Source organism: Liolophura sinensis, chromosome 6, assembly GCF_032854445.1.
Source record: "Liolophura sinensis isolate JHLJ2023 chromosome 6, CUHK_Ljap_v2, whole genome shotgun sequence".
NCBI lineage: Eukaryota > Metazoa > Mollusca > Polyplacophora > Chitonida > Chitonidae > Liolophura > Liolophura sinensis.
The window spans coordinates 75,344,487-75,471,806 of record NC_088300.1 but is presented as its reverse complement, the minus strand read 5'-3'; the positions used below and the strand labels follow the sequence as shown (position 1 = coordinate 75,471,806).

At 38.6% G+C, this 127,320-nt stretch overlaps 4 protein-coding genes, 1 long non-coding RNA gene and 1 other non-coding gene across 8 annotated transcripts; 3 read left to right on the top strand and 3 right to left on the bottom strand.

Moving 5' to 3' along the window:
- The first annotated feature begins 27,081 nt into the window (after window positions 1-27,081).
- Window positions 27,082-30,961, top strand: LOC135469406 (uncharacterized). The gene is made up of 4 exons (XM_064748043.1): window positions 27,082-27,281; window positions 29,156-29,277; window positions 29,579-29,749; window positions 30,284-30,961. Exons 2-4 carry the CDS (start codon window positions 29,193-29,195, stop codon window positions 30,538-30,540), a joined length of 513 nt encoding a protein of 170 aa, XP_064604113.1. The 5' UTR covers window positions 27,082-27,281; window positions 29,156-29,192; the 3' UTR covers window positions 30,541-30,961.
- Window positions 30,962-33,468: 2,507 nt separating this feature from the next.
- LOC135467562 (cilia- and flagella-associated protein 46-like) lies at window positions 33,469-89,935 on the bottom strand. The gene is given in 70 exon segments (XM_064745335.1): window positions 33,469-34,608; window positions 35,102-35,238; window positions 35,615-35,696; window positions 36,046-36,158; window positions 37,093-37,195; window positions 37,726-37,761; window positions 38,306-38,366; window positions 39,065-39,171; window positions 40,233-40,435; window positions 40,918-41,036; window positions 41,532-41,723; window positions 41,891-41,966; window positions 42,439-42,536; window positions 42,845-43,027; window positions 44,220-44,309; window positions 44,555-44,644; window positions 45,197-45,352; window positions 46,245-46,331; window positions 46,610-46,688; window positions 47,114-47,184; window positions 48,421-48,567; window positions 48,909-48,989; window positions 49,421-49,564; window positions 49,835-49,925; window positions 51,595-51,701; window positions 52,098-52,196; window positions 52,665-52,772; window positions 54,667-54,720; window positions 54,903-54,992; window positions 55,250-55,448; window positions 55,787-55,885; window positions 56,480-56,628; window positions 57,036-57,104; window positions 57,497-57,586; window positions 58,252-58,368; window positions 61,229-61,398; window positions 61,781-61,945; window positions 63,120-63,158; window positions 63,952-64,120; window positions 65,057-65,164; window positions 66,289-66,306; window positions 66,844-66,894; window positions 66,896-66,920; window positions 69,469-69,539; window positions 70,192-70,338; window positions 70,761-70,932; window positions 71,436-71,567; window positions 71,850-72,028; window positions 72,500-72,610; window positions 73,202-73,351; window positions 73,738-73,945; window positions 74,258-74,470; window positions 74,915-75,048; window positions 75,283-75,481; window positions 75,906-76,046; window positions 76,272-76,401; window positions 76,987-77,104; window positions 77,731-77,862; window positions 78,089-78,185; window positions 78,482-78,672; window positions 79,132-79,230; window positions 79,381-79,480; window positions 85,386-85,550; window positions 85,758-85,849; window positions 86,491-86,614; window positions 87,168-87,332; window positions 87,497-87,561; window positions 88,835-88,966; window positions 89,213-89,346; window positions 89,791-89,935. Coding segments are annotated over 70 exon segments (8,379 nt in total). The 5' UTR covers window positions 89,840-89,935; the 3' UTR covers window positions 33,469-34,351.
- Window positions 89,936-90,194: 259 nt separating this feature from the next.
- Window positions 90,195-99,160, top strand: LOC135466803 (PACRG-like protein). 2 transcript variants are annotated; one of them, XM_064744504.1, is made up of 8 exons: window positions 90,195-90,325; window positions 92,763-92,998; window positions 93,591-93,658; window positions 93,900-93,990; window positions 94,368-94,502; window positions 94,831-94,938; window positions 95,127-95,207; window positions 97,004-99,160. In XM_064744504.1, exons 2-8 carry the CDS (start codon window positions 92,828-92,830, stop codon window positions 97,058-97,060), a joined length of 711 nt encoding a protein of 236 aa, XP_064600574.1. In that variant the 5' UTR covers window positions 90,195-90,325; window positions 92,763-92,827; the 3' UTR covers window positions 97,061-99,160. The 2 variants fall into 2 exon arrangements, with proteins under 2 accessions (XP_064600574.1, XP_064600575.1); XM_064744505.1 differs by lacking the exon at window positions 97,004-99,160 and adding an exon at window positions 96,572-96,988.
- LOC135466802 (uncharacterized) lies at window positions 97,103-123,267 on the top strand. Of its 2 annotated transcripts, XM_064744502.1 has the most exons (12): window positions 97,103-97,242; window positions 97,684-97,755; window positions 110,204-110,346; window positions 110,561-110,656; window positions 111,567-111,980; window positions 113,181-113,303; window positions 113,774-113,892; window positions 115,036-115,111; window positions 115,625-115,770; window positions 118,976-119,105; window positions 121,316-121,392; window positions 121,735-123,267. In XM_064744502.1, the coding sequence occupies exons 3-12, from the start codon at window positions 110,254-110,256 to the stop codon at window positions 121,793-121,795; spliced, it is 1,335 nt and encodes a 444-aa protein (XP_064600572.1). In that variant the 5' UTR covers window positions 97,103-97,242; window positions 97,684-97,755; window positions 110,204-110,253; the 3' UTR covers window positions 121,796-123,267. The 2 variants fall into 2 exon arrangements, with proteins under 2 accessions (XP_064600572.1, XP_064600571.1); XM_064744501.1 differs by lacking the exons at window positions 97,103-97,242; window positions 97,684-97,755 and adding an exon at window positions 99,557-99,896.
- On the bottom strand, window positions 99,442-99,513 carry Trnaa-cgc (transfer RNA alanine (anticodon CGC)). The gene has a single exon. It is a non-coding gene; the product is annotated as a tRNA-Ala (tRNA).
- On the bottom strand, window positions 103,085-104,626 carry LOC135469321 (uncharacterized). The gene is made up of 3 exons (XR_010444313.1): window positions 104,506-104,626; window positions 103,833-103,995; window positions 103,085-103,209 (listed from the first exon to the last, which is right to left on the bottom strand). It is a non-coding gene; the product is annotated as an uncharacterized LOC135469321 (long non-coding RNA).
- Window positions 123,268-127,320: the final 4,053 nt, after the last annotated feature.

Sequence of the window (127,320 nt, the reverse complement as noted above, 5' to 3'; positions counted from 1 at the left end):
AGTTAGTGAATTAATGAATTAGTATACGACCCCTGCGGATATCTGCTTACTTTTCATTTGTAAAATCGCCAAATATGGCTACTTCATGTATGTTGCTGAAATTTTGTTGACTTCTGTCTAAGTGTGTGTCATTTCTTTCCAAATGTCAGATGTTTGATAAGATTGATTAATGGTCATCCCAATCGTTATTAATAATTAAGCCGATGATGCAGACGTGATGCATCCTGTGGTTATCTCGTATGCAGTGATCTCTGCTCATCCCAAGCATTTCGCTCTTCACGTTTTGCCTACATCAACTAGAACGTGTTATATATATATATATATATATATATATATATATATATATATATATATATATATAGTTATATAGTTATATAGTTATATATATAGTTATATATATAGTTATATATATATATAACTGTTCCTTTTCTGTTCTACCTTCTTGGATGTACCTAAATGTTATTACGCATAGTTTTGTTGTCGTTTGTTATTGTCTAACTGATATCTGATGAACAATGAAAATGTATAGAATCAAGCGTGTCTTGTCTTGTCTTGGCTGTAATTCTAATGACCGTGTAGAGCTATTATTCGGATGACGTCAAAGTTTAACAATTTTACACGACAATCGCTGTATGACGGTGATTTGGATATACGGAAAATGACACTCCGTCACCTACTGTTTTTCGGTTTTGGGAGTATTAGCTTCACTGGCATATAACTGGACATTACTGATTTTGATTGAGATGATTGTTGATTGGCTAACTGCTTGGTTAATACCAGGTTAACGGCGTAGTTAAAAGAGAATGTATCAATGAATGGAGATAAGACACCAGAATCCATGCGCTCCCAGTCAACACAAAACTATGTTTGGACAAGGTGCGAAATGATGTGTGCGTTTCTTGGATTCTAGTATAAACTTTATTCCTGAGCAGCATGTAGTGTGCGTGTAGTTACAAAGTTCCGTACTGGAAAGTGTACGGAGAATCTTTCCCCGGAATAATACGACGGAATTTCCCTGATTTACGGCAGCTTTTTAAACCAATTTCGTTTCTGGAACACAGTACTGATTACGGTTATTTCATCCTGCTAGAGGCGGTAAAAGCTAGCATTGTGGCGTTGTAAGATAAAAGAAGATCACAACACAGGGCTACTAATGAGAAACAAAGTGTAACTCTTTCTTCAGGTTACTTTCTCAACTGTAAGAAATATCAGATGCCTTGAGCAGAAAAAATTAATCAAAGCATCACCTTAGCTTTTTCCTTACGTACCTGACTTAACTCTTGCCTTTCTCGTCTGCCTCAAGACTGTTGTACAGAAATAATGCATTTAAAGGAAAAGACACAGGTAGTTATCCAATTATTTCTATATACACCCGAACAAAAAAGAATGAAGTTATAAATCCCAAATTCACATCACAGGCAAGATAAATGTAAAAAAAAAACCTGGACTTTATAAGGTTATGGAAGCAGCCAATGCTGGAGTAAGTTATCCCTGATAGACTACGGACAATCGCTGTGGACAGATCAAATATGTTCGGACCACACTCTCATAATAGGATACAGCCGACTTCCGCTATCACGCGGACTTGGAAATGTGACCATATGGATGGTTTAAAATACGGCAACGTATGTTTGGCTATATGGCCTACAAATGCAGTTGATTAAAAAAAAGTGAGTTACTTTAATACTGGTCGCATGAAGGACTGGCTTTTGAAAAAAAATACGTCACAAGAGAAAGGGTTAGTTTGGAATAGTATGAAATTTGTTATAGTTATTTCCTTTATCCCACACAGCATTCACAAGTATGAAGGTAACGACAATAAGCACACATATAGTAAAGCCTAATAAATAAATTGCTCTTAACGTAACAACTTCGCCACCCAAGACACTTTAGTGTTGATTAAAGGCAATGTAGGTAATTAAGATATTCTTTACATAGGTGTACGTGAGCTACGGTCCAGTTCAGAATTTTAGACTTAACAAGTCTTTATGACAGGGATGAACTTCACTGACTAACCAAATCATTAAAACTGACATACGCTGTTAAAGCCATTTCAGAGACGGTAAAATCCACTGATGACTAGATGTGCACAAGACTACGGCCGACAAGGAAAGGCACAAGGAAGTCGGTCACGAGATGGAATCTACCTCCACACTAAGTTATCGCTCGTTTAGCGCATTTGTCTCGAGTCTAATTAGCACTGGTTCCGAAGACCGCGGCCGTTCTTCGGATTAAAACTCCATCAGGGAGTCCAGTTAGAACATAAAATCTTGCCACATCACAGGCTTCGATCGTTTTTGTATTCCAGTCAATCCAGCAATCAGGTATACCCAATCTTTAGTTGGGACTTGGTCGACTGATTTGTGAGCGAGTAATACTGGTGTTCACAAAAACAGAAATAAATCATCAGGGAGTTTCTCTTCTTCTTCAAGACTCTTTGATTTCATAATCACTTTTGACACTACCCAATGTTTTGACATATACTCTGAATGTTATTCTAATGAACACAACTAGATCTCTGTCCGTTTACAACAGCATTCAGTCTGATTTAAGATTTATGACGAATCTATTGTGAGAAATATAAAATCCATTGACAAACTTATATTTACTTTATATTTACTAAATATATGACAGATATGACTTAGAGCTTGGCTTAAGAAAGACATGCATCAGACTATACCATCCGTGCTCTTATTATGCGTCTTCCTTTCTACGTTGTCTTCATTAGAAAATTTGTGTCACATAAATCAGGTGTTATTTTCCTGTGAAAAAAGTGCTGAAATCCCTACCCTACACCTGACCACAATACCTCCATGAGGGTTGTCACAGCAAATTAAGTGTGAAGTTTAAGCGCAGCCAAACAATGATGTTTGTTACAGTTAAGTATTATATCATTGCGAAACACTCATATCCGCGGGGAAGGAGGGTGGGACGCGTTTATGGGTATTACCTCAAACCGGATATACGATACTGGACAGAGGGATATATTCTCCATTGTGATGTGTGGCAAGTTATCACGAGTAGTTTACTAAAGATAGCCCGAGTCTGGTAAGATGATGCTACTGACTGAACTACTTGAGAATTCAGACAACGCTAACGCCACGATATAGCTGAAATAGTGCCGATGTGGCTTTAAGCCAAAATCATTCATTCAAACAACACTATAGAGGCCTATTACGATTACGTTCAACTATGTACACTTCCTAATGTTAGAAACCATTGCTGGTGAAAATATAGTCAAAGCATTGTCTATAGGATCTACAGAAACTACCGCAGTTTGGGGTTAACCTCACCATATGGAATGGCTAAATTCGCCTCCTATATACTTTATATATATATAACGAGAAGTTGACTGCAAGACGCACATTTGCTGGTCTTATAGATCTCTTGAGACTGCTGTCGCCAGTCGTGCGTAAGATAACCTATAGTTCCTTGACTTCGGCAAGCATCTTTTTTTTGTTCTATTGGATGTCGATGTAATTCCCGTATTTTTATTGAGAGATAATATGATTTGCGGACGCACAGAATGTGGAAGCACTACTGTGACCTGGCACAGTCCCCAACCACTGTCTGCTTTACACCACCTCTGAACACACGAGATGGTAATACTATGAGCACAATATATTAAATGCAGAACTGTAATACTTTGGCCACAATTCATTACATGTTGGCCTGTAACACTATGGGCGCTAAAACATTAAAAAAGAGACTGTGCTACATATGCATTGGGCATAATGTAACTAACGCAGAATTGCAATGCTCTGAGTGCAAAGAGCATACAATGAAGCTCTTCAACCTTTATCAAAGGTTCGCACATAGATCACCTACAGCACTTCGGTTTCTTCCGCCCATAAAATGCACCGTCATCGTATCAGTAAGAAATTTTTGAGATTACACTCCGTTAAAAGTTTTCTCTGCCACAGACACCAAGGATATGATATGACTACAAAGTATACACAAACAGCCTCAGATGTGTTCTCCTGACACCACAGCTGGGGTCGTTCTCTATAGTCCACTGGCTTCACAATCTACTGTGAAGGCAACGATAATTCTTCTGAATATAAATTGCTTTCCACAAGGACTATGGTTAACCGTATTTCAAATTCCTGTCTTAGGAACTCTGTATTCTCTAACACACACGTGCGACAACTTAACACCAGTTATTCTGTTTATTTGATTGTATGTGGTTTAGCCCCATACGCAGTTCTGGTAATTGACTCTGCTACAGAATACTCTATCTTGTCAATATCACCTGTGTATATAAGAAACAGTGATGCTGCCGCTCATAATCCACAAGTACGATACGGTGGGTTTTAACGAGTGAACAAGCAATCCCATATTAAATGGTTGGAATTGATGCAAACTTTTGGTTAAGATTGTCAAGTCTGCAGATTTCCCTCCTTTAATCGAAACATCTATTCATAAACGCATATTCGCTCTTATAACTTCCTGAACCTCTCATTTTATTATTTCTGTTTCCTTCCATCATGTAGAAGGACCTCCTGTCGACAGACGTGAACGGAGACGCAATCACTCAGATGAAGACTTCTCTACAGCGCGTCAAAAGACATTATTCTGTTGTGATTTTTTATTGTATGGAGGACCGTTCGTTACATTTGTCGTTGAGAAAAACAACTGACAGACGCAGCGGTGGTTTGATCTCCGCCGTTCTTCGCGTCCATGATGATTAAACAACATGCGGTTAATAATTTCAAAAACTAATTAGAGTTATCTTTATCGCTAGACCTTTCATTTACAGAAATTATTATACACTCCTTAAGAAAGTCGACTATCGTGGGCCGTTAAGTCTGTATTGCCGTCTTTCAATAGTCATCATCCTGGACCAAGCCTTTGTGGAATTTCATATGAATTTATCACATGTGACATTTCTAACGCGGTGACGGACGTACAATCGTGTTATCCCTGGCTAGTGCTGTATTATCTGATATTGTACGTAAACGAGTGACGTGCCCCGACATTTCCGAGCAGCCTTACGGCTAGGGGTTTAATTACTAACGTGTTACCCGGTGGTGAAGATGTTCTGTTGTTTAGGACAGAACAAGAGTAACTTCGGCACAGCGATTGGCGTACACCTCCTGCGCCAGGCCTTGTGTCCACAGCTCATCACGTGACCGAGAGAATTTACGAGATGTGAAACCTGGTAACTAATTAAAAATGCTACAACCCTATTCTGTCCGAAATCTGCTAGAAATAACCTACATCCAGCATGAAATAAAAAAAGGCCAGCTGCAAAGATACTGTGTTAACGGATTGGAAAAAACATATAGCCAGTTGTAGTGTCAATGTTTAACTCGCTGTAATCAAGAACTATCTGCTACTCCTGCTCTGAAAGCCACTTTAACTCGTTCAAGAATCGGAATAAGCCTATTTCGATTTATAAACGTGTCTTTTTCGATTTCTAAACGTAAGTTACCACGTTTTCGTCAAGACAGTGTTCAGCCCTATTATTATGCAAGAGATGTGCAGAATTATCACATGACTAGCAAGACATATAAGAGCCACGCAGTAAGTATAAGATACCGAACCACTGAAACTTTTCTCCTGGAGTTTGCCGTTGGTGTATTAAAAGACAAAATTGATAGTAAAATTGCCAAAGCTGTTTCTTAATTCTTTACGTGGGTATTCCGTCGTCATCATTGTTTCAATAAATGACGATGATGTCTCGATTGCAAAGATGGTTTAAAAGAAAAAAATTGATGGTAAAATTGCCAAAGCTGTTTCTTAATTCTTTACGTGGGTATTCCTTCGTCATCATTGTTTCAATAAATGACGATGATGTGTCGATTGCAAAGATGGTTTCAGCAAACCAATACGTGGATTTCCGAATGAATCTAGGCGTTAAAACAGACATTCGTATATCATCAGTCATTCAAAATGGACGTCCTGGGCCAATAGTCGCAAGGCCACTTCATAAACCAACATTTAATGCTCACCACCTAAGAACTAAGAAAGTATATGAAGTGCGAAATTAAAGGTATTCATACTAAGAAAAGCAATCAACAGTTTTCAATGATAATGGAAAGAGGAAAAGAATGTTCTGGGCAGATGAATGAAATCAGTATTCAAATCGTCTGCCATGCTAGTTTCCATGCTAGTCTGCCATGCTAGTTTAACACCGGGTTAACAGGGATTGGGCACATTTATAAAGCTCAACCCGCAAAGGTTCTGCACACTCTATCCATATTTACTTACAACAGAATTATACTTATTGTAGAACAAACTTTGAGTGAAGGCTTTTCGTGGACTAAACTTTGCACCAGTTTTAGAAGTAATGACTTATGACGTTGGTTGAAATCGTCACATAACAAACAGGATCTAACAAATGCTATAAGGATGTATATGTACACGCCATACGCAGGACCCATGGGTCAGAGGTTTGAACATAAAGCATTACAAGGAAAAATACCAAGCTAACTTATTAACTGCCATTTAATATATTCCGAGTTGGCGATAATTTTGGATTATCACTTTTTTTAATGTCTCTAGTCTCTAGATACTCGGGAGGAACTATTTTAAAAAAAATCAATCCTTTTTTCAAACAGGGACTCCCCGGACACCATGATGCCGGCCGTCGTATAAGTACGGCGTAAAACACCAATCAAAGAAATAAATAATTTTTTTCAAACAAATTAGTATATCCATGCCTTCCTGTCACACCAATATACCACAACTTTACTGGGTTCCAAAAATGCATAAATCCCATTAAAAAGCTTGCTTTAATGCGGGGTGGAGAATCTGTACCATAAAAACCTGTACATGTATCAATTTTCTTAACGAAGGCACTACAAGAAATACAGTCATTTTGGAAAAAGAACTGTTGTGCCATGGCAAAAACTTTAAAGTTGGAGAAAACATAAACATGACAAAGTTCAGATGAAAGAATGTTTGTTTAATAATGTCATAAATGAGGATGTAACACAGGTTCAATAAATATTTTTGCACTGGAATTTGTTTTTTTCGGCTAACAAATGTATTAAACCTCAATTTGGATCATATTTATATTTTTAATATGTTCATAAATATTATCATAATTTAGGTTAAACGTATATGTTTCGATATAAACAACAAATTTACATTCAAATAAATTTATTAGACAAGTATCACATCCTTATTTAGAACATTACTCTGTAACAACGATAAATACCAAAAGTTAGTCCCAAATACCCACCATACAAAAATATTTTTAAACACCCTTTTCTCTTGAAAACATATAATATTATTATCTAAAAATATATTATCCAAAAAAATATTAAAGATCATATTTGCAAATAAGTTTTAACGCTCTTCATCCGATTTTGGCATCATTTTTATATTTTCTTCTCCTTTAAGTGTCAAGTGTATGTGGATTAATAAAAACTTCAAAAGTCTCATTGCTATTGTAAACACGGATTTAGTTGACAGAATTTCATCAGTAATTGTATCTGTGTTTACTAAACCTAGTAAGCGCTACATCAACGTCAAAGGCAAGTAAGCTTTCTTCAGTTCCTCTGCATATGGAACGGTTACCATTCACGGGATGTTTCGATGCTCTTCGAGTTGCTTGAATGTCTCTTTAATAACATCTGTGTGAAATTCGGGGAAACCATATATCAACAGTGTATAGGTATTGAGACGGGTACAGACTGTGTCCCCCTTTTGACCGACCTATGCCTGTCCTCATATGAATACAAATATATACTAAAACCAACCTGCGGATGGCCGTGGGTTTCCTGTGTGGTATGTGACGATCTCAATCAAAGTCAAAAGTTATTAATATAAAAACTTGTGTGTCAAGATTATTCCATCAAACGCCTTCACACTAAGTTTCTTAAGTTTTACAATGAGAATAATTTGCTTGTAATTAAATATGGACAGAGCGCCCAGAATTTCTGGCATTGTGCTTCATGATTGCGTCTAATTCCATTTAACCGGGGCTAGGGTAAGTATACGTCGTGTTGAATTAGATCGGCACGTCTGATATATGAACAGTTGCAATCAAAACGCAATTGAAAACCATATTTTGTTATCGACAACTTATATTCTAGCATGGCACTCGATTTGAATACTGATTTCACTCAGTCGCCTAGGGCATACCTTGCGTCTTTCCTACATCATTCAAACTGCTTCTCTTTGTTTGATGCCGTCCTTTATTCGTAATTTGTGTGCTTGGTTCTTTGGTAGTTGTGTCGAACGCCATTTTTGGAACTTGCCTTGCGATTGTTGACCTGGAATGTCCTTTTTGGTTGACGGCTGGTATACCAATGTCTGTTTATTATGCCTAAACCATTATGTCTTAACATCAGGCGAATGAAGTTCTGAGTCGTACCCTGCATTAATCTAAAACTAGAGACTCATCAACGGAGCCAGGTGTGTTATATGACGTGTTCACTGCCAGCTGTAACTCGTGGCACTATCTGTATCAGTACGCTTCAAATGATCAAGGCTGCATCATACTCTTTTACAGAATACAATGTTTAGGCAATAACCGGCCCGATAGCACAGCTGTTAGAGCGTCCGCTTCGGGAGCTGTAGATCCAGGGCCAATCCTGGGTCGAGTCACACCTAAGGCCTTAAAAAAGGAAGATGTAACTTCCTCGCTTGGTCTTCAGCATGAAGGGAATGGTGCAATGACTGGATGACCCGTATCGGGCGGAGCGGCTTACTTGCCTTCGGTAATCCGTCCTGCAACAAGGAGGCACATTGCATGAATTCTAAGGGTTCCGTCGTCATATGACTGAAAAATTGTTAAGTACGACTTTAAACCCCAAGCACTCACTCACTCACTTTAGACAATAGATAAAACATGAAAGTGACTTTGAAAGGTGTGAACAATGTATAAACCACAATGCGAGGGCAACATATTATATTGTATAGAACGCATATCAAACCATATATATGGATCCAATATCTTTCACTTGCTTCGTCTCCACTCTACACTATTGTCATCTACTCAGCTGTTCCATTCAAAACTCTCACCTAAATCTCTTTCAACTTTTCTACGTGTTATTTTTAAACCAATTAAAATCGTTTCCCCTCAAAGTTTACAGGGCCAGGGGATATGGGTTATGGGATATGGGCGAGGGGATATGGGTTAGGGAATATGGGCCAGGGGATATGGGTTAGGGGATATGGGCCAGGGGATATGCATTAGGGGATATGGGTTATTGGATATGGGCCAGGGGATATGGTTTAGGGATAAGGGCCAGGGGATATGGGTTATGTACGTTGAGAACAAGATGTAATCCCCTTCCGGTGTCGAGTAGATCTATCCAGTTCTGTCTTCACACATGTACTGCAATAATACTTCCTTCTGTGCTATGAAATTTATTGTTGTAAAATGATTTTGAGAAACAGTCATTATATATAATAGGTCAGCGTTAGTAGGTTTAATTTGTACATCTCCGACCTCCTAAAGTCCATAAATATTATTACTATCCAATTCCTGTCCTACTTTCTAACATTCTCGGCGTACCATCCAGTCAGTAAGACGTACTTCCTGTCAAAGACGCACTTCCTGTCAAAGACGTACTTCCTGTCAAAGCAAATCCCACTGTCACGAACACCCTGTGACACTGTCTATTTACGGACTAACTGGCGTCACATTCGTGAATGAAACCTACACAGGAGACAAACAAACTGATGCATTAGGCTCGACAGCTAAATGTCATCTGATCCTCTTTCATCTGCTTTGCTTTTGCTGCCTGACAATTAGATCTTTTACAGGGGCTCATAATCATCATAATGATACCGTTACACAACTGTGAAAATAAATCAAGGTTCTGCAATTCCGTGATGTTTTTTACTTTTTTTTTTGCATTTGTTTATTCCGTACAAGTAATCACCGGGGAGCTGGAGAGAACCCTTAACCAGTTATAATACCTGAAATGTCACCTGACCTAAATTTAAGATCAAAATTACCTCGTCCTTCCTCAAGACAGTTGATGACCAGATAGGTATATGACTGTCCGGTCCTTCCTAAAGATTGTTGATGACCAGACGGGTATGAGACTGTCCCGTTCTTCCTCAAGACAGTTGATGGTCAGAGGTATATGACTGTCCCGTTCTTCCTCAAGACGGTTGATGACCAGAAAGGTATATGACTGTCCCGTCCTTCCCAAAGATTGTTTATGAACAGACAGGTATGAGACTGTCCCGTTCTTCTTCGAGGCTGTTGATGACCAGACGGATATGAGACTGCCCCGTCCTACCTCAAAACCAGACAGGTGTATAAGACTCCCCTGTCCCTCCTTAAGACCGTTGGTTGCCAGACGGGTGTAAGACTGCCCTGTCCGTCCTCAAGACCGTTGATGACCAGACGGGTGTAAGACTCCCCTGTCCCTCCTTAAGACACTTGATGACCAGGCAGGTGTAAGACTGCCCTGTTCCTCCTCAAGACCGTTGATGACCAGACGGGTGTAAGACTACCATGTCCCTCCTCAAGACCGTTGATGACCAGACGGGTGTAAGACTCCCCTGTCCCTCCTCAAGACCGTTGATGACCAGACGGGTGTAAGACTCCCCTGTCCTTCCTCAATGCCGTTGATGATCAGACAGGTGTAAAACTGTCCTGTCCCTCCTCAAGGCCGTTGATGACCAGGCGGGTGTAAGGCTCCCATGTCCCTCCTCAAGACCGTTGATGACCAGGCGGGTGTAAAACTGCCCTGTCCTTCCTTAAGATCGTTGATGACCAGACGGGTGTAAGACTGCCCTGTCCCTCCTTAAGACCATTGATGACCAGACTGATGTAACACTACCCTGTTCCTCCTCAAGACCGTTGATGACCAGGCGGGTGTAACACTGCCCTGTCCCTCCTCAAGATCGTTGATGACCAGACGGGTGTAAGACTCCCCTGTCCCTCCTTAAGATTGTTGATGGCCAGATGGGCGTAAGACTGTCCTGTCCTTCCTTAAGATCGTTGATGACCAGACGGGTGTAAAACTGCCCTGTCCTTCCTTAAGATCGTTGATGACTAGACGGGTGTAAGACTGCCCTGTCCCTCCAAAAGACTGTTGATGACCAGACGGGTGTAACACTGCCCTGTCTCTCCTTAAGACCGTTGATGACCACACGGGTGTAAGACTGCCCTGTCCTTCCCAGAAAGGTATCTGGGACAAGGAAGTCGGTGACGAGTCGGGATCTTCCTCCATACTAATTTATCGCCCGTTTACGCATTTGTCAACTGTCTGATTAGCACTGGTTCCATTGACCGCGCCCTTTCGTCAGATTAAAACTCATTGAGAGAGTGCAGTTAGAAAATAAAATATGCCAACATCACAAACCTTGATCATTTCTGTATTCCACAAAAACAGAAATAAACACTTGGAGAAAATGGTGAAACGGTTCTCTTCGTCTCCTCTTTGTTACCTTTATTTCCTATTTATATATGTGCTGAAAGTTATTCTTAAGCACTCAACTGGATTTCTGCCTGCCACTCGTATTCAGCTCATTATACGTCCTCTTTTCTACTCTGGGTTTATTGGAAATATTTTATTTGAACTTATACACCGGCGGCCAGCATTATGGTGGGAGGAAACCGGGCACAGCCCGGGGGGAACCCACGACCATCCACAGGTTGCTGGCAGACCTTCCCACTTACGGCCGGTTTTGGAAATAAGTTTAACTTGAAATAAATTACTTTCACGTAAATCTGTCCTTATTATGCCTTGTATACAGAGTAGTCCCGTGGAAAAGGTGCTGGCATCACTACCATTCTTCACTAATGATCACAATTCTTACATAATAACGGTTGTCAGAGCAAGCTATGAGTGAAACTTAAGCCCAACCAACTATCACATCATTGTCAAACAATAATATCCGCAATAATAACCATAAAAGCCGATATAAGACATTAGGCTGGGGTGTGTGGAGAATTATGACGAACAAAAATCGATCTTTTGCTTACTAAATATTGCCGGAGCCTGTGGAAATGATGCTAGTGACTGAACTAAAAGAGGTTTCAAATAACGCCATATTACTAAATGAAGGTTTACATACGTCAGATACTCAACAAGATACACTCGTTATTGTTTGAAACCACTGCTGGTGAAAATAAATTAAGAAACTGGCGCAGTATGGAGTTAACCTCGCCATATGGAATGGCTAAATTCGCCTCTTATACAACGGTAAGCTAATCCGAAGGCGCGCAATTACTGATCAATAACCACTTGGCCATCAAATAATACAACACATCTCTTGCACAGTTTTATTCATCTCTTGAGACTGCCGTCGCAGTTAGATAGCTTATAGTTCACTGACTCCTCCAAGCAACGTTTTTATACTGTATTGGAAGTCGATGTAATTCCTATATTTTTATTGAGAGATAATATGATATTCAGACGCTCAGAATGTGGTAACACTACTGTCACCTGGCACAGTCCCCAATCAATGTGCATATTAACAATTCATTAAACCGCAATGCACGGGACACTACGCATGTACAATACAGAACTGGAATACTTAAGGCTTTGAACATCAAACATATAAGGTTGTAATACTTTGGGCACAATATGTCAAATGTAAAACTGTTGTACTTTAAGTAAAATATATCACGTATGGGACTGTAGAACGTAGAGCACAATATATCAAATGTAGAGCTGTAGTACTTTGGGGACAATATATCAAATGTAGAGCTGTAGTGCTTTGGGGGCAATATATCAAATGTAGAGCTGTAGTGCTTTGGGGGCAATATATCAAATGTAGAGCTGTAGTGCTTTGGGGGCAATATATCAAATGTAGAGCTGTAGTGCTTTGGGGGTAATATATCAAATGTAGAGCTGTAGTGCTTTGGAGACAATATATCAAATGTAGAGCTGTAGTGCTTTGGGGGCAATATATCAAATGTAGAGCTGTAGTGCGTTGGGGGCAATGTTTCAAATGTAGAGCTGTAGTGCTTTGGGGACAATATATCAAATGTAGAGTTGTAGTGCTTTGGGGGCAATATATCAAATGTAGAGCTGTAGTGCTTTCGGGGCAATATATCAAATGTAGAGCTGTAGTGCTTTGGGGGCAATATATCAAATGTAGAGCTGTATTGCTTTGGGGACAATATATCAAATGTAGGAGCTGGCTTCCTCTCCGGGCGTACGTGAGAAGGTCTCTCAGCAACCTGCGGATGGTCGTGGGTTTCCCCCGGGCTCTGCCCGGTTTCCACCCACCATAATGCTGGCCGCCGTCGTATAAGTGAAATATTCTTGAGTACGGCGTAAAACACCAATCAAAAAAAAAAAAAAATCAAATGTAGGAATGTAGTACCTTAGGCTCTAAACATTAAACTTAGGTCTGTAATACTCTAAGCACTAAGAGCAAATCGGAAAGCTCTTCGCTAACTTGCCAAAAAACTTACACCATGGTTTACCCTTAGCACTCCGGTTTCCTCCACCAATAAACCCAACCCTGATCGTATCAATGAGACACTGTTGAAGAAATTTTCAGTCCGATAAATGCCGGCGTGCCGGCTTGTAGACCTACATTTTCTACCACAGACATCAAGTATATGGCTTACATGCATGTAGCCACCAATGTACCATTCTGATCCCACAACTGGCAACTGTACATCCCCATCCAACTGGCTTCAAAACATCTTGAAGACTGAGTGTTAATTCGTTTGAGTATAATTGATTTCCATAAAAAGGATTACTGTTAAACGCACTTAAAATTCGAGACCCGTATGTCCATTCTTGTCCTATGTAACCTGACAGACGCCTGAGACAGCTTAATTCCTTCCTAAACGGAGTTTGCATGCAGTTAATTCTATTTATATGATTGTTGTTCAGCATCACACTTTACAGTTATTATGGTGCCTGTTGAATTGTTTGTTGAACGCCATTCTCTCCAGTTATTCTCTTGGTTTAGTGATTATTTAACGCCATACTCTACAATGACTCCAACTGCATGCTTCCAATTAATGAAAATTGCTCTTATCTCTTTTCAGTGTCACGTGTATAAAAGAAATGTTTCGGATGTCACTCAAATTCACAAATACGACATGCTGATGATTTTTAGGAAGTGAACAGGCATTGAATGGTTAGAGCTAACCGCAATTTTTGACAAGGTTGTCAAATTTCTATTTTTTTTTTTTTTTTGGTCTTCAAGAATCAAAACAGCCTTCAATAATCGCATGCATTCTTGCTTAATTAGCTTCTCATATTTCTCATTTCATTAATATTCTTCAGTTTAGTATTTCTATTCCTCCCTTCAAGTTGACGGATCTCCTGTCGACGGACCTGAGCATAGACGCAATCACTGAGATGAGGGCTGCTCCACAGCACGCAAAAAGCCTTTATTCTGTAATGATTCTTTGCAGTACACAAGATTGTGCGTTACATTTGCCATAGAGAAAAACGTGACAGAAGCGGCGGTGATTTGATCTCTCTTGGGTTTATTAGGCATTGCCCTACTGCGCGTTCTGTAAATAAACACTATAAGGTTGATAATCAAAAAACTAATTAGAGCTAGCTTTAAAACTGCCACTAGATCTTTGCAGAAATTGAATGTTTCTGTAAAAGTTATTCACTCCCGACGAAAGTTGCCTGCCATGCCCAATTCTTCAACTGTCATTATCCTGTATGAAGTGTGTGTGGACTTAAAAATGTCAAATGAATTTATCATATGTGACATTTGTAAAGTGGTGACGGTGGTAAAATCGAATCTGTTTCTTTCGCTAGTACTATATTATCTGATAGAGCCCCTAAACGAGTGGCGTGCCCAGACATTTCTGAGCAGGCTTAACGGCTGGGTGTTTAATTACTAACATGTTACACACTGGAAGGCAGTAAAGCGTATTTGAGATGTTCTGTTAATTAGAGCAGAGCAAGAGTAGCTTCGGCACAGCGATTGGCTGACACCTTCTCTGCCAGGCCTTCTATTCACAGCTCATCACGTGACACAAAAAAAAATTACGAGATGTGAAACCTGGTAGCTAATTAAAAACGCTGCAACCCTATTCTGTCCCGAAATCTACTAGAAAATGACCTATATACAACAAAGACTGACAGAGGTCAGGTCCATGATGCCAATGTAGAACTGTGCCGAGTTGAGAACGTGATTGACAATTAGATGTCAAGACACAGGTCAGTTCCATGATGCCAATGTACAACTGTGCCGATTTGCCACATGACTGACATACAATTAGATGTGAAGGCTGAGATCAGTTCAATATTGCAGTTATAGAACTGTGCCGAGTTGCAACATGACTGACAATAGGGTAGTTTCAAGTTGGAACTCTTTTGTAATCGCAGGTATAAACAGTTCTACTGTGTCATGTGAAGAGTGACTTACTGATCACCTGCCTCACTCTTTTCCAGAGGCATAAATGACACCTCTTTGCTTTAGGAACTTCTCAAGTTCACAAACACTCAGATTCTCAATCTGCTCTATCATTCCTCCACTCTAAATTACTTTTTATGGCACTTGTTCAGACGCCCATGTTTACGGTGGAACCTTTTTATACTAATTCATCAAAGGACCTGGTGTGGTAAAGCTGGGATCGGCTCCAGAGTCAGAAAATTTGCACCTGAAGCAGTGAAATTGACTATGGCTGTGATTGACAGTTGATGATACATTCGAAATGCCACTTCTTTTTCAGTTCTGTTTACTTCTCTTTTCCTGTTATGTGACAAGAGTGTGCCTTAAAGCTCTTACTATGCACTCAGACGAGTCTATATCCGTGTTAGGGATGTAGGTCATAAAATCGAAAAAGATAGCCTACTCCAATAGAGTGGGGGAAATCCTTGAACAACAAATGTAACTTCTGAAAAAAAGTCTTGAGCATGGCGATACAACACCATTCAAGTAAACAAATAAACAGCAAAAGTAACCTTAAGCATTATAATTCCGATATACATAACATATACATGTAGCATGCCAAGATAATGAAGCGTGACCACATGTGCTATCAAGCAGGTTTGACGTCTGATTTCGGTGTAAGTGTAGTTGTCACATATTATACGTATTAGCATACCTTAACAATTATCGATTCTCATTCATGGTCACACTTATTTAATACACTTTGGCCTACATCATTAATCACACAAAATTATTTCCAAAGAAGAAAAAAAAAGCCACTAAGATTTTAACTCTTTCTCAACGTGCTATAACTGTTCTCCTCAGTGATTTCGTCAATTCACTGTGCCATAAAGGATACTTCATGGACTAAAATATGACAAAAACTGATCGAAAACGCATTGTGGGCAGGATATAACTAAGCAACCAACTCTTCTATGGTCATGTAACTTTTATGGGCGCTTCGGCAGTGTTCATACTTTTAATTCGGAAATGTACGGAATTGTGCTAAGATTTGAAATTAGCATTTTTTTATCATAAAAATTGGCCTGAATTAAAAGGGTTAAAGTAAGCAACATGTCTACCTTATAGCTGTCAATCATCGGCTGTCGGCAAACTGAAAATTGGCGCATCAGATGAGCGTTTGTTTACGTGCATGTCTGGTAGACATATATAGTTTTGGAACTACATAAGAAAACAGTCATTATCAGTCATTTGACAACGCGGGACTTCCATGGCCTTGTGATTAGCGTACCAGCGCTGCGCAATTACCCAGAAACCTCTCACCAATGCGATCGCAGTGCAGCTTTCTCTCCGATAGTACGTGGGAAGATCCGCCAGCAGCCTGTGGAGAATCGTGGGTTTCCTCCGTGTTCTTCTAGGGTTCCCCCACCATGATGCTGGCCACTGTCGTATAAATGAAATACTCTTGGGTACGGCGAAAAACTCCAATCAATAAATAAATCATATGACACAGGGTTTTTTTATTCAATATTAATATGTCAAAGAATTTTCGTAAAATTGTTTCAACCATAAAGTAAGTTTTGCATCAAAAAGATCTTTTGCACAAAGGTTATAAGTACTGAGATCCAGATCCTGTGCAAATTGTGTTCTGGGGAACAACTTCCTTCATCCCTAAATCAGGTTTTGGAAGGGTCCAAAACTGCATCAAATTGACCGAAATGAACGTTATACAGCATTTTCAGTTGGTTGTATATGACGATACAAAAGTAGGCATTTTATTTCAAACACATATACATTGGTTTGTTGCATGTTGTAAAACTAAGAATAAAAATATGCAGGAAAGCATTATTTTTCGACCAATCTGACAGAATGAAATCTTTTCATTTGGTTTGGCGCTTTGTCGACCCTCGTATTTCAAAAGGAAGTAGATGTGCCAAATTTAACAGCAATATGCAGCGTTTCTATCCTGTTCAAGCAGAGACTAGACGGAGCGATGGTCGCTATGGGCTTTCATGTTCAACAGGCTTGGGGAATTTCACCACCAGACATGCGACGAAAAGTATATATGTTGTTTTCATTCAATGTAACCCCTGGCCCTGTAAAAATCAAAGGAAAATCGTTTCAATGCTTTTCAAATGGACCATAAAAGGACAGTCAAAACAGATGTAGGCGGGAGTATCGAATAGAAAAAGGTGATGAGATCACAATGGTGTAGAATGATCACAGAGGAAGGAAATGGTAATGGATCTATTATATTTGATTTGATAACGAGATATAAGAATAACGTATAGTCCACTAACGGTGGTTTTCACTTTGTCTATAAACCTTAAAGATGTTATTTAATCTTTTCTGTATTGTGTTAAGGCTCCGGCAAAACTTTTTGAAAAGATACAGTTATTTAATATAGACGGAAATCTTCTGTGTGGGAGACTTAAGACTCTAGCCTTTATAAAGTATGACCCGGCCTTGTTCATTTGAAGCGTAGGTATACAGATGTCAGCACGAGTTACAGCTGACAGTGAACACGTCATATAGTACACCTGCCTCCGTTGATGAGTCTCTAATTATTGATTTATGTCACTTAATACAACGCAAAACTTTGTCTGTTCTGTCACTGGCACTGGTAGGCTAGAGACATTTTGACCTTCATTTAATGATTTAATTATCGAATATCAGCCACTTTTCCGCGTGGCCGATATCTCTGTTAGTGGGCTATACGTTAGTGGACTATACGTTATACTTATATCTCGTTAACAAATCAAATATAATAGATCCATTACCATTTCCTTCCTCTGTGATCATTCTACACCATTGTGATCTCATCACCTTTTTCTATTCGATACTCCCGATTACATCTGTTTTGACTGTCCTTTTATGGTCCATTTGAAAAGCATTGAAACGATTTTCCTTTAATTTTTACAGGGCCAGGAGTTACATTGAATAAAAACAACATATATACTTTTCGTCGCATGTCTGGTGGTGAAATTCACCCAAGCCTGTTGAACATGAAAGCCCATAGCGACCATCGCTCCGTCTAGTCTCTGCTTGAACAGGATAGAAACGCTGCATATTGCTATTTAATTTGGCACATCTACTTACTTTTGAAATGCGAGGGTCGACAGCGCGCCAAAGCAAATTTAACTGTAAAATGTCGACCTGTTGTGGTTTGTAACGAAGACGGAAAGAACACCATTTTGATGTGAGATGTCGTGGTTCTCTGGCTTAACTGATGGGGCGACAACGACAACGGGGCGACAACGCTTATTCTTTTTGTACATGCGCCGTTTACAAATTACAGTAATCAGATACCTACAATTAAAATCAGAACGGCTAAAAGAGAGTTTCTCCTGTAAGCAAGCGCTTACACTTGAACAGAAGGTGGCATTTTAAGTTCAAATCTTGCACTGTCGCAATATCGAGTAAAAGTGACGAGTTGGCGTAGTCCAAAAAAAAAAAAAACATTGCCCAGTTTCCTTGCATCTCGACGGCGCGAAGACTGCAATGGTGTTCCCCGGATAAGGTCTTCAGCCCGTATTTTCTAATATGGGTATGTACATAACACCCTTCTGACACCACCATCAAGTAGTAGCCTACACCATTGTATGCAACGTAATTCACTCTAAAATCATTCTGAGAAACTGTGACTATATAAAAAAAAATCCCAGTTAATAGGCTTAATGTTAGGCTGATGTTCGAAAAGTAGGATTGTTTTCCAGTCCCTGACCTTCGCCCTTAAATACTTCCTGTGAAGGTGTAAATCCCTCCGTCACGAACACTTGGTCACCTTGTGACACTGTCTATTTACGGACTGACTGACGTCACATTCGTGACTGAAACCTACACTGGGGAGAAACAATCTGATCTATTCGACCCAAGGTCGAAATGTTGACTTATTTTGTATGATCGGTTGTATGTTTTATTCCGATACTTATAGATACTTTACACAGGATGATCACTCCCGCACCATCACCCACCCCCACCCTGTCCCTCGCCATAAACACTCACAACTCGTTTCCACAGGCCCTGTGCATATACGTAGGCCAGTGTACAATCCCTGAATTTTATAAATGCCCATGGCGGGCCATATCAAGGGAGACAAGTACATCACTAAGGACCTATCTCTGGATTATATAGGTTCTGAGTTAATGTTCTTGTTACCAGAAATTGAACATCCCACCATTTACCACCAGATTTTACCATTGCCTTCTTATAGGCAGTATCCGGTAATATTCAGTTAGTGGCTAAAAAAGATCACCAGCAGATAGATAGTTGATTGTACGACGAGTGTTAAACTGTGCAAACTAGCGTCATCGAGGAGTTATTGTCACGAAAACAACACACGTACTGAGGGCAGGGAATCTACACATTCCCTGCCCAAGGCCTCAAACCAGACATTCCATCAGCCAAAACGGATGTTGTAGGTCAATAACAGGCCTCAAACCAGACATTCCATCAGCCAAAACGGATGTTGTGGGTGAATAACCACACGACCAAGTTCAAAAAACAACGTTCAGCACAAAAACTACCATAGAACTAAGCATGTACCGGTAGGTGAAATATAAAGTACAGCATTAGAATTCGTACCAATAGAAGCAGTCAGCAGTTTTCAATGATGATGGAAAGTAACCAGTGTCCAAATCATGTACCATGCTAACCGACAAAAGTGGAAAGCGACGGTAAACCATTTGCGAACAACAATCATAAAGTAAAATGATGGGATACGTATATGCCCGCTGTCCAGTCTGATAGATATTAAAAATCGGAAATTCGAGTAATTCTAGAAACCATCTCAAAAAGGTAACCTGAACAACCTGAATAATATCCATGGTTTCGAACTAAAAATGTCTTGTGAGGTCTGATATTTATGAAATGGTAGCCCGTCTTTTGAAACACCATAACCAAATAGCTTACTGAGGCGCCGCATTAAATTTTGATGAGGTATAATTGTGTACAGAATCGAGAAGTTCCATGTGGATACGTGTTTATACTCCACTGGACCGTTCAGATGGATTTATTCTGTCAGTCTCTTTACATTGTTTAGCATACACGTGTTGTACATCGGAGTTTTTGATAACTCAACAACACCTGTTCTAACTTCCTGCAGAGCTTTTGTTAACAACGTGGGCAGCAGCCGTCCATGATCTGGACCCAGATATAAATCTGGCCTTATATGGTGTTTTGTGCATTTTGGGTATCCAGTATATTTTGGTCAAATCTTCATGGTCGCGGGCCTAGGAGAAATACCTCTTTCTTAGATAAACACTTGGTGATCTTCTAAAATTCTGTCGAATGTGTTTCCAGAATACGTAGAGTTTGTGGCTGAAGGAGCTGTACCACTAGAGATCAAAACATAATCTGGGAGAGCGATGGCTGAAGATGTTTCCTGTACTTCCCCTTGTAGTTTGTGCAAATACTTTATGAACAGAGAATAAAGCTAGAAGCCAAAGCTTTCTTCCGCTGCCTTGCTAGGAGTATCCCTGTGATAGATCACTGTGTTATGCAAAATGGCTGAGTTGTTTTCCTGTTTCCCTTATTTTTCTTTTATAGTCATCACTTCAGGAATTCGGTCTGTTACATGACAAAGTGGCACAGTTTTCAACTACCGAGTAGACTAATGCTTATACATGGACAAATCCACCACCCAGCATGGTTGTGAAGTCCGCCTGTTTACCCGGTTTCCTCCCACAATAACAGGCACCACCTCATATAAGTAAAATCGGTTGAGCATGGTGTTAATCAGTCCCCCTGCTAGTGCGAAATATTCGGACTTTTAGCAGTAGATAAAATGATAGGCCTAACTTCTTGATGGATTTTTTTTTTCATAAACGAACTTTCCTGTATTCATGTAAAGGACAAAAAATCAAGTCAATATCGTATCAGAATTGCTTGAAAATATTGAACCGTGGTAAAATTCACGTGGTTGGTACAAGTGCAAGCTGTTCACATCTTGAGATAGTGTCGTCAGATATGCGAACGAAGTTCTAGATATAAACATTTCTAATCACAATCCTATTCGTTGTCTTAATTTAAATTTAAATTAAACTATAGGGAAAGGGTGGGGTCAGTTTTTAGTTAATTTATTCGCACCGCCCAGCATGATAAATCGTTGACAATCAAAGCGCATTTCGGAGGTTTTCTTGGTCCAATGCAATCAGACACATCGGTACCACGGACATTTCTATGCTCACAAAGCTTGCCTCCGCTTCACAAAATTAATACACCCATATATCACAACACTATTTCTTTCAGCATGGGCTATCTTGGCAATGTGGCAGAGATTACTGGCCCGTAATAGTTCGGAGCACATAAAGAACTTCACGGACTTCGATGGCTTCTGTACACGCTACATGCACGCTGTTGTCATTTTTATTTCAAAATAGTTTAGTGGGTTCATTCGGAGAGTTTCTAGCTGCCTGTCTTCCGATTTTTTACAATTCTCTTGTCGTAGGGAAATTTATCTAAAAAAAAAACAAAAAACAAAAAAAAGACGATTGGAGCGAAAGAGTGCGCTATTATAAACAACAATTACGCCTAAAAAACAAATATCATGAGTGAGTGAATGAGTGAGTGCTTGGAGTTTAACGTCGTACTTAACAATTTTCAGTCATATGACGACGAATCCTTAGAGTGCATGTGATGTACCTCCTGTTGCACGACGGATTTCCACCGCTCTTTTATCCAGTGCTGCTTCACGGAGACGCCTAACCGAAGGTTCGAGCCATTATACTGATACGGGTCAACCAGTCGTTGCACTATCCCTTTCATGCTGAACGCCAAGCAAGGAAGCTACGGCTTCCTTCTTAAAGGTCTTAGGCGTGACTCGACCCAGGATTGACCCGTCCATCTACCGCTCCCGAAGCGGACGCTCTACCAACTATGCAAATATCATGAAGACTATCTTATCTTTTTAGACAGTACTCTGTATATATTTCCTCTGTTTGAGGCATAAAAGGACCGCAGTTCCCAAATCCGAACACGGCAGGCGTATATAACGGTAAGTTGCCGTCAGTCACATCACCTCAGGCTCGAGTGACTCTGTATTCATTCTGCAAGCAGATTAAAAATTAATTACACTTGGCGGATATTAAGCTATGTGATCATGAATGTCTGTGACAGTACATGTTATGTGCCGACGTGCAATATATCAACACCCTTCACGTTTGGTCGTTTAACCAGAACGGAAACACCGAGAATAACTCCAGCATTCTAAATTCCTTATTGCAGCTCGTAAAAGCGGTGGTTTACTCTGAGACGACTGGTACTTGTACCTGGTAAATGGCGGTAATTACTCTGAGAGAACTGGTACATGTATATGTTCTAAAAGGAAGTGGATACTCTGACATAACCAGTACACGAGCCTGGTAAAAGGTGGTAACTACTCTGAGATAACTGGTGCATGTACCTTGTAAAAGGCCGTAATTACTCTGAGGGGATTGGTACATGTACTTGGTAAAAGACGGTAATTACTCTGAGATAACTTGCACATGTATACGTGGTAAAAGGCAGTGGATACTCTGACATAACCGGTACATGAACCTGATAAAAGGCAGTAATTACTCTGAGAGGACTGGTACATGTACCTGGTGAAAGGCAGTGGTTTACTCTGAGAGGACTGGTGCATGTACCTTTAAAAAGTGGTAATTACTCTGAGATAACTGGCACATGTATATGTGCTAAAAGGCAGTGGATACTCTGACATAACCAGTACATGAACCTGGAAAAAGGCGGTAATTACTCTGAGAGGATTTGTAGGCCTACTTGTACTTGCCAAAAGAAGGTAATTATTCTGAGATAACTTGCACATGTATATGTGGTAAAAGGAAGTGGAAACTCTGACATAACCGGTACATGAACCTGATAAATGGCGATAATTACTCTGAGATAACTGATACATGTATACCTGGTAAATGCCGATGGTTCACCCTAGTTTCCTCCACCTATATATACCTGGCCACCGTCACATAAACTGAACCATTCTTGAGTACTGTAAAAATCAAATTAATGAATTCAACAAATAAAAACGTTCCATTTGGAGCAGTGATACCAGTTTCAGCACTAATACTCATAGACTGGATATATTTCAGGCACGTTTGTGGACAACTACGTCTGCATATGTAATAATGAATGTCATGCTGGTCTCTGTGTAAACTCCTTGCCGATACATATTTTCCAAATAAACAATTCTTCTGGCCATTAGTCTACCAGTGTATATGTAGTTAAGTGCTCATTAAGCTTCAATTAGCTAAGCATTTATAATTAATGTAATTACAAATCGCATATTGCCAGCCCAGACATGTATAAACGAAAGTTAACATCAAGTGAATACAAACTATACAGTATTTTTGTAACTAGCTCATTTATGAATACACAGGATTCTGCTTTAAAATAGTCTCGTGCGATGCATTTCAAGAATACACCTTTCGAACAAGAAGAATAGCATCCTCAACAACAACAAGAACACCATCCGTCAACTCCAAGGACACCATTCTCAACAAAAACCCTAGTTTCCTCCACCTATATATACCTGGCCACCGTCACATAAACTGAACCATTCTTGAGTACTGTAAAAATCAAATTAATGAATTCAACAAATAAAAACGTTCCATTTGGAGCAGTGATACCAGTTTCAGCACTAATACTCATAGACTGGATATATTTCAGGCACGTTTGTGGACAACTACGTCTGCATATGTAATAATGAATGTCATGCTGGTCTCTGTGTAAACTCCTTGCCGATACATATTTTCCAAATAAACAATTCTTCTGGCCATTAGTCTACCAGTGTATATGTAGTTAAGTGCTCATTAAGCTTCAATTAGCTAAGCATTTATAATTAATGTAATTACAAATCGCATATTGCCAGCCCAGACATGTATAAACGAAAGTTAACATCAAGTGAATACAAACTATACAGTATTTTTGTAACTAGCTCATTTATGAATACACAGGATTCTGCTTTAAAATAGTCTCGTGCGATGCATTTCAAGAATACACCTTTCGAACAAGAAGAATAGCATCCTCAACAACAACAAGAACACCATCCGTCAACTCCAAGGACACCATTCTCAACAAAAACACCATCTCCAGTAAGAAGAACGCCATCCTCAAAATTAAAAAGACCATCTTCTGCAACAAGAACACCATGATATGCAACAAGAACACAATCCTCAACAACAAGAAATCTCATCCTCAACCAGAACAACTCCATTAAGCTAAAAGCAGCTAAAAAAGTGAGTATGTACCAGACAAACATATTTATTTCCTTAATTAGAGTTAAACGCCTGCTCGGTGTATACCACCTACATGTGCTCATTGTATACCACCTACATGTGCTCGGTATATACCACCTACATGTGCTCGCTGTATACCACCTACATGTGCTCGCTGTATACCACCTACATGTGCTCGGTATATACCACCTACATGTGCTCGCTGTATATCACCTACATGTGCTCGGTATATACCACCTACATGTGCTCGGTATATACCACCTACATGTGCTCGCAGTATACCACCTACATGTGTTCGGTATATACCACCTACATGTGCTCGCTGTATACCACCTACATGTGCTCGGTATATACCACCTACATGTGCTCGCAGTATACCACCTACATGTGCTCGGTGTATACCACCTACACGTGCTCGGTATATACCACCTACATGTGGTGTATACCACCTACATGTGCTCGCAGTTTACCACATACATGTGCTCGGTATATACCACCTACATGTGCTCGGTGTATACCACCTACATGTGCTCGGTGTATACCACCTACATGTGCTCGGTATATACCACTTACATGTGGTGTATACCAACTACATGTGCTAGGTATATACCACCTACATGTGGTGTATACCACCTACAAGTGCTCGGTATATACCACCTACATGTGGTGTATACCACCCACATGTGCTCGGTATATACCACTTACATGTACCTTTACCAGCGTTACTGAATCCCACATGTGAAGTGTATGAGTACATACAAACATCATTTTAGTAGGAGACAATTCTAGTCTTGGAAGTCCAGAGAACGATGGACTACGCTAATGATCATACACGTCGCCGGCCACTTATAATGTCACCAAGATCCAATGAGTAGTTAGAGAAGGACACTCCGCACACTCCCAGTCCAGTCTCAGTTACAGAAGGACAATTCACACACTCCCAGTCCAGTCCCAGTTACAGAAGGACAATCCACACACTCCCAGCCCAGTCCCAGTTACAGAAGGACAATCCACACACTCCCAGTCCAGCCCCAGTTACAAAAGGACAATCCACACACTCCCAGTCCAGTCCCAGTTACACAAGGACAATCCACACACTCCCAGCCCAGTTCCAGTTACAGAAGGACAATCCGCACACTCCCAGTCCAGCCCCAGTTACAGAAGGACAATCCACACACTCCCATTCCAGCCCCAGTTACAGAAGGACAATCCACACACTTCCAGTCCAGTCCCAGTTACAGAAGGACAATCCACACACTCCCAACCCAGTCCCAGTTACAGAAGGACAATCCACACACTCCCAGTCCAGTCCCAGTTACAGAAGGACAATCCACACACTCCCAGTCCAGTCCCAGTTACAGAAGGACACTCCGCACACTCCCAGTCCAGTCCCAGTTACAGAAGGACAATTCACACACTCCCAGCCCAGTCCCAGTTACATTAGGACAATTCACGCACTCCCAGCCCAGTCCTAGTTACAGAAGGATAACCCACACACTCCCAGTCCAGGACAGGGGCTGAACCTCTATGTGTACTACATCACTCGGCGCATGGGAACACCAGACTAAAGTCGAGGGGAATCATTACTCCTCAACGGATATACCAGATAAACCGCCAGGGAAAAAGCAGACAGGTAGATTCGAACTAACGACTAAACTTGTATCAATATCTCCATTTCTGTTTCAGGACTGCTACGCTGTAACAAAATTCTGTGCAAAAGGACAGATTTGGTATAGGAGGAAATATACCGTCATTTTATTTTATTTTTGTTTGTCCTTGATAAATCTAAAACCCATGCATGCGAGTAACCTTGACACCGTCTGCAGGGCTGAGGTTGGAAAGGATCTTACTTTTGAAGAAGAGTAAATAAATTGCTTTCACTGTTGAAGAATGCCGTTAACAGAATTCAGGATAACTTACTGGAAAATTCCTTGCCAAAGGAAAGGTATCTGTATGTATTCTCACGTTGGTACAGATCATACAGGTGTGGTATCGCACATCTTAATGTAGGTGGAATATTTGGAATGAATTATCAGTTTTCAGTCACATTAGTAAGTTCCCTGAGAAGGCTAACGTGGAATATTCACATGCAACACAAAAACGTTGCATCCCACTCACTGCACACAACCACACGTGCACCGGCACTTAAAAGGGTTACCCTATTTCTTCTAAAATTTGGGACAACTAGTCTGCTCATTTTAGCCGATGCATATATAATTATAGCAGGAATATTGAGTTCCTTTTTCTTACAGGGTTAAACCGTGTAATGAACAACACACTCAAATCTTTACTTTTCCAAAAGGTTGGTACAGAAATGTAATATTCTCCTTTCAACACTATCAAATTTTAGAAAAACCAGGGTATGTAACTTTACACTGGTATATGACATTAGTACCATCCGTCAAGTTTTATCCCAGAGCTGCGAAACTGATTCGCAGTGTCAACGTTTATCTCTGAACGCAGCTCGGCACGAGACTGCACCAGGTCACCTGCTGAGGCCTTTCATCGAACAGCTGCTGTGCGAGAGTGGGAATCACGTGACTGGATACATTTCCGAAGCCTGATGTTAATTTTCACCATGGAGCATCGCTCATTCGCCATACCCCGTTACATGGAATCCTTGTAAACAGGTTTACTGCGGACGGGACAGAACGCCCTGGTGCCACACACGCAATGCTTGTGAGCTTAAATTCGTAACAATACCAGTAACAGACAGTATACATGTCGTAGCGAGCGAAGATAATTCAGTGGAGATGGTTGGTTGGGGATATTTTCGTCAACACTGACAGCCATTGTGAATCGATGCTGGTGAGTAACTGTGAATCTAGTGTACTGCTGGCTAACTATGTATAGCAAACATTGCTGAAGCTCTAGACTCTTCTATGGGCAGATCTTAGAGCTGTAATGGCGGACACAAACACCTTCGTCCAGCCATGTGGAATGAATGATGGTTATGGCATAACCTCCTCCAGACCAAGTGTAAACACCAAACCAAATTAAGCAGCAGTATTATACCCATGTCAGTGGACAGAGGGATCAGGAAATTCTGGTTAACAAGCTTGCTACAACCATGTATAGTTCAGCCTTTCGAACATAGAACATGTATAGGTAACGTGGCAGTAAAGGTCTATGGCGCCTCCATTCATGTACATTGGGCGACTGTACGTAGGGGTAAACTGAATAGTAACATGCGCTAACGGTAAACGTCGACAGTCCATCAGTATTTTGTTGGAGAAATTTGTGTAGAATTTTGGATCGTCGTCGTTCTCAAGGTGGTAGTGTACTTTATGAAATAGGGTATTTGCTATACAAATCAGATACAGAAAAGCGTTAAGAGTGTGATGGTACCACTGCGATTCCATATTCTACACCAGCATGTCTGTACGTGGATTGCTGAGGTTCCCTCTCTGGTTAATGCTTCGTAGTTGCAGTATATCTAGGTTGGTTGTGTTGGTCTTGGGCATTGGCCTGGTATCATGGTCAAATTTAAGCATGATCATGCTAGAGTACAATTGTGGATGAAGCCATTCAGTGTTATGCCGAGTCGTAGGACACTTGCAAGCGTGCAGTTAATGGGCGATTGTCACAAGAGTAAATTTACAGGAAATGGCTGTTGCTCTGGTAAACACTTTATGCCCTAATTCTTTTGTCGTGACGTGGGAACAACGTATGGAAAGTGTTAACATACAGAAAAAGGTTAACAACCCAAATTGACTTGCATGCCAATAATCTATGCATGGTCGCGTACAAAGGCTTATTCTAGACGGGAAGTTATCATCCTTAGCCTCATTGGTCATTCGTCGGCAGAAATTACATAAGTGGCCTGTAGGCTACATGTGTGTTGATTTGTATTACTTTGATGTACATCAGTAATATCCGTTAATCTAATGTAACCAGAAAGTGTTAGATGTACGGTAGTTATATTTGCAGGGATTATACTTATACAAGCTGCAGGCTATTTCACCAGGCACTGAATGAAGGCTCACGCTATGGGCTTTTTCGGTTTGCGTTGGCTAGTAGTTTCAATGGAGGAAAAAGTTGTCAGCTATTTCGGGAGACATTGGCTGTTATGGTCGTGCTGTTAAACCTACATGAGTAACACTCACGATGTTGTCGCATTTCCATGGCAGAGACACTTATCCAACATTAACAGATTTTACATCGTTGTTAATTTTTGAGGTAAAAATACAAATACACTATTTTACCCCAAGTGTAGGCTAGGAAATCTGAAAGTACAAAGGAAAAATTGCATTGTGTATATTTACTACACGTACTTGTAGTAAAGCCAAATCAGCCTGACGACATATACTTTCTTGAGGATGGCCTTTGCTCAGATCACCGTGGCCTACCTTGTAACGTTAGCTCCACAGTCTGATCAATACGGTCTTTGCTGGCTACGTGCCAGCACATCCATTACATCATGCCTCTAGTTTGGTTGACGCGGCATATCACACAGGCTTAGACAAGCATCATGGTGGGTTGGTTTGTTCTCGGTTGATGCATTGCCTATATCTAATGTTTATTTTTACAATGGTTTTGATGGTGGCATAACTTTATACACTAAATCACACTTAACTGCACTAAATTACCTTGTCAGTGAATGGTGTTATAAATGAATTTATAATACAAGCCCAGTGCATATATTTTCTACAACGCCATGTCTTTTTATTGTTCTTTTACAGTTAGTCCCTTTCCAATAGTGTGTCGTAACTTAACGTGATGGCAACAGTCTCCATACGTCAGCCTGTGTTACCATGGTTACCTCTTTTGTCTGTAGCAATATGGCTGCTACACATTGACACAGGTGAGCAGAGCAATTCATGTCTTGACGCCTTTCTGGCAGGTGTAAGCAGCTGGAAATGAGCCCACTGATGTTGTCATTGTTAAACAAGATAAAAGCAAATGACCAGGTGGAATCAGTTGATAATCCAAAACCCCATGTTTCCTTTGACCAGTTTGACTTTTACAAAGCAGTCAAGTGTCAAGCGCATTTACCACGGTGACTTTTGTTCAGTATTACTAACCTAATGGAAGTTTTTACCAAAAATTGGAGGGTAGTTTAAAGAATTGGACATTATTACTGGATACGTCTTTTATTATTACAGTGGATGCAATCGGCTGTTTTGTCTGTTCCTCGATAAATAACAGCGAGCCAGAGTGTGAGGACACATTTAACAACACAGGGAAATTCTACGTGGATGATTGCTGGTCCAGGCGCCAGAAACGTGTTGGTCTTTTTCCTGGCACTCAGTGTATCAAGATGACAGCAGAAAATCGTAAGTACAACAACAATATCAGAACATACATACATGAGTGAACAGTGAAATATACTTTCAGATATTAGGTGAACAACAAAGCCTCCGGACATCAACCACACTCTTTCTTAAATTTTATTATCACGCTAACTCACAACCTATGAATATACCAGAAAGCAGAAAGACGTGGTTTACATCAGTTTCGAAGTGGCAAAAGTATATCCTATGTCTGGCGCAAGCACATTGGAGAGGATTTGGAACAAGATTGTGAATTGAGTGTTTGGTAGAATCAACTTGTGGAAATATTTTCAAAACTTTCAGTAACTGTTAAAATACTGCATATGGTGGAATGTTACCATGCTTTTGGGAAATATTGAGCTCAAATATATGCGAGTAGCAAAATCTGTCTGCCTGAACCCAAAATCCAGTATGTGTGTGTTTCATACATGTAGGTCATATGCACCCTAAGTCAGAAATGATTTTGTGGAATCAGCTGAAGGTGTCAACTGCCAGATATGTGTGTTAATTATAAAGGTTGCAATGCTTCTCCTTCAGCGGAAGACCACACCACATACGTAGTACGGAACTGTGTTGTGGACAATGGAGGTCTGACATCTGAGACAGAGATTGGCAGACAGGATCACTGTGGCTGGCTGAGAGAGATGGAGTATGACAACAAGAAAGTCCACGGCTGCATTGTCACCTGCGAGTCAAATGGCTGTAACAGTGGGGAGAGGGTACGAGCAACACTTCACGTTACATTTGTGGGTCTTCTCTCCCCATTACTCCTCGTGCTTTACTCACGCTGGTAACATCACTGTGCCCTTCTGTGTGGAAGTGCCATACCTCCTCACATCATCTACGGGCCAGACACTGTACAAGTGATGACCCATCACCTCTGCGATAACACATTTAAACATTGACACAATGTGAGCAGGAATGATCTTGCGTCCAGTATCATGTCAGTCTGCCATGAAGGTCAGTATCCATTATAAGATGTATGTGCATATGTTCATGTCATCAACCAGGACTGCTTTAACACTAAGAACAAAGATGGGTTCATGCAGGCAGAAACACGAGACATTCTTCAAGAAAGGCGTGATCATCAAAGCCTGATGGAGTGCATGTGACAACAACTCAGTGTTAAGCAAAGCCCACACATCCTTATAAAAGTGTGAGAAGGAAAATTTGCTGTTTTTCTTGAAGGAGCAAAGAAAGAGTCAGAGACCTCAGATGACTGACGTGCTAAGCAGCATGTAGTGATTGAAGTCAGTTCTAAACCTTTAGTTCAAGTGTGAAGGTTTGGAGAAAACTGAATGGAATGATTGGAGAAATTTCAAATGCTCTGATGTCTGGTGTGAAATTATAAAGTGACCTTGATTCAGTATTGAACAACAGCATAATCTCCAAATGTACAGATGTTTAAGATGAATACATCTTATATATGGAATTTGAGGGTATGTTAACCCAGCATGTCTTAATACAGAGTGTAGTACATACACATGCCCTCACATAAGAAAACAGTCCTTGCGCTCACAAGAATTTTGGGTAGAACATGCATGTCATGTTCCTGTGTATAAGGTTATATTGCAGCTCAGCAATAGACTGTAGATGTAGTTTACTTCTGATTGTAAACTTAGTTTTAATATTATTTCAGTATGTATTTTGCACCTTATTACTAATTATGCACCTAACAGTTATACTACTAATTACTGGTCTGTAACTGTCACAATTAAATGCGAATAGTGGATTATAAAAAATCCAGTGTTACATATAACCAAGCCTGTATTTCTAAATGACTGAATCATACTGTGCAGCCCTTATAGGGCAAAATCATATACACATCAAACATCAAGCATATTTCACTACATGTAATAGCAGAGCAACTTTGGCATTTTTTTTTTACATGTACATGTAGTTACACTTATTTGAATCCAGGTAATCAGGGTTCTAAACCTGATGGTTCTATCCAGCTAGAATAATCTAAGAGCTTTTTGTAGTCCCATTTTGTAGTTCAGTTCCAATGGGATGTTCAGGGTTTTTTGGCTTAATTACTATTATCTAGTTTGGCTTTACCAGCCAATGATTATTTAATGTGGGAAGATATCTCAGATACAGAAGTGCTGAAACCTTGTACTGTACACATGCTTTCCATAGACTGTTGGTCACTTCTCTCAAACTGATCCCTCTGGAAGTATAAAGATGAATCATTTCTATGTTAATTACTTGTATAACACAGGACAGTTATCCTTTATAACTGTGAAAGCAATCAAAATGATATAAGATGGCATCATGTAATTAGGCTTGTCACAAGACAAGATCTGAACATACAATGCACATAGTGTGTCCTGAAGTAGTGGACAGGCTTGATTACCAGAACAATGCAATTGTTGCCACAGCAAAGTATCCTTTCATTTATACCGGTACAGAAATTGTTGCCATAGCAAAGTATCGTGTCATTTATACCGGTACAGAAATTGTTGCCACAGCAAAGTAACCTGTCATTTATACCGGTACAGAAATTGTTGCCACAGCAAAGTATCCTGTCATTTATACCGGTACAGAAATTGTAGTCACAGCAAAGTAACCTATCATTTATAGAGGTATAGGTGAGGAGAAGAAATTGGGATTCTAACTGGATGACACATTATCATGGTCTACTTGTGTACATACATGTAATACAATCTTCCATACTAATTGTCATGATGAAAGCGAACAAAGTTAAAAAAAGATATTTGTTCTTCAACCTGTAACATGTCACAAAGACTAGTCTAAGGAGGATCAACTATGATCAACATTAAAGTCTTTTGATCGAATCACAGATTTACATACATTACATGGTGAGTTAATTGTTATAGTAAATACAGTTGTAACTTTGTTCATATTTTATGTGTTTGTTTTAATTTGTTGCTGCCATTATTAATGATCACATTAAAGACTTGTTACTTCCACATCCCTCCTTGTCCAGTAATCTATGGGATTGTGCATGCATGTTGATGTTTGTGCCACATGTAGCACAGTGATAGACAGAAATAGCTGCACTGGTCAGTTACAAATCACACAGATCAGTTTTACATGAAGTATTACTTGTGGTTGAGAAAGGGTTAATAAAAAGTAATGGAAATTGATGCAGAGTTGCTTTGTTGTTGATTAATCAACCTTTAAAAATTATTCCCATCATACATGTATGATGTATTTCAGAGCCAATTCAGCGTCTGTTAGGGCAGCTCACATCAGTTTAACACGTTTTACAGCTAGGGCTGAAACAATATCATTAGCATAGACCAGCCATGCCTTAATGACAAAGACAGCAGCTTTGAGAATAGAATAAAGATTCTGTAATCAAAACACAGATGTCCCAAAGCTCTTTAGGCATCAAAAGACAGATGTCCCAAAGCTCTTTAGGTATCAAAACACAGATGTCCCAAAGCTCTTTAGGCATCAAAACACAGATATCCCGAAATTCTTTAGGCATCAAAACACAGATGTCCCGAAATTCTTTAGGCATCAAAACATGATCAGGGTCAGATTCCACAAAGCCCTTTCTGACTTCAGTCAAAATATAAAACTTCTGGATGATGCTTAGTTTTTGGAACTGAAAGTTGAAATCTTGACACCTCTGTCCTAAGACATTAACATTGATGAGGGTTACAGAATTTGAATTTCCAAAACCCCAAAATAAGCTTTGAGATCATATTTCAAAGTTTGTTTTAAGTCAGAAATGGCTTTGTGTAATCCACACCAAAGCATTGGACAAACAAATGAACAGATAAATTCTAATGGTGATCATTAAAGTCCAATGTAATTAAGCTTCAAATCAAAGATGATTAAATTTGATGAGTCACTTGTTGGGACATTACACAGGTGAGATCACTGCCTCCTATATTATGCCTCCCTTCTGGCGACTACTCTGTCAATAAGGTCTGATTTAGTCAGTCAACATGTTAGATGGAGAGGTCATAAATAATTCAACCAGGGCAGTTGGAGTCCTAAAATGTGTACAATTTTTTATTGAAAATAATAAAACTGAGATGTAAATAAAACAAATAACCCAGTTATTAACAAGAAAATGTAACAATGAATAATGTAGATCAAAGACTTGTCACTTATAAAATCAAAGGACGGATGATGATATGCACTTGATCAGATCACAATGCAAAATAGTATTTTGTAAAATTCTTAGCACAAAACAGGGTTTCCTTTTATGTACATGTACTGGTACTTCTGTACAGAGACATTTGTGGTTTTGAATGCTTACTTTACCATGTCTCATACGGTTAACAAATTTACAGCAGCTCTGATTCAAGTACACGCACATGCCACGGCTGTGTTTCTTCAGACTGATTCAAGTACACGCACATGCCACGGCTGTGTTTCTTCAGACTGATTCATGTACAGGGACATGCCATGATTGTGTTTCTTCAGACTGATTCACGTATAGGCACATGCCACGGCTGTGTTTCTTCAGACTGATTCATGTACAGGCACATGCCATGGCTGTGTTTCTTCAGACTGATTCATGTACAGGCACATGCCATGGCTGTGTTTCTTCAGACGGATTCATGTACAGGCACATGCCACGGCTATGTTTCTTCAGACTGCTGACATACACGTAGTGTATGCTCAGACCTGTGTGATGACCAGATTGGGCAGACCATAACAAACCATGTTATACCAGGAGGGATCTGGTAACATTTGTTCTTCTCCATCTTCACAAGACTCATAGTTCTGACCACTGCCACCCTCTGAGCCCTTCTCAGCATCAGACTCTTTCTCAGCCGCTGTTTCTTCCCCTTCTTCTTCTAACTCAACCTTCCGCCGGTATGGAGTGAAAAGGAGACGAGTGGCCTGTCCAGTTGGCAGTCCTTCAGTCAGCATGTCTGTGTCACAAACAAAAGTATTTCATAACAGATGTCATAATCAAATCTATTTCGGCTTAACACATGTCTAACAATTATAAATGCAATATGCTATCCTTTCTTAATCTAAAATGGATCTGGCAAGTCACATTACATACCGTTAGTGGAATAATATCCCCAAAGCAAGTGCATTTTAACCACAGTACTTGAAAAAATATATATTACAGTTGCACAGGACCAATATGTACTATTATTATACTTCATTCCCAGTAAGACCCATTATGTAGTAGGGTCACCATTCTCCATTCTCAATAAGACTCCATATGGACTAGGATTATTGTATGTACCTCATTCTCAACAAAACTCAATATGTACTACTGCTAGATTACTGTACCCCATTCTCAATATGACTCAATATGTACTAGGATTACTGTACTGCTTTCTCAAAAAGACTTAGTATTAGGATCTATATTATACTACTCCACCCCCTTCTCAATATGACTTAACTACTAACCTTTCATGTTGACCTTGAACTTGGCATAATTCTCCTGAAGTGTACAATGCCACTGATTGGCCATCACACACTTGACGCCAGCCAGACTGATCAGCATTGCCTTCTCCACTGGCTTCTCCAGGTGCAGCAAGTCGGCACTGTAACACCACCACCAAGCAAATTCAATACGAAATTCATGCAACTGTCTATAGTACCATCTTGCCATTTATCGTTAAATCAAAATGCAGTAGAACCCTTCACGAATCTAACTGACGTATATCTGCTTAGCATGTTTTACAAGTTCAAAGTATGCCTCTGAAAAAAGTTTATTTGTGAACTATGTATAGTTACTTTACTTTTCACACTGTCAAGTTAAAAGCATCAAGCCTAGTTAGACTTGGCCTAACTCACTATCTCTACAAAATACTCAATTTGTCGTAATAATGTAAATATACAACTCCTAAAACATTAACCCAAATGTATCTAGACACTTGTATTTAGGACATTTACAGACTGTTCCTAGAGGCCACTTACTCTTTGAGGACATCTATCTTGGACTGTCTAAGGAAACTCTTGCTGGTCTGAGCCATATCCAGGATGTAGGTAATCATACATTCTGAAACACAATACCATACAAAGAATGATGATACTAAACAATCCAGGTAGGGAAATCTTCAGCACAACACACTCTCTCATTCCTTCCTTATCCAATATAACAAACCTATTTGCTTTACTGCAAAATACTTGTACAAAGAGGGGATGATATGCAGGAGACAAATTTGTACACAGGCTCTGCCAGAAGAACTCTTATTCACCTATTGCAGAACATTTCTCTTGTAATCTAGTTGGCAGATCAGGCTATCTTACTCACAAAAGTTGAAAACCACATGAATCAGTCCTATCTTAATCTGTATTGTAAGATGTACATTTCATTTCTTGTTACCTGGAGCTTCTAAGAGGTTTACCTGGGATATTTAGGCTGGACATTTTGCCCGGAGGAATGTTCGTCAGGAAGCCTTCCATACCATAATACACAAACGACGACCCTTCGGACAGGTAAATCTCCCATTCACCAACACTGTAAGTACAGAATTACAAGTGTAAACTTGGAATAGCCGGAAGATATTGACTCACTGACTTGATGAGTGGGATCAAACAATTATCATTCAACCAGTCTTCGCAGCCTTCAGTACAGTCATATAGGCTCTGCGAGTCTAAGTCGTCTAAGGAAAATAGGATAAGTATAATCCATAACCCATGTTCTCATAATTTGCCAAATGCTATATTTTCAAATTATATGAAATAAGGCTTGTCCTATTTGCAACTGACTATAGTAGAATCTGATGGTTCAATACCATGAATCGCACCAGTTTAATACCTGTAACATGCACATACACACACTGAATTTATGTATTTCACGATTCACTTAGACGTCAAGACAGCACCTGGCTAAATCATATTTGATTCTGCACAAATGGCTGGTGTGAATTGAGGCAGACATCTTGAGAATTTTATCCAATCAAACACATTGCTATTAGATTGCGCAGCCCAATCTGCATTTGCAGTCTACTTAACCTGTAAATGACATAGCAGGCTTACTCTAACAGTTCAAGCAGTAGAAGAAATATCCTTCCAGTATGTCCAATTTCTGAGAAAGCTATCACTTGGACCTTCATTGCTGAAGTCCACAACTTTTCTCTGCCACTGGTTACTGCTCTGACCATAATACGCAAAATAACTTTGACGTTAGAAAGATAGAGTAAACGTGATGTCACCTTGCCTTCGATAAAGGAAACGCACTGAAGATGTGTCGAGACGAAGTTTCACTAAACTTTTACTGCCTTGAAAAAAATCTCAAAAAATATTTAATGCCAGTTTAAGATACTTTGAATGGTAGTCTTTCAGTGGACATAAACATTAGTCAGGTGCTGTCTTTCACTTTAAAATGTAGTGTGTTCAGCAGACTCTAAATGATGACAAAGCGCTATACAGAAATTAGAGGTGATGCATACCTGGGTACATGGTCATCTCCCATCACGCCCAGCCAACGAGGTGTAAAGAGCTGCTCATACTCCTCCAGGGTGTGCTTCATTGTCTCCAGAGGCCCAAGCGATTCTGTGCATATCAACATACGCAATCAATATCAATACCATAATGTCATAATCAGCTATGAAAATTTTCAAATAATAGTTAAAATAGTTGTATAACATCAGTTTAAGTAACTACATGTAGTACACAGCAGAGCTTTCACACGATGCACTGTGTGACAACCGCACTGTACAGGTTATTAAACACACCTGGATACATCTTGCAGCCTACTGATACAGCAGAAGCAACTAGTCACACATGACAGCAACGCTAATACCATGTACTGTATCACTGTGTCCACATTGCTGTGTGCTGCAATCTGGGTTAATCCTGCATGGCCGCTTACCTGTGGTACTGTAAACGGAAACTGCCCAACCACACTCAACAGTTACTGAATGGTAGTAAATGCTGGCTGTATCCAGGATCTTTCTGAGCAGTGCCACAAAGTTCAGAGCCAATCAGTAGATTGAGCCCAGTGCTTGGCTATGTACTTGTACTGCATGATTTAATTATACACAGGATGTTGTTCATAATTATTCAATGATGCTATGCCATACCTGTTTCATCACAATCAAGATATGGGTCCACCATGACTGACAGATGCTAAGGAAAAAAACTTCCATCACTTTTGAACATATCTGCTAAAATGTAGACATTTTATATGTTCATATAACCACTGAAGGTCACATCAGGTAACCAATAAAACACACATACATGTAGATATACCAACACATCATAACTTCTCTCACAGTGTTTTATATATTTTTTTATTTATTTACTTATTTGATTGTTGTGTAATGCCATACCCAAGAATTTATACGACAGCAGTCAGTTTTATGGACAGAGGAAATCAGACTAACCAGGGTAAACTATACTGACATTTGGCAACGTTATGACAAAGGTTACCACATGTGACATACAGACTTGTACACCATATTGGTGGAGGAAAGTGGCCTCAACGAAGGTAACACATTGCAATCAGCCTTACATACATGTTTAAAAGTTACGGTCACCAAAGCCTCACAAACAATGAAAGTTGGGGAATCTACAGGTTTCTTGTCAAACACAGCCTTTATTTGGCTTTGTATACTGGCCAGGAGTTTGTTCTTCTGGACAACTGTGTTACAGAAAGGATACACCTGAAGTTCATGGTATCCACAGGCTGACACCAAGGGGAGATCTGTCTGTTCAGGGGAATCTGTGGATGACAGCAGGTATATTGTACAGGTATTTATTTATTTGATTGTTTCTATATAATGCCATACTCAATAAGTTTTCACTCATATAATGGCAGTTAGTTTTATGGGTGGAGGAAACCTGATCCACCAAGCTAAGTTACTGATGAAATTTACCATATGATATACAGGTATGCACCCAAAACTGGTGGAATACAGGTGGTCTTCTATATTAAGTTATGCAAACAGCCACATGAGCTTATTGTCACCTAGGCCCCATAAACAGTGAGAGATGGTGAATCTACAAATTCCCTGTTCAATGCCAGGTGTGAACCCGACTATCCTAGCAACAGAAAGGCAAGTGTCACAGTGTATTTGTAGCACTGCTGCATAAAAACTAGTTCTAGAAATGTACAATTCACACAATGAATGACAGGATAAGTGTAGTTGAATAAAATCTGTGAATTAATACATGTTAAATATACGTATTTGATTGTTGTTTGATGCCACACTCAAAATTACATATTAAAGTGTATGTATGAGGAGAGTATAAATGAGAATGATGGGGTATATCTATACTGGTCCCCATGGTAGCTGAAAGTGATGCCAACATTTACTGTCATGCCCATCATAAAACAACCAATGATTTACATGCGGATAAACCACCTTTCACACAATTTTTATGCCCACAGGTATAATCTTGACAGTGATAGAAACTCACAATTTTGGCTTGTTTCTTGTTGGCATCTTTCAGACCAGGTATACGAGGAGGAAGGTCCTTCCCCTTGTCACCTTTGGCCTTCTTCCCAGTGCCTGCTGCTGCCTCATCTGATAAATAAAACAGAAATATCCATCCCAATGACCAACTATCACACAGTAAGAAAGTATCAGGAAAGACAACAATGGATGTTGCGATACAAACTATTTAAAGTAAAAGAATGCTAAAATATGAAGTAAGGTTTGTCATACAGACAACCAAAAACTATGTGTAAAAATACTGTCATTTATTTTTTCAGATTTTTTGACGAGTGTTGAATGGCATTCAAATATTTGAATACTATGGTGGGTTTTATGAGCCATACTGACGGTATCAGGAATTCTTTTTTTCCTGATGTTCACAGAAGAAAGGAATTTTTAAGAACATTATTTCCGTAATTTCTCACTCATGGGTAAATAGAGTTACTCCAACATTCAGTGTCATGATTAGAGTTAGAAAAACATCACGTGACATCAGAGTTTCTAAACTCTGATAGTATGGTCCATAAAGCCCACCTTAGAATTCAAATGTTTGAACGCCATTATCCCTTTCACAAAAATCTAAAATATAAAATAAAATGGAAGTATATTTATGCATACTTTTATGTGATCTATTTAGTGATGCCTACTTCGATTTTTAGAGGCCTCTTCCTTTAAGCTTTTCTGCGGCATGAAATATATACAATTTATACATGTAACAGTAAACACTCTTTAGCTAATGTAACTGAAGTGTTCTCAAACACAAGGGGATATAGGGGATATTTTCCATAAAAATATTCAGGCATGTTTGAATGTTAGCAAAGCATTTTGGAATTGTGTATCATTTGTGGCAAAACATCTCTATGAATTCTTCCATACACCTGACATTAGTAACAATATAGGAAAGTAGTTTATATGATGTCAAATTGTACAATATAGATGTTTATCTAACCTTCCGGAGTTACTGGACTACAGCCCAGGGAATTGTGTTAAATTATCAAGCTAAAGGAAAACAGGTGAAATGGGGTGTAGCGGAAAGAATAAAAGCAATGGTCATGTTACGTACTTCATGCTTTTATATTATTATCATGCTGCTGATGTGCTAAAATTCTCACTTGTACCTAGCATGGCAATTCTCTTGTGGCACGACATACCTATGACCTCTACATGATGCCTGTGGTAGAAGAACTGCAGTGAAAAGTCCCTGGACAAGGAGGAGATGCTATCTGACTGCAGTATCTGTAAAGCTTCCAGGGGCATCTCCAGTAGATCGGGGTCAGCCAATACAATTAGACACTCCTGACTTGGGGGAGTGTCCTTAGGGGTATCATTTGAGGTTGTGGTCGCAGTCTGGGGTCTGACAGTACATGAAAAACATTGGCTAATGGACTTTAAGGTGATAAATAACAAAGTATGTGACAAATGGGTTAAATTACTACCACTCAAAACAATAACCTTCTATTTACTAAATGTTTCCCCAACTTACATACCATCAGACTCAAATAAGTAGATTTCAAAAGATTGACTCAAAAACAACCAAACTCAAAACAAATTTCAGACGTCAATTTAGAATAGGAATTACGGTGAAGTATGGATAAGCACAACTATATCCATGAAAACTATCAAAGCTTTTTCTCAGTCACTGACACAATACAGGTATATGTGTATTAGTAACTGAGGCAGCGTCCTGAATGGCATTGTTTATCTATAAGTTTATCATGTTATTACTCAGTTCTCACAATGCTATGAACACATTTTCTAATACAGGAAAATCTAGCACATTTCAATGGAAGTTTTTTAACTGCCAGCTGAAGCCAATGCACAGTTGTGCCCCCTCACCTGAGAAAGGAATCAAGGGTGGTGAGAACAGGTCGTAAGTAGCTTTCCATCTCACCCACCAGCTGTAGGAACTCCTCATGGAGATCATTCTCTTCTCCCACAGACGCTGCTGAAGGGGTCTGCAGAACAAAAATTGTACCCTGATTATATGTGGGTTAAGTTGTTCTACGGTAACTGGACACCACAAATTGCTGATACCACCTGAACATATCGTGGTGAATATCTGACAGTCAGTGTTTCCAGATGTGTCAGCTCCACAGTATTTTACTGATCATTACCTGTATGCCAACACCAAGTATCATTTTCATGTACATTATTTCATCACGAAGCAATCTGTACTCTGAATAAAGTACATATTGATTATCAAAATGTAATTTTTTTATCTGCTAACATGTGCATGTTAAATTTCCATCGCATGCCACACAATACTGATTTGTATCTAGTAGAAAATGTATTGCATGAACTAATAAAATGACAGTGTATGCAGTATGCAGTTGTCATCTCCTGTGGAAATAATCCTTAAACCCAAAGCATCTTCCATAAACCTCCATTATCCACACCCGCCCTCAGGTGAGCTACCATCGAGCGACATGAGGTGGAGGGGTGTGGATTACCCTGGTGTCTTGCTTCATGCTATCATCCAGGTTCTCCAGCATCTTCTGTCTCTGAGCCTGCTGAGAGCGTACATACTCCTGCTGGAGCAGCCACTGCTGGCAGCTGTGTTTGTAAGTGCGGAACCTTTCCAGTAGATCCTCTAGGTAGTCAGGGGTTAGTCTCCACTGAGGTGATGCGCGCACGGGATAGGCCTGAAAACAGTCAGGACAGGATAAGGCTACAAACATATACTGGAGCGCACAAAAGCTCTTGCTGCTTTGACTGTGGTTTGAAGTCAACAAATTTGATAACTGTCAGATAACTGCTTTTGTAGACTCATTACAGTAAATATGAGTGAAAACTTTATCTGACCTTGTACTGCAGTTTTCTTATTGTCTCCTTTTCCCCCGGCACTAGGCATAGCTTTGTCCATCAGAGCCCCATACAGCTTTTTCCTGCAACATGAATTCATCTATTTATTTGATTGGTGTTTTACACTGTAGTCAAGAATATTTCATTTGTACAACAACGGCCAGCATTATGGTGAGAGGAAACTTCTCCAACATGAACATGAAACTATGTATATACACATATATGTATACAAAGATCTATATTTTCCAACAATCATAAAAGTATTACAATGTTGTGCACGATATTCAGCATTTAAAATGGCTTTTCTCCAACATCATAAGTTAACCAAGACCTTTTCCCACAAAACATTTAGTATAAACGCCAAAAGTTGACTCCACTATCACTTCAAATGTAACAATTTTAATATTTCTTTTTTTACCAGTAAAATATAATAAACAAATTCCTGTCTTGCTCTGATTTTAAGAAAATGAGGAAAGATTTGACAATTTTCAAGAAGCTGTGTCACTCACAAAAGGTTTTTTCTATGGCTACAATCAAATTTGAAGGTAAACTTACTTATCTGGTGAATGTACTAAGACAAAGAAGTTAAAGTTGGAGGGGAATTCCCTTAGGAAGTCTACATGGGTTGGCAGGACAGTCAGCTGTTTCCAAGCCTTTGAACACAATGAAACATTATATCAGGGTACATTGTTCAAACATGTGTAATTAACCATGATGAGGTATCTTGTCTGATGAGGACAAATAAATGCATATACAAGGAATATACAACAAACCAAACTCAATAATATCATATTATTATTTTATGTTATCAGGGAAATTTTGCACTTGTTCCGAATCATTTTATATTTTTACTACAGTACAATGGTAGCAATCAAGAGTTTTGGCTATTCAGTGTATATGTATGTTTCAAGCATACTGAAGTCTGCTACCTCATATATTCTACAGCATAGTCAGAGCATACCTGCCAGTCCTGTTCTAAGGTTGCCTCCACCGTCATTGCCACATTGCTCTCTCCTGTGTTACGGGTGATGTCTGAGGCCATCAGCCCTGCTCTCTGGTGCAGCAAGGCTGCCAGTCTGGAGGACGTGGGGTCTGGCTGTGATTTGTACAGGACATTTTCCAGGTACTGGGCAGCTTCACAACTCTGGGAGGAGACATGCAGAAATAACAAATGTGACAGATACACAAAGCTTCACAGCCCTGGGGAGAGGCACGCAGAAATACACAATGTGACACATACATTAAGCATCACAGTTTTGATGAGGGAAATACAGAAGTACAGTATGTGACACAAACACAAAGCGTCACAGTTTTGGTGAGGGAAATACAGAAATATAGCATGTGACACATACATTAAGCATCACAGTTTTGATGAGGGAAATACAGAAGTACAGCATGTGGCACAAACACGAAGGGTCACAGTTTTGGTGAGGGAAATACAGAAATATAGCATGTGACACATACATTAAGCATCACAGTTTTGATGAGGGAAATACAGAAGTACAGCATGTGACACAAACAAGAAGCGTCACAGTTTTGGTGAGGGAAATACAGAAATATAGCATGTGACACAAACAAGAAGTGTCATAGTTCTGGTGAGGGAAATACAGAAATACAGCATGTGACACATACATGAAGCATCACAGTTTTGATGAGGGAAATACAGAATAGAGCATGTGACACAAACACGAAGTGTCATAGTTCTGGTGAGGGAAATACAGAAATACAGCATGTGACATATACATGAAGCATCATGTATAAAGCATGTGACACAAACACGAAGCACCATAGTTCTGGTGAGGGAAATACAGAAATACAGCATGTGACACATACATGAAGCATCACAGTTTTGATGAGGGAAATACAGAATAGAGCATGTGGCACAAACACGAAGTGTCATAGTTCTGGTGAGGGAAATACAGAAATACAGCATGTGACATATACATGAAGCATCATGTATAAAGCATGTGACACAAACACGAAGCACCATAGTTCTGGTGAGGGAAATACAGAAATACAGCATGTTACACATACATGAAGCATCACAGTTTTGATGAGGGAAATACAGAATAGAGCATGTGACACAAACACGAAGTGTCATAGTTCTGGTGAGGGAAATACAGAAATACAGCATGTGACATATACATAAAGCATCATGTATACAGCATGTGACACAAACACGAAGTGTCATAGTTCTGGTGAGGGAAATACAGAAATACAACATGTGACACATACATGAAGCATCACAGTTTTGGTGAGGGAAATACAGAAATACAGGATGTGACAAATGATACCACATGCAGATCCATCACACAGAGAACAACACAGACACTTACCTGATAGAGAGCAAGGTATTGTGAGGCAGTGGCCATGTCATATTGACCAAAACACTCGACCAGCTCCAGAGCAGCTTTACTTGCAACATCCTGCAGGATAAAAAGCAGACAGAATTTGAGTAATTAATGTCATATGTCATATCTAAGCCCTTGTCTAATCGTGTTCTGTTATGTTCAAAATGCTGCTGTCAGTAATTAGAGTGGAAAGTTATAAAGATCACTGTAACAACTATGACTTGCCAAATACAAGCCACATGCACGTACATGTATACAAAAACAACCCAACAAAAGACAGGATATAAGCTTTAACAGAGCAACCTTGCTCACCATCTTACCTTGAATCCTTTGGCTAGAGCCAGATTTAATCCCTGTGACAAGCACTCTGTGGCCTGCTGAAGATAAAATCTGCTCTCTTTGTGTTTGTCCTGAAACCATCCAAATCAAAGGTTAAAGGTGAACAGTCTAACCTGAAGAAAGTAATACGTGAAAACAAAAACAAACAAAAAACACACATCCATTTTATCACACTTCATGTTCAAATGTCTTACACTGACTGTGACAGGTGAATGGTTGGGGTGTCTGCCTTGCAGGATTAACATCTTGGTTCAATTCCAGACAGGGTCATCCAGAGGGTTTGGCTACTTCCTTGCATACATACAGCATTTTGCATGAAGATATAATTGTCCAGTACTTCATGCTCATCCAGACTCATCATACTGTAACACGGCGGTTGTCTTGTCTATTGTCTTGGAACTCCACTCCAAAGAGGCAACACTATAAATATGACAGTACTTGAATAGTACTACTACTACTACAAGGAAACAGGTGTCGTGAAATAACCAGAGTAATATTGAAGGTTACATTGAACATCATGCAGACATACAACACAAAAGTACATTATAGCTGATACAACATGTATATAAGATCAGCCTCGTGAGTTTGAATATTTAAATGTACAAAAAAAAAATAGAGCTTACTACTACAGCTGTAATATGACTTGGACACACTGGTTCTTTAGGCTTCTGGTTCTTCCCATCCTCAGGATCCCCTTCAGCCTCAGCACCCCCTTCAGTCTCAGCACCCCCTTCAGTCTCAGTACCCTCTTCAAGGGCCTCTTCAACCTTCAGTAACTCCTTGGGGAAAAACAGTATCATACAAATACAGTTCAGAGGCCTTTATTTATATATCTGATTGTTGTACATTGAAGTGCTCAATCATTTTTCACTTACATGACATGGTCAGGTTTATGGGTAGGGGAAACAGAAGTGTCAGGCACATGAAAACCTCCAGGCTTACAGTCATATAGCTAAAACAGCAAGGCCTCATTGATCAATGACCTGACAGTTGCAGCAAGCCAGCGCAGGCCCTACAAGGTTGTTCAGAGGTTTCAGGATTTCTTTTATTTTGAAGTTACACTACAGTAAATGTCTTGTCTAAATCTGAAAAAAACTAATAGAAATTCACTAAGGCACACCAATAAAAGCACCTGCAAATCCATTTTGGCTCAATCTCTCATGTATCATGAATAACTCCCTGCAATTACAGCACCTGTATCCACATGTAAAACTTCATCAGGTGTTACAGGAAATCCATGAACAGGCACATGCAGAACCTAGTCATCTTGTCATCTTATTGTAAGCTAATGGACTGTGATACATTTTCTGATCACAGAAATCATAGATTTCCTCAGTGTTTTCTAGAACTATACTTAGTGAAGTGTATGGTTCGGTTTCAACAGTTTCACATTCATCGATATTACATACTTGTCAAAACAAACAGACTTTGTCTTCACTATTAACCACCTAAAGCATTCCAAATAAATTATGGGATAAATAGGATATGCAATTCGTGACCCTTTATATCAAATTTATTACCCTTGTGATGTAATTTTAATTCATTCCTTGCCAAAGGCTCAGAACAAATGAAAATTACACCACTCGCTTAATAAAATTAATATAACGGATCACTCCCTGTACAGTCTATAAAGTTTGTGAGAACAAGGAGAAATCATAAGTAAGTACGTACCAGGTCCCTGACGAGCCACTGTGAGGGTGGATCAGGGTGTTTCTGTAGAGAGAGTAGCCTCAAGCACCGGCCTATGTAACACAGACTCTGTAAATACAGGTTACACTGTATCAAGACCCAGATCTTCTCATTCTATCAATCAAGGCATATCTCGCAGCATGGTCTTACATTCTGATATTTCTACAATATTGTGAAGTTTTTTTTCTTCGTTTCTGTATTTAATTTTTTTTTTTTGATGGGTAATTTATTCATCTAAGCTAACCTCAGTTTCACATTTAGTTCCACTATATTATATCTATTCACTGAAATTTTGGGTTGAGTATCGTGGTATGAATTAACACAGAAACCTGCAGACAATGTCTCACCGATGCTTTCAGATGAGGTGTGTGTCTGGACAAATTATGAGAGTTGATCAACTGGAGAAGGCAACCATCCGCTATCACTCTGAAAAAGGAACATGACACTACTATTGGCTATCATGTAAGAGAGACACACACACACAACATGCATACTCCAGGGGCTACTAAATAGGAACAATCATGACAATATCCCTGGGCTACTTTTGCTGAAAACATGATGCAATATCACTGGGAGTAATAATATTAAGTTTCCTTTCAGAATAGTTTACATTCATATTAATGATGATTAGCATTTCTCAAAGAAAATTGTTAACCCTTTCAAAATTTTAAAATGTTCACTTTTTAAAATGATCATTACTATCAATACACATTTTTAATATAGAATAACATAAGCATCGCATAAGAATCGATAATAAATGACATCCAACATCAGAACATATTCACAATTGTACTTAAATAGTTTCAAACAAACATGGCTGGCTGAGCAGCTAAAATCCCCATGCCCCTTACTTTCCGATCTCTGACCATTCCCTTTCCATTTGAGTGTAGTCAGGAGTTGCTCTAACAAGATCCTCCACCATCTGTAACAAAAACAAATTGTATTAAATACACTAAAACTAGACAGTTATCTTTTAAGTTATATAAGGACAATCAATCTAAGGATAACTGAATTTATACAAGAGAGATCAGAAATGAGAAAAAACGGTGGCAACACAGGGAAAACCATTGGCGACCATGTTGGGCAAAGCTGCTGTTAAAGCCAGCATGACCTGGACCACACAATGACAACATTTTCTACAGTTATATGTACACTAGTGATTTTAGGAAATATTGATGCAATTTGACAAAAATATTCTTGCCCCTCCTACACTAAAGAAAATAACTGAACACAAAACACACACATGTATGCCAATACCAACCACCGTGTGTACTGCTACAATTTCTTTGGTTGTGATATGAATACCATAGGCATATGTGGTGAAACATTAACATGAATACCATAGGCATATGTGGTGAAACATTAACATGAATACCATAGGCATATGTGATGAAATATTAACATGAATACCATGGGCATATGTGGTGAAACTTTAACATGAATACCATGGGCATATGTGGTGAAACTTTAACATGAATACCATGGGCATATGTGGTGAAACTTTAACATGAATACCATAGGCATATGTGGTGAAACATTAACATGAATACCATAGGCATATGTGGTGAAACATTAACATGAATACCATAGGCATATGTGGTGAAACATTAACATGAATACCATAGGCATATGTGGTGAAACATTAACATGAATACCATGGGCATATGTGGTGAAACTTTAACATGAATACCATAGGCATATGTGGTGAAACTTTAACATGAATACCATAGGCATATGTGGTGAAACTTTAACATGAATACCATAGGCATATGTGGTGAAACATTAACATGAATACCATGGGCATATGTGGTGAAACATTAACATGAATACTTCAATAATGTTCATAATCCATCAAACGTTCAACATAATTCTTCTTTAGGACATATATTTGGGACAGAGATTAGTAGCAGTGAGAGCTACAAATTACATGTACATCTCTTTCATTTTTTTTTTTTTTTTTCAGAAAATTAGACATGAAAATGTTGTTCATTAGATGGACTAACATTCTGAGAAAAGAGAAAATGTGCATTCCTGTTACAGGTACATGTGTACTGGCCAACACGAGCAGGCTGGATGATCCAACATATTTGAAGAATTTAGGTATTTTTAGGTACTTTTTATTACAAAGTATATCATGAAAGTAGGGTAGAAGTCTTACTCTGAGCACTGATCCTTTGCGCTGGTCGTCCAGTATTTTGGTGCGCTCCTCTGCAACAAGGAGGGTGTAGATGTCTAACATGACTTCCCCACATCTTTGCTGGTTATATGCCAGCTCTCGCTGAATGGGCAGGCTAATAGAGCGCAGCTGAAGATAGACAAGATACAACATAGAAATGAGACAGACAATGGAGATGTAAGGTGTTGATGTCTAACATGACTTCCCCACATCTCTGCTGGTTATATGCCAGCTCTCACTGAATGGGCAGGCTAATAGAGCGCCGCTGAGGATAGACAAGATACAACATAGAAATGACAGAAACAACAGAGATCCACACACAGCATAACAAAAAAAAGAGGCTTACTAATTAATTTCATTTGAGATTTAAGGTGAATGAAGACAATTTCAGGAAGCAGTCCACAAAATCAATCTCAGATAGTCTATGCCCATTACTTAATTTAGTGATTCTGTCCAGTTAGATAGCATACCTCTGCTACAGAAGACAGGGACTGAGCTTCATAAAATACCTCTTCGGATATCGCCACCAAGTCTTTTAAAACAGCAAGAGCCTTCGATTGAAAAGAAGATAAGGAATTAATCACATTTCTTCATGTTGGCTTTGAATGAATTTCAAATACATGTTCTATAAATTGTGTACCCTGGAACACCATAAAAAACCTTCACACTATCTGATCAGCTCTAAGAAAGTTTATTGACAAGTAAGATTTTAATAACAATTTAAGTTAACACTGTGCATACATGTAGGCCTATGAGGTTGGATTTTCTGATATTATCCCACATTATCAGTCAAGTGTATTATTCAGTTTAAGGAGTTTCTTTATAATGTGGTCAACTTTACAAGAAAATACAAAAGTGCACCTTAAAAAGCATTCACGGACACCACAGATGCTTTGTATCAGCTTTCATTTTGAAGTTTTAAGTGTGGAACAAGTAACCAGATATGCCTTGTGTAACACACCACATCTGTTTGCATGGTTACCTGGAGATAATAGGTGTGTTGTATTTCTGTTTCCATGGCAGCCTTTGCCATCCTCTGCAGTACAGCAGCATGTTCCAGCATCATTGGCATGGCGTCCCTTCTGCGTCCCAGACCAAGCAGTTTCTCTGTCGCATTCTCAAATTTCTGTACAAACGACAAGCAGGATTTCATCTGACTTTCTTCAATGTTAAATTTCATGGAAAATAAAATTAGAACACCATCACGACAGAGGAATGACATATCAATACAATTCTGTGACTTTAATAAGAGAAAACTGACATATTTTACATAAATTCTGTCACCACTGTAATATTCCGTGCCTATAACAGTTGAATATACTACAGGAAGTTTGTGAAATTTTGGACAGACTTCCCTGACTGATTGAACTGTTGAGGTCCCAGTAGTGTCACTTACCTGACAAGCAGAGAGCAAAGCCTTCATAACCTTTGGGATGTTAATATCCTTGTGCTCTTCTAACGTAATTGTGGTTTGGATAGAGGCCAGTCTAGGAATGCATAAAGACAACACAGATTGTCATTACAGCTGCACTTAAAAGGTGATATATCTGCATACATTCTGGCTCCTGCTCAGTTCACAGGGTTCCCACCTGTGAAAGACAATGCAGTCTAACATTCCTCCAAAAATTTTAACACTAAAAGTAATGGTGAGCGAAGTGTGTTCAAATTGACAACCTATATACAGCTGCCGTCCTCAAGACGGACGCTGGGGCGGTCCAATTTTGCTAATAAAATTGGAGGGGTCGGGTTGTGCTGTCAGAAAGTATATTTTCTTCAAGACTTGACAGCTCCCATTTTCTGAGGACAAAGGTGGCATCAAACAACAATCATCTGGGTATCATATCTGGAGAAGCATAACTTGGGCAGCGATACGTTTTTTCAACGTCCTCTTTTTTTGTAACACCTCCAAAGTGACAAATTGGTGGCATTACAAGCAAGCGATGGGAGTGAGCAGTTTGTGCTCATTGATGGCAGACATCTCCTGTAATGCAGGATTCAGTCGGTGGTACACAACCCACTGTCTCCGCGCCACTGCAGCCACTGTTCTGATCTATGCTGGTGTTGGAATACATGTGATAATGTCCATAACTGGCCAATGGAAAGAGTCCAGCCTGAGGAGTTGCATACAGCTAGAGACCGGCTGAAGCAGTGTTTTACACTCAACTGTTGTTTCCTCTCAGTCATTGTATGCCCCTATCTACTGTCACCCAGACACAAAGTGTGAGAGTTGAGGAAGTTGTAGGCCTGAGTCTGCTGAAATCAGCTCCACATGGTCATCAAATTCTCAGGAACACGACCATCTCACAAACCACCTTCCATTTAAGCTTCAACCGAATCTATAAGTTTCTCCACGAAATAATTGTTCACCTCTGACAGTTTTCTTATCAGTTTGACTTAAAATCATCATTCCTCGATCATTGCAAAGCTGTTATGTTTAAATTTTGAGCTCGCACTGACACAAAGAGGTGCTGGCAGGAAATGTGCAGTTATTGGTTAATAACTGTCATGTGCCTCCTTCTGCTTGGATGATTTATTTCCCACCCATTCTACTGGCATGGACTTGAACAAAATCTTATTAACACAATCTGTATTGTTGCATATTAAGGAAAAGGAGAGAGCAGTTGTTTTCGGTGTTATTTTTCCCTCCTAATGGCTCTATTATGTCATAGTGGTATGTTAGGCTAGAAATAAAACATAGTTTGCCATGCTCAAATCACCAAGATGATGCAAGGTATTTTTTAAGGACTTTCAAGGCTTGGAGACCCTTTCAACAAAGTTACTTTCCTGGATTTCATGAAGTACAGCAGAGTTGAAAATGTTTCTATTGCAACAGAACATCACCGTCCAGATTTAACTCTTCAATCATATAATTTGAAGAATGGAGAATGAAATTTGCTTTACATGTATGTTATGTCTTTGGATAGCATTTAAAGCATCAAGATGTGATAATAAGGTTTGGCTATTTATATTCAGGGGATCAACACAGTGATATTTACATACATATACAACATGCTAATGAGTTAAAGCAAAAATAACATCAGAAGCACAAATATCCCAAATAAGTCACTGGCATCATGTAGTACACATCCTGTGTTTCAGATCAGGAAGAATAGTGATATGGATAAATTACAAATTAACACAGTTTGAAATACTGACTTGGCTTCCATCTTGGCTAAAATGTGACCAATGGCTGCAGCTCTGTTGGGTTTTTCTTCTGACATGTCCAGGAAAACATTCATCACCCTCACAAGTAATGCCCGAGCCTACAACAACACAAACAAGTCTGCATCCAAACAACACTCCTAGGCTAATTCTGTTATGTTGTAATTAAACTGTGGTCACATAATAAATCTGATATGAAAATCTGACATATCTCTCTACTTGTACCTTGTAATGTATGAAGACAGATTAGAGGTTCATCAAGCACTTAAGAATTATGCTTATTTACAATTTACATCATCACTTCTACTTCAGTCTTCTGAAATTATTTATCATTTTGTTTCATGCTTTGACACAATATGTTTAATACTTCAGAATGTTTTTCCAATCAATTCTGCATCAGAATTCCAAATGATAAAATACTACAAGGCACAAGAACAAATACAACATTCAGTGGTCAAACATATACATGTGCATGTGTATGGAAACTACTGTCTCACCTTCCTTTTCCTGCCCCTGTCCTTGGTGTTAGCCAGGATGGCTTCCACCATTGTCAGCACTGTGTCACACCAGAACTCCTCATCTCCCTTGTGTACATCCTACAAGTTCAACAGAATCAGACACATCAAAACTACTGAGAGCTGAGAGCGTTACATATAGATCCATAAATCCAGTGACCTTGAAATAATAGGACAAGTAAACAAAAAATGGTCATGTTTTTCTACATAACTAGGTGCTGCTGTGGCAAAAGTAGGAAGAAAATTGTTTAAATAATTCAAGAGGTATGTGTTTCCATGTCTGTAAAGGAATACACATTAAAAAGGTCACAATGACCTTGAAAAAATAACCAAGGTCAAAAAAATAAAAAATAAAAAGGGTTTTTCCAAATGTCTAACTCAGTATACATAGGTGTCAGTTTGGTAATCCTGGGTACAATTCCTAAGGAGATTGACAAAGATATGAACACAGAGACAGACTGATACCAGCCACTAGAACAATACCCATGGGTCAATTTTAGCAGAGGGGTAAATCACTGTTAAAACAGATAAATATTAAAAATACCTTACCTGAGCCAAAGCACAGAGTGAGTTGGCCTGATTGTACTGACACTCAATCACAGACAGCCTGGCCAGCAGTAGAGCAGTTCTCCCCTGCAGTGCACTGTCTTCAAACGCCTGGAACAAAAACCAATAGATCAACATCACAAGCAACTATGAAATACACCCCTCAATTCAACATACAGAACAGTTCAGATTAATTCACTGCAGATTCTCAAGGTCACAGATAATATGGTTGTCAAGTAAGAATCTCAACCTATAATTAAGCACATCCCCTTGGGTCGTGGGTTTGGTGTGTGTGCGTGTCCCAGAAGTAAACATCGTAAATGACCTAAAGTTTCACCCTGAGACTTGGAAAGTTTATCCCAGAACTCATTGCGTTGATTGTGGTTGTTACTGACTGAGCATGACGGGAGAGCATCAGGGATGGTCAGGGAATTAATTGGACAGTTCAAGAATGTAATAAACAAGCTTCACTGAGTAGTTAGTCTATGCCCCTACCACCAACAGATCATGTTTTCCTCAGTTTTAATCATAATGATTTTCGTACATGCACTTCGCAACAGGTTAATTGTTTTATTATCGTTATTTAGTGATAAATGGAAATTTGGAAGAAAACTGTGGAGACTAAGCATGACTACCCAGTACCTTTATGAATGTGGAGTGTCATGTCAAATATCTGTTTTCAAACTGCAGGGCTCTACATATGCAAAGTTGTAGCAGAATTTAGGGTGTTGCTCACAAACTAGGCCCACCAGCAGACGAGATGAAGTCACCACTTCAGTTAAACATTTCTTGTTCATTCTGGTGTAATCTGAAGACTGTCAACTTCTGCCCATATGTAACCTAAACATGAATACTTAATTTACTTAATACTTAATCAAGTCCCCTCAGATGAAATTTTAGTCATACAGTTTGGTTTTACCTGCATGTAGACACAAGCCACTTACAATCACAGAACTCGAAATTTCTACATGTCTACCCATCTACAACGCGATTTTTCCTGGCGAAAGGCAAACAACTATCTTAGTTGTCGTTGGCGACACATAAATCAGGTCTGGACAAAACTGTACACAGAGAATCATAAAACATTTTGTTATAAGGCCAGTGACAGTATTGTGTGAACTCCTAATGTGATAACAACTCAAACAAATCCTTTACCGAAAACTTGTAAAAGTAAATCATCATAGTTTTCAGAAACCTCGTGAGGAGTATGTTTTCTGTGCTTAGTAGGAGGTTCCCGATATAAAAACACAGGAAAAGGAACTCTTCTGGAATAGGAGGTAAAGGAACAGTAAAGAAACAAAATGTGCATGTAGACTGACATACTAAATTTTAATTACACAGACACAGGAAATTTGTTTTTAGCTGAAATACATTTGTACACATATTCGTTCCATAATGAGGGATCTCAGTAGACATCTTTTCACCAGATAACAGAGTGAGGTGACTTTCACGTAGGCCTCACTTGAATATAATCTGTTCAGCTGCAGCGTACATTGTGCATGTACATTCCTTGTTTGGCATGGTCATGCTTTTTCAGAGAGTGTTTGGATTTAAAGGTTTGTAACAGACACTGCCTGTCTTAAAACTTTCTTCGATTTCGTTCATGGGTATATTTGGTATATTTAGAGATCTACATGTAGGCCTAATAGTTGGAGGACCTGCACACCTCAATGTCAGTGACTTGAGGATTAGAGCTACTAAGTGCTGTGCAGGGTAATAAAATGAGCTCTCTTCTATCATCTTGCCACTAACTCAGATGTGCGAAAAGTAAAAAGGACAGTAACTCACATGCGAAACTTTATGTCATTTACCTTATTCTGGAGTACCAGTACAGCATAAAGTAGCAATAAAATAAATAAATAAATATAAATGAGCCTTTAAGTTGAGATTAAGCACTTTAGACATTTACATAACATCTTAAAAACACAAAAAAAATTGACTTCAGGCATTAATTAGAAGATCTTTTTCATTTGACTGGACAGCAATTATTTGAGACAAGACTCACCACAGCTTCTGAGTAAGTCTCACTCAGGTACTCTCTGGCCTTCTGGTACATTCCCTGACAAATATAAAACATAGATAAAACATAGATTTCTTTACATGTATCATTTTCAAATAGCTATTTTCTGTGCTGTCAACAGTTTTACTACGCGCCATGTGATGACTTTAGAAGATCAATCACAGTAGGATTTGCCTAATTCTTTTATGTGCTGACGTAAGGGCGGTGTATGATCAGATTACCTGGTTCAACAAGATCTCTCCAATATCGGCCCAGATCTCCCGCACCAACAGGTTGCCCAACACCTTGCCCAAATGAGAATTTTCATCACCCTGAAAAAACAGTGAAAATATTAACATTGCTATCAGAAGTTTGGAATAAAGAATCCAAGACATGCATAAACCTAAGTACAAGAACAAGCAACACATTCTTTTACTTCTCAAGCATCTCACAGACTATGAAATCCTCAGAATACCAAGAATCAGGCTTAAAATTAAAAAAAAACATACATCCACTTGAGTTTGAAAAGGCACCTTATGTGGCACAAACTATTTGTGAGGTATAAGGGGTTTTGTCATGACGTACTTACCTTAAGCCCTGCACTGCCCACCTGACTGCCCTCCATAACGGATGTGGACTTTGACCCTTTACATTTCAAACTGGTTTTGGACTGCAGACCTTCCACTTTCCTTTCTGAAGCCAGTTTCTCCAGAGACTGTTTCATGTGAAGCTCCTCTCTGGCAAACTGAGACTGACGCTCCTTCCACATCGCTACCCTCTGCCGCGATCTACAACATGGGTATATCAGTGAACAAAACTGACGTGGATGTCTCTGAAAACACAGCTCAATAAAATGTTTGTAACAGTCTTATACCTGCATATACTGATCACATTTACCATCAATCCACAGTTCATTATTTGCTGAGCAAACAGCGAGGTCAATAGAAATCAATTGCCATATTCATAACTCCCCAGTATACCGACACATACATTGTACATGTAGCAAAGGGTTATCTAATATCTTAGAAAGAGCTGCTGAAATGCCACAGCATAAGACAGACACGATATCAGTACAGCTTCTCATGCACACATATCATCTGGACATGGGAAAATGATGATCACTCACTCTGCCTGGTCTTCCTCAGTGATAGAGATACCACCTGCTGACTTCTGGTGAAAGTTTGCGGCTGTCTTCAAATTCAACTCCTGGCAAATCTCCATTGCTCTGTATGAACACACAAAAACAGGTCCCAGTTTTTGTGTATCTTTACAATCACAATTTCGCAGAAAAAGCCATTTACAAGTTACATATATTCGTCATCTCTGTAACATAAGGGCTAATCAGTGACATTTTGATCACAACCCAGACAAGGCTTTGTGAAACAAGGGCTAATCAGTGACATTTTGATCACAACCCAGACAAGGCTTTGTGAAACAAGGGTTAATCAGTGACATTTTGATCACAACCCAGACAAGGCTTTGTGAAACAAGGGTTAATCAGTGACATTTTGATCACAACCCAGACAAGGCTTTGTGAAACAAGGGTTAATCAGTGACATTTTGATCACAACCCAGACAAGGCTTTGTGAAACAAGGGTTAATCAGTGACATTTTAATCACAACCCAGACAAGGCTTTGTGAAACAAGGGCTAATCAGTGACATTTTGATCACAACCCAGACAAGGCTTTGTGAAACAAGGGCTAATCAGTGACATTTTGATCACAACCCAGACAAGGCTTTGTGAAACAAGGGCTAATCAGTGACATTTTGATCGCAATCCAGACAAGATTTTCTAGTGCACACCTAAACATGTCTTACCTTAGATGAACCAACATGTTGAGGGGTTTACTCTTTAGCAAGTCTTTAGACAGCAGCTCTATGAAGGTGAGGATAGGCAGTGTCAGGTGGTTATAGCCCACCTGCCTCAGCTGTTTGATCAGGCTGTCCAGGTAGTATAAGGTGAGGAGCTAGGGGAGATAGCACAGTCTTTTTGAATAGTCAATATACTGTGTGATATTAATCCGTTTTACATGCCCTTCATACTCACACGATAGAAACTGAAAGTTTTAGAATGTATTAAACAACATATACACCTTTTTGTACAAACATATCTTCCTCTTCAATGCAAATGTTAAGTTTTGATTTCATACATTAATCTGTACCATGACAAATTACATGCCCAGGATAATGAAATGTCATCACCTGAAAATTTACAAAGTTCTTCAGTGAGCATGCTTTTCTCAACAAATAATTTACATGGACAATTTACATCTTAAGTTGTTCAGATGTTGTTGGCAATAGATTTATGAGTAATGATAAGACAGATCCAAATTGTTGATGTGATGTGCTCGTGAAAATATGCTGTTGTTCTTACAGGTTTTTTTATGCTTGTCGAATTTATCCCAGTTGACTCCATACTTTCATGTTTAAAGGCCTCTAATATCTGTAATAGGACATATATGTACCAAGTTATTAAAACTTATTAAATGAGGCGAGATACATGTGTAATCATGATATGCTTCAAAAGCAGTTCAATAATCAGAGAAGAGTTGTGGACCAAACTGATATACCAATATTATACACAATTTCTTCCATTACAAGCTTACACAATACCATTAGACATTTGTGAACAATGATCAAAACATACATACGGTTCAATATTGACATTTCATTCTTCATACAGAATTCGAATATTAACATTTAACATTACAGCTGAGAAGATTTCTTTTCCTTTCTATTCTTTTAAGCATTCATAGAAACCCTTAATTGTCCATGAAGTATTTAAGATTATAGCTTATGACGCTGTGACTTAGACTTATGGTTGTTGTATCTCACCTCATCTGGTATCTCATACACAGACCAGTCCTCCAAATTAGCAGGAACCACATCCACTGGTACCTTCCTCTTAGGCTTATCTTTCGGTGCCTAAACCACAACATAAGGGTATTAGGTTGTGCTGAGTGGACACCAGCGCGCACACACAACATTACTGAGTATATGTAACACCTAAACCATGGTCTGAATTATATCATTCAGAAAGTTCTTCAGTAATGTGTGAAAAACATAACTGAAAGACTGCAGAACGCCATCATTAAGTATGTTGCCATAGAAACTACACTGAATAAACATAGGAAAAGGTATACTAAACATGTATGCCAATCATTCCCAAGTTGATATTATCTGAGGACCAATTCCCATTAAATCATGTGTCATGAGGAAAAGAAGAGCTAACAAAGCACAGTACTGACCATGGTGTTTCCATTTCAAAGAAAGACATCATAAGCATGCCATTCACAGGGATTGTTCTCATATGGCTACTCACCATGTTAGACAGACTTACAAAGGATTATTATTATAACTGATTATCCCAGTTCATTTTGTCTCAAGTTATCCAGACAATTCACAGCATCTCTGCCCTCGGTAACACTGCTCTCAACATTATTGCCTGCACTATGCACACGGATAAAACTTGCTCTTGAATACCATAGCTTGTACCCTTTCTTATCTATCACTGAAGAACAAAAATATGTTCCATAGTAAGACTATAATATTTCAACTACACTTTTGGGGGGGGGGGGGGGGAGAATTACCTCTTTTTCTTTGGGATCTTTCTTCTTCCCTTTGTTAGCACTGTTTTTCCCTGCAGGCTCTTCTGGTTGGTTCTTAGCAATCTCTTTAGCCACAGGTCCTGATGAAGTAATTGCCAACTGATTGTCAGAGAAAGAAAACAAAACAGACTACAATGAACAACACAGGAAAAGGTCAGGTGTACCAGTTTGGGTGGAATAGTTGATAGAGCATCATAATCAAGAGATAAAATTCAGCAAGCTTGGTACTACATTGTTTGTCAATCAGCATAAGAGGTATATGCCAAATACAGTCAGCCCATTGTCAGTATAATGTGACTGAGTCAGACATTGTGTCTGGTGTCTTCATAATGAAATTACAGTAAGGCAGCAATGGAAATATTGTCTGAAAGCACCATTAAACCCCAATCAAACGAACAACTAACCATAGTCAGGTGGCACTAACATAGCCAGAAAAACAACCATGACAGAGAACAAAAGCTATGCAATGGTCGTGGGTTTCCCCTGTGTACTGCCTGGTTTCCTCTCACCATAATGCTGGCCTCCATAGCATAAGTGAAATATTCTTGAGTACAGTGTAAAACACCAATCAAATAATAAAATAAAATAAAAGTTTTTCACATGAAGATATGATGTCTGGACTGAGACTGAATAACAAAAAGCAGTGAACCAGCTCTTCAGTGTCATCACATTACTCATAATGTAACAATGAAGGTTATTAGACGTCCAGGTAAACCACTAAAACAGAAAACTGTAAGACCTATCACTGTCAACAAAGTAAAATGTTATACTTAGAAACAAGCTCTATATAAACCAGGACCTCCCTGACTGGTTCGTTTTCAAAATAATAGACGTATACAGAGCACTGCAGGGTCTAAGCAAAGATGACAGACAGAGGTAGACAGAGGCTGACAAAGGTAGCTGCACAGTTGACTGCCACAAGGCAGACTACCACCAAAAGGTATCTGCACTCCTTTCGGATGAGAGCACTTATGAAAGATGACCCTACCAATCGTTTCAAGACCAATTATTGAAAAACTTAATCAGCTGATGAAAGCAGATTGTACAGATTTTAAATTAAAGAAAAAGTTATATCCGTCTGCAGCACACCCACAATCTTTTTACTGTCTGCCCAAAATCCATAAAGCTAATGTACCAGTTGTACACTGTATCAGTAATACTGAACATCACATAAGAAACTCCAAAGACTCTGTTACAATAATATGTGATGCTAAACTTGGATCTGAAGACCCTTTAGTATCTTTTGATGTGGTCAATCTATTTACCAGTATTGTTGTGAGTAAAGCTGGAGATGTTGTCCGTGCTACATTAAGTCAAGATGATACCTTAGCTTCTCGGACCAAACTTTCTCCACGACAGATTTGTGAATTACTGATATTATGTCTGTATATGTCTGATGTATTTCTCATACAATAGAGATCTGTATCAACAGAAACATGGTTGTGCTATGGGATCTCCCATATCACCAGTAGTGGCAAATCTTTACATGGAATCATTCGAACGGCATGCTCTTCGTACATTTTGTGACACATGTCTAACACATTGATTCAGATATGTCGATGACAATTGGGTTAAGATTAAATGACTAGCTTCCCCAGCCTTTTCTCCTTTCTTAATAACTTGGAGAGCAATATAAAATTCATTATGGAAGAGATGGCAGAGGGCAACTTCCGTTTTTTGACACTTTAATATTGGTCAAGGAAAAAATTTGGCTTGATGTTACAGTGTACTGCAAATCAACACACAAGGACCTGTACCTTGATTTCCATTCACACCATCTCTTCACCAGAAACTGGTTAAATCAGAATCCTACAGAACAGGGCGAAAATTATCCCAACCAAAAACCTGGGCTTGGAAAGAAGAAAACAATCACACAAAAAACACCCTGTACTGCCGAAGGTATCAAAGCTGGACAATTCACCAGGCCTTCAAAGTAAACACCTCCTTTCTGCCCTAACCATTCCACAATCACCTAGCAGCATTACAGAAACATTGTCAAACGTACAGGGCTTATATGAGACATTAAGAAGAATTCTCAATCAGCACTCCATTAGAATAGGTGTTAAACCTAAACACAAACTCAAAACCTCACTTGTTCATCTTGAAGATAAACCAGTAAAAAAAAAGAGAATGGCATAGTGCATGGCATAGTATGTTGTGATCCATCTTGAAACGAAATGTACACTGGAGATGAAACTGTGTGAAACAACATATGAAACCCTCATCTAATGGCAATGATTCCGCAGTATTCCCAAACCTTTGTGAATATGGTCACACCTTCTCCAATAAAAATGTCAAAGTCCTTAACAAAAAGCCTAGGTGGTTTGAATGAGGAGTTAAAGAGGCCATTCTAGTCCGTGCTGCAAACCCCACTCTCAATCACAAAAGTGGTTTGACTTATCCCACATTTGGGATTCTGCACTGAAAAACATAAGAAAGACTTTAGTGTAAGTAAACATGGGTGTTTGTTTGGAGATGCTCAGTTACACATGTTTGTCCTTTTTTTTTTGACAGTGGGTTGTTCTACCAGCCTTAAAGTAAGCTTTGGTATTGTCGCATTAAATTGTCCTCAAGCTATTCATGCAAAATTATTTGAAACGGAACCAGTTAAGTAGGTCCTGGTGAGTACATACCTTGCTCCTAGGTATAACAATTTACTCTGTTGAAGGTGATAGGTTATCACCGCAACGTCAGTGTCAAGTATACTATTTTCCAATAGACCAGTCTTGCAGTTTTCTATTTTATGGTTAATAACATCTTAGTGAGTGCAGTCAACGAGGAACACATTTATCAATGCATACAGGACCATGTGTCGGAACACAGCATTGAGCAATGTGTTGGAGGACATAGGTTTCACGAGAGCTTGAAAAATACTTGGTTTGTAAATGTATAAATCTCTTTTCTAAATAAAGATTTACAGACAACAAAAAAACTGAGGCACAAATCATATCGTTCTTACCTGCCAAAGCCTCATCAGATAGCCATGAGCCAACAAACAGCTTTCTTTGTGACCTTGTGACCCTTGGCCGTGAATTTCAGCCAGTAGGACATGAACGTAAATGAGGGCATCAAGCTGTCGAACATCTGATATGTCATCAATACTCACTGGCTCTTGGGCTGGGGCAAGTCCTGATCAAAATGCAAACATTTAGATCAGCTAAAAGAGTACAAGTGAAAATGGAATTTGATGTGATGGACATAACATTAATACACTTAGCCTCTCATCAGATGTATGCCTATTTTCAAATACTCATTTAGTAACAGATCTGGAATAAAATATACTGTATAGAATATGTGAATGTGCAGTTTGGGTGAAAGTACTGTAAAACAAAGACAATTCCTCTTACTACACTACAATGTTTTCTGACTGTTACAGATAATATTTCATAAAAATTCAATCATTACCAATACCATAGTAATGCCATGGTAATTCAATAACACTCCGCGCAGCGTAAGTGGATCTACACCTGGCAATACTTATCCGTAATACAACAAGTTTTTATGAACTGACCAATGACAGCCTTCTTTGCAACTGGTATGTAGTCTGCCTCATTTATTCCATTCCCTTCCTTCACATCTTTCTGGCTCTCTGATTTGTCAGGTTCCTGGGTGGGTGTTTTCTGGCCTGATGATGGGCCGGCCTTCCCCTTGGTCTTTTTTTTATCTTTCTTGTTCACTAGAGTTGTTGACACATGACCATTTAGTTATCAGATAACAAACATGCAATTTAAAAAAAAAAAAAGAAAAAAATCACAGAACTGTACTGTACAAATCCAGATTCAATTCCACTCACAAAGAATATGAAACATGACAAAACGATTCAAATCAGAGGACTATGCATTCGATCTTAAATATGAACTAATTACAAATTACTTCTAGAACAGCTAGGTTGATTTTACACAACAGCATATTATATCATCAAAAGATTAGCATAGCTAAGTTTAGATATTAGAGAGAAATGAGACTTCCAGTTTCCATGTGGAACCACATCTACTATCACCAAGAAAAGAATATTAATCACCCAAGGTTAAATTTAGTTACCTACACACTCTTGTGAATGGAAACCTGGGCTCAATTTCAAAAAGCAACTTTCAACTTAAGTCAAACCTCAACAAAATACATGGCTAATTGTTCATGAGCTGAAACTTCTTTGTCTTCTTAATTTTAACTCATTCATTTTACAAAGAGAATTTAAATCATTTCAAATACTGACTTATTGAAAACTGTCTGTGTGAAACTGGCTGCAGTATTCTGCAGTAAATCAGCAGAGCTGCTAGCATTAGCCAGATTGGAATCTCAGGAGTGAGATTCAGGAAGGACCATGAATAATCTGGTATTTCCACTGCAAGTTCAATCATCTACTGGGAAAATCCACCAAACAAGTGCAATCATCCACTGTGAAAATCAGTTGATCAAGTGCAATCATATACTGGGAAAATCCAAAGATCAAGTGAAATCATCTAGTGGGAAATTCCAAAGATCAAGTGCAATCATCCACTGGGAAGGTTGGGTAGGTTGGATGGGGCTTGGGGATATCAGAGCTGTTTTAATTCATCCATAACACAGCAGAATTGGCTTCATTAGTGACATTTCAAATGTGCTTATTAATATTTTCTGAACAAAGAACTGATTACATGAAAAAAAAATACATATAGCACATGCAATCTACAACATATATATATGTATGAATATAGGTTAGCAGTGCATAAGTGCTTTTGTAAAGTGCATATTTTTTTTTCTCCAGTCAGCACATCCAGTTGTATGGTAAACTACACGTACGTCCCTGTAACAATGGCTCACAATCATGGGGTTATGGCATGTTACTGTGTTAATGGACACACTCATCTCACCTTTCGGTTGTGATACTTTTTCTGGAGCTTTTGCTTTATCTGTTACATTTCAGAAGTACAAAATTATGTCAATTTTACAATGACATTTGTGTGAATTAAACCAAAATCATTTCTGTTTAAACTACATAAATTGGTACGTTAAGTGAAGGATACCTAACAGTTGTGGTTTGCATCATTCAGATTTCTGTAAACCTATTTGAGGCTAAGGGTTGAAATCCAGTATTACTTAACCAACTTGACCATTGATGACTTTCCCAGTACGCAGCCATTTTTAATACATGGAGTGAGATAGAGGATTCACCGGTGACAGTTATGAATCAATGGCCACACAATAAAACCATAAAACTATATAAACTAAATATGACAAAGGTGTAATCGGTTCTGGAATAAAATCCCCAATTACCACAAATGCAGGACTGAAAAATATCAGGTCAATACTTGGTATTATCCAAGTGCTGAAACTAACCTGCACACCACCCCATGAACATAACATTACTGATTCTGTCGTGTGACATCAACTGACCAACTAGAAGGTTAGAAAATAATAATGTAATAATTAATGTTCTACACAATGTCAGCTGGATTTGTCTGGTAAAAGGAATTCACCAGCGAACCAGTGTTAGTGACCTGATCACGCCTATTCAATGCTTCCGTGAACAAACCTAAGACTACGATGATGTTCTCTTTTGTATGACCATGCCCTGATGAGAAACTGTATCACTGTAAATTCAAGTAACATCCAGGAAATGACTAGGAAAACTCCTAATGATCGTATGACCTAGCTGGTTTCTCAATGTGACTTCCCCTACACAAACAGTGATAACTAACTTACATGTCAGTTGGCTGCTCTGGCTCCCATTCCTGCTTCGGTTAATCTGTAGGAGGATGTCCACCGCCCACTCTATCACATCCACCGCCTCACTAACCGGGAATTGGTTGACGTACAGCCACTGACCAAACTCAATCAGGTAGTCCACTTCTGCCAGGTCACTGCTCGGACTCTGCAATTGTAGGAACACCAAACTGTCTTAGTATACAATATGTATAAACAGGTATCATTACTGATTATGAAAAGTAGAAAACAAATCCCAGAAGTTTTTATGGTTGACAGGTGTGAAAAACATACCAAGTTACGATGACTATTACCTGTAACATGCACACCATCTGATCACTATCCTCAGACAAGGATTTATTCTTACTTAACTGATTACCTAAACTGATACAAATCTGTCACAGACCAATGCCTGCTTATAAATTCCTCTCACATTTTAGCAGTGTATGTTGGTAGTATATACAGGGTGGAGCATAAGTCTGGACCCATAGGCAATTTACTATAGAATTTGTTTTAATTTATTTTTAACAAAGTGTCATGTATAATTTTATTAATTTTATTTATTATCTTTCAGACTGTTACCCATGGCAGAGAGCTAACAATTCCGGATTTGAGTTCTTTGGATTTATTCTTATGGGGACATCTTAAATCAGTGGTTTGTGCTAACAACCAAGAACATTACAAGCGCTAAAAGATAACATCACACAAGAAATTGAAACCATAAGAGGGAATAATTCTATGCTTTGAAATGCGCAAAGATCATGTGTCTCCCGTGTAAGAAAGTGTTTTAGGTAAGATTTAGGAAAAACAGGATCTTAATAAATATTTTTGTCTTTGGGAGCTCTGAATTATATACAAACCAGGTAAACAAAGTGACATATAGAGTTAAATAACTTTCAGTATGGACTGGTGTGATAAATTCTTGTTTGGCTTTAATATGAAAACAATCATTGCCAAATGTGCCTGTAGTTCAGGTATTGTCAAAATACTTAAGTTAGTATATTCAATAACCAATGATGTTTGGTTAATATTGTCATTACAGAGCTGTGTGATAGTGCCATTATAACGGACGCTGTCACCCCATCATTTTGCTGCAGTACACTACCTCCAGTGCTTCAATAGCCTGCTGATAACACTCTAGCTGATCCTGTACATCCACAGAGCAGAGGGCCACCCTACGCCACATCTGAGCCACATACTCCTCGTGCTCATCCTGTACAAACACAAGCCACAAACATTAGTCATTTCATATATCAAGGAAAGTAAGCATTCTTACTCATCCCTAGTGGCATGGCTTCTATCCATGTACATGTGTACATACACATCACTTAGTACAAAACTAGACTATGAAGATAATACAAGTCTGTGAACTTGGCAAAACTTACATACATAGTATAAACATATGCAAAACAGACATACATAGTATAAACATATGCAAACATGTATTTATGAATGATTAGTATATTTTGGGTGATGGGGATGGGTACTATGGTTTCTTTTGTAACCCAGAAACCTGACTGACACTGAAAGAGGAAAATTCTTGACGATGGCAATTTAACATCAATCACATTAATAAAACCATGTAAGACTCCAGAAGTACAGATGTTGCAAAACATGTAATGACGTCTATTGACAAAGCAATTAATGTATAAAACTGTAAAAAAACACCTTGCCCGTAGAGAGAAGGCTGTGTGGCTAAACGGGATAGAGAAGTGTGAGGGTGACTATATAGCATGCTGATGATATAGACACACAGTTCTACTTAAAGTGTTCTGAAAAGCATAAGCTGTTAATTACGTGTAACTGGCCAGGGAAAAAAGCAAGCATTCTGCAGAAAAAATGAATCCTTTACACAGACAGGACTAGAAGTAGGATTATTACAAATGCTCTTCAAAACACAGACTGCTCATTTTCACTGATTCTGAGAGTTCTATTGATTTTAGAAATGTGTTTTGACATTTGCTTGGAAGATTGGATGATATGCTACTGGAACACTGTAAGTTTCAGAACCAAAAACAATATCCTGTGACATTTGCTTGACTCTAAAAAAGGCACTTTTGTGGCGAAATTTTTTTGTCATTTCAGGAAATTTTTCTCGCATAACACCTTCAAGCATAACAAGACAAAATGAAGATGTCAAAAATATTCATCTGAAATTACAATTAAGGTGTCTTGCAAAGAGTGGCAGTGTCCTGTAAAAGGAGGCTGTGCCCTGCAAAATGTGGCAGTGTCCTGTAAAAGGTGGCAGTCCATGCCTCATAAACTACCCATAAAGAGCATGCCTAATAAACTATAGACAAAGTTGTGCAATAGAAACACTAGGTGACCTCCACTCACCTCTTCACTACATGCTTCCTGTGATAATCAAATATGCAAACACAACCATAATGATCATAAAGCTACATGTACATGGATTAATCCCACCAGAATGTACTTTTTGTATCTACAATTCATAGACTAAGACCAAGGACTCAGAACACAATTAAGACTACAAAATACCATGACACGAACTACAACAGACTACCTGATTTTAACATATTTTATTATTATCCAGTGACGGAAAAATGGCAATCGAAATTTTGCACCGCTTGCAAATGCCTCTTTTCTATCTACACTGCAGTTGCTGTTTTGTTGGGGTTTTCTTGGCGAACTGCGCTGCAATGATGAAACTGTTCGCAGGGAAGTTCTGACCTGTATGTGCAAGTTGTGCATTTGTCAAAACAACTCAAACATATAAACTAAGCAGGTTACACCTACAAATTTAAGTTTTCATTAGTCAGAACTAACAATGATACATTTTACCTTATTATAATATAAGGTAAATAATCCACTATTGCTGAGAAGCAAATCACTACCACAAAACTTTCAGGTTAGATGCATCGTTTTATTTACCTTAAACTTGGCTATGTCCATTTGAACCTGTCTTCCAAGTTTCGCCTTCGACCATTACTCTGTGTTTGAATATCAACCTGTAACAAAAGAAAGATCGTGAATTTATTCATTTAATTGACAAGATTGGTGTGTAATGATATGCCGAAGGCGATTTAACTTACATGGTGGCGGCCAGGTTTTATGGATGGAGGAAAAACAGGGTAAACTCTGCCCTTGCCAGGTATCTGAAAGACCTCTCGACTTAAAATTGCAGTCAAACCAGCAAAAGCCAGATTTTGAACCTTCAGTCTTATTTGTCAGGGACAGTGGAAGTGAGCTGGCACTTTAGGGGCCTTGTACACCATGACAGTGGAAGTGAGCTGGCACCTTAACCGTCTGTGTGAGTGGGGGCCTCATACATCATGACAGTGGAAGTGAGCTGGCACCTTAACCATCTGTGTGAGTGGGGGGCCTCGTACATTGTGAGAGTGGAAATGAGCTGGCACCTTAACCGTCTGTGTGAGTGGGGGGCCTCGAACACCATGACAGTGGAAGTGAGCTGGCACCTTAACCGTCTGTATGAGTGGGGGCCTCATACATCATGACAGTGGAAGTGAGCTGGCACCATAACCATCTGTGTGAGTGGGGGCCTCGTACACTGACAGTGGAAATGAGCTGGCAACTTAACCATCTGTGTGAGTGGGGGTCTCGTACACCGTGACTGGAAATGAGCTGGCACCTTAAACCGTCTGTGTGAGTGGGGGGCCTCGTACACCGTGACAGTGGAAAATGAGCTGGCAACTTAACCATCTGTGTGAGTCGGGGCCTCGTACATCGTGAGAGTGGAAATGAGCTGGCAACTTAACCATCTGTGTGAGTGGGCACCTCGTACACCATGACAGTGAAAATGAGCTTGCAACTTAACCATCTGTGTGAGTGGGGGCCTCATACACTGACAATGGAAGTGAGCTGGCACCTTAACCATCTGTGTGAGTGGGGTCCCTCATACACCGTGACAGTGGAAGTGAGCTTGCAACTTAACAATCTGTGTGAGTGGGGCCCTCGAACACCATGACAGTGGAAGTGAGCTGGCAACTTAACCGTCTGTGTAAGTGGGGACCTCGTACACCGTGACAGTGGAAATGAGCTGGCACCTTTACCGTCTGTGTGAGTGGGGGCCTCATACATCATGGACAGTGGAAGTGAGCTGGCACCTTAACCGTCTGTGTGAGTGGGGGCCTTGTACATTGTGAGAGTGGAAATGAGCTGGCACCTTAACCGTCTGTGTGAGTGGGGTCCTCATACACCGTGACAGTGGAAGTGAGCTGGCAACTTGACCATCTGTGTGAGTCTGGGCCTCGTACATCGTGAGAGTGGAAATGAGCTGGCACCTTAAACCGTCTGTGTGAGTGGGGGCCTCGAACACCATGACAGTGGAAGTGAGCTGGCACCTTAACCGTCTGTGTAAGTAGGGGGCCTCGTACACCGTGACAGTGGAAGTGAGCTGGCCACCTTAACCGTCTGTGTGAGTGGGGGCCTCATACACCATGGACAGTGGAAGTGAGCTGGCACTTTAACCCACCTGTGTGAGCGAGGGGCCTCATACACCATGAAGACATATTCATTTGTAAACTACTCTAGACATTTATATAGATATCTTAAACCGTTCTGAATATTTTTCAAAAATGAGTAAATAAGTACATCTAAAGTGTATTATTTATTTCCAAAATACTAATATAGTTTTACAACTTAAACACATTCAGCAAGGGCACAGTATGCAATGACAAAAAGAAAGAGCCTAACATCAGAGTGGATGTGACCCTCACAGCCTCACCGATGAATGTCTCTGGATAACACAGCTCACTGGTGAAAGTACTGAATCTAACAGGTGAAGGTACTGGAATCTAAACAGGCGAAGGTACTGAATCTAACAGGTGAAAGTACTGAATCTAACAGGTGAAGGTACTGAATCTAAACAGGCGAAGGTACTGAATCTAACAGGTGAAAGTACTTGAATCTAACAGGTGAAGGTACTGAATCTAACAGGTGAAGGTACTGAATCTAACAGATGAAAGCACTGAATCTAACAGGTGAAGGTAATGAATCTAACAGGTGAAGGTACGGAATCAAAAGGTGCAAGTACTGAATCTAACAGGCGAAGGTACTGAATCTAACAGGTGAAAGTACTGAATCTAACAGGTGGAAGGTACTGAATCTAACAGGTGAAAAGTACTGAATCTAACAGGTGAAGTACTGAATCTAACAGGTGAAAGTACTGAATCTAAACGGTGAAGGTACTGAATCTAACAGGTGAAAGTACTGAATCTAACAGGTGAAGGTACTGAATCTAACAGGTGAAGGTACTGAATCAAAAAGGAAAGTACTGAATCTACAAGGATGGGACTATGCTAATGTTTTCAATCATTTTGCAGTACAGGCATTGGAATTTCAACAAGACCTAGCTTTCAAGAGCAGTTTCTCAGTGTTGTTACAAACATGTGCCCTGGATGAACAATAATAAAGGCTTAGATCTTTGAGAAACTTTGATCTTCTTGAATAACTGTGTCTGCTGTGAGAATGGACAAACATCCATACAGCCATCATGGCAGTAAGTATTGTGGGCATTATAGTGTGACAGACACTTACAGCCTGTGTTTGGAGCGGCCCATATCAGCTACAGCCTTGTCCATAGCCTGAAGACTCTCCTCCCAGTCACCCTGACAACACATGACAGACATTAATGAATAAATGAATACATGGATGACTCAATGGCATAAATAACCAATACACATATTTATACAACAGTACAACATTCATGTAACCTTGAATACAATCATCAAATGAGTGTGAAAATCCTGGAACAGCCAATCAGCTGGACATTATCTACATAATGAATTTTACTTCTCCTTGAGGATGTAATGGATGCAATTCAAGAATCACATGTAACAATTATGTAACATTTGGGACATTCCATTATTATCTTTATTTGAGATTTGCACTTTTTTAGAATAATTCTAGTACTGAAAATTGGTAACCTCTCTGGGTTACCAAATAAGGATAAAGATCATTACTTTCCGCATAACATACAGCAGTCTGATTTGATGTCAAAAAGGTGGGCTGCTCAAAGGCTTAATTTAGATATGTTTCAGTCTGGATGGGATTTTACTAATACGGTAAAGGTCCTTGACACATCAAGCTTTATGATATGTAGTATTCTCTTCACCTAAATAAACTTGCAAAGAAACACCTACAACACAAGTTGGTACCTGTGCCCAAATTGTATTATATACCTTCTGTGAATGGACCTACTGTAAATCACATAGGATCAACAAATATATGCACAGGAATCCTCAAAAGGGCAGAAAATACCTTGTCAGCATATGCCTGGAAGAGAACACCATAGAGGGCAGCCCTTAGGTTCAGGTCTTCATCATCACAGCCTGAGAACTCTACAACAGTCTTTGAGTCTGGTTTTGAAGTGATTTTGTCCACATCCTCATCTGAACTATCTCCTGTCTAGATAGAAAATATAGAAAGAAAAGTAAAGAGACAGAGCAAAGAGTTTCAACTGATACATTCGGCTATTAACAAATGTGATAAGATGTATGTTGTAGACAAACAGCCACAAACTTGATATGACAAATGTTAGCAAGTCATAAATATGCTATTTTATTAAAACAACATTTCAAAATATTGAACAATGAATGATTTCACTTAACTGACAGGTAACAAAGCAAGACAGCTCAATTTGTATAGCAAGACACTAGTTAGCTACAAACTTTGAATATGGCTACCTTTATCTGCAGGAGAAGAGGTGTCCTTTTGTACAGTTTCCTTTTTTGTGACATTATTCCTCGTTTAATAGTTCACAAATATATACGTACCCCAGTATGTTATGATGAAGTCTAAGAGATAATTCCATTTTAATCCATTTTTACCTCTTTTGTTTTGGTCTTGTCTTGAGTTTCTGTGATGTACTGTAGCAGTATTTTTATTGGTTCCTTAACCAGCTCTCTCTCTATTGGTTGGCTAACAAGCGGATGAATGGCATTCCAATAATGGCGAGCAGCAGCCATCAACATGTTGTAGTTGTTGGCATTTCTGGCATGTCTGTGTAGAGCAATCATATTCATAGGCTACAGAGAAACCAATGCTACAACTTTTGTCTCAGACAAGAACAAGACAAATAAAACCACAAATTAATTTACAGGAAACACTAACTAAAATGTTCTCCAATTTTTTCTTGTAAATCCCACCATCCTATAGCATTCTAGTTCATATATTATTACTATTGTTACATCAATACTATTTGCGACAAGAGTTAAAGAGCTAACGCAACACAGGTCTTTGCCCCTTGCTACAAAATCAAACAACACATGCGACAGACTAGCAATTCTAATCAAGTGTAAACATACCTGAACATGTGATATTTAAAAAACACATTTTTACCAAGGACAAGTCAGTGCAGCTAAAAGGAAAATATATAATGGGATTACGTTCTACATAAACATCCTATAGATAAATCTTAACTTCCACAGCACTGTTCAAAAGATATCAATAATCTAATCCAATTATTACTGTCATGAACCAGTTTATTGATATCAAGCAAGTACCTGGCACTCTTGAAGAAAGCTTCCATGGCCTCTCTCCTCAGTCGCTGTTTGCCACTCATATTGTCTATAATACTCTGTCCTAACAGGCAGCTGGCATAGCTGAACATTTCCTGCTCTACCCTGTACAAGTGTCTGTAACAGACACATTACATATAAATTGTAGGAGACAAACGTTCTGATTCACTTGAAACAGTTATTACATTAAGAAAGACATCATAAGCAAGAATAAACGCCATTTCAAACATTCCAGTATACCTGGTGAAAATACACAACAATAAGTTATTAAGGGGAAACTGAAACTTCAAAGACATTTCTTTTTGAAATGACTTACAGTGAAGAAAAGTTGACTAAAATTTTCTTTGACCAGTCAGCTATTTTTAATATGCAACTGAACCTTTGAAAACCTATACATACTGGTCTGGTTTTCTGTTTTTTGGCTGTGTTCCAGAGGCAGCAAACCTTAAGGCTAGTCTGCAGCAGCGGTTGACCAGGTTAGGCATTTTGTTGTAGTAAGCCTGGGCTGTTAGCCGTGTCCATAACTGTAGCTCAACAAACTTGTCTGACCATTTACACTCTTCTATCATGTTAGCCATCTGAAAGGGATCACAAGCAACACTGGTGACTTATACTGGCTTCAAAATTTATGCTAAATTTCAATCAACCTAGTGGTTACAACGAGAGAAACGTAACAATACAGAAGGAGATTAGTTCTTATAAAGTAAGATTAAACACAGGCAGTATGAATGACACAAACTCTGATAAACTCCCTGACGTTCACGTAATTTCACCATGAACATCTTATAATAGTTAGACTTGTGTTCCATTTATATGGAGAATGTCTGCATATCCCAGGTAGGACTGATTGTCAGTGAATAGTTTCCCTGAGCCCCTTATCACTGTACAAGAAAAACATTACTGAGTATGATGTAAAGGAAAACTAAAACAATCTTGAATTAATTTTATATACATGTAGTAATACAGAGGTCATATATACAAATCTCATCAGTGAGATGAATTTAATGTCAGGATGTGCAGCTTAATAGGTCTGGCTGTTTGCCACTCACCTCAGGAAGAGTTGGAGCATCTTTGAACTCCATTATCCTGTTCTGGCTGAGCTGTATCATCTCCATGGCAACCACACACCTAGTCATTGCCCTCTGACCTTCTATACTTGTCTGTGGAGAAAGCAATCACATGATAAATTTCCTTATATAGATGAATGTGTACACCAGCATCTAGCAACAGACTAACATTTCAGACATAAAATATCAGCACAGGCCTGGAAATTAGGCATGAACCAAACAGAATCAGGCCTGTACAACATCAGGCCAGCTTCAAAACGTCTATCTTGAAAACAGACAAATCTACTGTAGGTGTAATGCAGAAACATGCGGTTTTGGCACCTATTCCAGATATACACATACATTGTCTTGGTAGTTACAATCAACTTTGCAGAACGGGGCCTAAGTTGATTCACTACAGCTGTGGATATAGTCTCCAGGGTAACGTCACAGGGAATAATGAATGAAGAACACACTAGATCCATCAGCCTTTCGGAATCACAATCTATCAGTGAAGTAGACAATATGTAGGAGTATTCCTGAGTACAATGTAAAACACCAATCAAATAAATATATATGTAGGAGCATTCACTAAGGCTCGCCAACTTGTGTTGCCCATGTGCATCATGGGGATACAATTCCGGAAATAAAGGCTTTTTCATAAATACATGTAAACAGGTCACGTAGTCTCCCACGCCCACTCACCTCGTCATCAGTTCCAAATGTTTTGCTAATCTGTAGTTGTGAGAGTTGCTTGGCTCTGACCCAGGTCTGCAGAAGTGGAAGTCTTGCCGACACAGGAACAAGGTCCTCCAGCCTGTCACCATTGGTCACATGCAGGCAGTAGTCACAGACCTTGATTGTAGGCCAAATACAGCTTTTTTATTTGGGTAACCTTTAAGCTGTCTGAATTGGGCTAAAATATTTTCAATGCCTTACATACCAACTAATGGTAACAAACTTACTTATTTTTCTTTATAGTCCCTGTATATGAATAGAAGGAATTTGTTTTCTTGTTTTTTTTTTTTTTGAAACATTTAACATTCCCCAAAATACGGGCCTTTTCAGAGTATGCTGCCACTTCAGCACCTGTAGAGGGTATCAAAATACCCTTGTATTTGACATTGTGATGTTATACAAACAATGCACATTAGTTCTCATGTAAACAGCAGACAATAATACAATGTAAATGCTTATCTTTGTCGGTGTCACATGAGCACACTGCACATTTAAAAGCATACCTCAATAGCTTTCTTGAGATCTGGCCCAGCATCAGGGCTGACAGATATATTTGCTGATTTGGCCTTGGGTGGAGCAGCAGGTGTTTTCTTGCTCCTGTCTACCTGGGTTGGGGAGGGGGTCCTTGAGGTGGAGTCACTTCCAGGTATCCAGGGTTTGAGATAGGCATAAGCCAGAGAAGTGCAGATGTTTACCAACAACATGGTCTCCCTGCAACAATCCAAAACCTATTTGTGTCAAGGACAAACAAAGGGTTCATGTCAATCAGCTTCACATTGTGTATGCAATGTTTTATAATATCACCAGTAGTTTAAACACACATTAACCTTTGAACTCACACCCTTCTTACAGTCATTACAGTCCAACATGTAACTGTTTCTTGCTGACTTCAATACAGTCATAGCTGGATTGTTTATACAGCACTTCAGACAAACCATGTATCTTTGCAGCTATCGCTTACACATACGTTGTACATACTTCCTTCCTACCCCCAAATTTTCGAATTTGTGACTTTAGTCTTACCCAGCATGTCCCACCTTCTTCAGCCCGTCCAGACATGCCTGAAGATGTTCAATGATTTCCTTGTGCCGATTCTGTGTAAGCACATGGTTGTTGTAATTCCAAATGTAAGCTGAGGCACTGCACACAATCCATGATTCATGAAGCTGAGTACCCAAATCTAGTGCTCTCAGGAACGCCTTGGAGGCCATCTTAGATAGGGAATCTGTCCACTCACTAGCAAAGATAGAGACAGACATGTGGGTAACATACCAAATAACTATGCATCAAAACACAAAGCCATTCTAATTTTATTTCATAAATATTTCCAAAAGGATAATTTTCATTGAATGAAATGAACAAAATATTTTAACTTTAGCACCTTTTATATCTGAAAACAGAATTTCAATTATAACCACAGGTTGAAAACTTTGATTGTATGAGTGACTGGATTTTATGTTACCACATGTTGACTGGTTCTACCAATACTTTATTGAATAAATGAATGATTATCGCTTAACGAAACATCGATGCTTTACTGAAATCATGGTGTAACAAATATCCTTTTAAACGTACTTCATATTTCTGTACATTATGAATGCTGTAGGGAAATTGCATTTTCCATGTACCTATTACCCCTACTACATGAAAAGTATACCTATCAACAGTAATCACACTCACCAGTACAGCAGCCAATCAGGTTCTTCCTCTGGTTTCTTACTGACGTAGCCCTTGGGACGTTTACTTTTGTCCTCTGGGGGTACAGGTTTATCATTCAGCTGTACCCCTTGTGATCTCAGTAAATGTATCAATGCCTAAATAGTAAACAAAGCAGATATACTATCCAAAATTCTGAGTTACAGTTTGAAAGGGGCTACTAAACTGAACTGAAATATCTATATTTAAATAATTGTACATTTCAACATGTTTGAAAATCTGACAAGCTAAAGAGAAATCAGTAAATGTCACGCTAAATCAGCTCTGAAATAAATGTAATGATGGCTAACAGATATCATCCAGAAAACAATCACAAAGACAGAGACTTTTACCTCTCCATTGATGAAGCTGACCTCAGCAAGCATTCTGATCAAATCTTTATCAAAAAGGGGTACAACTGGTTCAGGAGTTCCTGCCCTGCTGCCATGACGACTGCCTGGTCGTTTCTCCTCCATGGACATTTGGCTTTGATTGCCCATTGTGTCAGACTCTAATGGAGCAGACTCTGTCTTAGCACGGGCAGTCTTTGGGCTGAAGCCAAGACAAAAGTGCTTATTTAACTATCAAAGATTTATTTCTTTCATTGATGTTTTACACTGTACTCAAGAATATTTCACTTATACAACAGCGGCCAGCATTATGGTGGGAGGAAACCAGGCAGAGCTCGGGGGAAACCCACGACCATCCACAGGTTGCTGAAAGGCCTTCCCACATATGGCCGGAGAGGAAGTCAACAAGAGCTGGACTTGAATTCACAGCGACCGCTTTGGTGAGAGACTCCTGGGTCATTACGCTACGCTTGCACGCGAACCAACCGAGCCACAGATGCCCCTAACTATCAAAGATGATATCATCACTGCCACCATATTCAGAAACTTTATAGGATGGGATCATATATTAAAGCAACACCAACCATCCAAAATCCAGCATTCCCAGTGTAACAATAATTATTCACCTATTGGTGTCTGTTTTGGTTTGTGAAGTGTTTTTCCAGCGCCCATCATCATACAACAAGCAGAATCTGGCTGCCACACGACACACATCCCACACTTCCTGTTTCCTGGCAGTCTTTGCCAAATCTGCCCAGAGGTGAGCCCTGAGACAAATCAAGACAGGGTGATTATTAGCAGAGAAATATACCTGCCAATAATAATAAATGTTATGACATAACCTTCTTAATTTAGCATAACTAAAGTTTATACATCAAAGTGAGTGTTTGATGTACATGTAACAAAAATGTATTAATGAAAATTGTTTACACAAACTGTTGTGTTTAGACCACAGTGTATGAAAGGATGTTGACGTCAAATAATTCATGTACCTCTCTCTGTCATTTTCATCTCCCAGCCTTTTCAGGTGGCCATCTGCCTTGCGCACACATTTATCAAAATGTCTGGCTTTTCCAGCTAATTTGTTGATAAGGGTCAATGGTCCTTTGCTTGTACTTACATCTGGAAAATGATGAAACAAAATAATTTAATGTATAAAATGTACATAAATCCATTATTAGAAAAGTATCTCAATACAGTCAGCTGCATACATGTACCGTAAGGAACTGGCAAAAGCCAGTGATACTCCATTGGTGCCTTTGGTAATTAAGGTTGGCTTTTGAGGAATGACGGTTGATTACATGAAGCGTTCATGGCAAAATAAGATTCCCAATTACAATGTCGCAAAGAAAGCAAAGGAAACATCCATTTTTTTTTCCTTGGGAGAGGAAAGGTCCTAATTATCAACCCAGGCAATCTCTTATTTGCATCATTTCTGTGTGATCTTTTGGGATGTGCTGAGTGCTACCTTAAATGAAGTTTTATGTCGTGTACAGAATAAAAGCTTCTGGCCACCAATACTTCAATGTTGTCATCTGTATGTTCACTAAAGATTTGGAAATTAGGGTATTGCACTCAAATAAGGGAAGGTAGTATAGGTTAAACATACAAAAAAATAAATAATATTAGTACAAATATTCATGTCATAAACACTTGACATGCACAGCAACATAGGCCATGGATCATATACACATACCAGAGACTAACCTTTTGTATCGCTTTCACTGTCCAGCACTAGTAAGAATGCATCAGGAGCCAGAGCTTCACCAGCCCTCACCAACAGAGACCTCTTCATACGAATTGTGCCTGAGTCCGCTTTCCTTGCCTATGCATTATATAGTGAGACAAGTGCTAGGCAGTACCAGTATTATTTCACCTTTACAAATTTAAATATTATGATTTCAGTAGTTTGGATATGTTCTCAAAGCAAAAGGACTTTATAATATTATTAACAGACAATGGTTTATGTGTATTTGGTTGCTGGTTTGCATGTATCGGTTCCATATTTTGAGGGTACTTGTTGCATGGCCTGTGTACCAATTCCTTGGGGTATGTAGCTGTTCCCATGTTAATGCAAGCTGTTCCATGGTTTGTGCATAATTATTCCATGACTAATGCCTGCTCCATGATGGTTTGTGCATACCTTGCTCTTACCAGTTCCATGGTTTGTATTCGCCTGACCCAAGGCCTGTGTGCCTGTTCCATGGTTAATACATAGCTGTTTCACTTTGTTTACAGCTGTTTGTCTGGATCCTTCCATGATTTGTGTGTACATTTTCCATGATGTGTTCATCCCCATTCCATGGTGTTTGTGTGTGTTTCATGGTGTGTGCGTATGTGTTCCATGATGTTCTAGCTGGTTCCTTGATGTGTGCACCCCCATCCCTGTTCCATGGTGTGTCCGTACCTGTTCCATGGTCTGCATGAACCTGTTCCATGGTTAGTACGTACCTGTTCTATAATCATGGCAGCCTGATCTTCAGGCCTCTCTGGCTGACTGTACAACTGAGCACACAGTTCTAGTCTGTGTAAGGCAACATTCAGCCGCTCCTGATACACAAACCCATCATCCAGGGCTAGAGCCTACAAAAACAACAGCAACAACTACATGATGTCATCTGGTAGGGTCTGCTGACTCCATTACCCTTAACACCAGGCAGCTACAGATAATTTTCATTTCATATTATAAATAATATTTTATGCCACTAGTACATTTTAAACAAACATGTGCAAAGATATTACGTAACAAAAATAAGGTGACATGAAACGATTAACCAGTTACTAGAGCTGTATAACTTGACACACCCACCTTTTTTAGGTGTTCCATCGCAACTTGTATCTGCTCCTCATCTTCATCACACTTTGCCAGCTCAGAGTGAACCTGACATCTCAGCTGGATAAGTAAACTGATAAACACAAAAGTGATACCTTCACCATAATGCCACAAAATATCCACAAAACATTTGATTCACACATCGAAAAAAAAATTGCCAATTTCATGAACAACTATCACAACAATACAGCATATCTGATTTCTTTCCTTACAGATATATCATTTAACACATATGTTCACTTAGACCATTTAGTCTTGAAAATCTCCACAGAAACAAATTAACTAAAGCCCATCTTATATTTGCATTTACAAGTCCTAAACTGTCAGCAAACAGGGCAGCTACACAGTAGATGAGCATAGTTGCTGCACCTGTCAATGTCTTCCAGTGCTTCAGCTACCAGGGTGAGAGGTTTACGGACATGATGGCGTAGGTTGGGCTGTAGTAATGGCAGGCACAGGTTGAACTGAGTAGTACAGCCCAGTTGAATGATGTTAGGGTTGCCCTGGCGGATAGCATTCATGATGGCCTCCTCACAACGCCGAATGGCCTGTAAGCGTACCTGGATGGCATAAAGATACAGTGGAATGGGTAAGATTGAAGTGAATCTTTTTAATATAGAGGTTAGATGCATTTAAATGATGATGGGAAAATATTAATTTATAAAATAAAATGTTTGTTGAGGATTGTGTTACAGTGTTTATAAATTTATAAGGTCAAAATTTTACAAATGTAGTTCAACTGATGCAAAGTGCAATTTAAGCATTCAGTTATTATGAAAATGATGCAAAAATGATCTGCTTGTGTGAGTTGACATAAAGAAATCAACTTAAGAAACGAAAGATGGAAGTTTCCTAAAATTGTGCAAATTACTTCTCTATTGTTCTCTCAGAATGTTTCAAATTACTGGTTGCAGAGACAGTTGAAAAGCTTGAAGGATTAGGGTAGGATACTCTGGTAAATATAAACCATGCCGAGTTAAACACAGAAAGCACATTTCTATATCATAACGTGTGCATACATCTACTGAAGACTTCATGTAATTTTCTTGTTTTTCTCCCAATCTTTTCACCATCAGTTCTGTCTGGAAAAACTCTGCCTCCAAATAAAAACCTGGATCCTGCAAAAAAAAAAAAGGTCAGAAATCAAGTACCCAAACTCATTATCAAAAATTTCTATTTAACATCTAATCACATCTTTCACAATCCAAGCATTTCATAAAGGCTAAATTATACATATTAGAAAAAATGCAATTTACCATATAACTCACCTTAACAATGCAGGTCTGAATGTGTTCAGCACACAAAATTCCCAAGTCTGCAAAGTCCAGCTCTAAACAAAGACGACCCACCTCAAGCAAGAGATATGGCCTGAAAAAGATAGATTGACATACCCATGTCCTACATTTAATATGGGTTACGTCAACAGACGAAATATCGGCTACATGAACAGATGAAATATCGGCTATGTGAACAGAAGAAAAATTTTGCTACGTGAACAGAACAAATATCGGCTACATGAACAGAAGAAATATTGGCTATGTGAACAGAGGAAATATAGGCTACATGAACAAAAGAAATATGAGTCACAGGACTGTGTCAATAATGAGATGATTGAGAAATTGGGCAGAGGCCTTTGTCAGCCATTCTCAGTAACATTCTCAGAAGGTCATCTTAGACATACATTAAAGGAGAAGAAAACTTAAATTACAAACATATACCACTGAAAAGAGTATGCATTTCCTCGGAGGTGTTAAAAAATTCTAATATGTACCTTGAGATGATAAATTATAAATAAAGACAAATCAAAATCCGCTGTCGGCGACTCCATTTTGCCTAAGAACTATTCCTGAAATCTTCTGTCTTAGAAGGAGAATTTCCGTCACAAAACTCCGAAGTGCAGTTCATACATTTCCAGTAGAATTCTTCTTCCCAGAAGGTAGCAGAAAGTACAGTTCGTTTTCCGCTTGACGATCCTGACACCGGAATGTTGGACATAGGTTCCGAGTTTACACGAACAAGCCAGCAGTTTTAATGACTCTCACTGGCTGAGAGGCAACACACCCTCAGCATAAATTACAGGGTGTTAAAGATGGAAGACATGATGCACTAAGCGATTAATGCCAGCTTTGCCGTTTTCAGACTTTGCATGTATGGCGAGGAAAAATCGCAAAATTATGTAGCAGGCACCACCAGATAGAAAAAAATGTGATCTTTTCACCCTATAGTGTCAAGTTTTTAAATTTTCTTCTCCTTTAATGCACTTTTATTTTTAAAAGTTACCAAACTAATTTGTTTGATACAGAATTTGGAACCTCCACACATTAAGAACTTTGTTGCATGTATCACAAATGAAACCTAATTTGACTGATATTGCACACCTTATCCTGAACTTTATTATGAAGCACTTTGCAGACACTTTTAAGCAGTGAAATGTCATTGTTTATCTAATAAGATGTAAAATGAATCTTTAACAGATCAAATGAGCTAGGTAATTATGAAAACAGTGCTGAGTGAACAATACACTAGTGTTAAAATGGCTAAGACGACACCCATCACAAAGGACGAGTAGATTCATTTATTTATTTTATTTGATTGGTGTTTTACGCTGTACTCAAGAATATTTCACTCATATGACGGTGGCCAGCATTATGGTGGGAGGAAACCGGGCATTGCCTGGAGGAAACCCACGACCATCCACTGGTTGCTGTAAGGCCTTCCCACTTATGGCCGGAGAGGAAGTCAGCATGAGCTGGACTTGAACTCACAGTGCATTGGTGAGAAGCTCTTGGGTCATTATGCTGCGCTAGCGCGCTAACCAACTGAGCCACCCAGCATGAATAGAACAAATGATTACGACATAATACATGCAAATGTGACTCCAACAACAGGGCATGTTATATAGTACTGTGTGCGTGGAACAACAGGGCTTGTTATATAGTAGAGTGTGCATTGAACAACTGGACATGTCATAGTAATGTATGCATGGAACAACTGGATGTGTTATATAGCAGTATGAGGATGTAAGAACTGAACATGGTATATAGCAGTGTGTGCAAATAACAATTGGACATGTTATATGATAGTGGGTGGATGAAACAATTGCACATGTTATTGCACAGCTGGAGATGTTATATAGTAGTGTGTGCATGAAACAGCTGGACATGTTATATAGTAGTGTGTGCACGGAACAACTGGACATGTTATATATTAGTGTGCGCATGTAACAATTAGACATGTTATATAGTAGTGTGTGTGTGGAACAGCTGGACATGTTATACATTAGTGTGTGCATGTTACATAGTAGTGTGTGCATGTAATTGGACATGTCATATAATAGTGGGTGGATGAAACAATTGCACATGTTAAATGTATGCTTTTTTCACTTGGATATGTTATAATCTAATGTGTGAATGAAACAAATGACATGACACAAGGGTGGCTTGTGAAGATAACAACTGGGCAGGTTTTTATTTTGTGTGAATGTAACAATAGGACAAGATACACAGCAGTGTGTGAATGTAACAATTCCAAATGTTATATAATAGTGTGTGAATGTAACAACTGGGCATGTTAAATAGTGTGTGAATGTAACAACTGGGCATGTTAAATAGTGTGTGAATGTAACAACTGGACATGTTAAATAGAGCGTGAATGTAATAAATGAACATGTTATATACAGTAGTGTAAGGATGTAACAGCTGGACAGGTTATATATAGTAGTGTAAGGATGTAACAGCTGGACAGGTTAAATAGTACCGTGCAGCCTCGCTATGGCGCACCGCTATGTGGACAGGTTCCTGAGTGCGTTATAGGCTACCGAACGCTATAATGAAATGATCTTGGGATCTAGTATATAGGGCTACAGGATATCTTACAGGTCATGATTTTGACACTGAACGAAGTTTTATCAATGCAAAATGTGTTTTGTCAAATGCTTCCTTATTGTTAGCTTACCATAAACGCATGAGAATTTTTTGTTACCTAAGGATTCAAGCATTCCAGCACCGTTCTACAAGTCACACCCAGCGAAGTTAGCCTCATAATTACTGACCTGAGCTAATCTACAAAACTCAGTGCATGTTGAATTCAAGTAACGTAGTTTCATCCACTTTATTCTAAAAAAAAAAAAGGCTACAATGCATTTGGTATCCAATTCATCCATGTCTGCTCGCATATCAGAAGTAACTCCTGGAAATTTGATGCCGCACATTCAAAATGGTGGACTGCAGACGACTGTCAACAAGATCATGCGACCGAGTTAAAGCTACTGAACAAAAAAAATGATAACGTTCACCATTTTAATGTATATCAGGCTAAATCAATGTATTAAGTGAAGGAAACAGGAAAAAAATTAAGAATCCATTCGCAAAGGTTTGAGTTCATCTCAACTCTCACATGTCAGCATGCCGGTAAGCTTAATCGCATTCCCCGCAGTTTCACATCTCGCTTTATAACCATACAATAATCTGATTAAAGTTATCAGCATTTAATGAAAGTGTGTAAACATTAATGAAGTATGCCTGTCACAGCGAGCAAAATGTGTTCTGCATTGCTGACAAAGCCACAAACATGCTGAAGTAATGCTGCAAGAAAAACATAACACGTGCGTTTGGAATAAAACCCACTCACAAAGAAAATGTAACCACCTCCATTACTGATAAAAAAAATCCACTTCTTTTTTTACTTATACTAACGTCATATTCAAAAGCTTAAGCCCAAAATATTAAAAAACACGTAGGTCACGCACCAACAGCAGCAAGTAAAGCAAATGATGTCGTATTATTATGTATGTTTCTTGGTGAAAAATCATTATTCGTTTGCATTTTTAGCTGTTCTCACAAGAAAGCACACCATAGATTTTTGGGGGACAAGATTTGGGTTATGTTATATCTGATTGTGCACTGTATCGAGGTGTCTTATAGCGAAGATACACTGTACTGTGTGAATGTAATATCTGTAATACATCTGGACATGACGTATAGTAGTGTGTCAACATAACGACTGGACAATGTATAGTAGAGTGACAATGAAACAACTGGACATGTTATACAGAAATATGTGTATGTAACACTTGGACAAGTTATAATAGTTTGTGAGTAGAGGAATAAGTAGGATACCTGGATACCAACTCAGCATCACACTAAAATCCCACTCATACTGATTTTAACATGAACATGCCATAACCAACAACAACAATGGACTACACGTGTTCAAGTTTCCAGGGATAAAGGAGTGGACTGGTAAGTGCCATGACAGTTTTCAGGTCAGATCACAAATAAAGTGCAGGTGAAGACAACAAGTATTAAGATGTCTGTGACCGACTCACTTATCATCACAGTCTTGGGAGACTCTCTTGACACTGGTGGGCGTGGGAGTTCGCCGTCCACCTTTTGATGGACTTTTCCTAGTTACAGATATTGTACATTTATGGTTACATTTGAGGGTTTGGAAACAAAATATAGCATGAAAAGAAAAATCAGTTATGAGGAATAACGAAATAAAAAGTCTGCACTAAATAATTATTAAACCTAGGAAACAGGGAGAGTGTATAAGTGTTTTACCTACTTGAACACTGGTATAAGCGATCATGTTTTACCTACATGTACATGTACACTGGTATAAGTGACCATGTTTTACCTACATGTACACTGGCATAAACGATCATGTTTTACCTACATGTACAGTGGTGTAAGTGATCAAGTTTTACCTACAATTACATTGGTATAAATGATCATGTTTTACCTACAATCACATTGGTATAAATGATCATGTTTTACCTACAATTACATTGGTATAAATGATCATGTTTTACCTATGTGTACACTGGTATAAATGATCATGTTTTACCTATGTGTACACTGGTATAAGTGATCATGTTTTACCTACATGCACATTGGTATAAGTGATAATGTTTTACCTACAATTACATTGGTATAAATGATCATGTTTTACCTACATGTACAGTGGTGTAAGTGATCATGTTTTACCTACAATTACATTGGTATAAATGATCATGTTTTACCTACATGTACAGTGGTGTAAGTGATCATGTTTTACCTACATGTACAGTGGTGTAAGTGATCATGTTTTACCTACAATTACATTGGTATAAATGATCATGTTTTACCTACGTGTACATTGGAATAAGTGATCATGTTTTACCTACATGTACACTGGTATAAGTGATCACGTTTTACCTACATGTACATTGGTATAAATGATAATGTTTTACCTACATGTACAGCGGTGTAAGTGATCATGTTTTACCTACAATTACATTGGTATAAATGATCATGTTTTACCTACATGTACATTGGTATAAGTGATCATGTTTTACCTACATGTACACTGGTATAAATGATAATGTTTTACCTACATGTACAGTGGTGTAAGTGATCATGTTTTACCTACAATTACATTGGTATAAATGATCATGTTTTACCTACATGTACATTGGTATAAGTGATCATGTTTTACCTACAATTACATTGGTATAAGTGATCATGTTTTACCTACATGTACATTGGTATAAGTGATCATGTTTTACCTACAATTACATTGGTATAAGTGATCATGTTTTACCTACATGTACATTGGTATAAGTGATCATGTTTTACCTACAATCACATTGGTATAAATGATCATGTTTTACCTACATGTACATTGGTATAAGTGATCATGTTTTACCTACAATTACATTGGTATAAATGATCATGTTTTACCTACATGTACATTGGTATAAGTGATCATGTTTTACCTACAATTACATTGGTATAAATGATCATGTTTTACCTACATGTACATTGGTATAAGTGATCATGTTTTACCTACATGTACATTGGTATAAGTGATCATGTTTTACCTACATGTACAGTGGTGTAAGTGATCATGTTTTACCTACAATTACATTGGTATAAATGATCATGTTTTACCTACATGAACACTGGTATAAGCGATCATGTTTTACCTACATGTACATGTACACTGGTATAAGTGACCATGTTTTACCTGCATGTACATTGGTATAAATGATCATGTTTTACCTACATGTACAGTGGTGTAAGTGATCATGTTTTACCTACATGTACATTGGTATAAGTGATCATGTTTTACCTACATGTACAGTGGTAGAAAGAGTTCACATACTACAGAAGTATTAAACATGCACAATGTTGTGAACCCTAAGACATAAGGTATATTATCCCCCTGAATCAGTTACTCTGAAACAATTTAGGTAAATCAACAGAGGTTTATGAGCACAGTGTTCACTAACCGTTCATCCTCCCCGCCAGGTGAGCCTTTCCCTGTAGAGGCTGTCCTCCTGGCCTTGACCTTGGGCTCTGGTGCAGCTCTGGGTTCATCCGTGATGACGCCCAGCTGGTAGAGAATCTGCTCTATATCCAGATGATAATCTCCAGCCTCTGACTGGTCCAAAGATCTGACAAATAACATTAGCCAATATAAGTAAAAGACAAACAAAAGATTTTCCAGAAAAAGACAACGACTAAATGTACAGTTTACTGATACTAAAAGAAAAAAACAGCTAAATTTATTACCAAGTAAAATGATTTATTTCAAAAAGACCGATGCAACTGTTACAACTTCACAAGTCTATTACTGTCCATTTAAGGACAAGATGACTTACAATTTTAGTTTACAAATCTTGTAATAGACTGCCAACTCTGGGTTTTTAAGATCCTTGGCCAGTTTTGCAGAGTCCACCAACTGATGTCGAACCTAGTGGGAAAACAAGAATTGAACAGTTTGTCTTTTGATACATTTATGACTGATGTGCCACTGCTTGTAAACTGTCAATTCCAATGCTATTTTCCTGCTGGCTTCTTCTCTCTTGTACATGGGAAGGTCTTCCAGTAACCTCCAGATGGTAGTGGGTTTCCCTCAGGCTCTGCCCAGTTTCTTCCAACAATAATGCTAGCCGCCATGTATGTAAGTAAAATACTCCTGAGTATGGCATAAAACATCAATCAAATAAATAGACATATAAATCTAATGCCATTTACATGAGCTTTCACGAACAAACTGCTGTCCTAAAACACACACTGACAGCAAGAATCAACTTCACAAAGGCTACATAAAATTTACCACACTGGGACAATTTAAGATTGCTGATGGATTTGTTTGACTTTGACAATTTCTTCACCTGAAGAATGTTGCCCTTGAAACTTCCTTATAAATGAAGTCACATGACCAATACATTGCATTACTCTGTGACACAACCCTCTCAGTTAATCATTCAAAAATACAAAATATCAAAAGGCACCACAAAACAGGGAAAGGTCATATCCACAGAGGTACTGGTCTCTGTCCGTGTCCTTGTCTGGCTGCTAAACTTGATGTCCATTTATAATTCTGCTCACCATGAGTCCAAAAATCTTCTTGTAGAGATGTGGTACATTCTGTTTGATGAAGGAGGCAGCTGCTACAGCAATATGGGAGGCATCGCTACGGCGACCAGCATCCAGGTGGCAATCAATCAGAGCTCTGTAATCAGAGGACAAAATATTACAGAAATGAGCAATGCTGATTCCAGTGCAGCGATGTACATCTGGAAACAAGCCTATAACATAACATAGTATGAAATATAGGTCTGGGGTGAGACAAAAAAATGCTCATTAAACATTACTGTAAACATACAATAGCGGGGTTCGTAATTTGAACTCTTATCCATTCTGTCGTCCTACTGTACCATGTGACCTGTCAGAAATATTATGCAACTTGTTTCGATTAGATATGCTATAACATGGGCATTCAAAAAGACTTTCACATAAAGTGTACAAGAACAATAGAGGAAATTAATGAGTTGGACGTTGGTGTACTTAAGATGTTCCTGGATGAAACCTGATTGGTAAATTAATGTCAACAAAAATTGCCTAATAGTAATATTTCAGACAAGTCACATAATACAACAAAGCCATCTTTACCTTTAGCGACAAAAGAGTGTGACCTCAAACTCCCCTCTTAATCTTAGTAGCATTACATGGAAGACTTCGGACATAGTCCTATTTTCAGAAGTCAGAACACAAATGATACATACATCATGAGCATAGCTCTCCACTCATAGTCTGTATCTTCCATATCATCCAAAGCTTTGACCACCTGGTGCAGACTTCGGGCGAGAAACTGGCGAAAATTGGGCTTCAAGAATGGACGGCAGAATTGCCAGTATAACACAGAGGCATTGTACACAAGAAAATGATACCTGCAATCAAAAGTATAAACTGAGCAGATATGTCATAACTATTCTAGCTTATGTTTCTACCTAGAAAAAAAAAAATAAATAAATAAATGACATGTTACAATTTTAAGGTGAAAAAAAGTGAGAATGAATTAGTTACTTCTCAGCATAAACCAAAGTTTCATTACCTTGGGTTCTCTTTAGCGAAGGAGATGGCCTTTAAAATATAAATCACTGATTTCTCCAACTGTTCCTGAAAAATACATGAACAGCCTTGGAAAAGTAGCATACATCTTGAAATCAAGTGCTGTATTTCAATTAAAGTTTATCAATTTTCAAGTGACATTTTGCTTGATTCTGATTGATTCATCCCCCTTATAAGACCACCTTTTTTCAAGTTTGATTAATTTCATTTTTAGGGCTTTCTGTTCTGAAAGTGCATACCAAAAATTACATACAACACCTCAGTTGAAAAACAGTAAGCCAATGGAAAATTCATTACAGTTTTTTTTTATTAAAAAAATTAAAAACAATTATTTGCAATCACTTCAATTATGTTCCTGCATATAAAAAGAGATTGACATGGAGAGGTAAGCATGTAATTTTCTAGGATTAGGGGTCATGCCACATCAAATCAGCCAAAAAAATTTTTTTTTGTGGTGACCCTCTTGTATATCTCCTAAATCTATCACAAGACCAATGGCAGCTCACTGAAAATACAAAATGGCATATATGCGTTGAATGAAACACAATTTTTAGGGGCACATATCTCAAAAAGTATTGAAACTATTTATTTTTTGATTCCATATTCTGAAAGCCAGGTTAGAAAATAACCTGTAGGTCGATTTTCAGACTGCTAGGCCTACTGAATTGGAAGTTATGGTCATCCAAAAATGCCTCCAGAACAGATATCCCATTTGCGACTGTTGAAAATGAACTTTACTGCGTGTTTATAGATGGTGATATCTCCAAAACCACTTGGTATTTGGGGCTATAACTTGGGAAACCTTCCTCGTATATGTCAAGGGATTTGTAAGAATTTTTTCAACAAAATCCAAGTGGGTCACCACAACAGCCGGCTGAAATGACACGAATTGACACTTAGGTAAATTCTCACAGCTTATTTTAGGGAACTTACTCAACAGTATATTTTAGACGTTTCTTTCTTAGTTTACCCTACCTTCCCTCTAATTTGAGACACATTTTATCCCACGATATCCAAAGATGCCTTGTGACAGCTGCTGTTTCAACTCTTAAACTCTCTGTGGAGTAGGGGATTAACAAGAGACTACAGGTTATTCAGTGGAATATGTCTACTCTCATTAAAATTCACACTACTTTTCTTAGGCCCTATCAACTATGGCTACATCACCCACTATGATCGCTTAATTTCACTAGAGACTTATGTGATCTTGTCGCTTAGTTCAGGGTGTTTCAATTCACGAGTGTCTCTAATTATAGACGAGGTATGGTACTTTCTTTCAACAAAACTACCATAATATGTAAATAGACTTGGCTGAACATACGGTATTGGCTGCTGTGCTAGGGGCGAGTAGCTGTGCCTGACAGAGATATGCTCTGCACAAAAACTGGTTGGCAGCTGGTGTCTTCATGAAAAACATCTTCAGACATTCTTTAGAAATGTCTGGCGATCCATGCTGAAATCAGAGAAACAGATAATTATGATACATGTTGTAGTTTGTTGCGAAAGTTTCAGAATATTTTTCCAGATTTTTATTGAGCAAGGCTAAGCTTCATCAAGTGGAAGTCACTTTAATATAAAAAAAAAAAACTTTATAACATTTTATTGGTTCTGCTTTAAATTCCGTACAAATAAGTCTAATATTTCAGTATCTTAACGACAATGATGATGTATCAGTAGAAGATTAATCACTGTAACTTACTTGAAGAGCCACTTCTGCACATATCACATACAGATCTTGGCCAAATGATTCTGGTGTATCAACAGTAGGTTTTGTCTGGGCCACATGACTCAAGGCTTCATATGCTTCTTGCAATGCTGAACACTTCTGATTTCCTGTCAATATAAAAACAAAAATTTCATTTATTACAAAGCCCATTTCCTGGAGACAGGAAAATGGTAATAGTATTTATTGCATTGCTCTTTGTCTGCTAGTCTATAGAAATGTAAACAACAATCAACAGCCATATAACATAACATGGCGCTATAGTCAACCTGATGTGAGTACCATTTTTTCAGATCTTTCTCACAAGCATGACCATCTAAATTATGAAATATAAAATAATAAGAACAATTCAATACAGGATTAAACAATTTTATGTATGCATGCTAATTCCTATTTATGTGACTAATCGTATGTGAATGAGGCCAGCTCAGATGGTGTTCCAGTAACTGATAACATTCATGCTGTTGACTATGGGCGTACAGTAGTAAAGCCTGATTGAATCAGAATGTCAGATTGGAGATGATGAATTCTAAACCTGAACGCGACAGCCTTACCAACATTTCTTTGTGCCAATGACAGCAGCTGTCTTATGCTAGAGTCCATCGTACTTTTTTCAACAAGATGACCCTGCCATAAAAGCTATATTAGCTGTTTATAAAAACCAAAACGCTGACAACATAAATGCACAGGGCACATGTTCGTTTGTCAAATCTGCTGGCCGGACAACGACTACGTAAACAACAAATCATACGCGCATTAAAAATAGTTCTAAAGTGTAGTGACCGATTAAGGGACGTGGCTAAAGTTGCAAGCGCAAATATTTAAAGAATATACAAGTTCAGACTTTTTTATTCTATATACAGAAACTTTGTCTTTTTAGGGCTCTGCAAATCCAGTTTAGTGTAGGAACATAAAAGCATTAGCAACGGGATTACGTTTTATCCCAGAATGCATTGAGATTTAAACAACATGGCGGCAAATGGCAGGCGGAAGAGAATGGAAAAGAACGTCGAGCAGATAGCGATGAAATCAGTCCTTTAGAAATCGGATTTATGAATCTGTATGATTTGAAGCAGATTGTGTGCCAAGGTAATGTAAGGGTTAGGCTCCAATCGTGTGGTCAAGTGTGAGATTTAAAATATAGTCCAATGCACATGATCGCGGCTGTCCCCCGTTTAACTTTAGTACAGATGAAGTGAAATAAAAGGTGTGTTTCTTAGCAAATTTTTAGTGCGAGCTGCTCTTAAATCACTGTTAGAAAAACTCACTCTGGACCTCACTTCTTATATACTTTGCAATTTAATTTTTTTTTATTTGATTGGTGTTTTGGTAAACAGACGTTGATTTGAGTTGTCCGATTTGAAAGTTTAAACGGCAGAATCACTTTCCTTTTGAAAGATGGTTTACCAATGCTGGCTTTGACATATTACATTTCGGGGGGTTTAAGGAATCAGTGGATGTATCTGTAGAATCGAGCCGTTTTTTTTTTTTTTTGTGAAATTGGCCGCTTGGAAGTGTATATGACCGAAGCTAGGCGTTACGGTAGGAACGTTCAACTTAGCTTTGGGCTAATAAAAACCTGGTCAAAATTAAAAACCATTAGTCTTCATATTTAGAATAGTGCACTTACCATGTAACTAAAAGTTCACTTCAGTTTAGATTCACATTCTGTAACCATAAATTTGATTTAAACTTTATGAAATCTCCTCTTTTTCGGTGCGCTGGCGTCCTGTCATACAGTCAATGGACATAAGTAATCGTCACTTCCAACATGACATCACACTGCATGATATTTTCATCAGTAACTTCACTTGTAGTTTCAAGGTGAAAGAAGATGTGTCTTACCTCAGTATTTAGTGAGATTGCCTTTCATGCTTATCACTTCCTAAATTTGATACTTGAAAATGAATTTATGACGTATTTAAGAGATGTTTTGCCACATGCGGGGGATTTCATCGAACAGCTGGTCTTGATTGACGATGACTGTAACCACTGCTTGAAGGTCTTGTTTCAGTCTAAGCCAAATATTTAGATCGGGCTATTTTGCTGGCCATTCAGTCGTTTTTATTTCATGTTCTTCCATAAATTCATGGACTACGCGAGCTCTATGGCAGGTGCGTTATCATCCATGAAAACATAATAATTATTAGGAGAATGCTGTACTATAATGGGTCATAAATTATTATCAATTATATCAATGTATTTCTGACCATTTATGTTACCATCTACCACCACTAATGTTCCAACACCATTATAACAGACACAGCCCCAGACTATTAAAGTTTCCTTCCTGCAAGATGCCGGGCAGAAAAGATGGGAACTGTTGATGTCATCATGTTTTCTCCAAACTTAAACAAGACTCTCCGTCCCTATCACAATGACATATATATATATATATAATATATATATATATATATATATGGGAGTTGACTCAGTTCACCAGGAGTTTAAAATTTCCTTTGAATGGATTAAAACTATACGTAACGTTTATCCTGGGCTTTCCAAATCAGTTTACAAAATTAAACTCTGTCATGTGTGTTTTCAGATTAACTGGCTGAAAATAATTGTATTAGATATCACACTTAGGTGCATAGCAACAATCATCAGAATAGATTTTGTGTTCTTTAACTTATAACTGACTTCCTCTCCCTGCTGATCAGTAGGTCATTGACAGATATTATGAATCCTCACTTAATTTAACCCAGATTATTTGGAAGTGGGGGGGGAAGCATATTCAAGACCACAGACATTCAGGATTTGCCATTTTTGCTTGCACAAACATATATTGTCTAAATAACTGCTTTAAGACAACACTTTCAAAACTCTGTTTTGTTGACATTCACAATTTACACATGCTGTACTGATCATTCTGTTGTCTAACATACTGCAGCTCCAATTATTATCAGCCGTAGTTATGAGAATAGCATCTATTTCAGTTCAGTTGATTTTCCTGTACCTTCCCATCTATCTTTCACCTCTTCATCTGCTTACCACTGCCACAAAGTGCCCAGATGTGCACAGTCTGGATGTGTATTTGTGCTGTTTGGTGTTGATCAATACCTTGTTTGCACTAGTTTATATGATATCTCCAGAACTAATGGGCTCATCTTCTGCAACTTTGTTGTAAAGTTTTATGAACCTTGAAACTCAGTTGACTTTTTGAGTTTGTTCCATATTTTACATCCATATTTTCACATTTAGGCAATATATCCAGAATAATGGGGCCTGTTAACATACATGGACTGTTAATGCTGCTTATACATGTAATTACACCTAGATGAAAATATCTTATTACTAACACGTCCATAATCATAATATGATCAGAAAACACTTGCATTTTACACTTATTTCCCCAGTTAAAATGTAGTTTGGAGGACAATTGTTATGAATGTAATTAGTGTTTAAACATATTCATATAGAATTCTGCAACACATATAGTGTTTTGTTTGCAGGGAAGGTGAAAGCTCATAGACAGGTTAATGTTGTACACTCCTTATTTTGCCTCTTTTCAATGATTTACATGTAGGTGGCACATTGTAAGAGGGCTGATAGTAGGCATTTCTGCAAGTTGAACTGTTGGTTGCATCCTAAATGGCAAGCTCCAATTCAGGCAGTGCTAAGAGTCGCACAAGTTCTCGTGTATCTTCTGGGCTAAGAGGCTCACAAACCCTGCCCAGCAGTGGAGTGAAGAAAAGTGAGTCAGCCTCAAAGTCTAAACCAGCCAAACCATCAGATAAGCTCAACCCAAAAACTGTTGATCCCGTAAGTTTATGAACTGTTGTCTTATTTCTTTGCAGTTTTGGTGAAACTTAATGATATCTTCTAAATATTGTCATTTCATTGCACTAGATCAGACTACATGTATTTCACCTAAAGTTTGGACTGGTGTATAAAAATGCACATTCATAAGACCGTTAATTCCTTAAATATTTTGATGCCAACGCTTAATTTTTCTCTGATGTTAAATTTATCTAACTTTGCAAAAATCTTGGGATAGTCATATAAAGTGGAGAAATCAAGCAAAATTTGTCACTGGGAAAATCTGTCCATGTACATGTGTATGGTGGCATTATTGTAACTGCCTAATTAATTGAAAATAGCAAGTTTATAGTTGAAAGTGAAGCAAAAGTCCATCAAACTCCACCTGAGTGGTTTAGGGTTCATTAAACATTACACTTAAAAGCCAGCAGGGTTTTTGTTAGTTGAGAGAACTAGTGAGGGGCTCCTGGAGGAAATGTTCCTGTCCTTGAATTATTCCTTGGCAAGTCTTTACAGAGAAGAGAAGAAGCAGCATTCTCTGGTCCCCTGCTCTCTTGATGGTGTAATTACAAACACTGTATGTTGTTTCTTGTAGTTTTCCATGCGTCCTAAGAGTCAGTCTGCGTTTGCTGCTGTTTATGCCAATGGTGGAGTGCCTTGCAGGTAAACGTGACTTTTGATGCCTGTGTAGGTAGGTCATGTGAAACCGTCTTTCACTGTTACTGTCAGGATTCTTGTCAGGTACATTGTTAGATGTAGTTGTTCAGCCACCCATCAATCTAACTGCAATATTCAATACGCTTAATGAAACACATGTACAACCTTTCTTGTTTTATATAACAAATTCATAATTTATGTTGCATTTTGTTTTCATGTTGGTGTAAGTATAGGAATATTATTCCAGATTACAACATGGTTCTGTGAAACACAAACTGGCCTGGGACACCCCTCCAGAACAGGTGCCCTTTGACCCTGTCCTAGTGACATTAGCAGAGGCAAGTCAGACTTCTAAATTTCATTAAGGTAGCATTATTTTAACTCTGTGATAAATTCAGCATAACTTGAAACAAGATCTCTTTAAGGTGCACATTGAATCCCATACTGTGATACAATGTTTATTATATTAAAACTGTTTTGGTTGAAATGTAAACATGTGAAAAACAACCCAAAAATCTGATGTTAAGCTGTTTAAAGTGTGAACAACATTAAATGATAAAAGTTTTTGCCATTTTCAGTCTGATTTGTGAGGATTGCCATGAACATGGTTTAATAAAGCTATTTTATCTTTGTATTTATTTCTCACCTGCGCAACAAAACATTTACATTTTTACTGTAGTTTAATGTTCAGTTGATTAATCTTTGCTTTTTTAAGGGATTAAGAGAGACTGTCCATCCTTACACATTTGTCGCAAGAGCTGGTTTTAGAGAATTACTAGAAGTTCCTGATGCAGTTGACAAGACCATGCCCATCTTGCCCAGAATTGCTCCTTGTATACGAGCAACACTGGTAATAGTCATTTACAGACTTAATCTTCAGAACGGTTGACTGAGTACACTAAAATTGTAATAAACCTTTGGGTGTTTTATTTTAATACAAGAAGTTGTCATAGACTGTCGTGACAAAATTGAAAGTTAACTTTTAATTAGTCGAAAGAAAAATGTGTTTGGAATTATTTCACAAAAACGTTTTGCAGTAAAACACAATAACTGATTGTTAATGGTTTTTAATAACGCTGACAGCTTTCTCCATTTTTGTGAAATCATATGTCATGTCAAATAGTACAGATTCATAGATGTGTATGCGTACATAAACTGTTGTGTCTTATCTACTCCAGGGTCACTCTGATGCTGCAGTGTTTGAAGGCGGCCTTGATGCTTTGGTACAGCTGAGTGATGTTGTGGGGCCAGCTTTAAATCAACACATTAAGACTTTACTTGTTTCAGTATGTAGTTTTTGATATAACAATACCAACATTTGCATGATGTAACTTAAATCAAAGCAGCCTGTCCATTTATTAAAGTATCTTAAAGACTAAACACTCCTTTCCAAAGAAAAATTCGAATTAATTTATTTCATTTTTGCTATCAATATACTGAAGAATATGAAGGTTGTTGTTTGTTAATTCTGCAGATATCAAAGCGTATGATGGACAAGAAATTCAAGGAAAAAATTACAGATGTTTTACAAAAGCTTGAAATAAATGGAGGAAAGGTAAGTTTCAAAGCACTGGATGCTAGGACTAATGCCTGCATGCTTCCTTCATATTTTACACCAAGACAGCACAGTGCTAGTAAAAGGATCAGTATTCAGTAATAATAATACATGTAATATCTTTAAAATATTTTATAACAAATAAAATATACAAAAGATGTAATTTTATCCCATAAAGTTGACCCAGAATATGGGATAACAGGAGTGGGCCAATTAAAAGCCACACACATGCCAAACTACTTAGGTGTACTATACTTGACTTTGTTGTCTGCACTGAGTGCAAACGTCCAAGATATATTGACTATATAGGCATAGATACCTTGGAAATTCCTTTATCGGTTTTATCTCTAATTGTCACGTAAGAATGATGCTGAAGTCAAAGCTTTTAAATGTTCTAGTCTGGTATGTTTTGGGGCATTATGGCAGTATTGCCCTTTACACTCGTTTCAGGTCAACAAATTCAGAATTTTTGAGTTGGTTGAGCTAAATACAAAAATGACTTGCATTTGACCCCTAACTATACTCCCTGGGCCTATACAGTCCAAAAAATGTCATTTAAGAGAAGGGAAAAATCCTTTACTGATCTAAACTGTCCGCCCGAAGAGATAACATGCAAATGTGGCCACGCAAAGATTCCCACAATGCAACGTTTGCTCATGGATCTCACACGTAAAGAATACTACAGATTGAAAGTCTAGTAAACCGTATACGATCTTCCTTTCTGTGGATAATGTTTTACTAAAGTATCGGGTATTCGTAATTCCTAGTGATCTGTATGGCAGAACTGAAGTTACATGGTAGAATACAGCATCGGGCATTTCAAGGGGAGGAAACTCACTCAAAAAATCAACAGTGATTTGATGATCGACGGGGAAACCCCAGATAAAACTGAACATTTGATTGTTCACTCAAAGTCAGATACTTGTTAGTAGAAATCTGGAAGTCTCACCTTTATGCAGATGACGTCTAAAATAACAGCACAATATTTTCACCATCTGTGGTATGTCCCTTTGTGTAGATGATAATGTAAAAAATTCATCCAAATTTTGATCTGTAAAGGCAGGTTTGAAGTTGAACTCCTTTGTGAGACCTGTATTTCATCCTGCACAGAAGTGTTGCGCTTTGGTTTGAGGACGAGTGAATGGCGTCACATCGTTGAGTTACAACGAACCTCTGCATGCGCTTCTGTAAACAGAGATACAAGACAAAGTAATCTCACTGATTTGAGTCATGGTTTTGTGGGGTTTTTTGAGGTTCCATTTCTGGGATTAACAGAATCTCCAATTTGTCACTTGCAATATCAAATTTATAAAACTCTAGTCATAAATGTTTAACTCTCGTTTAATAAATTTGATACCTCATAGGGCTGCCAGGCACGGGTGAAATAGAAAGTTGGTGCTATTTGGACATTCTATTTTCAACACTTTCAACATGGGAAATGAAATCTGGACTTCCTGCTGCAATGAAATGGCCTCAAAAAGGGATGTTTGGACACCCTTTTTTACATTTCTGGCTAACCTCTTGTTACAGGGTTACGTATTAGAGATCCTGTATTTGTTGTGATGGCTGATATAACAGCCTATGCAAAGTGAACAATGACATGATGTGTTATAGAATGATCAAACACTCTAACTTCACTTTTAATGAATTAGTATGAATGGTCCCTGACCACAATGCTGGAGTTGTTGCGTATCTTCCTTACCACCACTGTGTAACCTTGATGTTCATGTATCAAGCAGCCCGAGTACATTGATGATTTCAAGTATCAAACTGTGTGGCGTTGTTTTTTGTTGCAGGAGGCCTTAGTTACAATTAAGGCAAAGGTCCCAACCTATTCGTCTATAATGGGATGATGTGGAATGTGGTTCACCCTGCTTCATGTGCCAACTTGTGTTTTGACTTACCAGCGAAAGTGCCACAACAGTAGCCCATCTCACGATGTTTGTAGTCATCTTACTGTGAAAGTAGTTGCTGATTTAACTATTATGAGAAGATTTCAGCCAGAATCAATGACTACTAAACTTTGATGTTCATGGTGAGAATGGGTGTATTTTCTGCCTTGAATTTTATAGCTTTTTCAGTCTTAATTGGAAATGAGCATTAAGGTAAAAAGGGTGAAGTAGCAGTTCTGGTCTACAACTTATATGGATGGAATATAGTTACTGTAACTGTCAAGAACCCATACCCATGGTTAGAATGTTAGAAATGTGTTTGTGTGGATTCCAAATTATTAAAAACTGGGAAACAGCCAGTATTCTTTCTTGCAAAGGTATTCTTAGTCTACCTGATATAGAAGCTTACTTCTTCAAGAGCTGAGTTATCATGTTGGCATCATCATTATTGGGTTTGAATTGGGAATAAGGGTTAATTTCTGATTTGAAACAGGTAAATGGCTCAAGGCATCTCACACTTTTATGGATTTTTCAGACATATATATTATATTTATATACAATTTCCATATCGATTTTCTGTGAAGTCGTAGGGTGATTTAAGGTCACAAGTTTACAGTTGGCTTTAGGACTTAGCTGAAGACTTTGATTGTGTTCAGGTATGTTCATAGTGTAAGTGTTTTTTGGGTGGTTTTTTTTCTTGTTTTTGTTTTTTTACTGTTTTCGAACATCCCTTTAAAAGCATAAAAGGATAAGGTAATGGTAATTAGTCTTTCAAAAGAGAAACTTATTTGTGTTGTTTTTATACAGATTTTAACCTGTCAGCAGTTCACTCTATTTGTGACAATAGGAATATTGAGCAGAAATTTGGACGAGCACATCAGAACTATTCAGCAGATTTTTGCAGCAAAACAAAAATCTGATGTTTTGAAGCAAGATGTTTTCACATCTACCTATAATTTTGTGAAAGATTTACCAACTAACAGTGTTGCTGTGCTAAGGTTATGTGGTTAAACAAAGGGCCACAAATAACTTCACTTGATATTTTATTGTGATGCTGGTCATAATTTGTAATCAGGAACACTCAAGGCAGGATTTACTTATGTACTGAACACTTTATGAATGATAGGAAAGCATGCACATATAAATTAGACAGATTCACACTAGCTGGTGTAACTTCAGCTATGGCACAGTTGTATCGCAGAGTCGGTGGTTGTGGGGGCTCTGGGTTTACTTGACAAGTGACAGTACATTTTTATACAAAAACATACAGCATAGTAACAAACAAGTTTTAACAAGGTTTGCAGACATACAATTCTAACAATAACGTACATGACTGGTCCTGATATGCAGCGTTGCGGTGGATTAAAACAGTAGGTGGTCACCAAGCCTACAGTTCCACTGCAAGACCAGATTAAAACAGATTATGTGTAAGGCCTGCTAACATTCACAATACAACAATTTCTCTAGCTATTCATCCTTCTGTGCTACAGTTCAGGCAGCAAAGTGATAAGTTGGTGAAAGCTGAATTTCATGAAATGACAGATAATTTTCTGCATGTATCAAGAGGGGATTCTGTGCCATTCATTTCCAAAACATCATTGTAAACATTATGAATAAATAATAGTCCTACGTATTAATTTTAACATGTAAGCGTTATGAAGTACTGTTAATTTTCAACACTGTCAACCACTAATGCACTTATTTCAGTGGAATGTATGCATGCAGTTGTCAGTTAAAAAGGTTCAAGAATTAGGGTCCAAAAATGAAAAGTTACATTTACAGATAATTTATTGTGATTTTTCACCAGTTATAGACTACTGCTGCATTGGTGGGCTCTTGTTGTTTTAACAATGATTTTACTTCTATCCTGATAACAGTGTAAATAGTCCAATGTACCTCTGCATACTTCTGATAGACTTGGCTGCACATGTACTTTCAAATTTGCCTTTTGTGTATTTATCTTAACCATTCTAATTGTTTTAGCTCACATGTCATTTCAACTGCTTTTTTCGTTATGTTGCTTTGGTCAACATTAAAAAATTGAATTATAGCAAATTGTTACCTTTGTTTAGTGTTGATGTTAATTTTGTTGTTTTTAGTTTTGTATATCGGTCTAAGACAAATATCTGCTTGCTGACAAACACATTCATGTGTATTTAAATATCTGTCTGATTCAGATGTGCAACAAAACCAAGTATATAGTGTTGAAAAATATTTTCCATATTACATAGCTTTTTTTGTACATTTATGACTGTTTTGATATTTGGAGACGAATGAAAAAAAAAAATTTGCAAGTGAAATTTATATGTGGTCACGAGCAACTGATTGTGTAAAATTACACCTGGAGATGCCGGGGTTCGAACCCGGGGCCTCTCGCATGCGAAGCGAGCGCTCTACCACTGAGCTACATCCCCAACTAACGCAGGGGGCACGGCATTGTGAGTTTTAAAGCAAATGTAGAAAATGGTAATAAACATTTATAAATTTTCAAGATTTGATAGTATTGCAGCTGATTTTCATTTTTATACACGCTATTGTGATAATATTTTGAAGAAATAATCATTAACTGTAACACGCAAGACTAAAATTTTGTGGCAGAAGTGATCTGGCTTGTCATCGAACTTGTTTCGATTTCTGAATGATTGGAAGTTTACAGGCAATATAATCTCATGTTGCTTTTTGGTTATGTTACTCGAATATTTTCACCCTCTGATAAGTTTTGTTTCATTTTTATGCATTGTGGATGTTGTCACTTGCACAAGTCACGCCAACGGGCGAACGAAGCGGAACGGCAATGGTATGTCATGTTGTGGTTATGCAGGGACCAATTTTCGCTAGCCTATATGGCTCGTTTAGTTTTTGTATATTTTTCTTCTCTAGAACATTCTGTGTTTGTAATTGTAAGCATATAAGAAAAATCCTATTCCATATCGATCGTGTAGCCAAGAAATCCCGCTGTGCATCAATAAGGACTCGCTGTGCTTATTGAGGGGTAACCCTTGCTAAGTGGCAATTTTAACCCCTTTCTCAACATATTCTTGGTTGGGGGAGTTTCATACCTAGAATAAAGAGAGGAGTTGAGTGAGCCACCTGGTGCTATGTGTTGGGTGGGGGTGCAGGACAGCGAAAATTCCAAATTTCATAATGACGTTTTATGGTTTGTGGTAAAAGACTTTCCGCTTCTCGACCTCTCAACATCGGGAACATTGGGGTCATTGTGAGTTTTAGTCCGGCGTCTAGCCAGAGATTTTGCACTAACATTAGGTTTGGAAAAAGCTTTGATCGTCCAAGGATGGCCCCAAACATCAGAGCACATTCCATTTAGAAACCTGATACAGTTGCCATGGCAGTTTGTCATGGCGTTTAAGACAAAGCCATCCAATACGTCTCCACAACCTGAAATTTGGAGACACTTGTGCTCCTTTTCCGTGTGCCGATGTATCACAAGCTCAAGGTCGATTGGTTATTTCCTAGGCCATATGCACCCAAGATTGCTTGAAACAAACAGCTGTAAAGAGGGCCTTGACATATTTGACATGGGCATGCAGGTAACTTGAGCACTCTCTGATGTTGGTTTGGGGCCATCCTTGAGTGAATAAGATTTTGTCAAATGTCAGAGCAATCTCGGACCAATCCAGCTCATGGTGGCTTCCTCCCTGGAGGTGCGTGGGATGGTCTCCCAGCAACCTGCAGATGGCGGTGGGTTTCTGCCGGGCTCTGCCCGGGTTCCTCAGACCATAATGCTGGTCACCATGGTATAAGTGAAATATTCTTGAGTACCGGTATGACATGAAACACCAATGAAATAAATGTTGTCTCTCACTTTGTGTCAGACTTTGTATGAATCCTTTTTCTCCATATGCTTTGTATAGCCTTTGTTCGGAAACACGCATGGAATAAAATGTATGGCCTCAAAAATGATAAATGTTAGATGAAATACATTGTATAAGGTTTGTAGATGAAGGATCCAGGCACAGCTAGTGGGAAACCACTGTCCTTAGTCCAATGCTTATAGCTCTGTAGGGCTGTGATTATGAATACCATCACAGCCCTCTCTTGTTCCTTAAGGTTTATACCTTGAAAACCTCTTCCTGTGCTGTCCACAGTACACTAATGCTGTACTCCAAGTAGTGCGCCTGTTCATACTCGTAGTCATCTCAGCTATCAATTCCATGTAGGTGCCCCCATTTGTCATCACTAGTAAATCTACACAGGCATAAAACTGGTGCAAATTGCTAGGTAGCTCGCACTAACACTCTTGAGAACATGTAATATGGAATAAAAATGGGATCACCAAAATACATTTTTGGTCTAACATCAAGGAACATTTAAAATGCCTTCATATTTGTTCTTTTACTCTATATGCTATACTCAACTATAAAACATATCACTAAGATATCCCTTCCCCTAACACAATTTTGTTAAAATTTGGAAATTTGTGAAAAGTTTGGAATGAATATCAAATAAAAAATGGAAATAATCAAACTACTTTAATTTTTGTCCAACATTAGTGCAAAATGGGTATATGGGTGTTTTAGTATACCTACAGACGTGCAAAGTGGGTTGTCTGACTTTGGGCTCAGAGCCAATGTTTGTAATGCACAACATAAACATTACAAAAAGTAATTTTTGGAACCTGATTTTGAGCTTGTATTTGTTGACCGGAGGATTGATGTACATCATATTTATGGGGATCGGGTATTCTCTGGCCGGTATAGTGCTCTGCTGACTGGATGATTGATGTACATCAGATTTATGGGGACCAGGCATTCCCTGGCCAGTATAGTGCTCTAGTTTGCTGACTGGATGATTGCTGTACATCAGATTTATGGGGACCAGGCATTCCCTGGCCAGTACAGAGCTCTAGTTTGTTGACTTGATGATTGATGTACATCATATTTATGGGGATCAGGCATTCCCTGGCCAATACAGAGCTCTAATTTGTTGATTGGATGATTGATGTACATCATATTTTTGGGGACCAGGCATTCCCTGGCCGGTATAGAGCTCTAGTTTGTTGACTGGATGATTGATGGACATCAGATTTATGGGGACCAGGCATTCCCTGGCCGGTATAGTGCTGTAGTTAGTTGACTGGATGATCGATGTACATCAGATTTATGGGGACCAGGCATTCCCTGGCAGGTACAGAGCTCTAGTTTGTTGACTGGATGATTGATGTACATCATATTTATGGGGATCAGGTATTCCCTGGCCGTTACAGAGCTCTAATTTGTTGATTGGATGATTGATGTACATCAAATTTATGGGGACCAGGCATTCCCTGGCCGGTATAGAGCTCTAGTTTGTTGACTGGATGATTGTGATTGATTGATCATACTTATGGCTAGCAAGTTCTGTGGTTTAGAACTTTACACAGCAATGTACTACAATGTTGTGACTAGAACAGGTGTTCCACGTATTTTATTGAAACAAGTTCATATACAGAGCTTTCAACACTGAAAACAATATCCATGACAGGGTTTTCATCAGGGAAATGCCTAATGTACATGTGGCTCATGTCAAATGATATCTAGGAAAATATGTCAACATAATGGTTACATATAAGCAGTCCAAGAAGTACATCTACTGGTAGCCTTTGCTATACCTTTGCTTCATTGTCAAGCTGGGAAGGTAAGCAGGATAAGGGAGATGCGTTTGAATGGCAGGCCCAGAGCCTGTTATTGTCTGACCAATTGTTTTCTTGACCACCGACTGGTCAATTTCTACCCATCTCAGTCGCTGCTTGATGTCCTCTATCTGCTTGGCTTGTGTGTCTATCCTTTGAACAAGGAAGGCTAAAACATTGTATGCCTTGAATGGATCATGGAGGAGACTGTTGTGAGTTGTCTCCCCTGGTGAATGTGCCTCCCTGCTGTTGTTGGTGTCTTCCCGCTGATGTTGACAGTAACATCGATGTTGAGTGCAGGACAGGCTGTTCAGGTCACACCTGTAAAGCAGGCGCCTGCTGCCGGTTACCTGATTGGCTGGTCTGTGCACTGGCTGGCATTTGGCCTGTTTGATTCTCCTAAAGGTGTCATCATAAGGATTTGTAATGAATACTCCAGGCATATTCCTTAATGACGAATTAGCTGCTCTTATCCTCTTTTCTGTTAAAGAAAGACCAGTTACATAAATTCCTCCAATTATTACATGTGCTGGTTCTGTATAATTAAGTTGCATTAGAGAATATATGGGCGTTCAATATTTACAAATCCACAGTCAGTCAATTATAGTTGGATGAAACGAGAGTTGAGGTGTGAGGGTGAGTAAACCACCGACCTGTGGCAAATTACTGACTGACTTTCCAATTTATATTGTACAGATATGCTTGTCACCGAGGCTTCTACAAACCTAAAGAGTGGAAGAATCTAAATTTTCTCTCGAGTGATTTTAATGTTTTAAGTGTTTTAACCACTTGACTATGACCCACCCCTCAAAATCTGTGGGAACCACTCACACAACCGTACACTGCGAAGGTGAGACATATTAGTTCACTATGAAATATGTCACATGTATATCTAATGCACTAAATGTTGGCATTTAATTTATTTGAAATCAGGTAATAGTTGATCCAGCTTGAATTTTCTTTCAAAATTGCTGTGGTTTCTTGAAAATTCCTGTATTGTCATTTTAACAGCAGTGCCTAGTGTATATGTATTTATCACTTGACATGTGGTCTAATACTGATCTAACAGAGGGCTCACTTGATTCAAAAACCAGACAGTCCTACCTAAGGCCCTCTTGATTATGACGTTGAAGTGTGTGGAGAGGGGCCCTTGTCCAATGTTCTGTAAACACACACAGAAGTTCCTCATGGTGTCCGTGTTCACTTGGATCTTCTCCTTCAAAAAGTCTAGTAACTTCTGAACCTTCTTGGCAAACACCCGCCTTGTCTGAAAATACAAGAGGAAGATGGGTGGGTGGTGGGGGGGACTGATTACAAATGGTGTGCAGTCTGCTTCATTGAATATTTGTGATGCTGCCTGTTTGTTAAAAGTGCATGGATTACATCAGGGGCAAGAGATAAGTAAAATGTAATTGAATCAATATAATTTTTATAACAAGAAGTAGTTTTAAACATGTCACCATCCTGGAAAATTTAGAAGTGGTTGTCAAATTATACACAAGAGATCTGGTTGTAGATTCTCAATCTACTTGATGAACTTGAATCAAACTACTTGGTGGTTTTGCATTAGTATAGAGCCAATCACAGATCTTGTGACAAAACATGACAAAAATGCATTTTGTTAGATTCAATTATAGTTGATCCACACATGAGCTGTATGTTATGTTACAAAAAAAAAAATTAAACCTGAAATGTATAACGTTGTAAAACATCACTTGACATGCGACAGACTTGGTGTTTTGATCTCTGTTAATATTTCTTTGTCAACTGTCCTCACCTTGATATGATTGATCATGGTCATATTGAAGTCACACCTGTTAAGAAGCTGAGCGTATAGGGATTTGTCCAGTATTAGGCTCTTACACAGTAGGTCATAATTATCTTGTAACAGGTTACAGTAAAACTCTGGCCCCAGCACATCGTGGTGTCTGATTGGTGGATTCATCTCGGTGTCATCGGCTTGCCAGGAGTCCATCTCTGCTGTAGAACAAATCATACATGTCAAAGTTGTATACATTATGCATGATATAGCATGTAGTGGTATAGCTCTGTATATCTGTACCTGGTCTCTTCTAGCACAGGTATTCCAATAATGCCATTGGTGTCTTCTGTGCTTATGACAAGTTACTACCATGCATGGTCAGATATATTCAAAATATCGAAACAAATGCACCTTTAGACATTCCCCTACCCTGTTGTTTGTAAAAATGTACAAATATGAAATTCATTACTGTAATATGGTACCTTACATGTATTTCAGATATTTACTTTTTTAGAAATGAATATACTTAGCAGTCCCTGCACAAATTAACTTAGGATGTCATTGGATCTCTTTGAAAGGCATTTAGAAAGTTGTAATACATTTGGATGTTTCTTTTAAATTTCTGAGTGTGTTTCACATAACATACTGGTTTAGTAAACATAACGCTATTCTGAAGTTTGAGAAATAGGCTCATAAATTCTCCTAGTGAATTAGGATATCACTGATGAAGTAGTCAACTCACCCTGCGTTTAAGACACCTCACAGTATGAGGTGTGGAGTTACCCCATGGGCCGCCTGCTCTGTGTTATGGTCCATGTAAGGGCTTGCTAGTACCAGGTATATACACCATTAAACTGCTGACCGGCTGTTTTTATCTGTGTAACATTCTTTTATGTATCTATTGTCAGTTTTATTAACCCTATTACCTTACATGTACTAAAATATTCACTCTTCTCTGTTTCTATTTTTTGGGTGGTCCTAAAATTTCTTAATATTTTTCTGTACCATTTTCCAATAAATAGGTAGTATGAAGTATGTAGATAAAGTGTTTAATTTTGATGTGCCCAGTTGGGTGGAATTACGCAGTTTGACTGCTTTCCACAGTTGCTATCCAGCACAATTTTTATGCTGTTCATTGCACTTTCCCTTGTCAGCTACAGTGTTGACAGTTCAGTGGTTATGTTTGGGGTGTACACAGCCCTGTTGACAGTTGGACTAACAAGAATGGAGAAACTCCTCCAGCCTAGAGCATTGTTACCTTTGGACTCTAAGAGAGAAATGAACTGATCAAAAGAAATCCATTTGGCAGTTGTGTGGTGCGAGACAGTTTTCAATAAAGTGGATGAGTTTGATATAGCGAAGACAAACATTTACAAGGATCAGTTATTCAACCAATGTATAGGACATAGAAGGTGTCGATTGTTTATGCCTCCCTGGACACTGTACCACAGGTATATGGATATGCCATAAGTGAAATAGCTATGAATATTTCATAACTAATTTTATGAAAAAATGAACTCAGAAGATATCTATACTCAAACACTGGAATATTCCCTAAGTAGTAAATTCATAGTATCAATTATCTCCACTTAAAGGTTTGTACTTTAACTAAATCATGTTTCCTCCCACCATAATGCTGGCCACCGTCATATAAATGAATTATTCTTGAGTACACAGTGAAACACCAATCAGATAAATAAAGAAATAAAATAAATGGTCCTTGAAAGTGCTGGAAAACATAGTGTATATATAGGTCCTTGAAAGTGCTGGAAAACATAGTGTATATATAGGTACATGAAAATGCTGGAAACCCTAGTGTATATATAGGTCTTTGAAAGTGCTGGAAACATTGTGTATATATAGGTCCTTGACAAATTTTAGTTCTTCAGTGGTAGTCATGTAAGATTACAGACCTGAGAAAGAAAATACAAACTGGCACGTAAAAACTCTCAAGTGAACCTCCTGCATCCATTGGGTGGTGTTCCACACAGCCTTTAAACAGGGAAGTTACATTTCAAGTAAAATTTTCAAATAAAAATACACTTTCAGAAGCTCATGAAGACCTTGAAGTTTAACACTTACATTTTTCTGTTAAAAAAATTAATGAATTTCCCCAAAACTCTTTCAGTGCTTGTATAAGGTATCAAAAGCAAAATGTGCATCACTTGAAAAAAAGCTTAACTTCTGCTTAAATCCATAATTACCTACATGTAGCAGAGCCACAGTCTGACCATGGAGGTGTGTGGTCGATGAGCACCCTGTAGACCCTCAGTAAAAAAACAACCTGGGGAGTAGGTGGCCAGGTGAAGATCTTAGGAAATGTAAACAGAACAGGATGGCATAGGATAATGGTCAAAATAACGTAAATATTATTGTCTGGAATGTTGAGGGATTTTCAAATGACTTCAAAACAGATGAAGTCAAAACACACAAGTGCACGATATCATCATTTTGACTGAAACATGGACTTCAAAAAGCACAGATATATCTTTCGGTTAAATAAATGTAAATTTTGTATAAATTTCCCCACTCGTACAGAAAGTTAAAACATAAAAAGCAAGGAAAAACAGTGGAGGTGTTATTATGTGCTATAAATCTGATTTGTTTCCTGGAATTACTGCAGTAAAACAAAATGAGTTTACCTTTTGGTTTAAACCAAGCAAATTATTTTGTAGAGTGGAATCTGATATGTATATTTGTGCATGTTATTTTCCACCTGAGAGATCACCAGCCTATACTTGTCACAATTTGGATGTGTTCTACTTGCAATCGCAATTTTGAGAACAAAGGGGTGATACTGGCGCCTGGGAATCTAAATTCACGGAGAGGAAATCAATCAGATTGTGTTCAATATGATAGACCTCTTCCTTTTGAAAATAAATTCGAACAAGATGTTGTTAGTAATTTCGATAGAGTTTCCCTTGATAATAAGGTCAGTTCATTTGGCAAAAATCTGTTAGATTTGTGTACTTTGAGCTGGAATGAGAACTGTAAATGGGAGACTCAAAAGGGATAGTGGCATTGGAAAGTACACATATGTAGGACCAAATGGTAGAAGATTATAGATTATGTTTTGATTAAAGAGAAATATTGTAGCTATATTACAGACTTTGAAATAGGAGATTCAACAGAGCACTCCCCTCATAACCCAATTCATATTTCTATCGACTGTTTTGTAGATGAGTTAAAGTTACCTCCTGAAAATGTGTACCTTGACAAAATGAAATGGAATCCTGGATTTGCTGAAGAGTTTTTTGAATCTGCTTTTGAAAATATTGAAAATCTGAAACAAGTAGATGAAAAAGTTGAACCAACTCCTGGAGCAAGTAATAATGCTGTCAGTGAGTTTACAAAATACCTTTATTAAATTACTTTACCGTATTTTAATACTCCCTGCTAAGACTTATTCAAGGAAATATTTTTCATGTGAGAATGTTAAAAAGAACGATTGGCATGCGCTCTCGAGACTATGGCATCTTTTGACACCTGAGCTGAAAGATATTCAGAATGCACCCAGTCGAGCGTTGCTTGTTCACAACAGAGTAGGGTCTATGGCACATACATACAGAATACATACAAACAAGCCCATTGTCGTTGCAAGAGAGGCTTTGCTTATTTTTGTCCAAACACCAGAAAAGTGTTTTTTAAGTAGATTTACAAACAGTTCTAATATAAAGACTTTTTCATAGATTTAAAAACTTTTTCATCGATTCATTAGTTCTGTTCCTGTAATGAATATGAATAAATTTCCGGAAATTTTTTTTCACAATGCTTCAATGTATTGAAATGAAGTGAATTGAAATGTGATGTATTGTTTCACCATGACATACAAATGACGTTTGAATTCCCGTCAGTTTCGTCTTCATTTTCGACAAAACTGTGTCAGTTTTTGTCCCATTTTTTCTGTATCCCTGATGATAGTTTGGAGTACGTACGTTGGAGTACATTTTACCTGGAACCACTTCATGAAATCTGGATAAAATATAGGCCTAGCAGCCGATACAGTTACTCATGCAGAGATAACTTAACTTTATGTCATTAATTTGAATTTCCGTTCATAAGATTTCACCATAAAGAGCCATTTTTAAATAATAAGAAAATAGCATGCCACCAATATATATATTTCTTATAACTGTGGAGGTTAAGGCAAGGACAACATTCCTGTGCGATATCTGGGAGTTTGATTTGCAAATATTCCATTTCAGTGCACCAAAGTTTATTAACTCCTGTCACGATGGTACACTAAAGAATGCTGCCCTTGCAAAGATCTCCATAAGCAATGGTTCACGGGTTATATAGACATACATTAGCAGGAAGCCAATAAACATTCAGCAGAGGCGTGTATTTAGATGTGAAGAAAGGCCGAGTAACTGTACATTCCTGGATAGAAAAGTATGAGGCACTAAGGCCGGAGGACTGTGTGTTATCCAGGAATGGACAGTTACAAGGTCTTTCCCTCACTTAAACGTTTGCAATAGGGTTACATAATAAATGATTTTTGTATTTAGTTTTTGAAGGGGTGGGGATAAGAAGTGCGCAGATAACACTGGGCTATGTTTTCGTTCTGATACTTTATGTATGACGACATGGACAAAATATGCTTGGTTAGACAATTCAGACCTGCCAGATGAATTAAGGAAAGTATGGCTGCTGTACTTTCCTGACGGAGAAAGTACGGTTTTCTGAATAGAGTGACGTCACAACAAGCATTTAACAGCAGGGAATCTGCTTCAGTGAGTTATATTTTTGAAATCATTGGGGACTGCGCATGCACCCCGATGTCGACCAGCAGTGTTTTTCAAGAAATATAGGAAAGTAGTGTTTACAAAAATCAAACTTGCTTAGAGGAAGTTTTATGGTGCCCTAAATTGCCACATGCACATTCATTTAAGTATTTCCCCTATCTTATTTTTCTAAACTGTAGATTGTTAGGTGTGCGGAAGTCTGAGTCTATGGAACTCATACATCACTAATTTTGTATAGTTTTGAAAAAAGTTCATGTCCTATTTCACATGGGCAATTTTCACAATTTTCAATCGTCATTTAAAAAAAATGAGCTCCGGGGGCCCATAATCCGTTAGCACCAGGAAACTGATACCTGAAAAAAATAGGCTGGAAAATAGTGAAAAAAAATTCCCTGATAACTCAATAAATATCGCTGTCCTTTACAAACTATATCTTGCGATACAATAGTCCTATACATGTGATTATAATGCCCACTTAGACACACAAATATGACCTTACTACATCTTTGTTGTGCACAGAATTTGGAGGTGATGCTTTTTACTCAAACAAAATGCGCATGATGGGATCCTTTTGAGGCAGTTCACATTAAGCCCCGCTCGCGGACGGCCTCTGAGGCGCAGTATCATACATTGACATCAATGGCTGCCTGGCTGTGAGAGGATTCATTCAGAGTACAATGGGACAGCGGGTATGTCTGTCCGGCCGGCTCGCTGGGCTGACTGGGCGAGTTCTTCATCCTTTCATATATACCTCCGTCATCCAGCACATGGAAGGCTGTAGCTGTGTAACCGGCACACAAAGATACCAGAGAGCATGCTGCTTTTTTCTGAGAAATTCTGTCGGTACATGTATTGCATGACTGGGTTTCTCACAGGTATCCACCAGTTTCTCTTCCAGTGGTCTTATGAATGCACACAGTTTTTTTTTGTTTTTTTTTGTTAAATGTAGAATAAACTTATGTTCTCAGCCCAAAGAAGAGAAACACGGAGAAGCATTTCTGTACCTGTAACTGACACTATGGGTGAACCTGTGACGATGTATGGTGGAATGTTGGCATGGCAACTCGGAAATGTGACACTAAATGATTCGGATATCAAACATTTGGTCAAGGTACAGTGAGGCTGCCTCTTAATGCTTTTCTTGTTATCTCATGTTTCTCCTTGCACAGAGCACGCAAGAGCCACCAGACTACATTAGTTGATATTTTGTTAAGGATCTTCCAAAGTAAATTGTGGATAGTCTTTTGGTTTATCAAATTGACTGTTATTACTGTTGAATTAATTTTTGGTAACTTCACATCGATCAATGTTTTTTTGTATTCTAGGTAGCTTTAGACTTCTTGAAAAGCCAAAGGGAGCAGACAGAGAGAAGAAGCACAGACTTGTACAAGGAGCACAAAATCACAGATCTGAAGAAATATGTATGTTTCCATTCATATCCAGATTTGTTGTCATGATAATATTACATATAATTACATACTGCTGTGCCATATTTGATGAAAGCTAACTGGATACTGATTGTGTCCACAGTTATCCTGTATAAGTGTTAGCTCAGCAAACAGCAGTCGTCAAATATACAAATTTCTCGTTTGTAATCTATATCATACTATTACCCATGGTGGTATGTATTATGACTGCTTGTACAGCAACTCCCAGTGAAAGGCAAAATAAAGACCTGTGAAGTTCATGTAACAATTTAAAAGTGGTCATTCACCTGGCCTAAATGTCATTGAACTGTACTGTGCAATTTCTGCGCTGGGTTATGGTATTGACGCAGGGATCACGATGTGATCTTAGACTTACCAAACTTTCAAATCACTTTAAAATTGTTATTTCTTAAGTGACAATAGCAAAATATTGCTTGACAACATAAATCCTGGTAAGATATTGTAAACAAATTTGTGTTGAAATAACAGTAAGGAACATACCAAGTTTAAAGACTGAAATTTTGACTAAAATGTCTAAAATCGCTTTATGATCCGTGGGCCTGAGCAGAAATGTTTCCATGTGGTACATGTACTACAAGGTGTGGATCAGCAGTGTTCAGCTGTTGCGAGGCACTGTGTTGAACTGTGACAATCTCATGATACTGATGTTAGTCCCAAGTAAACAATGAGACCAAACCATATTTTATACATGCAGCTACATGTAAATTCTGCATTTATTTCTCTGTTTTATATTCATAGATTTATCACCTGAAGTTTACATGTGTGTGATAAGCACAGTAGCCCTACTGGAGAATGATTCAAGGTTAGAATACCATTTTGCAATTTCATTAAATTATTCACTGTGTACAAAAAATTTTTGCAATCTTTTTGTTTTGTTTATTAGAGATTAGTGTATTCCGAGGATGACAGCACCCCATTATCAGTATCAGTGGTGGAGCTGACATCTGATGGGGAAACCAGGAGAGGTGAGGGCCTGGCTTATATGGGGTTTTTATACAAATTCACCCTTACTCTGGGCATTGAGAGACATAGGTTTGAGATGTCAGAATTCACCACCGGGCAAACACATATATATAGCCATATTCCTGACGTTCAAATGGCAGATCAGCCTTCCTGTGTCAGCCAATCAGGAAGCAGCAAGGCAGGAGCCACAGATGGAGATTCAGATGAGCCTGCGTGTGAGAAAGTCTGTTCAGACAAACTTACTTTGAAAGTCCTTTCACAGAACATTTGGAATTTCTTCAATGTGGAACATACAGAAGAGGATTATGTCAGAAGAATGAAAATTCTTGGTCCAGTAAGTATTGTGCTAAAGTAAATTGTGGCGGTTTTCACTCAGTGTGGCTGGAAAACAGTGAGTGGGTTACGTGGGCCGAGCGGAATTTGTGCACAACCGAGTTGAGTAGCAGTGGTAAAGACACTGGACCTCGATCTACAAACAAAACCTCATTACCATGTGGGCTCAATGGGGCTGGGTAGAGACTAAATAGAGACCCAACACAGTTTATACAATGAAAGAATAACAGTGATAACGTCTATGTAATAAACGCACTTTACAATGGTCATTGATTAACAAGAAAGGAATAGGGGTGGCCTGGTTTCTGGCCCCCATTTTTGTACAGGGCGGCCTGCCTGCTAGCCCTCTGTATGCTCTTGTCCTGGGGCTGCCTGGCTGCTGGCTCTGCAGTTGTCCCTCGTCAGACAGTTCTTTCCTGGACAAAGCGTCAATGTAAGACGATCTGTGACCTGGCCTCGGTTGTGGTGACCCTCATGGCGGAAGTACCTTAGGGCAACACTGCATTCCCAATCATCAGGGCTAAGACGAGTTCCATACGGGTGCAGTAGACAACCTCACAGCCCAGGCTCCCGTACCTTCCTCTCGCCGTCTCTGGTCCAGTCCCGTTCAGTGGTTCTGTATGTCTTCCAAGGTTCTGTCACTTTGAAGATTCTGATCGTCTCTCCCTGAGCACTGTTTCTGACCGGCTTATATAGCGCCCACTGGAAACAGCGGGCCAATCACAATTTTTGAAGCTTTGGCATTTTCGGATTTCAGCCAATCAGCGTCCTGCTGGGTTAAGGGATAGGCATTTTTTAAGCCTCTTTTCTGTACATATGGTGGCTTCGGCTATAGGCTTAGCTTGGTCTGTAGGCCAATAACCATTACAGTATTCTTATAGGACTTTATTTATTAATTTCATTGTTGCTGAACACCACACTCAATGGCAAGTTACTGATGACCTTTCTCAGGTGTGAAGCATGGATATGCACGTGCACCATATTGGCAGAAGAGGAGTGGCCACACAAGTGTTGTTGACCATTTATTGTCAGCAAGAACCCACAAACATGTCCTTCTTTTAGTCTTTCATGTTATGTTCAAATGTACTGTTGTGAAGGCATGAGGTTGTCCCCAAGTGTGACGTGTCTTTTTCATGTTATCTGTGTAATCTGCATATTACCAAATAAAACTATGATAATCATAGTTATTGTTTTTCTGTAGGTTCTTCAGTCAGCTGCAGCAGATATCATTGGCTTGCAGGAAGTTCGTTATCAACATGGCAGCGGTTTGGAGTTAGGACCAAGTCAGATGAGTCACCTGTATCATTATTTACCTGACTATCAGGTGAGCTGATTGTTCCAAGACTTACCTGACTATCAGTTGAGCTGATTGTCCCAAGATTTACCTGACTAGCAGGTGAACTTATTGTTCCAAGCCTTACCTGACTAGCAGGTGAGCTTATTTTTCAAAGACCTACCTGACTAGCAGGTGAGCTTAATGTTTCAATACTTACCTGATTGTTAATCCCTTGTGCACTCTGCCAGTACTTTGTAGTCTCTCAGGTGATGGCTCTGCATCAGTACTTACATAACCGTTAGTTGTGCTCACCTAGTGTTAACTGTAAAAGTATTTATCAGTCTGTCAGTTGACGCATCACCAGTATGAAATCAAATACTGCAAACAGTTTTAGTGTGTGATTGCAAAACCCTTTCTCATAAGTTAAGTTTAGCTAAATTCCCTGTTGAAGAACTCTGTTAAATGTCCATCACTTCATAAATACTGCCTTAATGGCATCCAGTGTTTGTTGGTTACAGTTTATCTTCCAGCCTGCTATGACCCAGGGCAGGTCTATCAAGAAAGGTCGTTGTGAGGAAGGACTGGCTATTTTCTCGCGCTTTCCTATTCTGAATTATGACTATCTGTTACTAAACAGGTGAGACAACAAAGCATGAGCAAAAACATAACAACTACCAGTCTTCATAACGGGGTGCAAGTTACATTCTACAAGGGCAAAAGATCAAGTCATTCAAAGATTCAAAGGAGTGTTACATTGGCAATGGCAGAACCTGTAAGCAGGAAACAGATCTTCAGATTAAGATAAACATTCATAGTTTTTGAACTTGTATTACTACTCATCCCTTCTCATGCAGAAAAAGAAAGAAAAAACATGCACACATTTAAACAGAAGTGATATAATAGGTGCATATTCAAATTACTCTTGACCTGCTGCATTCTTGACCTACTGCATTAGTAAAACTGTGGTATGATTAGCATAATTGAGGCTCCATTTGAGTAGCAATGGATCAAGGGATTTACCAGTATGATTACAACCTTTACAAAGTAAGTGTCATACAGAGTTGGCTGAAGTCAGAACGCCAGATGAATGTTTAAAGCCATTTTGAAACAAACTTATTGGAAGATAGGTGTGGAGTTATTGAGCTAGCCCAACATCTTGGTGAAGTTTTAAATACCCTAATATGGAACACTGATATTACCAGAAGTCCATTAAGTGTGCAACTTCCCTGTTCATTGTAGCTGGTCTCCACGGCACTTTACACTTTTCTGTGATCTCTAACACATTATGTGATGTATCTGCACAGCCATGTATTTTTTTTTTTCTCTCTATTGCACAGCTAACATCTGAGAAACAGCTGATGCATGGTGGGAAAAAGTGTTCCAAACCCATTTGTGTTGAAATAGACTTAAAAAAAAATTACAGCAGAGAATTTTGTAAAAGGATAACAATGTCTTTGATAGTAATTGTTTCAGAGTTGCTTATAAATAGAAAAATAGTCAGTGGGTTCTTAACTGCATAGCAACAATGATTAGAGAAATCATAGTACTTGTAGGAGCTGTTTAGATTTTCCATGATTCATTTCACAATTTCCACCCAAGAGGTGGGCATGTTCTCTACATCAGGTGGCGTGAGCTTCTACAGATGACGTAACGTGTTATTTGCCATGGAGACTGGCTATAAGTTGCATACTTCTAGGTAATGGACTTCCGGTATTACATGTATTAATCATAAGAGATATTTTTTTACTCTTTTTTTTTTTTCTTAACTCTGGTGTTTCAGAAATAAGAGTGACCCGACTGACGGCCATCAGAGGATTTGTCTGCATGCTGAGATAGCCGTGCCTTCTTTTGGTAAGGTCAGTAAAACATCGTCAATAATAGCTAGAAATTTTATTGTTCCTTTTTTCCACACTTTATCTCTTCTAACTGTATTGGCAAGTTACTTATGGGACATAGCTGATAATAAGTGGTCAGTGACATTCGTGTGGCCATTTGTGCTATCTAACATTCATTGAAGACCATTTGTCTTCCACCAATATGGTGTTCATTTGTGTATGTCAAATGCGGGAAAGTTCATCCCTAACTTATCAAGTAGGTTGATGGTTTGCCCTGGGCACTTTCGTTTTAAACTGAGCTACAAAAGTGACTGCCATTGCATAAATGAACAATGTTTGATTAAATAACAATCTTATAAATAAATACATGTAGTGGCAATATGCTTCATATATGTGACTAATTAAATCTCTGCCAACGAGTTAATATTCAGTTGGTCATTTCTCTGTATTTAACCAGTTGAGTATTCTCAAAAATGGTAGCAGACTGAATGCTGCTGATACATCTGGTGAGCAATGCCCCTCTCTTCTCCACAGGTGCACGTGTTTGTTTCACACTTGTCTTTGTCTGACAGTGCCAGGCAGAAGTCTGTGGTACAAATCAGGGAGTACATGCTGCAGTTTGATGGACCTGCTTTCCTCCTGGGGGATCTGAACGCTGAACCACAGGAAGATTCCATCAGGTAAGTACCACATATAACACTACCAGAACAGTGACCGCCTCGGGACAGTAGATCCAGGGTCAATCCTGGGTCGAGTCACACCAAAGAACTTAAAAAAGAGGAAGTTGTGACTTCCTCGCTTGGCTTTCAGCATTAAGGGGATAGTGCGACGACTGATTGACCTGTATCAGTACAATAATGGCTTGGGTGGGGCAGCTTACTTACCTTGGATAAGTCATCTCAGTGAAGCAGCACTAGATAAAAAGAGTGGTGGAAATCTGTCCTGTAACAAGGAGGCACATTACATGCACTCTAAGGATCCCTTCGCCGTCATATGACTGCAGAGTTGTTAAGTATGACATTAAACCCCAAGCACTCACTCTCTCATTAGCAGTGCCAAAGTTGTTATGTGTAGTTATGTGAACTATGTTAGCATTCAGATACGGGATTGCTTTGTCCTACAATTGACATGCTGCTGGATGGTGTTAAAGATCATGTCCTGTTTTATTATGCCAGTGCTTTATTGTTACATTTAATATTTTCACCTTTTATTTAAAAGGGTATGTTCCTGGCATATATGTAGTGGACATCGCAATCTGCTGGTCTCTCTCTGTTCATTTGTTTGTCACATTCGTTATGCAGGTATATACTGAGGTTCACATTTGTTATGCAGGTATATACTGAGGTTCACATTTATTATGCAGGTATATGCTGAGGTTCACATTTGTTATGCAGGTATATACTGACGTTCATATTTGGTATGCAGGTATATATTGAGGTTCATATTTGATATGCAGGTATATACTGAGGTTCACATTTGTTGTGCAGGCATATACTGAGGTTCACATTTGTTATGCAGGTATATAATGAGGTTCACATTTGTTATGCAGGTATATACTGAGGTTCACATTCGTTATGCAGGTATATACTGAGGTTCATATTTGTTATGCCTGTGTATATTGAGGTTCACATTTGCTATGCCAGTATATACTAAGGTTCACATTTGTTATGCAGATATTTACTGAGGTTCACATTTGTTATGCAGGTAAATATTGAGGTTAATATTTGGTATGCAGGTATATACTGAGGTTCACATATGTTATGCAGGTATATACTGAGGTCCATATTTGTTATTAAGGTATATACTGAAGTTCACATTTGTTATGCAGGTATAAATTGAGGTTCTTATTTGTAATGCAGGTATATACTGAGGTTCATATTGGTATGTAGGTATATACTGAGGTTCTTATTTGTAATGCAGGTATGTATTGAGGTTCACATTTGTTATGCAGGTATATACTGAGGTTCACGTTTGTTATGCAGGTATATACTGAGGTCCATATTTGTTATGAAGGTATATAGTGAAGTTCACATTTGTTATGCAGGTATATACTGAGGTTCACATTTGTTATGCAGGTATATACTGAGGTTCTTATTTGTAATGCAGGTATATATTGAGGTTCATATTTGGTATGCAGGCATATATTGAGGTTCATATTTGGTATGCAAGTATATATTGAGGTTCACATTTGTTATACAGGTATATACTGAGGTTGACATATGTTATGCAGGTATATATTCAGGTCCATATTTGGTATGCAGGTATGTATTGAGGCCCGTATTTGGAGTGCAGTTGATATTGAGGTTCACATTTGTTATGCAGGTATATACTGAGGTTCACATTTGTTATGTAGGTATATACTGAGGTTCACATTTGTTACGCAGGTATATACTGAGGTTCACATTTATTATGCAGGTATGTATTGAGGTTCATATTTGTTATGCAGGTATGTATTGAGGTTCATATTTGGTATGCAATTGATATTGAGGTTCATATTTGGTATGTCGGTATATACCAGGGTTCATATTAAGTGTGCAGGTATATATTGAGGCTCATATTTGGTATGCAGGTATATACTGAGGTTCACATTTGGTATGCAGGCGAATACTGAGGTTAACATTTGTTATGCAGGTATATATTGAGGTTCATATTTGGTATGAAGGTATATGCTGAGGTTCATATATAGTATGCAGGTATATATTGATGTTCATATTTGGTATGCAGGTATATACTGAGGTTCACGTTTGTTGTGCAGGTATATATCGAGGTTCATATTTGATATGCAGGTATATACTGAGGTTCACTTATGATATGAAGGTATATACTGAGATTCATATTTGTTATGCACATGTATACTGAGGTTTACATTTGTTATGCAGGTGTATACTGAGGTACTTATTTGTTACGCAGGTATATACTGAGGTTCATATTTGGTATGCAGGCGAATACTGACGTTAACGTTTGTTATGCAGGTATATATTGAGGTTCATATTTGTTATGCAGGTATATGCTGAGGTTCATATTTGGTATGCAGGCATATACTGACGTTCATATTTGGTATGCAGGTATATATTGAGTTTCATATTTGATATGCAGGTATATATTTAGGTTCATATTTGGTATGCAGACATATATTGAGGTTCATCTTGGATATGCAGGTATATACTGAGGGTCAGGTTATGCAGGTTTATATTGAGGTTCATATTTAGTATGCGTATATATATTGAGGTTCACATTTGTTATGCAGGTGTATACTGAGGTTTGGTATTGGTATCACATTTGGTATTGAGGTGATCTAGGTACCTATTGACACTGGGGCTGTTTTGATCAATTTTTTTTTTTTTTTTGCACATGAGAAGAAATGGTATAAAGTTCGGATAATTTGAAATCAGTAGAATTCCTACTATTTCACACTTATGTAGAAACATTTAACCAGATACAGTAACTGTATGAATTCATTTAAATCTGGGTATTCTGATAGTAAATTGTTATTTAAATATTTAATGTAGTTCCTAACCTATTTTAACACCTGATCAGCGCTGCGAAAAACTGAGAGTGTGGGGCGTATTTGGTCAGTTTTGAAGACAAACAACTTTAAGCACATTAGATGTGTGTTATCACTTACACTGGTCAGTCAAAGTAAAATAGCTCAGAACGAGCTTAGTATGCAGACTAGCAATGCTAGCGACTGGGTTAAACGAGTCTGTCCTGTCCCATTCCATTGCTGGATATGTGACATTGTTCCTCGCAAAGTGGAAGCCAGGGCATAGCCTGGGCTCCAGGTATGAAAATCAAAAAACATGGCATTTAAGGGTATGTTTGCAGTCAGATTTCCTGCGAGCGATTTTGGTAATAGTTTTTTAATATTTAATAATCTTTGTTTAGATATCTGAGTGGTCAAGCAGAGTTGCAGAACAGTAGAGTGAGTGACCTACTGGACACATGGCTGGTCAGTAATGAAGAAGGCCCATCTGGACTGACCTTCAGCTCTCTAGAGAAGAAGCCTGACAGAAGGGTGTGTTGACCACTACTGTAATTCTTCAATCTTTTCACATGTTTTAAAGCATATTCTGAGGCTACTAATTTGTGTAGGCTGATAAAATTAAACATTTTGTTTGTTGGCCTTGAAATTGGCCAACCAGTGTAGTTTAGTCTCCAAAATCAAATTAAAAAGGACATAAGTCATACAAAGTTGTTCTTTTAATGGGAAAAGTTTGAGGAATTAGTGTAAATTAACAACGCCCTATGTGCAAGGATTCCCAGGGTTCTGAGTGACCTGCAAAGATAGCAGAAAAAGTGTCTGAAAAGTAAGGAGAAATATGGTAAGTTTTGTGGTAGCTATCATTGAAATTCAGCAGTGATCTAAAGTAGTCATATCCATGTTGGATTTGGCCCACATGTGGCCATCTTGGATTTTAATTGAACAAGATTGCAAACATTGACTCTACATTAATACTCTATGTTTAACTCGGTGACAGTACATGTATCTAGGCAGTACTAAACCTAGAGGCTACATAAGTGGGCCATTATGAACAGAGCTTACTGATTATTGAATATTTCAGACTTGCCAAAGACATAGGTATATGTATTTCTAACTGTGTGAGGGTCATGTTTTTACCTTACCACTAATTAGCTCACCTGTACAAAGTCGGGAGAGGTATTATGAGAGAGCTATACAGATGCTGTGGGTGGTGGTGGAGGTCTCCATTTTGGTTAAAGATTTTGGCCAATCATAGGGTTGCAATGGTCACCCATAGTACACAGGTAGCCAATCATAGGGTTGTAGTGGTCACCCATAGTACACAGGTAGCCAATCATAGGGTTGCAGTGGTCACCCATCGTACACAGGTAGCAAATCATAGGGTTGCAGTGGTCACCCACAGTACAGGGATAGTCAGTCGTCAGTAGCGATTTGCATAGCAAAGACAAAGGAAGTTTTTTTACGCCATAGCTCAACATATGCTCAGCCATTCATAGGATTGCAGGTGCCACTCGAAGTACATGGATTGCCAAATGTAGTTGGTGATTTGCATATCAAAGACCATGAACTCCCAACAGTGTCTTTTACAAATGTACCACCACAATCATTTACAACTCCATAACATTATAACAAAGTCATTGCTCTGCAATCCTTACGCATACGATAAACAGTCATAGTCATAGTGACAGTATAATAATTTTGGCCTTTCTTGTTGATTTAATGGAAATATTACAGCACCGTCTAATTAGAGATTAATATCTGTGTATGACAGTGTCAGTGGTTGTACTTTATTAGATGGCCTGTGTAAAGTACAGGCGTAGCTTATGTGGTACCCTGAGCTTCAGCATCCAGTAGTAGAGAAAGCAATGTTAAACAAAATGTTTGAGGTGGTGTGTTAAAAAGTACTTTTTTTGCAGGTATTGAGCTCAGAGTTTGCACACATGTACAGCAAGGTAGCACAAGGGGGATATTCCATCGTTGATTCCGTGTGTGCATATTAAATACCGTAAATTACTGAATTCCTGACTTAGTGTATTGTGTATAAGAATCAATGTTAAACAAAATGTTAGGGTTGGTATCTTAAAAAGAGTTGTATGTATTGACCTGAAGTTTTACATGCATATGTACAAGTACAATGGCACAAGGGGATTTTCCATCGCTGATGCTCTATGAGCATATTAAATGCCGTAAATTACCAAATTTGTGATTGCAGTTCTTTATGCATTGAGCTTTTTGCATGAAGCTCTGCATTCATGTGTCTCATACAGGCAAGCTCTTTGGTAGCCTTGCTACCAGGTCTATGCAGTTTTGTCTTGTTTTTCACGTTGTAATAGAATTGCATTATTGAAAAGGATAATAAATGCACAATGTACATACAATCTGTGTTTCTTTGCATAGGCCTGTATGAACCGACATCATCTCCAGATGCTTGGCTTGGAATTAATATCAACATTAATTTCCGCATTAAAGTTCCCGTGAAAATCCAGATTGGCTTTGCAGCAGTTATAACTCAGAATCATTGTACTTGATGAGATGCAATGGGTACCTCTGGTCTCTGTAATGTTTTCTCCACCCACTAGCTGCTGGCCAGCTTGAACCTTATCGGTATGAATATATCCATGTATGTGTATCATATAAAACATATGTCCAATCAATATGTAAATAAAAACTGATCCCAAAATTTTGGCAAGCCTACAGGATGAGTTAGAGTGCACTATGAGAATGTGATGCTGTTTGCTCTGCAGATAGACTACATCTTCATGAGGAAATCAGGGGACATAACTGTGGATGAGATAAATCTGATAGGAAGTGGCAAATATGGGTAAGATAAATGTTTTAACGGGTCAAGATGGAACTTCTTTTCTGTTTCTATTTGTAATTAATTATTTGATTAAAAATCACTTTGAAATACCTTTTAAGTTTAGTGAAAGTTTTACTGGTTGGAGTTATTAATTGTAGAAATTATATAATTACATTTTTCTGATTTAGCATTTTGTCAGAGTTGCACAGTTAATGCTTGCAGAACCTTTGAACTGTATTAGTGTATTTGAAATGTGAGTGTAGGTATTAAACCCAGTCAGTGTAGTTTATCATGACTGTGATGAAATTATGTGTATATCTGTAAGACATTGGTATGTACCCTGTCTTTGTCTTCTGCTTGTAGATCTGGTGCTGCCTCTGATCATTATGGAGTTCTTGCAACCTTTAGGACCAGTGATGATTAACCAGATTTTTTTTTCAATTTTGATCAAGGTGTAATGTTTAGTGTAAATGATGTCTTCTTATCAGAAGATTGAAGCATCTTTGTAACATAAGATGTTTATGCACATCGGTAAATATTGTTGACTGGTTAATGGACCATCCGATTGTTTCAGTGACCTTGAAATTGACAGTTTTGGCACTTCCCTCTGGCTGGGCACTGAACACAAAGTCTGTGTCTGTGGTGTCTGTGGCATGGCATTTCAGTGAGGCAGCCCTAAAATATTTCAGCATTGAGCCCATCCTGCTACAAGGAAACACCATTGTGAATGACCAAAGTTTTGTTAAAAGCAAGGCTTAAACCCAAGCATAACAGAATAAAACTCTTTCTTTTTGCCTCTTTTGCTTATCAGTCTTGAAATTGTCATAATATTCAGATCATTTTATGAACATTGTTCAGGATTGCAGTACATGATAAAATTTCTCACTGATCAAGTGCTACCATGTTTTTCACTCATTCACCATCAAATAGTGTATATTTTGGCTAAATAAGGCAGAGCAAGTGATGTTTTTACTTTGGTGTGGCTGAGAGAAGTTAGCTAACAGAGATATTGAGTAAGTTGTGTATGTGAAGCAACAGAAGCAAACGGAATTGCAAATCAATCACAAAGCATTAATCCATTGAGTAATTTAGTGCACATTAAGACTCACTACTGTAAAGAGATCGCTGTCGTAATGAGCAGTTGAGCAGGCAGTTTTGTTCAGTACAACATTTGTTGAAAATGACGGCTTCCCCCAATGTGGAGAATGCCGTCAACAGCAGGTTGTTCAACCATTCTAACTATCATGTCATGTTGGTTTTAACAGGACCTCATGGGCAACAGTGATAATATTTGATGCAAGTGCTGTGAAACTGATTTTCTGTACTTAAAGTTGAATTTTGGATGAAAATCGAATATCTGTTCATGCTTTAACTGAGCTAATCCTATATTCAGTACGGTGGAATGATGAAAAGGTTTGTCGCGTGACTGATGTCTAAAGTAGACCACATAAAGCTCACATCAGAGTTCCAATATTTCACTGCATTTTATTTGTTCCCAAAAAATCTTTATACTTAAGTAGAGGTATAGAGCTTAATGTGTTATTCAGTGATCTAAGCTTCAGTTTTCTGTTTTCTTTCACTTTAGCTATAATCACTTACTGTGATGTACATTGTCCACTAAAGATGTTTAATCTTCTTTGTCTCGTCACCTAATAGCTGGGTTTCTCAGTTTATTATTTTGTTCTTTTTATGCTATGGTAATGTATCTTAATTTACAGCTGAATATTGTGTGTGGATAAAACAGGCTGTAAACCTTAACTCTGATAAGAGAATAAAAATACCAATTTCTGTGACTTAGTTTTCAGCGCTACCAAAATATTTCTGGCCAATTTTTTGCATTCCATTAACTGATTGATTGCTTCTAATATAGATCACATGTAGTCTGGTCAGAAAATTTAAAAGTTTAGTATCCCCTTAATTGCACCAAGCTAATAACTGGTTGTACCAGTATTGGTAAAATTGGTTGAGAGGATGCCCAGCTAAATACTAGTCGCCCTATCGCCCATAAACTTGGTCTAGACCATGCCAAGCTATATTGGTTGTACCAGTATTGGTAAAATTGGTTGAGAGGATGCCCAGCTAAGTACTAGTCGCCCTATCGCCCATAAACTTGGTCTAGACCATACCAAGCTATATTGGTTGTACCAGTATTGGTAAAATTGGTTGAGAGGATGCCCAGCTAAGTACTAGTCGCCCTATCGCCCATAAACTTGGTCTAGACCATACCAAGCTATATTGGTTGTACCAGTATTGGTAAAATTGGTTGAGAGAATGCCCAGCTAAATACTAGTTGCCCTATCGTCGGTAAAATTGGTTGGTACAAAACCAAACTATATATTGTGCATCCCATTTTCAGTACACTGGTCGTCACAATGTCGGTGAAATAGCCTGGGACAGTGCCAAGCTAAAATATTGGTCGTCCCTGTTTTTAGTAAAATTAGCTCAGACGAGGTGTCCGTTTTTCTACGTGATGTTTCAATACTGCTGATTTTAAAGTGCCCTCCTATGTGTAGTCCTGGGTTGCCAATAGACGCAGTCTTAATCCCCTATAGTACTTCAAACATGTGGCGTGAGTAGCATGTGAATTGCATAACTGCATGTAGCTACATTAATGTCAACGGAACTCACAATCTCCTGGTTAGTAATCTAGCAAACAGTAACGTTCCTGAATCTTGACATACACAAATCCCATAGAGAATGACAGTTTGACTTCACTGTAGAATCGCTACACTTAGTCACCAGTGCGGTGATGTAACTTTGCAATGACGATAAAAATCTGAGGTCAATGTCATTCCCCATCAAGCCTTTATACTTTTCTTTCATCACAGACACATTTGATTAAACCTGGGGTAAACATGGGGTATCTGATATAATGAGCCCGTCATGTAATCGCCGAGGATCGGGATCTCCACCTCTGACGCACTCGGGACACAAGGGAAAGGGTGTGCCTATAAAACTGCCTCTTGTCACATAAAATTGCGTTAATTTATCTGTATAAAATATGAAACTTTTACGAAGACAAAAACATCCCTTCTCGTGTCATGTGACTGCCATTTCCAAGCCGATTTTCTGAATGGTAGTGCATAACGATGTACATTGGTGGTACCACTGCAGAATGTTGAAGGCAATTGCTATGGCAAACGTGAATATATTATGTATGTCCTCTCCGGCCGTCGAAGGCGGCACTGTATAGAGCATACTGCTAGTATTTTACGAAGGTTTCTCATATTGCAGATCGAAAATTTTACCTTAAATCTGCATCGCGGTGAACATAAGAAGAATATTACCTTAGGGGCACTAGAGATTTTCAGTAGAACGATTCCTTTAACAATCGTAAAATAGTTCACTTGTTCATACTTTAAACTTCTGTATAAAAGTTATCCATCGTTCACATACCTCAACAGAAATAGTAAAACTTTTCCTCGTTGGACTTCAGTGCAGAACAATATCACTCTGTCTTACTGGGCCACAGCAATGCGGAACAACAGCACTTCGTCTTACTGGACCATAGTGCATGAGGAACAATATCATTTTGTCTCATTAAACCACTGCGCATGCGAACCAATATTGTTTTGTCTCATTGGACCACGGTGCATGCGGAACAATAATATTTTGTCTCATTGGACCACAGTACACGCGGAACAATATTATTTCGTCTCATTGGGCCACAGTGCGGAACAATATCTCTTTAATTTTAGGTCCTTGTTGCTGACTAAGTGTGTGTATTCATCCCCCCGACATACGAGAACACCACTGAACACAATATTAGTCTTTCGTGTTAATCTAAGACCAGTTGAGATCGCGATATCAAGAAATAGTTTGCATTATGCCACAAACAGTTAGTAAGATGATGCTTATGGCTGAACGGTATTAAGATTCCACATGATGCTAGTATCAAAGTAATGTCAAAGAATCTATGGCCTTTCTGTAGACTAGATACCGGAACATGATTTTTGAAATAGGTGAGTGTTACGGTGTTCTAAATACAACGAATACAAAAGTCTCTTCTTGTCTTTGTGTGCATTGGCGGGAAGAGAATTAGCTTTTGTAGATGTACCTTACAGACATTGTGGACATTGAATGAACTGCAAAGTATTTAGCATATCTATATTTACGATTGGAATGTACGAGATTTGATTTGAATTTAACGTCCCTCTCACTCAGCCACTGTACAATATTTCACTTAAACGAGGGCGTTCAGTTTGATGAGTAGAGGAGGCCGGTGTGAACCACCCGTCTTATGTAAGTATATATATAACTTACGAACATTCCCACTTATTACTCAGATCAAATTTTTCCTCCAAGTGCAGAGCGAGCTCATATACATGGGTATGTATATATGCGATATCGCTGCAATTTTCAATTTCTAGATGACATGTCTCACTCTGACTACATGTAGTTCTCATTGGCTCTACCGCGGCTTAATAGCAGGTCTCCCGAAATGAGTTTCCTTTAAGCCCTATACGATTTTCCAAACCAATAAACATACCCATATATAAGTGAAATATTGTCGACTGAGTACCGGTTTAACAGATTTATGTACGCGGCGCGAGGTATTATTGCTAAGGTATAACTTTATAGCATATCTAAACCTGATTCACTCAAACTATATACATGTAGTTCTCACATATGTTGGCCTACATAGTGTATATGGCAGTTACGACCATGCCAAAACTGGCTCTTACCAATGAGGCCCGTTCAAGCGTCTTTCCTGCGTGGAAGAAGGGAGATAACTGCTGTATGTTTTATGTACATTTTTGTCGCATAAAACAGCCTGTATGTAAACACACCGATACATAAACAGACCTTCTCGCCCTCTGCATGTGTTGACGGTGTAAATTAAGTTGATATGTGATACCGTCATTCTGCTTCAGTTATAATGATTTATTTATTTACAATCATCTAGTGATGGTCGTAGGCGCTGCCCGGTTTCCTCCCACTATGATGATGCTGGCCTCCGTCGTATAAGTGAAAACAGTGACCGAGGTGATTAGCGTGCCAGCGCGGCGCAATGACCCATGAGGCTCACATAAATGCAGTCCCTGTGAGTTCTCCAGCTCATCCTGTTGGCTTATTCAGCGACCTGCGGATGGTCGTGGGTTTCTCCCGGGCTCTGTCCGATTTTCTCCCACCATAATTCTGTCTGTCGTCATATGTAAGTGACTTATTCTTGAGTACGGCGTAAACCACCCACCAAATAAATAAATAATAAATAAATATGTGAAATCTTTTTGAGTACTGCGTAAAACATCAAATAAATGAATAAATCAAATGTATTTATATGGGTATGGGTGTGTTGTCGCTTTCCGTGATAAAATAATAAACAAATTCAACGAGGCTTTTTCAATTATCTTCAGATATCCCTAAACGCCCTAAACATACAGGTAAACTTTTCCAATTCTGAAAAATACTACAGACCATAGATGAAAAAAATGAGCTTTCACGTTTAACTGCGCTTAACGTTACACTGATTGTAGTTTCACGAACTATATATGTGTCTACAACAGACGTAGCTGCTGAAATCTGTCACTTAACCCGATGCATGATATTTCCAAAATCAGTAGGAGAAAGTATAGCGGTACCTCAACTCTCCGATCCCTATAAGAAGCATTGCCGGCCACTGTGAGTATTTTTGGAGATCATGGGATTTTTTAAAAATGTGCTAAGTACCGGTACATGTAGAATGAATTAAACGGGGTGCAGAATAGGGTACATGAGCATGCACATATAGGCCTACATGCATGTAGCCTGACCGTTCATCATCGTTATCCACGATCAGGGGATCAGTTTGGTCAGTCAAAACGTCCTCGCTGTAAAATATGTAGGAACGATGGCCAATGAGGGCGTGGGTTTGCATCTAACTCCCGCTGATTCTGTCACGGTTTTAAGTCAGGGGGTTTGGCAGGTTCGTGACTCCTCGTGAGCAGTCAGGTTCGACTTCACCGACTT

Coding starts and splice junctions, on each gene's coding strand:
- LOC135469406 (XM_064748043.1), top strand. CDS start 29,193: ATGGCAACAGTCTCCATACGTCAGCCTGTGTTACCATGGTTACCTCTT. Junction 29,278..29,578: donor GCTGCTACACATTGACACAG/GTGAGCAGAGCA, acceptor TTATTATTACAG/TGGATGCAATCGGCTGTTTT. Junction 29,750..30,283: donor CAAGATGACAGCAGAAAATC/GTAAGTACAACA, acceptor CTTCTCCTTCAG/CGGAAGACCACACCACATAC.
- LOC135466803 (XM_064744504.1), top strand. CDS start 92,828: ATGGCAAGCTCCAATTCAGGCAGTGCTAAGAGTCGCACAAGTTCTCGT. Junction 94,503..94,830: donor CTTGTATACGAGCAACACTG/GTAATAGTCATT, acceptor TATCTACTCCAG/GGTCACTCTGATGCTGCAGT. Junction 95,208..97,003: donor TTGAAATAAATGGAGGAAAG/GTAAGTTTCAAA, acceptor TTTTTGTTGCAG/GAGGCCTTAGTTACAATTAA.
- LOC135466802 (XM_064744501.1), top strand. CDS start 99,785: ATGTTACTCGAATATTTTCACCCTCTGATAAGTTTTGTTTCATTTTTA. Junction 110,347..110,560: donor ATATCAAACATTTGGTCAAG/GTACAGTGAGGC, acceptor TTTGTATTCTAG/GTAGCTTTAGACTTCTTGAA. Junction 115,112..115,624: donor CCGTGCCTTCTTTTGGTAAG/GTCAGTAAAACA, acceptor TCTTCTCCACAG/GTGCACGTGTTTGTTTCACA.